The sequence below is a fragment of the Vitis vinifera genome, chromosome 13 (genome assembly GCF_030704535.1).
Source record: "Vitis vinifera cultivar Pinot Noir 40024 chromosome 13, ASM3070453v1".
NCBI lineage: Eukaryota > Viridiplantae > Streptophyta > Magnoliopsida > Vitales > Vitaceae > Vitis > Vitis vinifera.
Genome location: NC_081817.1, coordinates 27608597 through 27738053, shown reverse-complemented (window position 1 = coordinate 27738053; position 129457 = coordinate 27608597). Strand labels below are relative to the sequence as shown.

The following is a 129457-nucleotide window of genomic DNA, read 5'->3' as shown; positions in this document are numbered from 1 at the left end:
CAGGGAACTTGATTGGGGCTCTAAAAATTTGTGAAACTTTGTAACCTGAATTTTTCTTAGCATATTGGGAGTGCTTCTGTGTTCTCTTTCTTTTTCTCGCAGGAGTTAAGAGATCATAAACACAACAATTTTCTGCTTTCAGCAGCAAGGATGTCTGCAGTGGAATCCAAGGGCTCTATGGTTGCAGTGAAGACTTCCAAAAAGAAATTGTTTGTGACATCACTGTCGTTACCGAAGGGGCATTGTTTCCAGATACCAAGAACATTCCGGCACCTGAAACAGGTACCTTAACTCCTTCCTGAGATTTAAATGCATTCTAAGTGATTGTTTATAGGCAACCTGATTCAGGGTCAGAGGCTGCATTTGAATGTTTCAAATACAGCTTTGAAAGAGGAAGGAAAAATTGTCTGATCACAAGTCTATTTTATTCATTGTATATTTTCTTACATCGAAATCATATAACAGAATCCAGATCTAAAACCCCATAAAATCCAGAAAAAAAAAAAAAAAAGAATCTAGTGTACATAGAAACAAGATCAGATTATCAGAAACAAGATCAGATTATCAGAACCGATCTTTGGCCATATTCGTAGCTTTTCCCAATTCAATGTTATCTACCATGGTTGTTTGACCGTGGACATCCATACACAGTAGGCACAGACAATCCTCTGAGACATATACACATACACAGCAAAAGACAAGCTCATCAGCACCAAGTCCTTCCAGTCGCCCTTCTGCTTTGGGCTCAAATTCTCCCTCAACCCCTCTCCAAACTTCGCAACACCTGCGAAAACCCGCAACAACAATGGCCTGTTCTCCTTCCCCTTATCTGTTTTTGACTCCAATTCATCAATATCACCTTGGTTTTGGCAACATAGGAAAGTGGGAATTCTGGGGTTGGGTCTGTCCCTGAGCTCCTGAATTGATCTGTTCTTGGTATGGAAGGTCTTCCCAATTAGGAGAGCTGCAGCCATGGGAAAGGAAAAAGGAGAACAGGAGAAAAGTGGTTGGATTTTAGATGGTGAAAGTTGTGGGGAAAATGAGTTTGTTAATGGATATGGTTTGAACTCTGAAGAGTGGAGGTTGAGTAGTCGTGTTTGACCACGTTTTGGATATGATAAAGAGAGCAGAAAATATCTCTAGTGGGTAAGCAATATTTGCCTTTAGATTTTAGAAATGGATAAGAGTCTCTAGAGAGAATAGGGAAAATAAGATGGGTATGCTTTGGGCTATTAGGGTCTGCCTGCCTTTTCTAGTGAACATGCATAATTTGAAATATTTAATTTATTTTTTAAAACATAAATTTAATATTGTAAATTTATTCTATTAATTTTTTATTTTTTTGTTTATTAATATGCAAGTAGTTCATAAACTATTATTCTTAAAAAAAACTAATATATGAAATTAAATAATTGGTTATAATTTTTTATAAAAATAATTTGGTTTAATTTGTTAATTGGCATAGTTTTTCCAAAACACCCGGATATTTACCATTTCTATTGAATATGAACAATTTTTGAAAAAACTATGTCAATTTCTTAACAAAATTAAACTAAAATATTTTTTTATATAAAATTAAAAATGCCAAAAAATTTTAAAATAATCAAAAGCAAAATCTTATTTCTTGACAATGCTCTTAAAAAATAATTTTCATTTCAGGAACAAAATTTTGTTTGATAATTTAATGTGAAAATAAGTTTTAAAATTTATCTGTCAGGAATGTGTTACTCGTTTATGTATGATATAAAAGTTGGCAAAATGTGATCCATGTTTTTAATTAATTTTAGAATGTCATGTTTTCAAAACAAAATTTTAAAAAATTGTTTTTAGTTTAATTAAATATATTTTTTTTTATCTATTTCAAACAATAAAAAATTATTTTTAAGGATGGTAATGTCTTTGTATATATATCCAACTTGAAAAGAAATTTTCATTTAGTTAAAATTTAAAAATATTAAATTTTTCTTTTTCTTATTTTTAGAATAAAAATTTTTAGACATTCAAATCAACTTAATACTACTTTTATTTCAATCATTTTCTTCTTAGTTTTAAAAATTATATTAAGAGTGCGTTTGAAAGTGATTTTAGAAATCGTTCTAACATTTCTAATATTTGAATGATAAAAATTTTCAAGTATTAGAGTGCGTTTGACATTGATTTTGAAAAACATTTTTAATAATTAAATGATAAAATTTTTTAGGTGTCAAAAATGTTAGAAGCATTTATTAAAATCACTTTCAAACGGGTTTTAAAAGTGCATTTGATAATGATTCTAAGAAGTGTTTCTATTTTTTTTAATACTTGAAAAATAAAAATTTTCAAAATATTAAAAATGACTAAAAACACTTTTTAGAATCATAACCAAACGTATTATTAAAAATATTAAAAGTGTTTCTTAAAATCTCTATCAAACGGATTCTACGTCATAATATTTTATTAACCCTTTTACATTCAATTCAACTCGGGGAATTCAATTTCATTATCAGCTTGTTCAACTCAAATGTTTGTTCCGGAACCACACCCAGCCTAATTTTAATTTAATTTTTAGGAAATTAGCCTCGGTTGAATTCTGACTTACAAATGACTTAATTTTATCGAAAACCAGGCATAAATTTAGATATTTTTATTCACACCATCTGAAATTACTTACTAAAAAAGCATGATATATGTGGATTGTGAATGGATTATTTGGGTTGCTCGTCTTCACTCAAGGAAGTCATTCCAAATTTGGAAATTTCCAACATCATCATTTTGAAATTATTTTTTTTGCCATACTCTGTTTGAATTTGTTTTTTTGAAAAGTCAAGAAACACTTTTATGTTTTTCTTACAAAATTAATAATTTCACATTATTGTTCTTATGATAAATAATTACACTTTTTGTCCTTTTTTTTTTTGGGCTTTACCATCTCTAGAAAATTCTTTCTTTCTTTCTTTCCTTTTTGTCAATCTTTTATTTATTTATTTATTTTTGCAAATATAAGGGTAAAAAGGCATTAAATATTGTAATTCCAAAAAATAAAAAATTATAAATGTGGATCACACTTGAAATTTGCCAATCCCATATGATAGAATTTTTTAAAGAGATTTTTTAGAATGTTTTCCTTTCAATTACTTAAAAATGAAAATAATTGTTATCCTCTTGGCTCTTTCATTTATACTTTGAAGAGACAGTAAAGTGTTAGATTAGGGGGTGTTTGATAAAAATTAATGTTTATTACTTAATAACTTAATTTAGTTTGGAGTTAAATTATATTTAAGTTGTTAACATAAAACTTATTATTTGATTTTTATTTTAAATTTTAACGTTATTTGATAAAATTGACTTAAAACTTATTTTAAATCATCAAATTTATATATTTATCCTTATAAATTATAATTAGAGTAAAAAAATTCGATTAATAATAAAGTTTGTGGAGTAGCAAAGAAAATTGTGGAGGTAAGTCGGACAAATGAAGGTAAAAAGGTAAAAATAAAGATACGAAATTAATAATAAGTTAATTATTTTTATTTATCACTTAAAGTTGTTTTTTTACTTTAAATTATATTAATAAATTATTTTATTAAATATACTTAATTTACATAATAATTAAAATTAAATTATTAAGTCATTTAAATTATTAAATTGATTTTTCAAACACTCATTAACTTAAAATAAATAACTTTTTTTCAAATAAAATAATGTTGATAATGATAAATATATTAATTTAATAATTTTAGAAAAAAAAATTATAAATTAATATTATAAAACAATCTTAAAAAATAGTTTAATTAGAAAAGGTTATTTTAAGTCATTAACATTAACCAAAGACAAACCAAGCTTAAAAAAAAGTCTTGAAACTTAAAATAATTCATAAAACTTGCTTTGATTTTGACATAAAACCCCCTTTTTCTATCTCTCTTTCCATGAAGGTTCCAAAGGCAATAAGATTCTCTGTCATTTTCCCACCATTTTCCTTGCTTTAAATGCAAGAGAACCCATCATATTTTTCCTGTTAATAAATGCTTTTGAAGGTCCAAACATTCTTCAATGAATAGTCAAGGCCTAGGTTGTATCTTCTCTATCAACCCTATGATGACGTCTCATATAGAAAAGTCTACTAAAAAATTTTGGTGACAAAATTTAGTATTATAAATTTTAATTGTCTTTTTATATTAATATGGATCGTTCTAGTATGGGACCCTTACTCTTTTGACTTAAGTGTCTTTTAACTTCTATTTTTCAATAATAAAATAAACTTACTTAAGTGTTGGGACCTTCTTCTGTGTGACCTCCTCCTCCATGGTAACTTCTTATATATCTTCTTATATATCTTAAATACAATTATTATTTGATTATTTAAATGAAAAAAAATGTCGATCTTTCTTATATATCTTCTCGAGCCTTTCTATGTTTTTTTTCTTTGATTATTGAATCTCTTGATTCTCTTAAAAGAGTTGTTCTTATGAGGATGAGAATGGGTTTAACTATTGGTGTGCATTCTTTACTTCTAATATGCCATTGATTTTATGTTCGAAAATCATATTATAAAAATGTTTTTATTGAAAATATGGATAATTTTATATATTTTAAAATTTAACTAAAAGATATTATTCTTTATGAAGTCGAGAGTATTTGTGTATTTACTTATAATTTCAAGGATTTTTTGCAATTACTCAAATTTATAGGGGTGTTTTTACAAGTTTTTTCATAAATTATGAGGCCATTTCTACCACTAGAATGTGATAAAAATAATAAATATTTTACATAAAAACAATAAAAAAAATATTTCATCAATTCCTCAAACTGACTTATTTCTTAGAAAATATTTTCAAAATATATTTTTTAAATGTACTGTTATTTGGGATTTATGTTTTGGGTAACTTTTTTTTTCTTTTTTCTTTTTTCAGAAAATAAACTCATATATTTTTTCTATCACAAACCATAATTATTATTATTATTATTGCAGTAATAATAATAATAATAATAATAATAATAATAATAATAATAATAATAATAATAATAATAATAATAATAATAATTTTTCAAGTATTAGTCTTGGTGATTTTGATCCAAAGCTTCCATTTTGACCCTTCTTGCTTTCCAGGAAATTTCCAGAGCAATATATTTTCTTGTCATATTCCATTGATTCCCATCTTAGAATTTTCCTCATATTAAAAACCATAAGCTAATATTTGATGGTTAAATGGTCCAATTTAACACAAGAGTGACTTTAAAAAATTGTTAAAGTCCAAAGGATGATCTATGAATAATAAATTTTAATAATCATAATTAAAAATTAATTTGAGTTTTGACTAGGGATGACATCATGTGGGTTCGGAACTAGTTGCCTCAATCTCAATCATGTTCCTAACATTTAAGTATATTCTCATTCTTACGTAGAAAAATTTAAACGGGGCAAAGCAGATATCAGAATTTCTTGTAAAAAGCATATACTTAGAGTTTATATTTAATTTTTTTTAATTACATAAAAAATAAATATAATTGGGCATAGCATGGTTGGAATAAGTTAATAACTTGGAGTGACCTGGGTTAAAATAAAAAAAATAAAAAAACCCTCTTAAATCCAATCCTCACTTATTAAATTCTTATCTTAAATTCATTTCTTTAACCGTAGTTTAGAACGGGTATCTAAAAAACTCATTCTATCGTCATCCATAATTTTGACTTTTAAAAAATTAAATTAAATCTTAAACATAATGTAGTACAAAATATAATTGTATCTAAAAAATAATCCATAAATAATAAGTTTAAACCTAAGTTTGAGACATATATTTCTATCTAGTAATTATTATGCGATCTTTTTTTAGCATTTAAAAACTTGGTATAAACCTTTTAGGATTATTTTTCAAATTCTCAAGTTTCAAATCCTACGTCATGATCAACTAACATACTTGTGAAACCAAGATTTGGTTAATCTTGGTTTTGATGATAAAAAAAACAAGGTTTAGAACTAATGATTATATTTCAAGTTGATTAGGCAAGATAATTTTCAAAGTGGCAATCACAAAGACAAATCAAGCCAATGAGAAATCATGAAGAAGAAGACCACCTCAAAGACAAGTGTTTTTCAAGACCAAAGCTTCATAAGATATTTTTGTAGGATTGTTGGTGCATTAAGATTTTCATGCATTACATTCTTTACTTATGCACCAAAATCATCCAAGAGTTATTTTGTTTTAAATTTTAAAATCGGATGATTTCATATTTTCAACTAAAACCTTATGTTAAATGTTTTTCAAACTTGTTTAAAATGTTTTAAGTTGAAAAAGTTGGTTGTTAAGCCAAATATGACTCAATCGGTCTAGGTTTGGGTTGGCCCCCAACTCATCTGGTTGAGGGTGCAAAATTTTTTCTCTTTCTTCCAGAATGGTTGCTCAATCGGTCAAGGTTGAACCTCAACCGATCGAGGTCCGGTCAAAGGGCAGTCGAAGTCCAATGGTCACTTGCCAAGCATTAAATGCTAACGGCTAGTCAACCGGCCGACCCTCAACTCGACCAATGGAACCCCCAACGGCTAGTTTGACTTTTTTTTCCTCTATAAAAAAGTTCTAAATCTTCATTGTTAAAGAACTCAACCTTCCCAAACCTTTCTTCAATATATCTGAGTCTTGGAAGAATGTTTTTTAGTGCACCATTCTTCTAAAACTTGCAGATCTTTAGTGCATAATTCAATCCTAGTTTTCTTGTATTGTTTGAGCTTAAAGTTTTTGTACTAAGATTTTGTGAGATCAATTATTTGTATATCTTTGAGAGGAAGATTCTCAAATGTGGGGTATCACTTAAGAGGTTGTTTAAGAGTGGGTATCTTTTGAGGATTGTAAAGGATGCTTGGAGCCAAAAGTCTAAGAAGGTGGATTGGAACCATAATCCAATTGTACTGCTTGAAGACTTGGTTTGGAAGCCTTGAATTAGTGGAACCTTAAGCTTGAGATTGAAGCTAGATGAGAATGGATATAGGTCAGGTTACGCCGAATCACTATAAAATCTTGTGTTTTCATTATCTCTTCCCTACTCTTTTACTTTATATGCAATTGTCTTTATATTGTTTTATTATATACTTGCATATATTTGTCTCTTATATTCACACTGTTTAAATTTGCAAAAAGAGACCATCATCCTATTCACCCCCCTCTAGGGTGATTACCATAGGTTGGATTAACTTAATTTTTCTAACAATACTTTTGTTCACAAAAAAGATAGATCAAATTTCACTAAAGGAATTACTATGACCATAGATTGCATGATCATGAATCTATATGATCACATAAAAGGATTTACTATCTTAAACTCATAACATATTATGATGCCTTTATGGAGAATTTTTTTTTTTTCTTATTTGTTTAACATATCTATCATTCAATTCGTATGAATCGTACGATCATTTTAAGATTTTACTTGTAAGTCAAAACAACTAGTAACCTCATCATTAATGTGGTATTCTCTTAAAGTCAATAACTCATAATATAGTAACTTGGAGAAGTCATGACAACGGGATAACCATTTGTCATGATTCTCTATAGATCTTATTTATTATGTAATCATGTATATTAATACACTTATCATAAAAAAAAAACTCATCTTGATCACTAACATAAGTCATACAATCAATTAGAAGGTAGTACACTTCATCTTTTAACGAACTACTTAAATTAATGAATCAATTATCAACAAACTTATCAATTTGTAATGACCACATGACTCAAATTTTTTGTACAATTTTTAATACACTCAAGTCATGTACATACAAGTGATTAAATTGAAATGCTCAAATATATTATAATGCAAAAGTAAGATAATAAAGTAAAACAAATATTGTCATGTCACTGATTTTAAATTTTTTATCGTAACATTAACGGTATAATCTTATAAAGAAAGAAAATCCAGGGTTGTTCGGTATCTATTAAATTTGTAATTTTGACCATTAAAAGTGTACGGTGTGTATACCATTGAATGAAAACACAAATATATCAAACCAAAATATAAGCAAATGAAGTTGAACTATATGAAAAAAAAAAAAGAGATTAAGTTACAAAATAATATGATAGACATGTGACATAAAATAATACGATTAAATTATACACGTGGCATACTATGATTGGCCAATGTGTTTTTTGGGAGTTACCCAAGGTGTTACAAGACCTTATCATGAAACCCATAGAAAAATCCTATGATAATGACACATAAAAAATGGTAGGGATATGTAAATTTGAGAAGGGAAAAAAAAAAATTGGAATCAAAGTGATTGACTAGTAAGGGGGGTCCAATGAGTAGAATAGATTTCAAGTGGGTATGATGAGAATATGTTTGGCCATATTCCCCATTTTCCTATAGCGTTTGACAATGGGTAATGGTGTGGTGTTGGCCCTATTAGAAATTTGAATAATTTGAATGAAAGAGAAATAGAGATGTTATGGAAGAAGAGTCAAAAAGGCTACTTAAAATTCTCTCTCTCTCTCTCTCTCTCTCTCTCTCTCTCTCTCTCTCTCTTATATGTATATATATATAAGGTCAAAAAAAAAAATCAAAAGAGTCAAACGGTCTTAGCCTGTTTCCCTTGGGAGTGAGTCCCAATTGTATATATAAACAAAGTGTTGAACAGAACATTGTGGAAACCACACCTCCCCCACCACTCCCCATGGACTTTATTTTTTCTATTTTTAGGGATTGATGTTTTTATTTTTTATTTTTTTTATTTTAATGTAAATTATTAATTAGGATAAAAAAATCATAATTAATTAAAAATAATCATATAATAAAAACACTTGTATTTATTTGTGTTTTAAGGTTAAATTTAGTAACTCAATCTTAATATTTATATTAATTATTTTTAATCTCATTTATACTAAATTTTTTCAATCAAAATCTTATAACCTTATATTCAAAATTATTATTCGACTATATAAAAAATATCCGCAAATTTTTTTTAATGTAATTTCGTCCGACACTTATTTTCTAACAAATTTATTGTCTGACACTTAATCTTATAAATCTTATAACCTTATAATAATATTTGTAATTAGAATTATTTTACAAAAAAATCATATTTATTGTTATGTCAAAATTGATTATTAATAGAAATTTAATTAATATAGTTTAGGTGAGATGTGAAGGTAAATTCATGTTTTTCATACAAAATTTCATCATTGATTTAATTTTATTACTACAAATTAAAAAAAGAAAAAAAGAAAAAAGAAAAGGAGAATGTGTTTGCTGGTTTATTAGCGAGTATGTTTATTTTCATACATGAGAGAGTAGAACATGGCGTATAAGAAGAGTGCACGTGGAAGAGTCAGCAGCCACAACTGGCCAATCACAGAACCTCGTTGAGATAAGCCGACAAGTTTCGCAGGCTGTGGCCCATGTGCGCAGTCCTTTTCTGCTCTTGTCAATTCAACCAATTGTCTCTCGCCACGTCACCAACTCGGGGACTGATCAGTCCTTTCGCAGAAAATCACAGGCCTGGTTAGTAAATTCAAGCATTTGATTTTTCATCTTGGCAATTTTTAGCATGTCCATAATCATTCAAATTAAATCAATTTTATAATTAAATTTGTAATTTTTTTAACTTAAAAAATTTTCCAAATATATAATAGATTTTCGATATAACAAATATTTTTTTTATTAATTTTAAAAATAAAATTAGATAAAAAATTAATTTATTCTTTATAAACTTTTAAAGCATGGAATCATTTTTAATTTATTCTCCACTTTCTAGTCATATCTCAAAGCACTTTGGGAAAAAAGATTCTAATAATTTTTTTTTTTTTTAAATCTTACAACAAATTTTCATTTCAAATTTGTCATGTGTTTTTTAAGTTAAATTTTTTTTTTATCTCATATAAAATTTCTAGACATAAATATTTTAATGTTTATTTTTAATTAAAATATTAGTATTTATTTATTATTAGTTTGCTTTATATTAAAATAATAAAATTATTATTATTAGTTTGAATGAGAGTGAACGATAGAGTTTGAATTAGAATAAAAAATAAATTCAAACATTATTTGTATATAAACATTTGCAAGAATACTATGGCCGTAAACGAGCTTCCTCTTATTTGTATATAAACATTCTTGAGACTTGGCTTCTCTTTGTGTCATATGTCATTTGCTGCATTAGCTTGTGAAACATTATCCATTTTGATGTCAAATAAGGCTCTTAATCCTACTTTTCCTTTACCAAATTTTGTTCCCATCTCTTCTTTTATCTATTTTTATTTCCACAAGTTTGTCATAAAATTTTAGAAATATGGCTTAAAAAAATCCTATGGCTCACGAAAATCTCGTTGTTTTTGTCTAATCTTTTAGCTATCAAGTCGAATCACTCAAGACTAAACCTTAGGGAGACCAATTTCCCTCGGGGAGACCGACTTCCCTCGGGGAGACTGACTTCCCTCGAGGAGACCGCTCTCCATAAAAATTGAAATTGAATACATTGGATTCGTGTTTTTCCTCTCAAAACTTAAGATTGGAATCTTTTGTCCGAGTTCCATCTTGATGGGACATGTTATTAAATTTGAATTAGACTAGAAGATTGATACACTCAAATGTTATTTACATATAAATATTTATCGAATATTAAAGAAAAAATTATATCATATTCTCTCAATCTTTTTCTTTCTCTATAACTTTAACTAAATTCATTTTTATTTATTTATTTATTTATTTATTTTTGCATATTATTATCACTTTTTAATTATAATATTAATTGCAATAAGGTGGACAATGAAATCCCTTTGGATTATTACAATATTAAACTACCGATTTAATTAGGTTTTACATAATAAACATGTAAAATAAAAATACAATTAAAATTCTATTAACCTTAATTTTTTATTTTTTAAAATAATTTTTTATTAAATTTTCATTTAAATAATTATGAGTTCCAATAAGGAAATTTTGAAAAAAAGAATAATTTTTTTAAATGAAAAGAAAGCATATATAGTAGATAACACCTAGATTTTGTTTTTTTTTTTTTTACCATTTGGCCATTATTAAAAAGATATAAATAAGATATTAATTGGTATAATTAATAGTTTAAAATTAAATAACACATCATTATTTATAATAATTTTTTTTATTTTATCATTAAATAATATACCATTTTTAGAATATATTTTACCACTTTATTTATTGAAAATAATTTTTTTAAAAATGGGATATTTTAATTAATAATAAAATCCATTAGGATGCTATTAATCATAAAAATCCATTCGATGAAAACAAAAATTAAAGTGTTTTGTCTTTAGACATTTAATTATTTTAGAAAAAATATGGTAAGAAAATAATTGCACAAAATGTATTATGATTGAGATAAGAATAAATAAAAATAAAAATAATAATGAATTTAATTTTTTATTAATTAAAATTCCAATTATAGCATTGTTGTGAGTGCTGTGCCACACACATTTGCCACCTGGACATTGTGGCTGTACTGCGCAGGTGAGTGTACTACGCACCCCTTCGCTATCGCATGTGCTTTAAAAGCCATACTGTGCGCTTTACGCACCTTGCGTATCCAAGCTTCTCTCTCTCTCTAAAAAAGGTCTCTCTCTCATTATCTATGGTTAAAACTGCGTTGACTGACAGATGAACAAACTTCGCCCTCTTTGTTGAATGGCGGTTGACATCGCCGGAACCCTAACTCCGGTGAACATCCGGCGCAAGTTTCTGCCTTTTTCTCCGGCCTTAGCTCTGTGGTTGGCGGTTGGTAATTGTTTCTCTCTATGAGTCTCTCGTCGTTCGCCGTTCGATGCTCGAATCTAGGGTTTTGAGAGGTTCGAGGGTTTGGAGAGGTTGAATTTCGTTTGATGTGCTGTCTTTGTTGTTGTACTGTTTGTGTGAACCGTTGTTTTGGCGTTGAGGATGAAGAGAATGAGGTCCAGTGACGATCTCGATTCGAATTCGAATTCGAACCGGTCGTCGTCGTCGCATCGGGCGTTCTACTTCAAGTCGGAGAATGTAAGGAAGGGGCTGCTGTCATCGTCGTCGTCGTCGCGGTACGACCGCGATCGATCCGCGGAGGAGGATCGAGAGAGCTCGAGATCGGTGCGGAAGCGGTTGGATCACGATTCCGAAGGCTTTGATCGGAGAAAGGGATTTGAACGGTCCAGGGATTTGGTTTCATCGCCCCGGAGTGGGTACGGAGGCGATAGAGATCGGATTCACCGGTCGGAGAGCTTTGGTGGGGCGAGGAGGGAGTTTCCGAAGGGGTTTCGATCGGAAAGGGATCGATCGCGGCGAGAAGGAAGCGTTTCTTCGTGGCGGAGATTTGGGAGTAAGGAATTTGAGGAAGGGAGAGGGAGTAGAGGTGAGTTGGAGGGTAGAGGGAATGTGAGGAGGGATGTGAAGTCTCCAAATTGTTCGAAAGAATCTGGGAGTGAGCAATCGAGGATTAGGTCGCCGAGGGGAGTGAGAGAGGGGAAGTCGCCCACGTGGTCGAAGGAGTCGGGGAGTGAACAGTCGAAGATAAAGTCCCCTACGGGGTTGAAGGGAGGGAAGTCCCCGACTTGGTCGAAGGACTCGGGAAGTGAGCGGTCCAAGAGCGTTGAAGTCAAGAAGGCGGAGGAGTTGCAGGCTGAGAGTGGTAGTAGCAGTGAAATGGAAGAAGGGGAGTTGGAGCCTGAACCCGAAGCACTGCCTTGTGGTGGGTTGGATTCGGATCATAAGGAGAATGAGAGTGAAGACCCCGTGGAGGATGCCAATGCAAACGTAGAGGTTGAAGGGAAAGCAGTGTCAGAAAATGTAGCAGAGGTGAAGAATGAAATTGCTTCTGAGGGGAAAACAGAAGCTGGATCTCCTTCGAGCCATGAGACAGAAAAAGATGCAGGGAAGGAAGTTGATGAGATGTCAGATTGTGAGAAGGTTTCCAATGATAGAATGAGTGGGAGTGGAGATGCAATTGAAGATGGGGTGGGTGAGAATAATGGTGGCAACAAGGAAGAAGAATGCTCCAGGGAGAATAGCAGTGGTAAGGAGGAGGAAGCAGGAAAGGAAGAATTCGTTGAGAAAATATTGCCATTGGAAGAGGATCAAAAGGAACGGAAGGCGCGCAAGGATATAGATCTTGAGGTTGCAGTGAGGGATATTGATTTGACAGAACCCAGTAAGGAAGCTGCAGGAGAAAATGGAGTTCCTGAAGTAAATTTGACCCTTCTGTCGGCTGGTTTCAAGGATAAGGGCAAGAGTGTGGCTGTTTCACCTTCTGATGTTGATGACTCCGCAGAGGAAAGGGTGTGGATGGAAAGAGAATTGAGAGATCCTTTAACCTGTCGGGATGCTGATATGGAAGGACCAAGTACTAGGGGCTTTGAGTTGTTCTCTAGTTCCCCTGTTAAGAAATCAGAGAGGTCTGACCAATCAGGTGCTAATAAGCATAAAGATGAGAAGCTTTCACTAGAGCCTCTTGATCTTTCTCTTAGCTTACCAGACGTTTTGCTACCTATTGCTTCCCATGATGCAATCCCAGCAGCTCCTGGTTCCCCCAGTTATACGAGGAGTGTTCAGTCATTATCTAACACATTTCTCACCAATTCTGATGGATTTACTGCATCAATGTCCTTTTCAGGTTCTCAGCATTTTGTTCACAATCCAAGTTGTTCGTTAACGCATAATTCACTTGACAACTATGAGCAATCGGTGGGCAGTCGCCCAATATTTCAGGGAATTGATCAAATTTCACATGGAGCATGGCAGGGGCAGACTTCAAATGAGCCCAAGCACAAAGAAGTTCCCTTGTACTCAAGAATGTTGATGAATGGGAATGGCTCTCTTCATCACTCTCAAGCAGCAGAAGGTGTTAGAAATGGTAACTCCAGGCAAGGACAACATCTTAAAGCTGAAGGAAGCTCTAAATTACCCATTGGACTTGATCGGCAGCTGAGTTTCCAGAAACAGTTGTCAGGGGTACAGCCATGGCACCACAATGATGTTAGATCCCCCTCACAGAGCATTGGCTCCCGTGAAACCGGAAAAGAATATAGTAAAGATAAGGAAGTGCTCAGAGAGAAAAATGGTGGTAGTTTGTATAGGAGTGGTAGCTTCAAGGATCAGGAGCAACTTCCAATAGGTGGAGCTGATTTCGTTGAGACAATCATCGCCAGGATAGTTTCTGAACCAATGCATGTAATGGCTAGGAGATTTCATGACATGACAGCCCAATCCATAGCTTGTCTGAAGGATAGCGTTCGTGAGATCATGTTGAATGCAGATAAAATTATGCAGCTATCTGCAATTCAGAAAGCACTAGGGAACAGGTCTGACATTACATTGGAGATGTTATCAAAGTCACACCGGGCTCACTTGGAAATCTTGGTAGCTTTGAAAACTGGTCTTGAAGATTTTCTTCAGCAAAATAGTAGTATTCCATCATCTGAGTTAGGTGAGATCTTTCTGAACTTAAGATGTAGAAATCTGAATTGTCGGAGCCCTTTACCTGTGGATGAATGTGAGTGCAAGATCTGTGTGCAAAAGAAAGGTTTTTGTAGCGCCTGTATGTGTCTTGTATGTTCAAAGTTTGACATGGCATCTAATACATGTAGTTGGGTTGGGTGTGATGTTTGTCTTCATTGGTGCCATGCTGATTGTGGCTTACGAGAATCATTCATTAGAAATGGCCGTGGTGAAGCTGGGGCTCAAGGTACTGCTGAGATGCAGTTTCATTGTCTTGCTTGTGATCATCCTTCTGAGATGTTTGGCTTTGTAAAGGAGGTTTTCCAAAATTTTGCTAGAGACTGGAGTGCTGAAACCCTTTCCAGGGAACTTGAATATGTCAAGCGGATTTTTCGCCCCAGTGAGGATGTGAGAGGGAGAAAATTGCATGATATTGCTGATCAGATGCTGGCAAGATTGGCTTTTAACTCGCAAATCCACCTTCCTGAGATCTATAATTATATTATGAGCTTCCTAACAGGTGAGCTTTCTATTTTCTACTACACTGGAAGAATTTTATTGAAATTTAAATATTTATTGATGCCCAAATTTCATGTTTTTGCTCTGTGCCATGTATCTTGATATGTGGAGCTAATGTCCTGTTTGGTTCTCCTTAGATGGTAAAGCCAAGAATTTTTTTTTGAGACAAATTTCACTACTTCAATCATTAGAGTAAAAGAAATATCAAGAGTAACAAAACAGATTCTTGTTTCTTTTGCACTTTAAATATCGTAAAAAATGCCTCTTCTTCTATTTGTGTGAAGCTGCTACCTGGAGAATGTGCTAGGTGTGTATTTATCATTTATGTCGTATTAATAGCTCATTACTCTGATGATATTTGTTATGCCTAAATGGATGAAATGAATAATTCATTGCTTCTGCCTGTTCAAAAAGAAAAATCAATACTTCTGTACTTGTAATTCGCTCACTTTTAATTTAACCACTGTATATGCATATTTGCAATACATGCATGATTTATAGGAACACTAAGCAATATCTGAGACATATTGCAATGATATGTCCATCTTGATGTATATATCTTCCTGACTATATTATATGTGCCAACATTTCCAAGCAAGTTTAGGCAATATAAAAAATTCTCTCCTGTCAAAACATGCTGCTACGGCTGCATATTATATAGATTCTTCAAAGTACATATTTTGCTTGTACCGGTGGTTCTTATCATGTAGATTCTGGACTTCATGGTTTCACAAACTGGTGAAGAAGTTTTTAGTGTTTTGAAGGCTCAATGTAATTTTGACAAAATATACTACTTTGTGGATTGGAAAAACTATAAAACTATTGTTTTGATTCTTCAATCTGTCCATTTACTGTTGCGTGTATACTGGTATTGCTTGCTTATGTCAGTGATTCTTATCATTTTGATTATGCTCAAAACTGGTGAACCATTTAGTATGAAAAATCTGTCTTAAGTGTTTGTTTGAACATCAAATGGATTACTTTTAGACTCATCGTCACTGGTGCCTTGCATTATTAGAGAATAGTGAAGTGAGGTATGTTTAATATTTATCAATTAGATTAATGCCACCCTTCACCAATTTTCCTCTGTGTCTAACTTCACCCCCTCCATGGCAAGGCCCTTAGCCACCTCATTTTCTCCCCTAGGCAAGGAAGGCATCAGTAGTTCATAATTATTCATTCATCTTGTGAAGAAAAGTGGTGGCAACTAGCATTTATTTTTCACATTCAGCTTGTTTAAAATTGCAACCTTAATTACGAGTCATTATTTACATGCTTTATTTTTTCCATTGCAGAAAGTGACTCGGCGAAGTTTGTCCACACTCCTCTCTCTGGAAAGGAGCTTCCAGCTTCTAATTTTCCTGGAAAAGAAATACCCAACAAGAACCAAGTACAAGCACACAATGGGACTGCTGGGACGAGCCAAGAGGCCACATGGAGAAATTCTGCTTACTCAGAAAAGTCTCCTCAGTTGGAAAGAGCATCCAGTCTGCTTCCAAGCTTTGATTATGAGCGGAATGATAAGCGGACCATGGAAACAGAGTTGCAGAGAAATGCTCAAAAGGATCCTGTTTTTGATGAATTAGAAAGCATTGTGAGGATCAAACAGGCAGAGGCTAAAATGTTCCAATCACGTGCCGATGATGCAAGGAGAGAAGCTGAAGGCCTGAGACGCATAGCAGTAGCTAAGAACGAAAAAATTGAAGAAGAGTACACAAGTCGAATTGCAAAATTGCGTTTGGTTGAGACAGAGGAAATGCGCAAACAAAAGCTTGAAGAACTCCATAGTCTAGAAAGGGCTCATCGGGAATACTACAATATGAAGATGAGAATGGAAGAGGATATAAAAGATCTATTATTGAAAATGGAAGCAACAAAACGGAACCTTGCCATATGAGTGGCTGCTGCAAGGATTTTCCTTTTGTAACTGGCACAGTCTCAGGTAATTGTATCTTTTAGTGTTAAAATTTTAATATTCCAGTGTTGTAGCTTTAGTGGGTTCTCAGTTCCTGTTGTCTTGTTATCTTGTTGCATCTTTCAATTTAGGGTTTTTTTTTTTCTTCCTTCCCTGTTCTTTCTCTGCTAACATAGTCTGTACAGAGAATGTTCCATCCCTTTATGTTACAAAACAGTTCCATTTATGGAAGCAATCTGAAAGAGAAATTTATAGGTCTGAGTTTTAAAAAATTGAAGGCATTACTTTTTGACTCCTGAGTCGATTTTTCATATGGTGGGTGTGTACAAATGTGATACCGCTGTATTCATAGGTGGATGGCTTAAAGAGTTTGAAATGAAACCTGATCTTTAGAATAGACCAGATATACCAGATCTCTAGAATAGACTATGTTTCTTTTACTAGAACAAGGAATTGTTTCAGTTGGTTGATCATTTGTTAATCCTGATGGTTTTTTCTGGATTTGTTGGGAGATGACTTTCAAAGTTTGAATCAAACCTACTTGGTAGACTAAAGCATCGATCTTTTGAATAAACCAGATGTAGCAATGATTTCTGGTGAAACTAGGCATTGACTAAAACAAGGGATTGGTCCAGTTGGATGGTTCTTTGTTGAATCTAACCCTGATAAGAGTCAGTCTATTGAGAGACCCAAAATCCAATTTGTAGTTTTCTTCATCGGACCAATCCCTTGATTAATCTGCTTTCCTGCCTAAACCACTGAAGGAATTACTAAACTCATGTTGCTTTCACCCGGTTAAACGAGTTTATGACATCTAATACTTGCCCTAGATGTTGTCTTTTTCATTCAGGAACCCACTTCAACCTCTCTTTAGGCTCTTTTGTCTTTCAATTCTTCCTCCAGAGCTACAACCACTGACTTGACTTTTGTTAAGTTGAAGTATTTGAAAGGAGAGGAGGGTAGAGAAAACATATGGTTTAAGATTTATTTGATCAATTTTGATGATCATTTTGATTTATTCACCGAAAACGACTTTGGGTTTGGTAGCCTCAACGATTATTTAAAATTTTTTGTAATCAGCTCCTTTATTTGAGATCAACATTTTAAACGCCGAAAGTACTCGGAAGCCCACAAACGCATGGGAGGCTTGTTTGGGGTTAAAATAGTTAATTTCATTCACCTCCCATGTACTTCTTGTATTTTGAGTGAGGGTAGTTGAATAAAAAAATAAAATAAAAAGGATAGTGGAGGTATTTGAAGAAATTTCAAATCTACGAGGGTCAGATGTATTGAGTTAAATGAAATTAATCCTATTTAAAGTAACTTTTTAAAAATAACTTTAATTAAATTTGAAAGTGATAATTAATTCTAAAATTATTTGTCAAGAATAAAATAGTTCTTTCAATGGACACATAAATTCTAGAATTAATTTTGGATATATTTTGATAGAAGACTTTGAGTATGTTTGATAGTGATTTTTTTGAAACGTTTTTAATATTTATAATATTTAAAAATTTTTACCTTTTAAAATTTAAAAATATTAAAAATATTTTTTAAAATAACTCTTCTTTAGATAGGTTTCATAATATTTGAATTAATGGCAAATTTTTAAGCATTTATTGTGAAAAATAAAGTGATTTTTTAATAACATATTGTTTTTTCTTAGTAAAAAACAATTATTTTATTAAGAAAAATAAAATACGGCCAACAAAAGTGAATTTGGAGAATTAGGATCAAAGTACAAACATTGATCTAAACTCAGTTAGGGTTCCAATAATCAACAACTACAATTACAACTCAAGTGGGAAACAAGCCAAATTCCCGATTCAAATTTCAGTTTTCAGTTACTCTACTATATATCTAGTCATCTTCTCCATCAAAGTCTGAATCATCGGTTGGTTGGTCACTCTCAGAGTCGCTCACCACATACCTTGTCTGCACACGGTTTTCCCTCTGTGGTCTGGTCCTTGCTGGCATCACAACTTCATTTGATTCCCCTCCTGAGCTGTTTGAAGTAGAAGCAGAGCCCGAATTTTCTTCAGTTTCAGCTGTCTCGTCTTCTTCCCCAGTACTGCCCAGCACAGATCCACTTTTCTTGTTAAATGGTGATGCCCTCATCTTCCTCACCTTCTTCTCTGGAGAGATTCCCAAGGTTTCTGCCGGTTTGAAGATTTCAGTTAGCAGTGTCTGCCCCAGTAGCTGGGGCTGCTGCTTGTTGGCTGCTCCTCTCTTGTTCTTTGCAGCAGCAGCAGCAGGCTTAGCAGCTGCTGCCTTGGCATTTGCAGCTGGTTTTCTGCCTCCCTTCTTTTTTACGTCCGAGGCAGATACTTCTTCTACCTCAAAATCTTCGTCATCTTCATCATCATCAGAAATTTCTGTGAAAGAGGCCAAGGGCTTTTTCTGTGCTGCAGCCCTTCTGCTGGGTTCTTTCTTCCTAGCTGCTGGCACTTGTGGAACTTCAGCTTCCATAGCTGTGAGAAAGGAAAAGAAGTTTCCATATGTCAGGCAATTCCAAGGGACATTCCCACATACAGGGAAACTTTAAAACCTAGGTTTTCAAATACTGCCCAATTAACCCTCAGGATAATGATATGAAGACACCATTACAGTAGGCAAGATGAAGTTACCTGCAGATCCATCAGGAGAAGACTCAAGGTTATAAGCAGCAAGTCGTTCCTTCAACTCATGTACTTCATCATCATCCTCATCCTTCAGAACTGAAGTGGGCATTTCCTTCTGAAAAAGGGAATTGAAACAGAATGAGTTCTACAGAGCTCCCTTCAAAGGAAGAGTCCCCATGCATTATGTAAAGAAAAGGTGTATTTTTTTTCTCTAAAAGATGAAGCCAACCTTTTTGGCTGGGGCCTTCCTTGGAGCTGCCCTGCCCTTTGGCTTCACCACCTCAGGAACACTCTCTGATGAAGCATATACAAAGGTTAGTATACATCAAATGTCTCAACTCCAAAGAAGAGAGCTGACTCTCTGCTTTCCAGCAAATAATACTTATTCCAGGTCCTTACCCATTTCCATTGCAGAGCTAGCTGACACATCCATGGTTTCTGCAGCAGGTTCAGCATTGTTGGCCTTCTTATTGTTCTTTCGGGGGTTCTTTGGTGCCTGTCTAGAAACCTTCATACCAGCTTCACTCATTACCCTGCTTTTCAACTGCTTCCTGGTCTCCTCTGCACGGGCGTCATTTTTGTCTTGCTCCTACATAATGTACAAAAATTAGATAAGAAACCAGCAAGAACGAAATTCTGAATAAGCACGAAAAAAGAAGGTGTGAGGTTTTTATTCATACATCAAGTTCCCTCTCAAGGGCATCAAGATCTGTTATCCATAAGGCCTTTGGAGTTGCCTTTTTCAAATCATCAACTCCTTTGTTTAGCTTATCCCTGTCAGCACAGAGCTCCTGAACCTTCTCAAGTGTCAAGGTTCCAATTGCCATTGACAGTAGGTACTCATAATCAGTAGCCCTTACTCCTCCTTTGCTGACTGCATCCGTGTTTTCTTCAGCTTCTTCTGTATCATCAGTTGCCCCAGCAACAGCAATTTCGACAGACTTGGATTTCTTTGGGAAGGGAGTGAAACCTTTCTGATGCAACTCGTGGAAAAGATCAGCTCTTTTTCTGTTGCTGACGATGATCTCTCCTCTCACAACCCCAAGTATAAACCTGACTTTGTTTTCCAGTTTCAACAGCTCCAGTTCAAGATTGTCCAATAGAACTCTCTGCATGAAATTATTTATAATTAATCTATTTCTCACCAATAAATTAAAAACTTAAAGCTTCTGTATTACCTCCATGATTATGGATCACACCAACTTACCTTTCTTTTCTCATAAAATTCAAGTCTCAAATGAAAGAACTCCTCCAGAACTATACAAGGAAAAAAAGAAGTGTAAGTATAATGAGATTGTAATATATCGAGAGATTAACTTAATCTTGACCACAAGGTCACTTTTCATACTCTGTTCAGGGGTTTCATATTTCTTGATTGTGCCATTTGAGTCAAACAGGTGCATGTTACTTGTGGAGATTTTAGTGGTGAGCTTGAATTTCTGCAGCAAACCCTCCTGTTTCGCCATGAGCAAGTTCTCTTCAGACATTATAACTTCAAAGTGTACTGTTGTGTCATCATTGTGCTCTTTGTAATCCTGCAGCCCAAAAAAAGTTTCTTATGAGAACAAGAACCTCTTTAATGCACCTTTTCATGATATCAAGAATTGAACATAAATGCATCATTTACCTTGATGAAAGGATCCTTGATTTTATCATTCCCTGTCATAATGGACTCCAGAAATTCCTTGTAATCCTGAGTCCATTTCCTGACGGGCAACTCTGAAATCCTGAGCGTTGTCTCATTAACTTCTTCTATTATTCCTTTAACAGTGTAGCCAACTGATTCTTGCTTTGTTGGGTCCGTTTTCTCAATAGTTCCCCTGAATCCTCTGTACCATGGATCCATAGGCTCCATCATCTCACCATTCAGCAAGCGTCTCACATTCGCAATAATATCTCTTGGGTTATAATTTGGGATGGAAGAGCTCCACCCGGTCCCAATGCCTTCACTTCCATTGACTAGAACCATTGGAATAGTTGGGACATACCTGAATCACAAAACAAAATAATTCTGTTCATCTACAGCTCCTCTTTAATTAACATCTACTAATTTCCTTTCCCCTTTTTTTTCTGAAAAAACTTACCAAGTAGGTTCTATGGATTGTCCATCTTCATTTAGGTAGTCTAGTAGGATATCATCATCTTTTGGGAACAGGAACCGCGTGATTGGAGAAAGTCGAGTGTATATGTACCTTGCACTTGCATGATCTTTTCCTCCCTAAAACAAAGTTAAAAACATAACATGGTAAGAATAACAGTTAAAATGATGCATGGGGGTAGAAGAAGCAGAACTTGTTTGAGTCACCTGATGACGAGTTCCAAATTGACCATTTGGTAGAAGAAGGTTTATGTTGTTGCTGCCCACAAAGTCCTGTGCCATGCCAATAATGGTGCTGGCAAGACTCTGCTCACCATGATGGTAAGCAGAATGCTCAGAGACATAACCAGAAAACTGAGCAATTTTTGCTTCTTTAATGAAGTTACGCTTGAAAGAGCAAAAAAGAATCTTCCTTTGACCTGGTTTTAGGCCATCAACCATTGAAGGAATAGACCTCTGAAGATCTGCCATAGAAAACAATATAAGCTCCTTGTTGACAAAGTCACTGTACTTTATGAGTTTCTCCTTCTGATCAAGGTAGGTTCCAGGCTGTGAGAAACCAGAAGATAATGAAGCTTCATTAGAAGAAAAATTCTAAATATGACAACTTTTGATTTCAAAATTCTGTATTTATCTAATGAAATCCAACCTGAAACTGCCGAAGCCAATTCTTCCTTTCTTCTATCTTCTTCTTACTGAAAGCAAGTTCAATTGCATCTCCGTCCTTCTCATCAACCCACATGAAATCTTTTTTGTGCTTCCCAAGATCCTTGAAGTACTCTTTCCCTTCCTTTGAAGTGCTGGTTCCCAACCCCTGTGGAGTTTCAGAAGAGGAAAGAACAAACATTAGTGTAAAGGATAATTAATGATTGAAGATGAGAGGGCATGTTAACAAGTACCATATTGGTTCTGTTCACAATTCAATGAGACAAACCTTATAGTACTTGATTGACCAACCACTTGCATTTCCCCCCAAGCTTTCCTTCCATGATTCATACTCTGGCATTGAATAAAAGGATAATACCCTTCCATTTCTATGAGTTGCCTGTACATTATATACATATTAATGACATATGGTTCCTTCTAAAAGAAGACCCATTCAAGATAAAACTGAACCTGATACTGACCAAACTAAAAGATACTGACCTTCACAATAGGTGTTATGAACTCAACTAAGAAAGATGGAATTTTTAGCAGTGAAGGCCAGAATGAATGAATGAAATTTATCAATAGTCCTTTGATGTGAGAGCCATCATGATCCTGTGTAAGAGAAGAAATAAACTACTGTTAACCAAGGACTCATATTACTCTATTGGCAAAGGCCAATAACAGTCGCAAGTAAAGCAGGAAAACTGGAATTGTTTGGCCAACCTGATCAGTCATTATCATCAAATGACCATATCTTAATGACTTGATACTGTCATACTCCTTCCCTTGCTGTAGTCCAAGAATCTGCTTGATGTTCTGAATTTCTGCATTCTCTAAAATCTGCTTCTTTTGAGCATCCCTCACATTAAGCAATTTACCTCTCAATGGGAACACGCCATAGTGGTTTCTGCCCACAACAGAAATTCCAGCCATCTGCATATTCACTTCTGTTAAAATTTACCAAAAGCAGAACCAACTTCAAGGCTGAAATGAACTACTAAAGATATGCATGACTACTTACTGCAAGAGCCTTAGCTGAGTCTCCTTCTGTCAAAATCAAGGTGCATTTCTCGGAGTTCCTCCCTCCAGCATCATTAGCATCCTCTAGCTTGGTAATCCCAGTAAGCCTCTGTCTTTTTGTTCCATCAGTTTTCTTGAGATCTTTGTTCTGCTTATAATCTGCCCATGAGAGTAGACTTTCCACCACACCAGACTTGGATACTGCAACAAGATTAATGATAACAATGAACAAGATCCTGCAATAGCTAGAATTCCACAATACTGATAATCAAACAGTGGTATGTACCTTTCTTCAAGAACTCTTGTGAGAGCTCGCATTTAGACCCGAAACTACTTTGGCGAATTGTCAATGTTTCTTTAGTTTGAGAATCAAAAGCAGGGTTGTCAATAAGAGCATTGACAAAAACCCACAAGTGATTTTTCACTGTGTGAGCTTTGATGTTGGCATTCTTGTTCTTCTTATTGACAATACTCATTACAAAGTTTGCAATCTGGTTGGTAACGTAATCAACATGAGTCCCACCCTTGATCGTGGCGATACTATTTACGAAGCTGACCTGGTCAAATCATTCATCCCCATAAATTATGTTAAGTTTCATAAAAGAAATAGTAGCTTGCACTGCTAAATTAATTCAAAATATATTTCTGGTTTAAACTTTTCTCAGTATTACCTGTTGAAACTGCCCTTCGCTCAGACTCACACAAATCTCCCACCTCTCATTTACTTTTTCTGCAATCCTGGTACAAATAATTGAATCTAGTAAGGAACTCAAGTCATAGAAACAAGAGAAATTTCAAATGGTTTGCTTGAAAGTTCTTAGAGTTCTACCTCGGGAGAGATTCTGGCCTAGATTTGGCAGCAGATTGCAGATAGAGATTAACATAGTCATTGAATGATTTCACAGGGATTCGCTGTCCATTTAGCTCAACCTTCACTGTCTTACCGAGGCATCCCGCTATGTCAACCACACGCTTTTTCATCAAGGCAACAACATCATCTTCAAGATGGGTCATGTTGAACTTGGCCAAGTCAGGTTTGAATGAAACCTTGGTCCAATTTTCTCTCTCCTTGCACTTTGTTATAACTGGCTCAGATTTCTTTCCCATGTTGTTGGAGAATACCTTCATTTCAGAATCCCAAATTTACATAATTAGCATGAACAAGAACAGAACAACTAACTATCAATCTTAAACTTCTGAAAAAGCTCCATGCTACACAAGATTAAAAAAATTTCATATGCTTTCTCAGCAACCAAACAGATGGTAAATGATGAAACTAAGGGTACCACAATTACATGAAAACAACAAGAAAATCCAATTATACTATCCATTTGAACAACAAACTGAAACAAAAAACCTTAAAAATCCCTGATTAAGGACCAAATCAAGAATTACATTTCACAAAAAGGTAAAACCCAGACAAAAACCCTTAACTTCTCTTACCAAAAATCGACAATCAAGATCCAAAAATTTAAACATTGTAACCCTAATCTCTACTCAAGAAACATAAAATTAAAAGATTGAAGCCCTGATCTACACATAAAGAAGCCCTAATCCCTAAATGTGCAAACAGAAAAAACCATAATCACCAACCAAAACTCAAAAATCATTAATTACAGTTCAAAAATGTAAAACCCGAAAAAAGAACTCCTCATTCAAGAACCAAAAGAAAATAAAGAAACCCTAATCCTAAGCCCAAATACTTTTATACCTGCTTATACTTCTTCTGGCGCCTCCCATCTGCGGTCTCGATCACAAACTCCGTTGAAAAAATATTCGTGAGCTTCGCCCCGTACCCATTCCTCCCACCGGTCGTCTTCTTCACATCATCATCGTAATTACTACTAGTCAACAAGTGCCCAAAAATCATCTCTGGCACATACACCCCCTCCTCCTGGTGAATCTCCACCGGCACACCATCCCCATTGTTGTACACACTGATGCAGTTCTTTTCCACGTCGATCACCACCTTCACTGAGTCCATCGACGGGTCTCTTTGCTTATTGTCCGCCGCATTCACCAGTATCTCGTCGAAGATCTTGTAAAGACCCGGAACATAGGACACGGATCGGTGAACCATCTCATTGTTCTCGAAAACCCAGAGTGCTTGAGTGTGCTTCTCGATGGAGCCGATGTAGGTGTCGGGTCGAAGGAGGATATGCTCCAGCTGAGACTTCTTCTGGTAGGTTTCTTCGATGGTTTTCCCGGCTGGTTTCGCCGGCATGTTGGCATTGTTGCTGGACTGTAAAGGAAGCTTGTTGTCGACAGCCATGGCGTGGAAATGGAGGAGACTGATGGGGAGACAGACACAGAGATGGTGTCTAGGGTTATTGATTTGTAGAGAGAGAAAGGAAGATTTATAGAGAGAGAAGGGAAAAGGTTAACGGTCGACTGGTTTGGAGTTTGAATTTGAATTTCGGGCGGGCTCTGAAACGGACGGTGGAGATTGGACCCTGGGGATCTGACGGTGGAGTTTGAATTTGTCAAAGGCTGACACACAGGCAACGCTAAAGCCCAAACTTAATGGCCTGATGTGAGCTTCTCAGTTCTGGGCTTTGGTCCAATAGCCCAACTTCTTTTATTATTATTATTTAATTTTTTTTTTAAATTTAATAAGCATCCGAGATCTCGAACCATGAATTATGTATATATAATTTTATACATGGCTTTCATTACGATTTTATTTGATAATTGTTTTTTTTTTTTAACTTTTCTATAATTAAATTTGACATGTTGCATTTTTAGTATATTTGTTGGAAATAATTTTTACCTGTTGAAATTTTATATTTTAATACTATAAATTAAATTTAATTGTTAAAAAATATTTTATTATTACTAGAATTAAATTAAGGTGGAGTTGGGGTTCGGGGCTTGGATTGGACAAAGGGCTAGGTTAGGTTGAACCATAGCACAACTGAGTTTCAATTTATGGATTGATTGGTTGATAGAGATAGAAAAAAAGAGGTTATTTGATTATAAATATCAAGCAAACATATATTCTTGGTTGACACAAAAGTATGCATATATTCTTTGTTTGATGCTTGCTACCAACTTGTTCCTTTCTTCTACAACAAGACATCCTTTTCTTTGCTTCCTCCCCTACGGAACTAATGCTTTTCTCATTGCCCATATATATTAAGACCATACACCTCTCACACTACTTTCCTTCTTGTTCTAATTTCTCTCACAATTATCTCAACTTCCCTCCTTCTATAATTTTTCATTAGCCTTCTCCATCTCAGTTTCTTTGAAAGATGGCTGACCAAATCCCTTTCAGCATTGCTGAGAAAATCTTGACTAAGTTGGGCTCCTTGGCTGTCCAGGAAATTGAACTGGCTTGTGGTGTTAGAGAGGAGCTGAAAAAGCTTGGGGACACATTGACCACCATCAAAGCTGTGCTTCTGGATGCTGAGGAGCGGCAGGAGAGGGAGCATGCAGTGGAGAATTGGGTGAGGAGGTTCAAAGATGTCATCTATGATGCGGACGACTTGTTGGATGACTTTGCAACCTATGACTTGAGGCGAGGAGGAATGGCAAGACAGGTTAGTCGCTTCTTCTCATCTTCAAATCAGGTTGCATTTCATTTTAGAATGGGTCATGGAATCAAAGTTATTAGAGGAAGGCTAGATGGCATTGCAAGTGATATCTCTAAGTTCAATTTTATTCCAAGGGCGACAACTAGCATGCGGATAGCGAATAGGGGGAGAGAGACCCACTCTTTTGTATTGATGTCTGAAATAATAGGAAGAGATAAAGATAAAAAGAAGATTATAAAATTATTGTTGCAATCAAACAATGAAGAAAATCTTTCTGTTGTTGCCATTGTTGGTATTGGGGGTTTAGGTAAGACTGCCTTAGCCCAATTGGTATACAATGATGAGAAGGTGGTAAGACATTTTGATCTTAGGTTGTGGGTGTGTGTTTCTGATGATTTTGATGTGAAAATCCTAGTTAGAAACATCATAAAATCTGCAACAGATGAAAATGTAGATAATTTGGTGTTGGAACAATTGAAAAACAAACTTCATGAAAAATTAAATTCCAAGAGATACTTGTTAGTAATGGACGATGTTTGGAATTACGATTTTGAAAAATGGAATCAATTGAGGATTTTGTTGAAAGTTGGTGCTAGGGGGAGCAAAGTTGTAGTGACTACTCGAAACTCTAAAGTTGCATCAATTATGACAATTGATCCCCCATATGTTTTGAATGGTTTAAACCATGATCAATCTTGGGGTTTGTTTAAAAGTTTAGCATTTGGAGAAGAGCAACAAAGAGCACATCCAAACCTCCTAAAAATAGGAGAAGAAATTACAAAAATGTGCAATGGAGTCCCTCTCGTAATCAGAACTTTAGGAAGGATATTGCATTCTAAAACCGAAGAAAGTCAATGGTTGTCCATAAAAAACAATAAAAATCTAATGTCGCTTCGAGATGGGAACAACATATTATTGGTACTAAAGTTAAGTTATGATAATTTACCAAGTCATTTGAAACAGTGTTTTACTTATTGTGCATTGTTTCCAAAAGACTATAAAATTGAAAAAAAAAAAGTTGATACAATTATGGATGGCTCAAGGTTACATTCAACCTTCGGATGAAAATGAATATCTAGAGAATGTTGGTGATCAATATTTCGAGGAGTTATTATCACAGTCATTGTTTCAAGATATTGAAAAAGATGATAACAATAATATATTAAGTTGTAAAATGTATGACCTTATCCATAATCTAGCAGAACTTGTTGTAAAGTCTGAGATCTTTATTTTGACGGATGATGTGCAAAATATGTCGGAAAGAGTTCATCATGTGTCATTTGACGAATGGAGTCCGAAGATGAAGGTTTTAAAGGCAAAACCCATAAGAACATTATTTATGCTCTCTAAAGGTCGTTTTCATTGTGGTGACGATGTTCATTCTACAGTGAATACACTTATTCCAAATTGCAAGTGTCTACGGGTGTTGGACTTATCTTATTTAATAATTCTTGGAGGGCTGCCAAAGTCTTTAGTTAAATTGGTTCATTTGAGATATCTCGACCTTTCTGGGGGTGGATTTGAGGTACTTCCTAGTGGAATTACAAGCTTACAAAACCTGCAGACATTGAAACTCTCGAAATGTCATTCTCTTAAAGAATTGCCAAGAAATATAAGAAAAATGATCAACTTGAGGCACCTCGAGATAGATGGATGCCAGAGCTTGGCTTATATGCCTTGCAGATTGGGAGAATTGACTATGCTTCAGACCCTACCATTATTTGTTATTGGGAAAGGTGACCGTGAGGGAATAAGTAGGCTGAATGAATTGCAATGCCTTAACAATCTAAGAGGAGGGCTAGAGATTAGAAATCTTCAAAGAGTGAAGGGTGGGGCATTAGAATCCAAAGAAGCAAACTTGAAGGAAAAACACTACCTTCAGTCCTTGGCATTAGAATGGAGGTGGTGGGAGCGGGGGGAAGATTACCAGAATGGAGAGGATGGTGAGTTGGTGATGGAAGGCCTGCAGCCATGCCCAAATCTAGGAGCTCTACATAGATGGTTACACAGGTGTGAGGTTTCCGAGTTGGATGAGTTCCGTGCTGCCTTCTCTCCGGCGTCTGCATCTTACACATCTGCATGCGTTGGAATACGTGTTGGAAAACTCTTCATCAGCTGAGCCATTCTTTCCATCTCTTAAAACACTCAAGCTGGATAGGTTGCATAATTTGAAGGGATGGTGTAGGAGGGAGATAGCAGGAGAGCAAGCTCCTTCATTTCCTTCTCTTTCTGAATTACAGATCTATTGGTGCGATCAGTTAACAACCTTCCAACTGCTTTCATCCCCTCATCTTTCAGAATTACATATCCAGTATTGTTGTAGCTTGGAATCTCTGCAACTGCCTTCGTGTCCTTCTCTTTCTGAATTAAAGATCTACAAGTGTGATCAATTAACAACCTTCCAACTGCTTTCATCTCCTCTTCTTTCGCTAATGCAAGTCAAATATTGTGGTGGATTGACATCCTTCCAACTGCTTTCATCTCCCCGTCTTTTTAAATTACTTATTTGGGATTGCAGAAGCTTGGAATCCCTGCAACTGCCTTCGTGTCCTTCTCTTTCTCTATTATGGATTGGTACGTGTGATCAGTTAACAACCTTAAAACTGATTTCATCCCCTCATCTTTCTAAATTATTTATCGGGGATGGCAGTTGCTTGGAATCCTTGCAACTGCCTCATTTACCTTGTCTTGAGGAACTATGGCTGGGTAGAGTCCATGAGGAGATACTATGGCAGATAATTTTGGTCTCTTCTTCATTAAAGTCTCTGCATATTTGGGGCATAAATGATATGGTATCTCTACCAGATGATCGACTACAACACCTCACTTCTCTCAAGTCCTTACAAATTGAGGATTGTGATGGACAAATGTCTCTGTTTCAAGGGATTCAACATCTCAGCGCCCTTGAGACGTTAGAAATTGCTAAATGCGGGCAGCTCAATTTGTCAGATACAGAGGCTTATGATGGTGGCTTGCAATTTCAAGGCCTTAGAAGCTTGCGTCAACTATTTATTAAAGGAATTCCAGCATTGGTGTCTCTCCCAAAGGGGCTTCAACACGTTACCACACTGGAAACTCTCTCAATTAGAGAGTGTTCTTATTTCATCACTTTACCAGACTGGATAAGCAGCTTAACTTCCCTTTCAAAGCTGGAAATTGGGGGGTGCCCTAGATTCAAGCTTGGAGATCGGTCCAAGATTGCTCATATTCCAACAGTTGACATCCAGCTAACATATGTTTCAGGTCTGAAATGCCAACCATTCTTCTCATTTTTTTTATGGCTTCATTTTTATTATTTTACAATCAATTTTCTCTATTTTAGTAAATTCTTCATTTTCACACTTTATGTCTTTGATAACATGTTTTGATCAGTAGAATTCCAAAATTTTGTATTTTTGAATCAATTATTAACACTATAAGAAATCACACTTGTAGTCATTACTTGGTAAGGAAATACCAAATTAATTATGTTTCACGTTGAAAATTTTCCATTTACTTTAATCCTATCTTTAGTTTTTGGAAATTTAGATGGAAAGAAAATAAAGATAGAAAACAAAAGATTTTTTTTTTCCTATTTTGTATCAAATTAAATAATTTATACATATTTCTAACTAATTTAATTATATTTATATTTTTCATGGCAAACCAAATATGACAAAATCATTTTCCTTAACTTGTTTTTCTTTTTAACTTTCATTAATATTTTCATGTCCCTTCTCAGAGTTGTAATCTTCAATTGTCCACTATTGTGAGGAAGTTGCCAAAAGAAACATGTGCAGATTGACCTACGATTGCTCATGTCCCTACAACTCTTATTGGCATTCTATCATGCTCTGCTGCATGAAGGAATCCCACTCTATTCGGTTTAAGACCGCCATCCACAATTTTCAGGTTTGCAATGCTACATATTTTCTCACTTTTGATGGATTCATCTTTCATGATTTTTCTATAAAACCTATAAGTATGTTGGACTCTTTTTTCAGTGCTAGAAATCCAGGAAAGAAAGTCTGAAGGAAAACAATACCTTCAATGCTCGAGACTATATTAGGAAAGCCCGATTATTGGTGAGAGACAGATCATTGGTGGCTTCAAGAATATGGGTGGTCTCTAAACTATTGGGATGGCCCAGAACCAGTTGCCAATAAGGGGATGAAGAGGCTGAGTCAATGATGAGGTTCTACCACTGTATGGTCAACTTCCTTCTTTACAATTTTTGAAACTTGAGAATCCAACTGCAGTGGGCTACATCCTCAATTCCTTATCTTTCTAAATTTTATATATCAGAAAATGCCATCACTTGACATCTTTGAATTTCATCTTTGAATTTGCTTTTATCTCCCTACCTTTCTCAATTAGATATGTATCACAGAATGCCATCACTTGATATCATTGAGTTTGCCTTCATCTCCTCGTCTTTGTAAATTAGACATCAACTATAGCACTAACTTGACATCCTTGGCACTACTTTCATATCATTTTTGCTTGCTTCACCTGCCATATAAAATGCTTAGATCAGTAAATATTGAAATTCATCATCTCTTCAAAGAGATCAATTGTTGGTAGTCGTTTGCCAAAATGTCTAGTTACTTGGTGTCTGTATTCTACATGTTTGGAAAATTTCTTAGATTAATTATTTTATTGCAGATGTAATTACCATCAAGTCAAAGAAAAATGGTATAATGGTAGCGCTAAACACTTCTTTCAAGTATGCATAAGGTCATAGGTGCTGCTGATAGCCTAATTTGCAGTTTCATAATCTAGAATTCTCCATACTTATTTGAAAGATGTCTAAAAGGCAAACTGAAGATTGAGTCAATATTTCTTAGGTTCTTGAAATTGATGTTGACTAGCAATGGATTACCGATTCATAAAGGAGAGCTCTTTAATTCTAGCATGTCACATGATAGGTTTCAGGTTTGCAATTCTACCTATATTCCTTTTTTTGCTAGTTACACTTTTCATTATTTTACAATCTATCTTCTAAGAACATTATACTCCATTTATAGTTCTATCAGTTATAATCATTTCTCTCTTTTGCTTTTGATCATTTACTTTCTCTTATTTGATTTATTAAAAATTGTTATAATTTGTTTTAGAGGAGGGGTCAAAAGAAGGAGAATTAGTAGAACCATTCTTCTCATTCCTGCCATGATGGAAAAACTCAAAAGTTGAAAAAACTGAAACAAATGGTGGAGGGGCTAGTAACACTGCTAGAACAACAATGACGTCTTTCATTCCTGCCGCAATTTCCTTTCCTTTCTATACTCCCTAAGCTGACATCCATGCTATTGCGTGAGTGTCTTGAGGATCAACAATATCTATACTTCCTTCTTGCATCGCCTTTAAAGTCAATGCCTATTGAAGGCATCAATGGATCTGACATCTTTTCTAGAAAAAGGGTAGCAACACCTAACGTCTCTCCCAATTTTTGGTAATTACAATATATCTTTATCTATTTGTCCAAGTCTAGATATCCCAAGTGTAGATATTAGTGATTTTGAATTCTGTCCTTGTCTTGGGGAACTTTTGCAAGTCAGAGATTTTTTACGATAAATATAGCATCCAATTTTTAGGTTTTGAGAGTTTGTGCCAAATATGTATTCCCCTTATCCAAGGTTAGTACCCCTCCCAAGGACCTCAGCATATTACTGCATCGAAAATCTAACACTTTAGGACCATGCTAATTTTCTGACTTGGGCATACTAGATTCATTTTACAATTTCATTCATCCTTCTGTTCTTGATCGTTTATCTCTTATTCATTTTCTAACTGAGCTAGGCAATCTAACTGAGCTGGAGTATATGAAGGAGTCTTCATCAGCAATGCCATTCTTCCCTTCTTTTAAAGGACTCCAAATTTTTGAGTTGCTGAATTGGAAGGAAGGTGGAGGAGAGACATATCACATAACTTAGTCTTTCAGAATGAGAGATCAATGATTGCCATAACTTGACATCCTTGACAATGTCTTCATCTTCTTCTCTTTCTCATTCAGATTGACATCCATTGTCTGTCTTCATTTCCTTGTCTTGAGGGGCTATACCTTTGTGATGTCCATAAAGAGCTATTGTGGCCAACAATGTTTGCCTCTTCTTCATTGCAGATGCTGGATATTTGTGGAAGAGGTGGTCTAATATCTCAGCCTGAGGAAGGACTGTGATCCCTCACTTGTCTCAACAATTTGTCAATCATGGATTGTCATGGCCTATTTGTGTCAAGCAGGAAGCTTGGTTTTTCAGATAATGAGGATGATGATGACACTGTCAAGAAATTTCAAGGACTTAGAAGCTTGTGCACAATACGTGGAAATTGTTTCAATTCCAAAGTTGTCTGTCTCCCAAGGGAGATTCAACATGTTACCTCTCTGGAAACTCTCTCAGTTATTCTGGTCTAGTAGCTTTGCCAGATGGTAGGAAGCACTACATCATTTTCAATGCCTCAAATTAAAATCAGTTCCAAGGGATGTGTTCAATCAACCCTTTACAGAAACTGATAATCTATGGTTGTCGGTACTAACCAGAAATGTGCTAAAAGGAAACATGTGAAAATTGGCCTAAGATTTTACATGTTCCTAAAATTGATATTGAGGAGCCATCAGAAGGATGCCTGCTCTTCAATGGTCTCATTCACAATATATTTCAGGTTTGCAATCCAATCTATCCTCCAGCTTCTAATTGCTTCGTTTCTTGTTATTTTACGATGGTTATTAAGCTAAGAGTGCTATACTCTGTTCTGTGTGCACATATACAACCTATGAATACAAATCTGCAGTGGTCTTGCTGTCTGTCAAAATATCAATTTATTATGATATCCATAATATCTTTCTGGTTTCACAATACTGAACTGTGAAGAGTCTTATAAAGTAGTTTATATTTCTGTTTGACAATAAACTGTGCTTTTTGTTAATTTTGAAGATATCACTCTAATTAACCAAAACACAAAATAGACAAAAACACTTCTTATTATGTTAGTCATCTCTGGCGTTATGAATTATAATTTGGCGAATAGGTTACAGATCATGCTTGTAATTATGTTAAAGGGTAGCTGTTGAACAAAGTAATTGTTTCATTTTTCTTTTCACTTAACTTGTTCTACAACATACTTAGATTAGTGAAGTTTGAAAATTGTCTCCTCAAATATGGCATCATGCTTTCAGCATACATTTTCTTTAGGCTTTGCAGTCCACCAATAACAAGTGTTTGTTATTCAGGTTTACCTTCATTTCTCTCCTTTTTCTTTTGATCATTTATTCTCTCTTATTTAACATGTTTAAAAGTGATGTTATACCTTGCTTGGAGTTTTGATGTTTGATTCTCATTTGCAGTAGAACCACAACATACCACTTGAGCAAGAAGCAAATTTTACCGAATCCATCTAACAGTTGGTCAATTCTCTTCTCTCAAGTCTCTTGACCTTGGGAATCTAAACCGTCTGGAGCACATGGATAACAGGGTCATGTCTTCTTCATTTTCATTGAGAGACAAACTGGTTTAGGAAAAGCAGCAAACAAGAAGAATTAGTTGGACCATTCTTCCTATTCCAGCCATGATGGAGAAATTCATGCTGAAGAAGCTTCAAGAGACATGGTTGAAGGGTAGTATCACTAGCAGAGCATGTAACAGCACCAACATTTGGTATCCATGTCTTGATCAGGATTTTGATTTTGTATAACATCTCTTCCAGAAAAGGGTTTCCAACACCTCAATTTTTCTTAATTGTGGTAAGCATGACATGTCATTGCCTATTTATATGGAGTCTAGATATCCAGTTTTTAGTGATGGCAGAAATCTGTCTCACATGTGACTTGAAAACTTCTAGAATTTTTTGTTGCTGAGAGATTCCCTTGTTAGAGAACAAGAATGAAGGTAACATGCAATTTTGAGTACTTGACCTAGTCCAAAGTTGATGCTTCTCTCAAAGACTTCAGCATGTCAATGCTCTGGAAATCTAACACCTTAGGACTCTACTTGATTGGCTGCTGACTTTGACATACTAGAATGGTACTTCACATCACTAAGAGGGTGTTTGTTTTTTCAGCTTTTTGCTAAAAGCAATTTGCTTTTAGACTTTCGGTTGTTTGTTTTTCTATTTTTTCATAACTTATTATAAACTTTTTGCTGAATAGAAAAAACCAAAATATTTGACTTTTTCTAAATAGAAAAAATATTGTGTTGGTTTTTCTTTACTTTTTAATATTTAATAGAAATAAAATATTAAAAAAACAAACAATCTAATACTTCACATTATTAAACATTAAAGTTCTATTTAGAATTAAGTACAAAAAACAAACACCACCTAAGTTTGTTATCATTCATTATAATGCTTGAAATCAGAAGCAGTTGTTGATTGGCCTCATGGCTTCTCATTTCCTAGGAATTCATTTCTACTACTCACAAATTGCTAATTCATGAAGAACTTCCATCTTTTCAGTTCTAGTATGTTTTCCACATATATTTCAAGTCTACAATGTTAACCTCTTTTCCTACTTTTGATGGCTGTTTCTTTTGCTTCCATTACATAGGTGGATAATAAATTTCTTTGTTCCTTCCTTTCTTCTTAAGTTCACAGGAGGAACAAGTTGGTAGACGCAAAGTGTTAAATTTTCCCCAGAAGTTTTCTTTGTCATTGTGTTTCTATGTGTATAATTATGATTTACTTTATTTTTTAATAATAATATCTTAGTTGTTTTAGTTTATGCGGTTCTTAATATCAGAAATTTTAAAAATAATAAAGGATATGCTTCATCCAAGAGCTTGTTCTATGTCTCGTACAATTGAAGATGCTTGAAAAGTATATCACTAATATCTCATTGTGGTAGATAATGTTTGCCTCTTCTTCATTAAAGATGCTGGATGTTTGTAGAAGAGGTGATCAGATATCTCTGCTTGATAAATGACTGTGATCCCTCACTTGCTCAACGATTTGTCAATCATGGATTGTCATGGTCTGACATCTTTCTGTCATGGGATTCAATATCTCACTGCGATTGAGATCATGAATACTCCAAACTTCAGGAAGCTTGGTTTTTTAGACAAGGAGGATGATAATGACACTGTCAAGCAATTTCAAGGTCTTAGAAGCTTACGCACAATTCCCAAAAATTGTATCCATTCCAAAGTTCATTTGTCTCTCGAGGGGGCTTCAACATGTTACCACTCTGGAAACTCTCGCAATTGGTAACTGTTCTGGTCTAGTTGCAAAAGGAAATAGGTAAAGATTGGCTTAAGATTTCTCATATTCCTAAAGGTGATGTTAAGGAGCCATCACAAGATGATAGTGAGGAGCCATCAGAAGGTATGCCTGCTCTTCAATGGTGTCATCCACAATATATTTCAGGTTTGCAATCCAACCTTTTCTCCTACTTTTGATTGCTTCATTTCTTGTTATTTTACAATCATTGTTATGCTAAGAGTGTTAGACCCTATTGTGTGTGTACCTATACAACCCATTAATACAAATCCGCAGTGCTTTTGCTGTCTGTCAAAATATCAATTTATAATGATATCCATAATGTATTTCTGGTTCACAATACTAATCTGTTAAGAGTCTTTTACTCTTGTTTATATTTTTGTTTAACAAGAAACTGTGCTTTTTGTAAATTTTGAAGATATCACTCTAATTAACCAAAACACAAAATTGACAAAAGACTTCTTATTATGTTGGTCCTATCTGATATTATGAATTGTAATTTGGTCAAATAGGTTAGAGATCATGCTTGTAATTATGTAAAAGGGTTGCTGTTGTACAGAGTAATTGTTTCATATTTCTTTTCGTGTAAACATACTTAGATTAGTACAGTTTAAAAATCCTCCTCAAATTTGGCATCATGCTCTCAGCATATGCTTTCTTTAGGCTTTGCATGCCCCATCAATAGGAAGTCTTTATTATTCAGGTTTCCATTCATTTCTCTCTTTTTTCTTCTGATCATTTTTTCCCTTTTATTTAACATGTTTAAAAGTATTGTTATGCCTTTCTTAGAGTTCTGATATTTTGATTCTTATTTGCAGTAAAACGACAACATACCACTTGAGCAAGGAACAAATTTTACTGAATCCATCTAATAGCCAGTCAATTCTCTTCTCTCGAGTCTTTAGGTCTTGGGAATCTAAATGTTCTGGAGCACATGGATAACAGGATTGTATCTTCTTCATTTTCATTGAGAGGCAATCTGGTTTAGGAAGAGCAGCAAACAAGAAGAATTTGTAGGACCATTCTTCCTATTCTTGCCATGATGGAGAAACTCAAAAGTTGGAGAAACTTCAAGACATGGTTGAAGGGTAGTATCTCTGGCAGAGCATGCAACAACACCAAGATTTGGTACTCCCTGATTTCCTTGTCTTTTGATTTGTCTTGAGCTGATTTAGTTCTGTATAACATCTCTTCCTGAAAAGATTTTTTGCCTCGGATTGAGGTTTACCATAAGGAGCAGAATTATAACCAAGGAATCTATTGCAATCTCCAGTTGTAATAGTTGCAACCTCCTCACAACTCCCTCCTTAGATTTCACTAAAAAAAGTAGAACCCAGACTGAAATTGAGATCTCTCCTTAATTCACTCTCTGTTTCCCAGAATGGAACCTTCTCAAACTCATATTTCCCCTTTCTACACAGGAGCTCTACAAAAATCCCAAGAAATAAAGTTCCCAGAAGAGTAGAAGTCGTTTCTAGAGGTCCAAAGGTTCTCTCTCTTCCATAGTTCCATTTAAAAAGTAATAGTTCTTTCTCTGTTCATTCTTGTATCCTTTTATAGGTAAATACCCAGCTTCACCTCCACACAAAAAGCTTATCCTCCATACCCATCTTTACCATGTGTCCTTCCCTTTACTTCCTCATTTCATCTTTGATCACAAATAGCTCTTTAGGTGAGCTCCTGAGATGATGCCACGTGTATGGCCTCAATTCGAGGCTTAACATAAGCATATTCCTTCACACAGGTGCACAGTTTGAAGACGATTGAGTTTTTACATGTCTTGATCGGGATTTAGATCTTTATGACACCTCAATTCTTAGTTTTGGTAGGCATGACTTGTCATTGTCAATTTTTATGAGTCTAGATATCCAATATTGAATAATGTCGGAGATTTGTCTCCATCTTATACATGGAAACTTCAAGAATTTTTTTGTTGCAGGTAGATTCTTTTGTGAGAGAACAAGGATGAAGACAGCATGCAATTTTTAGCACTTGACCTTGTCCAAAGTTGATGCTTCTCTCAAGGGCTTGAGCATGTCAATGCTCTGGGAATCTAACACCTTAGGACGCTACTTGATCGGTTGTTGACTACAGTATACTAGAGTCGTACTTCACATCACTAAGCTTGTTATCCTTATTGTCGAGCTTGAAATCATTGCCAGAAGGGATGCTAAAAGGAGGCCATTGCTGATTGGCCAAATGGCTTCTCATGTCCTAGAAATTCATATCTTCTAGCAACAAATTGCAAATACGTGAAGGACTTCCATCTCTTCAGTTCAAGCATGTAACTCACAATACATTTCCGGTGTACAAATATAACCTCTTTTCCTACTTTTGATAGCTGCTTCATTTGCATCTATGGTATGAGAGGATAATAATTTCTTTCTTCCTTCATTTCTTCTTCATTTTACAAGAGAAACAAGTTGCAAGATACAGAGTGTAAAATTGTCCCTAAGTGTGTTCTTTGTCGTTGTGTTTCTGTATATAAAATTATAATTTTCTTTTTTTTTTTAATAATTATTTCTTTTTTTTTTTAGTTTATTTTGTTTTTAATATCAGGATTTTCAAACTGATAGAGAATATGCTTCATCCGAGAGGTTGTTGTGTGTCTAATATGATTGAAGATGCTTGAAAAGTAAATCACCAATATCTCATATTATCATTTGATATGTTTGTGAAGGAACTACTTTTGCAATTTTGACATTACCCACATTTTTATTTCTAGGTGAATTATAGGTGTCCAAAAGTTTGATCAATGCCTCTGGAAGAGTTTGTACTTGAATATTGCCTCATGTTGGATGGTATACTTTCATCCCTCTTATTAGCAGTTTTTTCACGCTTCTCCTACTGCCAGTTCTTGTATTTCTAGGAAAGGATTTTCTTGAAGACATTTGAAATCAGATATGGGAGACAGTTGACCCTTGTATTCATTCTAATTCTGCCATGTAGAGACTGAGTCAAGCTCACCCATTTTTCCAAGTTGACTCATTCACCACCCTCCTCCTCTCATCCTTGACACCAGAAGCACTGCCCACACCTCCATGGTTTGATTGCGAATGATGAAGATTTGAAATAGTAGGTGAAGTATCAAGATAAATGTTTCATGGATTTTATTTTCTCAAAATACAATATTCTGATTATCTGATGATGATAGAAATGAATTCTGAAATCCCTAGATTATCTGAAGAATATCATATGCAAAAACTCACACACTTCATGGTGTTGAGATTCCCTTTTGAAAAACTGAAGGAAAATTTCATCATCATCATTCATTTGCGTTAGTGTTGGTGTGAGGACTTTTCTTTATTTCTTGTATAGTATTAATGCTGAGTAGAAAATTGTTGTACTTTAATTTGAGCTCTCATGTAGAGCGGAACCTGAACGACAATGTACCACTTGAGCAAGGAACATATATTATGAGGAAATTTGGTTTTGGATAGAAGTCAAGACCATGAGAACTAGAAAGACAGTCTTTTCCATTCTTAAAAGTACACAAAATAAAAAAGGATGGGTAGGAGGGGGTAATGGTTGTAGTAGAGCAACAATAATAACATTCATTCTCCCTAAGTTGACATTCATGCCATTGCATCTGTATATGGAGGATCTAGATCTATTTGATACAACAATATTTTCTTCATTTGCATTCTTTTGTTAGATAATGAGGATGAAGTTCACATGCAATTCCAAGGAATTGATGATAGAATAAATGTGGACCGACAATATATTAAAACATTATCCAGTATTAAGCTATCCGTTGACATACAATTTCTGATTTTAATCTTGAGTATGGGCCACCTAATGTGTAGAGCCCAATGCTATCATAGGCTTTAGATGATGGGCCTAAGGCCCGTGAGGCCCAATAACCAATGGGTATGGTTCCTTAAGGCAGGAGGGTATAAAAGACTTAGGCTTGTATCTTTTGAATTAATCACATCTTTTGAAAGAACTGAACTGCTCTCTCTCCCGCTCCATTGCCTGAGAGAATCCAGAGGTGGTGCCCTCCATCAGCCTTAGAAGATCCGTATTGTCTTCAAATTCACACATGGATTCAGGTTGGTACAATTTTAATAGTAATTATGGCATAATTTCTTCATGTAATTCAACATACGATCCTGTATGATCATTGAATAGAATATGAAATCTCACAATTGGTATCAGAACCCCAGGTTGAATCACCGAGAAATGACTTCTATTTTCACAAAATCTGTAAAATCTTTTGAGGGTTCATTTTAGGAGGAATTCTGCAATTTTTTTTTTTTTTTTTTTAACAATTGTCAGAAAATGAGAGGCGCCAGTGAAGACGCAATTCGGGCGCCTTTTGGAGGCGCACTTCAGGCGTGTTTCAGGCGCCACTTTCGGTGCCATCTGCAGCGCCATCAGGGCGCACTCGCGGCGTCGCTAAGGCGCTGCCTCCCGCGCCGTCTCCGGCACCGTTTAGGCGTCGTTGCGTTGTTGGTGATGCTCCAGCGAGCAGGGCCATTGCAGGCGCCGTTGGGGCGCCATTGCAGGCGCCGTTGGGGCGCCATTGCAGGCGCCGTTGGGGCGCCATTGCAGGCGCCGTTGGGGCGCCATTGCAGGCGCCGTTGGGGCGCCATTGCAGGCGCCGTTGGGGCGCCATCTCCAGGCGCCGTTGGGGCGCCATCTCCAGGCGCCGTGAGGTGCCATCTCCGGGCGCCGTGAGGTGCCATCTCCGGGCGCCGTGAGGTGCCATCTCCGGGCGCCGTTAGGGCGCGTTAACGGCGCCACTGCAGCGCCGTTGAGCGTCGTTGAGGCGCAGCTTAGGCAGCGCCGTTGAGGTGCGGTTCAGGCGCGTTTAAAGCACGCTGCTCCAGCGCCTTCAGGCGCCACTTCCGGCACTGTCCGCAACGCCATTAAGGCGTCTCCCCAGACGCCGTTGGGCGCCACTACCGGCGTCTCTTCCGGCGCCGTTCAGGGCGTGCTTGGGGCGCCACTTTAGGCGTCGTGCTGTTGGAGGCCATTTTGAAAAAAAGAAAAAAAAGAGAAAGGTCCACAGAGCTTGAACCCGTGACCATGATTTGCTTCTTAATTAATAAGGAATGGTCCTTGAACCATTGGACTAAAGCCCATAATTTGCATTTATGCTTTAATATATATATATGGATACATACATGAGTTTATGCATAAATAAATAAATAATTTTAATTAAATTATTTCATGCTATATTCATGCTTTGTATTTTAAAATAAATGAATTATGTATGTTAGTTGCCAAAGTAACTTATATTATATAATTTACTTATTTTACAATATCTAAACATATTATTGTTATCATTTAAAATAATCGGCCCAAAGGAAGATTATTTTAATATAGTAATAAATAAAGTAGTCATAAATATGTGACATATAATGTCTATATTGCATTCGATATGTTAGTCCAAAGACAAACATATTGTTTTCAGTTTTATTGTCAATATTTATGAATTAATTTTGAATAATGATACCAATTACAAGTTAATATTTATTGTCCAAAGACAAAATATTAATGTTTGTGCTAGGTATTTTATATGATGTTATTTTTCATGTATGTATGATGCTTATGTGACTGATTGTGAGTTTTATTATTATGAATTCAACATCTTCTATATCTGCAAATGTTAATAACATTCCTGTGCCTAACGACACAAATTTCAAGAAATGGAAAGAGCACGTTATAATTGTGCTCGGGTGCATGGATTTAGACTTTGCATTAAGGGAGGATCGCCCTTCAGATCTTACTAGTGCCAGCACTGCTAAGCAAAGGTCTACTATGGAAAAATGGGAGCGATCCAATCGCATGAGTTTAATGATTATGAAACACTCAATTCCAGAAGCAATAAGGGGTGCAATACCTGAGGAAACCCAAGCCAAGGCATTCTTGGACCAGATAGCAAACTGATTCGCTGCAAACGAAAAGGTTGAGACAAACACTATTCTTAGTAAGCTTGTCTCTATGCGGTATAAAGGGAAAGAGAATGTTAGGGAGTACATTATGGAAATGTCTAATTTTATGACGAGACTCAAGACACTAAAGTTAGAGTTGTCGGAAGACATACTCGTGCACTTGGTCTTGATCTCTCTGCCTACACAATTCAGTCCATTCAAAATCAGTTACAATACACAAAAGGAAAAATGGACTTTGAATGAGCTTATTGCTCAATGTGTGCAAGAGGAGGAAAGATTGAAGCAAGAAAAGATAGAAAGTGCTCACTTGGCTTCCACATCTCAGGGATTTGGTACCAGCAAGAAAAGAAAGAGGGATAATAAAGGAAAACAAACTGCGGTTTTTGGGACATCAAAGCAAAAGGAGCAGAAGAAACAAGATAAGGAGATCACTTGTTTCTTTTGCAAGAAGGCTGGTCATATGAAAAAGACATGTACCAAATACGTTGCTTGGCGTGAAAAGAAAGGTACACTTCTTAATTTTGTTTGTTCAAAAATTAATTTAGTTGTAGTGCCTACTGACACTTGGTGGATAGATATGGGTGCAACTACTCACATAAGTGTCACTATGCAGGGTTGCCTAAGGAGCCAAATGCCAACTGATGGTGAAAGATACATCTATGTGGGAAATGGCAACAAGGTTGTAGTCAAGGCTATTGGTCTTTTCAGATTACAGTTAGACTCTGGATGTACATTGGATTTGGAAGAGACTTTTGTAGTACCGTCGTTTAAACGGAATTTAATTTCTGTTTCATGTTTGGACAAATATGGATATTATTGTTCATTTGGAAATAGAATTGTTAGTCTTTATCTAAATTCAAATATTATTGGTACAGGTAGTCTAACAGACAAACTATATAAATTGAACATAAAGGCCACTAATGGAAATGAAACCTTGCATTCAAGTAATTATGTCATTAAGCGAAAATTAATGAATGAGAATTCATCAATGTTGTGGAACAAACATTTAGGTCATATTTCAAATCAACGAATTCAAAGGCTTGTGTTAGAATGAATTCTTGATCCACTTGATTTCTCAGACTTTCAAGTCTGTATAGAGTGCATTAAGGGAAAACAAACAAATATGAGGAAAAAAAATGCCGATAGGTACAGTGACGTCTTGGAATTGATACATACATACATTTGTGGTCCATTTCCTACCCCTTCTTGGAATGGACAACAATATTTTATCACTTTCATTGATGATTATTCGCGTTATGACTATCTTTATTTGATTCATGAAAAGTCTCAGTCATTGGATGTGTTCAAGAATTTCAAAGCTGAAGTTGAGAACCAACTAAACAAGAAAATAAAAGCCGTCAGATTTGACCGTGGAGGTGAATATTATGGTAGATATGACGGATCCGGAGAACAACGTCCAGGGCAATTCGCCAAATATTTGATGGAGTGTGGTATCATTCCTCAGTACACCATGCCAGGGACTCCGAGCCAAAATGGTGTAGCAGAGAGGCAAAACCGTACTCTTAAGGATATGGTAAGAAGTATGATTAGTCATTCCACCTTACCAGAATCACTTTGGGGCGAAGCCATAAAAACTGTAGTTTATATTCTGAATAGAGTACCAAGCAAAGCAGTAGCCAAAACCCCATATGAATTATGGACTAGCAAGAAACCTAATATTAGGCACTTGCATGTCTGGGGTTGTCCAATTGAAGCTAGGCCTTACAAGCCAAATGAAAAGAAATTGGACTCCAGAACAGTGAGCTGCTACTGTGTAGGGTATTCTGAAAGGTCGAGAGGTTTCAAATTTTATGATTCCTTAACTAGATCCTTCTTTGAAACGGGCAATGCTAAGTTCATTGAGGATGTTGAGTTAAGTGGGAGAGAGCCATCAAGAAAGGTGGTCTTTGAAGAGGAATCTGTTAATATTCCTATTATTACGACTGGACATGGTCATATTATGTTTGATGACACTATTCAGAATGTACAGTCCATAACAGGGATTTAAGACACACCTGAGATTCCTCCTGGTCAAGTTATGGAACTGATTCAAGTTCATCAAGAGGTAACTCAACAACCTCAAGAACCTCAAGTGCAAGAACCATTAAGGAGATCCACTAGAGAAAGGAGAAGTACAATTTCAGATGATTATGTTGTATATCTCCAAGAACATGAGTTTGACATGGGTCTGGAAGACGATCAAATTTCAGTAAGTCAAGTCAAACAAAGTTCTAATTCTGAAAAGTGGATAGAAGCCATGAAGGATGAGATGAAATCAATGAAAGACAATGGTGTTTGGGACCTAGTAGAATTGCCTAAAGGTGTAAAACCGATTGGTTGTAAATGGATTTTTAAAACCAAGCGAGATTCAAAAGGCAACATTGTTAGGTATAAGGCACGCCTAGTTGCAAAAGGTTTCACTCAAAAGGAAGCCATTGATTATAAGGAGACCTTTTCACCAGTTTCATCAAAGGACTCCTTTAGAATCATCATGACACTTGTAGCTCATTATGATTTAGAGCTACATCAAATGGACGTTAAAACTACGTTTCTTAATAGCAACATTGATGAGACAATATACATGGTGCAACCGGAGAACTTTGAGTCTAATGATTCAAAGCAACTTGTATGCAGATTAAAAAGGTCCATATATGGTTTAAAGCAAGCATCCCGACAATGGTACCGAAAGTTTGATCAGGTGATTACTTCATTTGGTTTTAAGGAGAACACCGTTGATCAATGTATATACCTTAAGTTCAGTGGGAGCAAATTTATTATCTTGGTGTTATATGTTGATGATATTCTACTTGCCAGTAGTGATGTGGGACTTTTGCATGAAACCAAGCGATTTCTGTCTAGTAAATTTGACATGAAGGATCTTGGTAATGCATCTTTTGTGCTGGGTATACAGATAAATAGGAATGGTTCAAGAGGTATACTTGGGTTATCACAAAAGGCCTACATCGATAAGGTGTTGAGTAGATTTGGCATGAGCAATTGTGCACCAGGAGACACGCCTGTAGCAAAAGGCGATAAATTTAGTTTGCACCAATGTCCGAAAAATGAACTTGAGAAGAAAGATATGGAGAGATTTCCCTATGCCTCGGTAGTAGGAAGTCTCATGTATGCACAAGTTTGTACGTGTCCGGATATTGCGTACATTGTTGGAATGTTAGGCAGATATTTAAGTAACTTAGGTATGGATCATTGGAAAAAGGTAAAACAGGTTATGCAGTATTTACAAAGAACTAAAGATTACATGCTCACATACCATAGATCAAGTCACTTAGAGATCGTGGGATATTCGGACTCCGATTTCGCAGGATGTCTTGACAGTAGGAGATCCACTTCAGGCTACATCTTCATGTTAGCTGGAGGAGCAGTTTCATGGAAAAGTGTTAAACAAACACTTATTGCTTCTTCCACCATGGAGGCAGAATTCATAGCCTGCTACGAAGCATCAAACCATGGGATATGGTTGCGGAATTTTGTCACTCAGTTACGAATCGTTGATGGGATTGAGAAACCATTGAGAATCAATTGTGATAATAAGGCCGCAGAATTATATTCTAAGAACAACCGAAGTTCGTCAAAGTCTAAACACATTGACATCAAGTTCTTGATTGTGAAAGAAAGAGTTCAAAGTCTTCAAGTATCGATTAAACACATAAGCACAAACTCCATGATTGTGGATCTGCTCACTAAGGGTTTGCCACCCAAAGTATATCATGAGCACGTTACACATATGGGTGTTGTACACATTGATGATGTGTCAGTATGGTGGGAGTTTGTATTTAGATTTTGTGTTTATTCTCTTGATGTGATATTATGTTGTGTTATCTGTACAGACCTTGATTTGAAGGACTATTGTATTTGAATACTCTGAATTGAAATGATGACTTTCAAAAGCAGTTTAGCATCAAGTGTTGAAAGTGGTATTTGACTATCTTTTAGTCATAAAGTAGGACCAATTGGAAATAGACATATTAAAGATCATATTCTATATAATTTCCATACTACACATCCATACTTGATCCATGTTGCTAATTTTGTTAATGTTGTGATTGATGATAGGTCAAGTTATAATTATGATTAACGAAGACCGCTTTAATCCTATGTTAGCATAATTAGTAGACCGGATTGTTTAAGGATATTTTGAATAAGATAGCAAAGATGAGCTCAATAAAGTACTATGTGGTCCAAGTGGGAGATTGATAGAATAAATGTGGACCGACAATATATTAAAATATTGTCCAGTATTAAGTTATCCATTGACATACAATTTCTGATTTTAATCTTGAGTATGGGCCACTTAATGTGTAGAGCCTAATGCTTTCACGGGCTTTAGATGATGGGCCTAAGACCCGTGAGACCTAATAACCAATGGGTATGGTCCCTAAGGCAGGAGGGTATAAAAGGCTTAGACTTGTGTCTTTTGAATTAATCACATCTTTTGAAAGAACTGAACCGCTCTCTCTCCCGCTCCCATTGCCTGAGAGAATCCAAAGGTGGTGCCCTCCATCAGCCTTAGAAGATCCGTATCGTCTTCAAATTCACACATGGATTCAGGTTGGTACAATTTTAATAGTAATTATGACATAATTTCTTCATGTGATTCAACATACGATCTTGTATGATCATTGAATAGAATATGAAATCTCACAATTGAGAGGTTGTGCCAAATATGGATTCATCTTATGCAAGGTTGATGCCTCCCCCTAAGACTTATAGTCTGGTGTTACACTAGAAAATATAACACTTTGGGATTGTGCTTCAGTATATACAAGGTAGATAATTCACATCGCAAGGCTTCTTGTTGTTCGTTTCCAAGTTTGAAATCTCTGCCCGAAGGGATACCAAAAGGAGGCAACCTTAGACTGGCCTAATAACTTCTAATGTCCCAATGACTCATATCTACTAGTCACAGATGGCTAATTTGCGAAAGACCTCTCTTTTAATTCAAGTGCACTATCCACGACATATTTTAGGTTTGCAATGCCAATTTCTTTTCCTGATTTTGATATTTGCTTAATTTCTTATTTTATAATTAATCTGCTCCGTTTCTTAATTTACAAGTTATGGACGAATGATTCATATGGAATGAGTAAGTTCACTTGCATTGGTATGTCTTTAATATTCAGTTTTGTCGTTCTAACCTTTTGCCACTTGCCAAAATGTCTTTATAGCTTATTAGTTGGCAACCAAATTGGTAAAATCTATTAGGCCCAGATTTTAATTCTTGTACTTTGGTTCTTCTAGGCAATAGAACAACAACATATTGAAGTGCATAAGCCAGCAGATCTTCAGGTGCGCTGGACCTATGCCCTTGTATAGTATTATGACTTAGGATTGTATAATTTCCTGCTGGATAAGCAAGTTGCTAAAGTGAAGTATTACTAATGATGTATTTGACTGGACAACTTACTTGATAATGTTCCTATACGTATGCTGGTGAATCCAATCTTTGTAGAGTGTTTTCTTTGGAGTTCTCTTTCTCATGGAGTAAGAACCTTGCCTATAATTCTCCATTCCGGTTTCTGGACAAATTATTTATATTATTTATGTTCCCACCTTGAGGATTGACTGAATATTATTTGATATTTCAGAAACAAATGTTGACATGTGCATATGGTAGTTCACTTGCATCATACTCCCAAGTTATGCTCTCTTTAGGCTTCGCATGCAGTCTATAATCTGCCTTAATTATTCAGGTTTATGCTTCATGCCCCTCTTTTTGCTTTTGATTGTTCATTACTTGTGCAATTGTTTAGTAGGATTTCTGATTTCTTATATTCTTACATGTCAGGAGAGTAGCAACAACTTGAACAAGGGCACATATTATTGAATCGCTTTAATAGTGTGGTTAGCTCTCTTCTCCATCCTGGGCATCTAAATGCCTTGGAGTGAATGGCCAATAGTCATAGTGCTTCTTCTGGAAAGTGCAATTTAGTTTGGGAGTTGGAGAAAATAAGGAGAATTTGTCAAACAAGTTCTTTCTATTCTGGAAAGTGCACTAACTCAAAAGTTAGAGAAACTCAGAGGGCTACAGTAGAGCTATAGCAACAAGACTCATTCCTGCCACAATCTCTCTCTCTTTCTCTTTCTGCTCCTGCCATAAACTCATAGATTTGGATAATTGAAGAGTGACTTATTTGTTTCCATTCTCCTTCCCACTTTCCTAATTGAAGTTTTATGTTGTTTCTTTTCTCAAGTAATTGTTTTTTTCTTTTTTCGTGGAGAGCTGTTGGATCTTCTTACATGCCATAGAAGTAGGTTTGGCTTTGAAACAGAAGCAACTGATATCCGTTTTAGGCATCTCAACTACAAAATGTTATTCAGATGTTTGTTTCTCATTTTGTGGTTTCTTGATCATCGTGGGTTATAGTTTCCACCCTTCTAATATACCCGTTCTTTTATGTTTCTTCAATGATGAGGTTGACTTGTTTGTTTGTTCTTCATATGGGTTCATTTCTAATACTAGTCTATTTCAAAAGTGTACGAACAACTTGTGTAGCAATAGAAAACAATGTTTGGTAAAGATTGCATACTGTTCTAGTTTGGCAACTTTCCTAAGTTGGATAGTGGCAGCCTCTCATCACTTACAGAGCTTATCATTCGAGGCTGCTAAATATTGTTGACATCTCTTCCAGAAGAGACTCCATCTCTGAACAATTTACGCTCTCTTGCTCGTAAATTTACTTGACTCTAAAGGAAGAGTCTAATCTTATCAACAACCATGGTGTGGAAATGAAGGAGATTGAGTGGGGGAGAGAAATAGTGATGGTGTCTAGTATTTGTGATTTGTAGAGAGAATGGAATAGGTTAATGGTCGTCTGGCTTGGAGTTTGAATTTGAAATTTGCTCAGGATTTGAAATGGATGGTGTAGATTGGGCACTGGGGATCTGACTGCGATAGTCAATTTTGTTCACATTTTTTTTAAAATTAAAAAATTTAAAAGTTAATAAGTTTTTTTTTTTTAAAAAATCTCTTTGGAATTTTTTTCCTTTAATAGTGTATCATATTTTGCAAAATTAATAATATTTTTAATTTGTTGGGTTTCTTCAAAATTTAAATAGATTTATGTCTAATTTTGGAGAATTAAAAATCATATTGACATATAATCATTTCAAATTTTTATAAATTACTTTTATCTATAATGGAATTGTTAAAAAGGAAGGACAAATTTGTCAAAATTTTATCTTCTTGTCTATAAAAACTTTGAAGGGAAAAAAATAAAGGCTAATATCCTTTAAAGCTTCCAATGTCATACAATGGAATTAAAGGATATAAAAGATGTATAAGTAGAAGGAAATAAAATGTGAAGGAAAAATAGAAAATAGATTTAAATTCAATAAATTATTTGTATATATTATTTAAATCTTATTTCACTTATTTTTTCTTATTGATATAAAAATTAAATAATTTTAAAATAAATAATTTTTTTTATTAATTTTAATATATTTGATTTTTTTTTTTCATATTTTTCATGAAAATACATAAATTTCTACTCTCCTTTTAATTCAAAATTCAAAATTCAAATGTGCTATCCACAATTTATTTCAGGTTTGCGATATCGACCTTCTCTGTTTGATGATTGTAACTTTTTTTATTTTGAAATGAATTAGTATTTGCAGTCCCATTTGTTAATATACAAACACAGTTTTTATTGATGTTTTTTCTTACTTTATTCTTACAATTTTCTTTTAATATCAGAATTTTAGAAAAAGAATCCTTGTCATTGGAAGGCTGTCATAACATATAGTCAAGACATGATTCAGAGTTTAAGACCAAAATAATATATTTGTAAAAAAAAATGATAAGAATAGTATCCATTTGAAAATATTTGTCAAAGTAGTCTTCTTTATCCACGTAAGCATCCACATGGATTTTAAGTGTAAAGAACCACCGTTGGTGACTGTGGTTTTACAACTTACAAAAATTTCCTTAAAACCACAGTTACAAACTGTGGTTTTACAATTTCTCTTAGAACCACAGTTACTAACTGCGGTTTTAAAAGAAGTTTCCTTAAAACCACAGTTACAAACTGTGGTTTTACAATTTCCTAACTTTATAATTATTTTTAATTCGTTCCCATTTTAATGGTGTTATAATTTTAATATTATTTTTAAAATATTTTTTTTATCAAAACAACCATAAAACCACAGTTAGTAACTGTGGTTTTACTAATGGTGTTGTAATTCAAATTAGTGATGTTATGTTATTCACGTGTTTCCTTGATAATTTAAACAAATAAAACTCAAATGCATCCTAAAGTCTAAATGAAAGAAATTCTAACTAAATAAATTATTACAACCATTACCTATTTTTCTTTCATATAATTAAAAAATTATACATTTTAACCAAGACATAAGTTCAAATCATACTTAATAATAAATAACCTAAAATCATAATCACTGACATTAATTTTCATATGAAAAGATAAAATTTTAAAATAATATAAACAATTTCTTTAGTTATTTTAAAATTTAAAAATAATATGAATAAATAATTTTCTTTAGTTCATATGTGAAAATATTTGTAAAACAAATAAATATTTTATTTACTATAAATATATAAATTTTTATGGGAATGCATGTAGACCAAATTATTTTCTCAAATTTTCAAGGAAAATATGAAAAAATAAAGATAATATATATATATATATATATATATATATATATATATATATATATATATATATATATATATATTTTTAAAACAGTCGTAACAAAAAAATTTGTGAAAAGCAAAGTTCTAAAATCCCATACTTTTTTATACATGAGTCCCCTTAAAAATATTTGTGAAAATTACAACATAATTGTAATTTTGATAAAAAAATATTTTAAAAATAATATTAAAATTACAATACCATTAAAATATATGGGGATTGAAAATAACTGTAAAATCATAGTTACTAACGGTGGTTTTATGGGTATTTTGATAAAAAAAATATTTTAAAAATAATATTAAAATTACAATACCATTAAAATAGATGTGGATTGAAAATAATTGTAAAACCACAGTTACTAACTGTGGTTTTATAGTTATTTTGATAAAAATTATTTTAAAAATAATATTAAAATTACAACACCATTAGTAAAACCACAGTTACTAACTGTGGTTTTATGGTTGTTTTGATAAAAAAAATATTTTAAAAATAATATTAAAATTATAATACCATTAAAATGAGGACGGATTAAAAATAATTGTAAAACCACAGTTAGTAACTGTGGTTTTAAGGGAAATTGTAAAACCACAGTTTGTAACTGTGGTTTTAAGGAAACTTCTTTTAAAACCGCAGTTAGTAACTGTGGTTCTAAGAGAAATTGTAAAACCACAGTTTGTAACTGTGGTTTTAAGGAAATTTTTGTAAGTACTAAAACCACAGTCACCAACGGTGGTTCTTTACACTTAAAATCCATGTGGATGCTTACATGGATAAAGAAGACTACTTTGACAAATATTTTCAAATGGATACTATTCTTATCATTTTTTTTTACAAATATATTATTTTGGTCTTAAACTCCATTATTCATGTGCTAAAACATTGGGAGTTGGTCACAGCCAGAACCACTGCCGCTCCCTCAGCCAATCCTTGTCACCACCCATGCCCACCAATCATCGTTTGCCAGAGAAGCTGCCACCCTCCTTGATCAATCGTGGCATTAGAAACTTGTTCACTGCCATGGTTGGAGAAATCGACAAGAGTGCCACCCCTTTTTCACCAGCTACAGCTTGTCAATCCAACTGCTATAAACGAGAACATGAGAACCAAAGTTTCTACTGTAAACATCTCTTATAAGTCATATCAACAAGAAAGGGCTAAGGCTTGTATTAGACTTGTTTGCTTGTGGGCCTATGTTGTGTGTTTTGTTTGGGCCATTGGGATTTGGAGTACCAAATACTTTAATTGGTATATTGCTTCTATTTTTGAGATTGTAATTTTGAATCAAACCTCTACTCTTCTAGTCCCTTGTAATTTTATTTTTTTTCAATTATTGGGTGCAAGTTCTCTATTCTTTTTCCAATATGGACATACCTAATATAGTTGCCAACCATGAAAATCTAGTATTTGCTATTTGTACTTGATATTAAGATTTGTTTATATTTTGATGTTTTCCATATTTATGTTATTTTTTTATTTCCTAAGTTTTGGATAGTCCCAAAAAAATAAATAAAGAAAGAAAAAAAATTGTCATTCTTTAGCATGCTTCCCAACATGTAGGACATGCGTGATTATGTGATAGTATATTCAAGAAAATTTAAAGGAAGAGAAAATAGAAAAAAAAAAAGATAAAAAGTACAGAAATTTTTTAAAAAAGAATAGTTTTAAAATTGATAAATTATTATTATATGTTTTTTCAGATTCATTTTACTTTTCTTTTTATATAAAAACTAAATAATTTAAATATAATATATATAAATTTCTAACAAATTTTAGAAGTTGTATTAAAAGTTTATATAAGGGAGGATTATGCATTAATGTAAAATTTTTAATTTTATCCCACTTCTCAAACTTTTATTACATTTTTCAAATGATGACATTCCCTAACATATTTAACAAAATTAAAATTAAATTTTTGAAAAGAAATCTCTGTTGATCAAAGCCAACAACAAATAACAATAATAATATCTCTAGAGGGCTTTTTTGTGACAATAAAATGTAAATTTTCAATATCATAATGAAAAAGAGGCCATCAATTAAGACGTAATAAAAATTGTTTCATTTATTATGTTTTTTTTCATGTAAGATATTTATTTCTTTTACTTAATATTTTATATATTTTATGATTTAATCATATCAAACATTGAGATAGAATGATCTTATCATAACAATTCATAATTGAACTTACATTTTCTCAAACAAAAAGTGATGAAATATAAAATCATCTACTTTGTAGTCAATTTTAGTGTAAACCAAACTTGAATTCTGACTTGAAGTATTTGACTTGAATCTGATTTAATTTCATATTTTCAAAACTCAATTGGTTTAATTTAAACTTAGATTTGAGTTAAATTCGGGTTAGACAATTTTTGAAGTTGTATAAGTACATGTTGAATTGGATTTGTCGATAATTATTTTTTTAACTTTACTACCTTTCCTATATACTGATATTTAAATAAAAAATAAGACATCATTGTGAGAAAACAACAATAAACAAATAAATGAATCTATTCATCTTTCTCCAAAAATGAAATAATATATAATAATTAAATTTGATTCTTCCCTTCAAAATTATTTGAAAACAAATGAAACAGGTTTTTATATATAAGAATATAAATTATAAATGTTATAAAATATTAAATCATTTTGGTTTGTTCAAACCTTTATTAACCGTTTAATTCAAGTATTAAAAATGTTTACTTAAATATATTTGAACATCGGATTATGTCAAGTTGAATGAAAAAAAATTAATAAATACAATTGCTAATTACTATCATGATATTAAAAAATGAGCTTCAAAAATCCACATCATCCCGAAAATTCAAAAAAAAAAAAAAAAAAAAAAAAAACAGAAATAAAGAATAAAATGTCTAAGAGTGATGGAACACAAAACCCCACCACTCCACCTGACCAAATGCATTATTCACATGCATTGATTTTGGAACATACTCCAAAAATATCGATGGGACAAAAGAAACCATACCTGCATGTGATGGGATCCACACTTGTGGAGAAAACTCTGGATTTCCACGTGACGTCGTGACCTCAGTTCCTCTCAACATTTTTTTATTTATTTTATTTTATTTTATTTTTAACTACCCTTTCACAAATCACAACATTTCTTTAAAAAAGTTTCTTTTCTTATATTTTTTTTTCATAAAAATGTTTAGAAAAAGTGTATGATTTAATTTCCTTTTTCTCATTTTTATGGATATCTAGACAAAATAATTTTTTTTTCTTTTTTCATTATGAATTTTCCCTCTTTTTTATTTTTTATTTTTTATTTTTAACTTTACTTTTACTTTTTCTAACAGAATTAAGAGAATTCTCAATTATAAAAACTATCAAACTACTTAAATAAGCCAAGTACAAATAAGCTTCCATCGTTTTTAAAATTAATTACTATTAGCATAAAAAATATAGTAAAAAAAATATATATATATAATTTTACAAAATTTATCCATTAACCCAAATTAATAAAATAGCTCCTGGTGTCTTTTTAATTTTAATAAAATATCTTGCATTGTATTTAATTTACAGAAATAATAAAAAAATAAAAAATATATTAGATTTCAATGTTAGATTTATTTAAATAAAAATATAATGGATTATAATGTTTACTATTAAGATATCTTTGTTTCATTTAACATTTATTTGAAAATTATTCTATAATTTATAATTTAATAGATAATTTTTTATTCTTTTTTAATAATAATTAAAATATTTAAAATTATAAATATAAAAATATTACATCATGCTATTAAATATATATAAAAAAATTATATAAATTAAATATTACATTAATATTATTTTAGATTGCATTATACATATACCTTTTTAATTCTTTTCTTTTTCAAACTAAAATTTAAATTTTTGAAATCGAAACTTAAAATGGATTTCAACAGCTGCATGATTCTCTGAAGTTGTTCTAGCCGTTGGCTCCTGATACTAGCCGTTGGCTCCTGATACTAGCCGTTGTACTAGCCGTTGGCTCCTGATTCTCTCTGCATGTATAATAAGTTGTCAAACTAGCCGTTGGTCCCAACTATCACTTGTGAACTCTGCACGCCTCCTGATACTATATATCACTTCGTTTTCTAATACTCATTTTCACAACTTCTCCCTCTTTACCATATTAAGAGCATACAAATTCAAGCTACCTCTCACACTACTTTCCGTGTTCGTGTTCTAATTTCTCTCATAATTGTCTCAACTTCCCTCCTTCCATAATTTTTCATTGGCCTTCTCCATTTCAGTTTCTTTGAAAGATGGCAGAACAAATCCCTTTCAGCATTGCTGAGGAAATCTTGACTAAGCTGGGCTCCTTGGTTGCCCAAGAAATTGGATTGGCCCGTGGTGTTAGAAAGGAGCTGAAAAAGCTTGAGGACACATTGACCACCATCAAAGCTGTGCTTCTGGATGCTGAGGAGCGGCAGGAGAGGGAACATGCAGTGGAGGTTTTGGTGAAGAGGTTCAAAGATGTCATCTATGATGCGGATGATTTGCTGGATGACTTTGCAACCTATGAATTGGGGCGAGGAGGAATGGCAAGACAGGTTAGTCGCTTCTTCTCATCTTCAAATCAGGCTGCATTTCATTTTAGAATGGGTCATAGAATCAAAGATATTAGAGGAAGGCTAGATGGCATTGCAAATGATATCTCTAAGTTCAATTTTATTCCAAGGGCGACAACTAGGATGCGGGTAGGGAATACGGGGAGAGAGACCCACTCTTTTGTGTTGACGTCTGAAATTATAGGAAGAGATGAAGATAAAAAGAAGATAATAAAATTATTGTTGCAATCAAATAATGAAGAAAATCTTTCTATTGTTGCCATTGTTGGTATTGGTGGTTTAGGCAAGACCACCTTAGCCCAATTGGTATACAATGATCAGGAGGTGCTAAAGCATTTTGATCTTAGGTTGTGGGTATGTGTTTCTGAGGATTTTGGTGTGAACATCCTAGTTAGAAACATCATAAAATCTGCAACAGATGAAAATGTAGATACCTTGGGGTTGGAACAATTGAAAAACAAACTTCATGGAAAATTAAATTCCAAGAAATACTTGTTAGTATTGGATGATGTTTGGAATGAGGATTTTGAAAAATGGGATCAATTAAGGATTTTGTTGAAAGTTGGTGCTAGGGGAAGTAAAGTTGTAGTGACTACTCGAAACTCTAAAGTTGCATCAACTATGGGAATTGATTCCCCATACGTTTTGGAAGGCTTGAACGAAGGTCAATCTTGGGCTTTGTTTAAAAGTTTAGCATTTGGAGAAGATCAACAAAATGCACATCCAAGCCTCTTAAAAATAGGAGAAGAAATCACAAAAATGTGCAATGGAGTCCCTCTCGTAATTAGAACTTTAGGAAGAATTCCTAAATCTAAATGGTCGTCCATAAAAAACAATAAAAATCTAATGTCACTTCAAGATGGAAACAACATATTAAAGGTACTAAAGTTAAGCTATGATAATTTACCAAGTCATTTGAAACAATGTTTTACTTATTGTGCATTGTTTCCAAAAGACTATAGAATAGAGAAAAAAATGTTGATTCAATTATGGATGGCTCAAGGTTACATTCAACCTTTAGATGAAAATGAACATTTAGAGGATGTTGGTGATCAATATTTCAAGGAGTTATTATCATGGTCAATGTTTCAAGATGTTAAGATAGATAATGAAAATAATGTAATAAGTTGCAAAATGCATGACCATAACCATGATCTGGCACAATTTATTGTGAAGTCTGAGATCTTTATTTTAACAAATGATACAAATGATGTGAAAACTATCCCGGAAATCCCGGAAAGAATTTATCATGTATCAATTTTAGGACGGAGTCGAGAAATGAAGGTTTCAAAGGGAAAATCCATAAGAACCTTATTTATACGCTCAAATAGTATTGATTATGATCCCTGGGCTAATTCTAAGGTGAATACACTTCATCTAAATTGCAAGTGTTTACGAGCGTTAAGCTTGGCTGTTTTGGGGCTTACATTGCCAAAGTCTCTCACTAAATTGCGTAGTTTGAGGTATCTCGACCTTTTTTGGGGTGGATTTAAGGTACTTCCTAGTGGAATTACAAGCTTACAAAACCTGCAGACATTGAAACTCTTCTACTGTCGATCTCTTAGAGAATTGCCAAGAGATATGAGAAAAATGAGAAGCTTGAGGCACCTCGAGATAGGTGGTTGCGATAGATTGAATTATATGCCTTGCAGATTGGGAGAATTGACTATGCTTCAGACCCTGCGTCTTGTAGATCTGGATGCATTGGAATACATGTTCAAAAACTCTTCATCAGCAGAGCCATTCCCATCTCTTAAAACACTCGAGCTGGATATGTTGTATAATTTAAAGGGATGGTGGAGGGATAGAGGAGAGCAAGCTCCTTCATTTCCTTCTCTTTCTCAATTGCTGATTAGGTATGGCCATCAGTTAACAACCGTCCAACTGCCTTCGTGTCCTTTTTCTAAATTTGAGATCCGTTGGTGCAATCAGTTAACAACCGTCCAACTGCTTTCATCTCCCACCAAATTAGTTATTAATCATTGCAGAAGTTTCAAATCCCTGCAACTGCCTTGTTCTTCTTCTCTTTCTGAATTAGAGATCTCGTGTTGTGACCAGTTAACAACCGTCGAACTGCCTTCGTGTCCTTCTCTTTCTACATTAGAGATCCGTCGGTGCGATCAGTTAACAACCGTCCAATTGCTTTCATCTCCCACCAAATTAGTTATTGATGATTGCAGAAGTTTCAAATCCCTGCAACTGCCTTCGTGTTCTTCTCTTTCTGAATTAGAGATCCATGGGTGTAATGAATTAACAACCTTCCAACTGCTTTCATCTCCCCACCTTTCTAAATTAGTTATTGGCAGTTGCCACAGCTTGAAATCCCTGCAACTGCCTTCGTGCCCCTCTCTTTTTGATTTAGAGATCTCATGGTGCGATCAGTTAACAAGCGTCCAACTGCAACTGCAAGTGCCTTCTTTACCTTGTCTTGAGGAACTAAAGCTGCGTGGTGTCCGTGAAGAGATACTATGGCAGATTATTTTGGTCTCTTCTTCATTGAAGTCTCTGCATATTTGGAATATAAATGATCTGGTATCTCTGCCAGATGATCTACTACAACACCTCACTTCTCTCAAGTCTTTGGAAATTTGGTCTTGTTATGAACTAATGTCTCTGTTTCAAGGGATTCAACATCTCGGCGCCCTTGAGGAGTTACAAATTTATCACTGCATGCGGCTCAACTTGTCAGATAAAGAGGATGATGATGGTGGCTTGCAATTTCAAGGCCTTAGAAGCTTGCGTAAACTATTTATTGGAGGAATTCCAAAACTGGTGTCTCTTCCAAAGGGGCTTCAACATGTTACCACACTGGAAACTCTCGCAATTATTAATTGTGATGATTTCACCACTTTACCAGACTGGATAAGCTACCTAACTTCCCTTTCAAAACTGGATATTTTGAACTGCCCTAGATTAAAGCTTGAAAATCGGTCCAAGATTGCTCATATCCGAGAAATTGACATCCACTAAGATATATCTCAGGTCTGAAATGCCAACCATTCTTCTCTCTCTTTTATTTTTTTTTATTTTTTTCCTTTTTTTTTCCTTTTTTTTTTATGGCTTCATTTTTATTGTTTTACTCAATTTTCTCTAATATTCTATAGTAAATTCTTCATTGTCACACTTTATGGCCTTTGATACATGTTTTTGAATTTCATAATTTTATATTTTTGAATCAATTATTAACACTATAAAAAATCACACTTGCAAATGCCAAATTAATATGTCTTTTAAAAATTTCCGTTCACTTTAATTTTAATTATATTTATATTTGTATTTTTCTTGGTACCAAATATGTCAAAATCATTTTCCTTAACTTGTTGTTCTTCTTTCCTTTCATTAATATTCATGTGCAGAGAGTTTGTAATCTTCAATTGTGCAGATTGGCTTACGATGCTCATGTCCAAACAACTCTTATTGACATTCTATCATGCACTGCCGCATGAAGGAATTCCACTCTATTTGGTTCAAGAGTGTCATCCACAATTTTCAGGTTTGCAAGCTACATCTTTTCAAGTTTGCAATGCTAATCTTTTCCCACTTTTGATGGATTTGTTGAGCCAAATCTTCTTCACTGCTTGCTTTTAGATCGGGAAAATTGTACGGTTTGATGAAACCATTTGCTATGGCTCGAATCCATAGTCGATTCTATTTCCGATAGGAGCAACTGACAATTGAATCCAATTTTTCCCATTATTTTCGTATTCATAATAGTGCGAAAAGAAGGTCCGACTCCAAGTTGTTCAAGAATAGTGACGTTGAGTTTCTCGACCCTTTGCCTTACTTAGGATCAGTCAGTTCTATTTCTCGATAGGGGCAGGAAAGGGATATAACTCAGCGTTTCATGGTTTTTCTATAAAACCTTTAAGTTTGTTGATCTCTGTTTGTAGTGCTTGAAATCCAAGGAAGAAAATTTGAGGGAAAACAATACCTTCAATGCTTGAGACCATATTGGGGAAGCCTGTGGTGGGAGACAGATCATTGGTGGCAAGAAAATGGGTGGTCTCTAAACTATTGGGGTGGCCCAAAACCAGTTGCCAACTTATTTCTTTACAATTTTTGAAACTTGAGAATCCAACTACAGTGGGGTGTCCTCAATTCCTTGTCTTTCTAAATTATATACATCAGAAAATGCCATCACTTGACATATTTGAATTTGCCTTTTAACAAAATCCCCACCTGATGAAGCAACAGAAGGCGACTCTTGTTCCGGATTCGGGGCCTCAACATTGACGACCAGATGGGTCTCCCCGGGTGCAACCTCATCCAGGACAATCACCGGGACGGTTGGAGTCTCAGTTACCATCTCTACTTCGCCCCCCTCCGGATGAGCGACGTAGGCGGATGAACAACTAACTTCAATCTCTAGCTGACGATCTTGAAGCCGCCCCATGAGTCCGGACCTCAGATTACGCACCGAACAAGGCCTCTTTGATGGTGGCCCCTTCACCAGAACAAGAGCCAGACGGTCCGGATCGTCAGAGGGCTGACTCTGGCTTTCTGCCCCCACTTCCTCCATCGGGGCCGCACAAACGGCTTCAACTGCATCAACATCCGGATTAGGGGAGTCCGGATGATTGATGGATGCAGCTTCCTCAGCCAGATTAGCCAGACGGGCAACCGCTGCCAATGAGGTACTTGAGTGGTTCAGCCCCGCGACGTGTCCGGATCCGCTTGAGATTGAATGAGGAGCAGGGTTCACTGGCTCCTCTATTATTACCTCCGCCTCATGAGTAATTGGCGGAGGGGCAAAATCCTTGGAAGGGGTAGGCTCCTTCACCCTCTTCCCATTCTTCACCAGCTTCCTCCTTTTCGCTGGAGTTTTATTTGGAGGAGAGGCTCCACCGCGCTTCTGTCAGGGAGCCTTCCGAAGGGTTCCTTCGTTCTTTTTCTTCTCCCGATTATCCAGGAGTGCTCGGCGTTTTTCAGCGTCCGCCTCTTTAAACTCCTGGTAGATCGGGAGATCCTTCACAGTATAATGCTCCCCAGGCACTACCTCCTTTGGCATTTTCCTGGGGAGAATGTTGATGACATACTCTTGGGGCTCCCGGACGACCGCCATCAGGTTCCGCGCAGTCAGCAGCGTCTTGCACTGCCTCTCCTTGGCGTCTATCTCAAATAGTTTACTGAGACAGGCAAAAGACGCATTTTCCACCCAATCCACGAGGTGGCCCCTCCTTTCCGGACCTGCATTGACAGCAAACGAAGGATGAGAATACTGCCCGGAAAAATCAACAAAAAGACAACAAAGTGAAAGCCGAACAAAAGTCGCAAAGCAAACTTACCCGGAATCACTAAAGAGTAGTTTGGAGAGAAGGGCCTCGACGGATGCTTCGACCCCGCCCATACACCCCAGACCATCACATATCCCTTCGCCCCTCCCTTCGTCGAGTCTGGCAGTTCCGTCACCAATTGAAGGGAGGACAGGTGCGCGGACATGCTGAAGATGTCATTTTTCACTTTCTTCAGCGAATATACAAAGAAGACCTCCAGCAACGTAAGGTCGAGGTTGTACAGCATGCTTATGATGCTGCATCCCATCAGCACCCGGACGATGTTGGGGTGAATGAAGGCGGGAGGAATCTGGGTAAAATGCAGGAATTCCTTGAACAACGCCGGCAGAGGGAACCGGAGCCCCGCGTTGAATTGTTCCTTGGAGAAGATGACGGTATCTTGTTCAGCTTTCTCAGTAGATACGACATCCTCCCCATTCAAAAATTCCACAATTACGCCATTTGGAATGCAGAATCGATCTCGGAACTCCTTTACGCTCAGTTTGTCTGTAGACTTCTCATGAGCGTCGCCAAGTCAGGCAGATGAAGCAGCTTTCTTCTTTGAAGACATTTTTTAGGCCGAGGTTGAACCGAAACCTACATACAAGAAGTGCAACATTCAAATACAGCCAAACAACCCCGCAAACCCTAAACGATAGCAACACTCAGAAAACCTCGCACCACCAATATACCCATTCCAAAAATCCTTGACTCTACTCCAACAAGAAACCCCCAACCCACAAAAACACAGGGGGGCAACGGAAACCCTTAAGACACCCAGTCACAAACAACACTCGCCCAAACAAACCAACAACACCAAGACACAGCAAAGGCAAGAATAAGGCACAAGGAATACATACCGAGTGTAAACAAAGGGTAGGGTTTACAAAATGCAAGGCAAGCACCGTTGAAACACAACAAATCACCGTCAAGCAGTTCTAGGGCTTCACTCAGAAGAAGCGAAGGTACGCACAAAAGTTGAAGAAGAAAGTAAATCTAAAAAAAAACGCAGTGGAAAAAAAGCAACAATGGGCACAGTATGCTATTTATAGGGAGACAAGCCCTCGGAAAGCCAAACGACCAACAACGCCATCATTGAAACGACATGTTGCCTGGGAATACCCAGAGTCGGCGGCTCATCATAAATACCTTTTTGGCTTCCGCACCCCCACTCGCCACGTGGCCCAACCAGACAAAAGGTCGACATCGTTTTCAAAAACCAAGTATTTTTTTTAACCCGCCCATTTTTTCTAGGGCAAAATAGGCAATTTAAAAAGGGGGGCATTGTAGGGACCCCTCCCTCCGTGACACGTGGCGCACATCTTACAGTGACACGTGGCACGCATTGTCATCCGGATCATCCTCATCCGGGTCTTCCCATAAAGCACACATGGCACGCTTTTTCGGATTGCCTCAAGGAAGATCAAACGACACTTATAAACATATCATCCGGACGGCTTACACAATACATCCGGATGATCAACATATTCCATCCGGATACAATGGTCCGGATCATTGATTGAAGTAAGCAAGTCTCACACGTTACCACTACAGCCTGTCATGGCCCACGTTCCGCCGCCTGCAGGGTGAGAGGACAAGATGAAGTGACAACAAGTCACTTCCTAGGATCATTCCACATGATCACTTCCCACGATCTCTGACAGCCGCATCACCTACCACGGTCCCTGTCAGCCGTCCGTAGGGTGATAATGGACACGCTGCCACCTAATGTCATCATGACAACATAAAATATCTCCCCACCATTAATGAGAGGAACAATACTCTTGGCATTATATATAAACCTTCTCACGAAGAGGAAGGTAATCTCCTGATACCTAGTAAAAGGCCAACTGATTTATATCTCCCTCTCTTAACCATGGCTAACAAAACCATTGGAGGGTGCATCCGGACACCCTGTCCGGATGTCTTTTGCAGGTATAACGACTGAATCAAGAACCTTTATGGGTTGAGATCGCGTGTCCATCCATTTGGCAACTATGTGGAACACCAGGAGCGCGAGGTATCAACAGGTGGCATAATATGAAGTGTAGTAATTTATTCCTAAGAAATCAATTGATCCTTTGAGCATTTTGGATTCTAGTGGGGAGAATTTGGGCAGTCGATGCCCCACAAGGGATCGCATGGTCATTGGGTAGTCTCCATATGTGATTGGATGTAAATACCTAAAAACAAAACGATTATTGAAAATTTCACATAGAAGGAAATGAATGAAAAAAGATGTTCACATATGAGTGAGTTTGAATATATTGGTTTATTACGTGATAGGTTTTGTCTGTCCCGTTAAATTGATAGTTTAATATGATAACAAAACTTAGGTTAATTAAAGGTTTGGTAGCATAAAAACACTCACCATCCTAACATGAAATCAAGAGCTCTACGGGAGGCCCTGACACCTGCAGTTGTTGGATATTTAGTCTGGAACCAAGCTGATATTAGGGTTACTCCAATGATTCCCTTTTGAGACTTCTGCAAACATTCAAAACTAAATGTTCATCGCCTGAAACTCTTAAATTATTCAGCATATAGGCTAAATTTCTTCAAAATGAAATGAATCAAGTAAGCAAAGACCTGATACTTCTCCTTTTACAATTTCACACCAGCAGCATGAGAAAGAAGCAGGTTGTGTGCTACTATATAGGGCTCAGTTGCAGAGTTTCCAGAGGCACAAGTGCTAGAATAGTTAGAGCATCGACCGGGTGCATAAGTCCCAGTTGAGTAACCATAGTAGTTAAAGACGTATGGCTCATTCAAAGTGATCCAATGCTTCACTCGGTCCCCAAATTGTTTGAAGCAAAAATCAACATAGTCACGATAATCATCCCTATATCAAAAATCAAAGATTTTCCTTTAATTGAATAGCGGGTCGTTTGATGAGATATGTATAGATGTAAGTTTGATCATATGTGCCAACTTACACTATTTTACGACTTAAGAATCCACCATACTCATCTTCAAGGGCTTGTGGAAGATCCCAATGGAATAGTGTCACAAAGGGCTTCAACCCTAGATATGATAGGCAAAAATTGGTAAAGGCTAGGGAGTGAAAAAATGATAAGTTCTTAGAACTTCTTTCTCTGAAATAATTTTGAACTTATTCCATTTTTAGCATGCTTGAGAGTCTCTTTGAAAATGTATGTGTTTTAGAAAACGTAACTACTTTTAGGGAGATAGATAATGACCATTCGCTAAGAGCTCATTAATGACGTTGTTGTAGAATTTGACACCTTCCTTGTTCACTCCCCCGCTCACTCTTCCACCTGAGAATAAAATTCCATATATATTAACCTACCTAAAGGATCAATTGATCACACAATCATTCAATCAAATATCCATCTCCATGGACCACCAAATTTCTGTCATATAGAACTTGAGAAATTATTCCAAAGTGATGATATCTTACTTGGTAGGACTCTAGACCAGGAGATAGAGAATCTCATAGCATCCATGCCAATGAACTTCAGCAGTTTAATGTCCTCCTGTAACATCAATTCCGAAGTTCTTTTTGAGAATGACAAGGATTTAGTCACCATAAGGATGAATACTAGTCCAGAAACAAGTGACAAAAGATTATTTGTATTGGGTTTTACCTTATATTTATGATAAAAATCAATGGCTACATTTCCTGTTGACCCATCTGAGATCTTTTCTGTCACAGCACCAAACCGCTTTTTAGAAATTAATTACTTAGTAATTTTGTTGAATACAATTAGTAAATCTATGTTGAAATTTGTCTTTGATCAAAAGTATTGAACCCATGAGTTCAAAATCTTTTGAATATTGTATAATTAGAAGAGAAAGAGAAAAGGGGGCCTTAGTTTGAATCATGTATGTTAACTTCAAAAAATCTGTGTTATGTATACACATTTTTCACCCAATCCTTTTGTCTTAGTTTGAATCCATACATATCCTACCTTTTGCAGTGGGCCAAATTATCCATTGAAGTGTCATTTTCTTGTTTAACTTCTTTTGGAAAAGCTCTTATGGCAAGGGAAAATTTACAGGCAGTTGGGACCAGCCTGCTGTTACTGATAAGCCAGTAGGGGTCCCTCAGCCATCTCTGGTAGACAATTTCCATGATCCCTCTAATTCCTTTTTTTCTATTTAATATGCATGTATGCTTTAGATATTATGTTCGATTTATAGCAAATTAAAGGACACCAACCAACAACTTTATGAGATAAATCAGTAGGAAAAAATTTAAATTTTCTCCATTATTGCAATTAAATAATTTTACACCTTAGATAAAAAGATAGCCCTTGTCTTGGCCATAACCTCTAGAAAATAAACTTAATGATAGCTAAGATATAGCTAATATTTCAAACAATTTGAAGCAAAATCAATAAGAAAGAATAAAATGATAGCAATGAATCAAGGTCATTTTCTCCTAATACATAGTATACTTCTGAAATTGAAGTACTTATATCAACGGGATCGTATTAACTATTAACTAAATATATATACTCGCGTATTTGGATTGGTACTAATCTTCATAAACAAGATGAAATTTTATCCCCTGTACAACCAAAAACTGGAAGGGAAGAAATGTAAAAATGTCATTGGTAGTTACACCAAGGACATGGAAGAGTTCATTGAACTAAACATCAGCTAAATCTGGCTCAGAGACATACAACCCTTCATCCATTTCCTTTTTAAACTATTTCTTTTTGGGGCCATGGAAAAAATTTAAACAACAGCAAACCATGTGCTGCAATTCTAGGGAGTTGGGGTTTAGTTTAATATTAGTGTCACATCGTTCAGATTGAATTATTTGTAGATAACTTGTTAAAATTCTAAGAAAATTCATGTACAAGGAGATTTGATATAACACATTGTAACCTTTGAAAAGACAGAAAATAAAATTAAAAAATCTTCTGGCTGACAGGCCAAACTGATGAACCAGGGTTCAGAGAGAAAGAGAGGACCTGGATGTTTTGCAGTGAAGGTATCCCAGATATTCCGGCCTTTACCTCCTTCATGTGATGCTCCTTCATACTGAGATAATAGTAGACAAGTTATAGCATATATTGAGAAAACTTTGGAGCCCAAACCCAATGAAAAATGTTGGGGCTGGTACCTGGTAGGCTGATGAGCCTGCTCCAAATACAAAACCAGGTGGAAAGCTACGCCTGCTGAATATAGCTGAGGGCTTTGCGCCATGACAATGGGCAAATGAGAGGACTAGGACAAGGGAACAGAAGAGAAGAGGTCCTTGAGTAGCCATTTCTGAGTTTGCTACACACAAATTGCTTTGTGGTACTCTCTATATATAGAGAAAGCAACAGCTAGTAGCAAAGAAAAAGATGTTTTCATGAATATCGGTATTGAGGTAAGAAAAATCATCTCGAGTGATAGATTTTCATGAAGAATTATTTATGTTACAAGTTGTTTCAACTGCATATACTTACAAAGGGAAGTTTCACATGCCTCATCGTCCATACTCCTACTCACTGTCTAAAGGAACCCTAGTACAGCTATGACCATCGCATGTATGGGACCCAGGTCAAATTTTTTATGAAACCAACCCTACAATTTTAAATCCATGACTTTTGATCGTATGGACAGGCTGGATATTTAGATGATATTGCTAATGAGCAACAGTCCATTACTTTATGTCACATGTCATATGTCACATGCCCAAATTAAAAAATGCCGCATTTCAAGAGCTTGATATTACATAACCCTTGGATCTTCTTAAAGCCGGAAAGCAATAGTACTACTGGAGATTTCTTCTTGATCTCAATCTCTTATCTTCCTTTATCTCCTCGGATTATTAACAGGATTATATGTATCTTAAGTTTTCATGACTACATAGTTAAATGCATGTCTGCTTAGTACAATAATTTATCATAGACATTGATAATTCGGGCCATGAACTTCAATCTTACAAGAAACAAGTGAGCTTCTTGGTCTCAGCGCAACTCATTTATCTTTTTCTAGGAGAACATATAAACAGCCATAGTAGAATATATTCAATCCCTTCTTCAACCTTTTAACTGGATAAATAGGGTTTCAGATATTAAGCAAGTAACTCATAAACAATCCTCATGTGTTAATGCTAACCATAGAACCACATGTTCTAAAAGATGGCTGTTACTCCTCAAGTTCCTAACAGATTTTTAGGGATTGAATCTGACAATTGTGAAATAGGACCAACGGTCATTGGCGAGCACTCTCGAATCCATCAATCCCATGTTTGGAACCTCTAGAGATCTCGGTCCTTCCACTTGTAAGGTTCACTTCCAGTCACTGTTATACATATGCACTCCCTAAACTATTCCTCATTCTCCTCTCTTAGTTTTGTTGCATCGCTGTTCAAGAATAATCTTCAGATTTCCTCTTCTATCAAGCATATATGTATGAGTTAGATACAAATAACTATTGAAGAAATAACCAATAACATTCTTCATTATTAGTAGATATGTTGATAATTAATGCCATTCATAACGAGCAGTCTATTTACCCTCTACCATACTAGCCTTTAATTGCAACCATCATCACAATGGCAATTAGCTTGAAGAAAGTCTAAATGTCTGCATGATTTATATTGTTGAAAAGAAGGACAAAAATGTATACAAGAAAAGTTTTATTCTTTGAAAAATACTTCTCAAACTTGCTTCTTGGACACACTGAAACTGCATATCATACAATTCTTTTGCAAGATCAAGCATACTTATATCATGAATCTTGTTGAAAAACTACTCAAATAAGTATATTTTGCCAGACACAACATTTAAGTAATCTTTTTTAACAAGTGGATTCATTTTTTATACTAAAAATTTGATATTAAAAAGATACGAAATTGGTATTTTCAAAAGATAAATTCAGTAATAAATTCAATAATATGAGGGATGATAATATTAAAACAAATATATATAAGAAGAAATGTGTAGATGAAAAAGAAAAATAATGAAAAAGAAAAAAGAAAAATAAAGGGGGAAAAAAAGCAAATAATTAAAAGATGAAAGAAATTGAAGTTTTAGATCAATGGAAAAAGAAATTTTCACCCACCTTCCTGAAAAAGTTGGGGACCACTCAACTATGGTGTATGACAAGTATCTAGGCATCTTGGTCCATCACCATCGGCCATTTGTTGTTTTAAGGGTATGAAACAAAAGACTAACCCAAAACACACAAACAAATAATAGAATGACTAACAAGAAAATTCATTGGTGGTAGGCAGAGACATGACAAGTATTGTCCTTGAAATAGATCCACCCTCCTCAAAGACGAACTTGGTACACTAGGGTACCAGTGGTCTGCATCTAGGATTCAACACTAGGGTACCAATGATCTGCCTCCAGGATTCAACAACCAATGAATCTCACCTTAGGTGCACTCTATAGGCGAGACATGTACAACTCGAGTTCTGAAATATTCCTCCAAATAGATGTATAAAAGACTCTCTAAGTGATATGATTTTATAGGCCATTAACACAATCCCAACGGGACTTTACTTGTAATCGAAATAGGACTCTATTTGTAAGCGGAACGTGATTCTACTTGTAAGCGGAATGGGATTCTACTTGTAAACGAAACGGGACTCTTCCCAAAAGAGTCGACCAAAAATAAAATACTAATGGAATAAAATTAAATTAAAAAAAAATTATTTTGAATTTTGTAAAAATTAGCCAAGTTCGCATATGCGTGTGTAGACACGGTGTGCATTAAGAAATTCTGGCCCAACCATCCCAAAGCCCCACTTGAATGGGATTGGGCATGCCTCTTCACAGACCCATTAAGATAAGGAAAGTGAGAAAGTTAATAAAGTGTTCCTTTTTTTCCTTACGTGGGACAAAGCAAAAAACACTTAAAAAGATTGAAGATGCTTGAAAAGTATATCACCAATATCTCATATTATCATTTTAAATGTTTGTGAAGGAACTACTTTTGTAATTTTGACATTACCCACATTTTTATATCTAGGTGAATTATAGGTGTCCACAAGTTTGATCAATGCCTCTGGAAGAGTTTGTACTTGAATATCACCTAATGTTGGATGGTATACTTTCATCCCTCTTAATAGTAGTTTTTTCACGCTTCTCCTATTGCTAGTTGTTGTATTTCTAGGAAAGGATTTTCTTGAAGACATTTGAAATCAGATATGGGAGACAGTTGGCCCTTGTATTCATTCTAATTCTGCCATGTACAGACTGAGTCAAGCTCACTCATTTTTCCAAGTTGACTCATTCACCACCCTCTTTCTCCTCTCATCCTTGACACCAGAAGCACAGCCCACACCTCCATGGTTTGATTGCAAATGATGAAGATTTGAAATAGTAGGTGAAGTATCAACATAAGTGTTTCATGGATTTTATTTTCTCAAAATACAATATTCTGATTATCTAATGATGATATAAAGGAATTCTGAAATCCATAGATTATGTGAAGAATATCATTTTCAAAAACTCACACTTCATGGTGTTGAGATCCCATTTGAAAAACTGAAGGAAAATTTCATCATCATCATCATTCATTTGCGTTAGTGTTGGTGTGAGGTACTCTTCTTTATTTCTTGTATAGTGTTAATGCTGAGTAGAAAATTGTTGTACTTTAATTTGAGCTCTCATGTAGAGCAGAACCTGAACAACAATGTACCACTTGAGCAAGGAACATATATTATGAGGCAATTTGGTTTCGGATAGAAGTCAAGACCATGAGAACTAGAAAGACAGTCTTTCCCATTCTTAAAAGTACACAAAATAAAAAAGGATGGGTAGGAGGGGGTAATGATTGTAGCAGAGCAACAATAACAACATTCATTCTCCCTAAGTTGACATCCATGCCATTGCAACTGTATATGGAGGATCTAGATCTGTTTGATACAACAATATTTTCTTCATTTGCATTCTTTTGTTAGATAATGAGGATGAAGTTCACATGCAATTCCAAGGACTTGAGAGGTTGTGCCAAATATGGATTCATCTTATGCAAGGTTGATGCCTCCCCCTAAGACTTATAGCTTGGTGTTACACTAGAAAATCTAACACTTTGGGATTATGCTTCAGTATATACAGGGTAGATAATTCACATCACAGGGCTTGTTGTTGTTCGTTTCCAAGTTTGAAATCTCTGCCTGAAGGGATACCTAAAGGAGGCAACCTTAGACTAGCCTAATAACTTCTAATGTCCCAAGGACTCATATCTACTAGTCACGAATTGCTAATTCGTGAAAGACCTCTCTTTTAATTCAAGTGCACTATCCACGGCATATTTCAGGTTTGCAATGCCAATTGCTTTTCCTGACTTTGATTTTTGCTTAATTTCTTATTTTAGAATTAATTTGCTCTATTTCTTACTTTACAAGTTATGGACGAATGATGCATATGGAATGAGTAAGTTCACTTGCATCAATATGTCTTTATTATTCAGGTTTGTCATTCTAACCTTTTGCCACTTGCCAAAATGTCTTTATAGCTTTTATTACTTGGCAACCAAATTGGTAAAAACTATTAGGTCAGATTTTAATTCTTGTACTTTGGTTCTTCTAGGCAGTAGAAAAACAACATATTGAAGTGCATAAGCCAACAAATCTTCAAGTGCGCTGGATATATGCCCTTGTATAGTATTATAACTTAGGATTGTATAATTTCCTACTGGATAAGCAAGTTGCTAAAGTGCGGTATTACTAATGATGTATTTGATTGGACAGCTTACTTGATAATGTTCCTATACATATGCTGGTGAATCCAATCTTTGTAGAGTGTTTTCTTTGGAGTTCTCTTTCTCATCGAGTAAGAACCTTGCCTATAATTCTCCATTTCGATTTTTGGACAAATTATTTATATTATTTATGTTCCCACCTTGAGGATTGGCTGAATATTATTTAATATTTCAGAAACAAATCTTGACATGTTATGGATGACTTGTGCATATGGAAAGAGTTAGTTCACTTGCATCATACTCCCAAGGTATGCTCTCTTTAGGCCTAGCATGCAGTCTATAATCTGCCTTAATTATTCAGGTTTATGCTTCATACCCCTCTTTTATCTTTTGATTGTTCATCACTTGTGCAATTGTTTAGTAGGATTTCTGATTTCTTATATTCTTACATGTCAGGAGAGTAGCAACAACTTGAACAAGGGCACACCACATATTATTGAATCGCTTTAATAGTGTGGTTAACTCTCTTCTCCATCTTGGGCATCTAAATGCCTTGGAGTGAATGGCTAAAAGTGAAGGTGCTTCTTCTTCTTCATTTTCATTGAGAGGCAATTTAGTTTGGGAGTGGGAGAAAATAAGGAGAATATGTCAGACGAGTTCTTCCTATTCTGGAAAGTGCACTAACTCAAAAGTTGGAGAAACTCAGAGGGCTACAATAGAGCTATAGCAACAACACTCATTCTTGCCACAATCTCTTTCTCTTTCTCTTTCTGCTCCCACCATAAACTCATAGATTTGTATAATTGAAGAGTGACTTTGTTTCCATTCTCCTTCCCGTGCTGTTTCTTTTTTCAAGTAATTGTTTTTTTCTTTTTTTCGTGGAGAGCTGTTGGATCTTCTTACATGCCATAGAAGTAGGTTTGGCTTTGAAACAGAAGCAACCGATATCCGGTTTAGGCATCTCATCTCCTACAAAATGTTATTCAAATGTTTGTTTCTCATTTTGTGGTCTCTTGATCATCGTGGGTTATAGTTTCCACCCTTTTAATAGACTATTTCTTTTATGTTTCTTCAATGACGAGGTTGACTTGTTTGTTTGTTCTTCATATGGGTTCATTTCTAATACTTGTCTATTTCAAAAGTGTACGAACAACTTGTGTAGCAATAGAAAACAATGTTTGGTAAAGATTGCATACTGTTCTAGTTTGGAAACTTTCCTAAGTTGGATAGTGGCAACCTCTCATCACTTACAGAGCTTATCATTCGAGGCTGCTAAATATTGTTGACATCACTTCCAGAAGAGACTCTATCTCTCAACAATTTACGCTTCCTTGCTCGTAAATTTACTTGACTCTAAAGGAAGCGTCTAATCTTATCAACAGCCATGGTGTGGAAATGAAGGAGATTGAGTGGGGAAGAGAAATAGTGATGGTGTCTAGTGTTTGTGACTTGTAGAGAGAATGGAATAGGTTAATGGTCGTCTGGGCTTGGAGTTTGAATTTGAAATTTGCTCAGGATTTGAAATGGATGGTGTAGATTGGGCACTGGGGATCTGACTGCGACAGTCAATTTTGTTCACTTTTTTTTTTTAAATTAAAAAACTTAAAAGTTAATAAGTTTTTAAAAAAAAATCTCTTTGGAATTTTTTTCCTTTAATAGTGTATCATATTTTTCAAAATTAATAATATTTTTAATTTGTTGGGTTTCTTCAAAATTTAAATAGATTTATATCTAATTTTGGAGAATTAAAAGTCATATTGACATATAATCATTTCAAATTTTTATAAATTCACTTTACAAGATTCTATTATTTTATCTATAATGGAATTGTTAAAAAAGAAGGACGAATTTGTCAAAATTTTCTCTTCCGTGATTGTCTTTGAAGGGAAAAAACTAAAGGGCCAGTATCCTTTAAAGCTTCCAATGTCATACAATGGAATTAAAGGATATAAAAGATGTATAAGTAGGTTTAAATCCCAATATAGTAGAATGGAATATGATATATTGACTATTCAATAATATTCAAAACATTTTTAATGGATAAGATATAATTTTTAAATAAAAATATATCTAAAAAAACGGAAAGCACATAAAAAAAATAAAAATAACTACTTAAAATTTCTAAATTCCTTTTCATCGTGACTAGCCTAAAAACTACAATTGTTATGCTTTTCCTAATAATTTATAATAAAGTACGATGCTTAATGTTGTTCAACCTTTTTGTTATGATTAGTAGTAGTGCAAGGTTCAAATTTAAACATGAATAGTAGTGTAAGGCTAAAATGTGAACACGAATGTCGTTATTTTGGCTCGCTTCATTTAGGATATGTTTGGTTCTAAAAGATTCAAAGAAAAATGTAAGGAAAAAAAATACAAAGTAAAAGTAGAAGGAAATAAAATGTGAAGGGAAAATAGAAAATAGAATTAAATTCAAAAAATTATTTGTATATATTATTTAAACCTTATTTCACTTATTTTTTCTTATCAATATAAAAATTAAATAATTTTAAAATATATAAATTTTTTTTATTAATTTTAATATATTTGATTTTTTTTTTCATATTTTTCATGAAAATACATAAATTTCTACTCTCTTTTTAATTCAAATGTGCTATCCAGAATTTATTTCAGGTTTGTGATACCGACCTTCTCTGTTGGATGATTGTAACTTTTTTTATTTTGCAATGAATTAGTATTTGCAGTCCCGTTTGTTAATTATATAAACACAGTTTTTATTGATGTTTTTTCTTACTTTATTCTTACAATTTTATTTTAATATCAGAATTTTAGAAAAAGAATTGAGTACATATATTATTTGGAAGGCTGTCATAACATATAGTCAAGACATTATTCATGTGCTAAAACATTGGGAGTTGGTCATAGGCGGAGCCGCTGCCGCTCCCTCAACCAATCCTTGTCACCACCCATGCCCACCACTCATCGTTTGCCAGAGAAGCTGCCACCCTCCTTGACCAATCGTTGCATTAGAAGCTTGTTCACTGCCATGGTTGGAGAAATCGACAACAGTGCCACCCCTTTTTCACCAGCTACAGCTTGTCAATCCAATTGCTATAAACGAGAACATGAGAACCAAAGTTCCTACTGTAAACATCTCTTATAAGTCATATCAACAAGAAAGGGCTAAGGCTTGTATTAGACTTATTTGCATGTGGGCCTATGTTGTGTGTTTTGTTTGGGCCATTGGGATTTGGAGTATCAAGTACTTTTATTGCTATATTGCTGGGTGTCAACACTCTTCTGTTTTGAAATTGTAATTTTGAATCAAACTTCCACCCTTCTAGTCTCTTGTTTTTTTCTTTTTCAATTGTTGGGTGCAAGTTCTCAATTCTTTTTTCCACTATGGACATACCTAATATAATTGCCAACCATGAAAATCTAGTATTTGCTATTTGTACTTGATATTAAGATTTATTTATATTTCGATGTTTTCAATATTTATGTTATTTCTTGATTTCCTCCAAGTTTGGGACAAGTCCCAAAAAAAATAGAGTGAAAAAAAATAAAAAAAATTGTCATTCTTTAGCATGCTTCCCAACATGCAGGACAAAGGTGATTACGTCATAGTATGCCGAAGACAATTTAAAGGAAGATCAGAGAAAGTGAAGAAATTTTTTTAAAAAAAAATTAATAAATTATTATTATATGTTTCTTTAAATTCATTTTACTTATTTTTTTATATATAAAAATTAAATAATTTATATATATATATATATATATAAATTTCTAACAAATTTTAAAAGTTGTATCTAAAGTTTATATAAGGGAGGATTATGCTTTAATGTATTTTTTTAAATTTTATCCCACTTGTCAAACTTTTATTACATTTTTCAAATGATGACATTTCCTAGCATATTTAACAAAATTAAAAATAATTTATTGAAAAGAAAACTTTGTTGATCAAAGACCAAAAACAAATAACAATAATAATATCTCCAGAGGGTTTTTTTGTGACAATAAAATGCAAATTTTCAATATCATAATGAAAAAGAGGCAATCAATTAAGACTTGATAAAAATTGTTTCATTTATTATGCTTTGTTTCATGTCAGATATTTGTTTCTTTTACTTAATATTTGATATATTTTATGATTTAATCATATTGAGATGAAACGATCTTGTCATAACAATTCATAATTGAACTTACATTTTCTCAAACAAAAAATGATGAAACATAAAATCCACTACTTTGTAGTCAATTTGAGTTTAATCCAAACTTGAATTCTGACTCGAAGTACTTGACTTGAATATAATTTAATTTTCATATTTTCAAAACTTAATTGGGTTAATTTAAAGTTAGATTTGGGTTAAATTTGGATTAGACAATTTTTCAAGTTGTATAGGTACATGTTGAATTGGATTTGTCGGTAATGATTTTTTTAACATAATCTTTCATATATACCAATATTTAAATAGAAAATAAGACATCATTGTGAGATAACAACAATAAACAAATAAATAAATCTATTCATCTTTCTCCAAAAGTGCAATAATATATAATTGTGGACCCCGTATTTCGGTTCATGCGTCTCCCACTCGATGGAGAGCTTGATTTTTATTTGAAAAATGATTTTTATTGATTAAAAATGACTTGGAGTCGCCACTTATTTTTGTTTTATTTTTAAAGGGTAAACAAAATAAGAAAGAAAACCCTAAGTGTGACTCCTTATTTGGAAAAGGTGATCTATGAAAAAAATCGGATCGGGTTTAGGGGTCAGGTTACTTATCGGGAAGGTACGGTACGGATCGTAGCACCCTTCTAAGTCCCAAAAGTCGGGTTTCTACTAATGAAATGAAGCTGACGCGTCAATCAATATGCAAGTCAATGGGTACTCAAATTAATCATGCACACACGAGAATCAAAACATATATAAAGAATGATCGAGATGAGGGTGAATGCGTACCTAGACCACAAGCCGCAATGTGCTAAAAAAACCGAGGTTAGTGAACAAACGTAGAATGATTATATACATATGAAGGGACATAATAAATCAATCATGTATGGTAAATGAATGAATCAATCAGTCAATCAATCATGAAATCTCATATGTGGGGCCCCCCACCAAAGCCCGATTTATTTTGCATGAATCGATACTGTAAATTCCATCACCGGGAATTACAAAATTTGGTTCTTGCTTATTTCAAAATATTTTAAGAAATTCATGGAATTTATGAAGATTGCTTGCTAGAGAAGAAATTGACAACAATTTTTATTAAAAATAAGGTTTTGAAACATAAAGAAAAATGCTAAGGATGAAGGATGAGAAAATTGGGATTATTTAAAAACCAGAAACTGAAAGAATTTACAAAATGGGATTTCGGATAATTATTTTCAAAATCAAAGAATAAGGAAAATAAGAAAAGAGGACTCGTGGCCCAAAGGTGGCCATGCATGCCAAACTGGCGAAAGAGAATGAGTCCAGGGTGCAACTGAGTCAATCATGTCGCAGCCACCTAGGCTTCTGGTGAAATATCAGCTTTGTAGATGGTGTCAAAACCTAAGGGTCTCCAACGGGCCAGGCCGGGCCGCCTGGCCCGGAGGAGTAAGGCCCATGGCCCATGGCCCAGCCCGGGACGGGCCACTGAGCTCGTTGACTGGTCAACGGGTCGGGCCCTTGGTATATCTAAGGCCCATGGCCCGGCCTGTGGGCCCTCAAACTGGGCGGGCTGGGAGGGCTTGGCGGGCCGACTGGGCGGGCTTGGGTAAAAATTAAAATAGTTTTCAGTTTTGAAGGGAAGTGGATTATGGATCCATAAGGGAGCTAGCCACCAACTGAGCTAGCCCTCTTTTGTGTAACTATTTTTCATTAGTTATATATATATATATATATTAGAAATGTTGTATGATTTTTGAAAAAAAATAAAAGTGAGCTGGCTGTTCAACGGTCACATGACCGTTGAACATGCCTGCCACTCATAATTCAATATTATGACCGTTGAACGGTCTTGAAATTTAAAAAAAAAAAAATTAAATCCTAATATTTAAATCCCTGTAAATATTAAATACCCTCAATTTTTTTCTATTCTCTCAACTCTTAAGCTCTCTCCCATTCCACAATATTTCCGATTATTGCATTTTGTCTCAAATTATTCAATATTATTGGTGGTGAAAAACAAGCATTGGTGGTTCAAAGAGTTCAAATTTGAAGGAATTTCTGCTTCGATTCTCCAATTTAGTAACATACTTCACCTTTTCTTTTATTTATTTGTTACATTTTAATTTTACATTTATTATTTTTAGCATAATATTTTATCAATAATTATAATTATGGCAAGTGGTTCTTGTTCTTCATCTAATGCATGTGATAGCAAAAAATTTACTTCAAATATATGAAATTTTTTTGATAGAATAGAAATAAATTTAGAAAATAATAAAAAAGAAATAAAAGCAAAATGTAAAATTTGTAACAAACTTATTAGTGGTGGCTCAAATGCAGGTACAAGTCATTTAAAAATGCATCATGAAAATTGTAAAACTAAAAATAATGTAGATATTAGAAATTATATGCAATTAGGTAAAGATGAAAGTGGAAATTTAAAAACATTTTCTTATGATGAATCTTATTGTTGTGAAGAAATGACTGGTTATATAATAAGAGCAGAACAACCTTTCAATTTCACTAGTTCGCCATCACCGCCAAGAGATAATGATTAAAATATTTTACTAAATGTATGTCATATTTTTATTTTTATTTTTAAGGTTGAAAAGTACAAATGATTGACAAATAAGTAGGTGCCAACCTAGTTGGGATGTATTTATTTTGTAGTAATGTAAACTTTTCCCACATTTTCAAATGTAATGTATACATTCAATGAATAAAATAGTTAACAATGAATATTTTTATTAATGTAACATTTTCTATTTCTTGAATATTATATATATATATATATATATATTTTTAAAGTGGCGGGCCTAATTTGGGGCCCATGGCCTGGCCCATCCAGAAATGGGCTCGGGCCGGGCTTGGGCCGGGCTGCGGGCCACGGGCTTTTTGGAGACCTTTATTAGAACCTCTATTCCCCATGCAGTTGCAGACATTGAATTTTTCCGTTGCCCAAACTATACCCTCAGATGTCAAATGAATATCAATATCAATCAAAACAATGACTTCCTTCGTCTCTTTGAGAGGAGTATAACCTCTTCTTGCAGCATAATTAATGAATTCATACCCAAAATTGCACCAATTTGCTGTCATCTTGTCTTATCTTGTAACAGCTCTGGAAGCAATGGCATGAGAAGTTCTGACCTGTTGCTGGACGTTGTCAATGGAAAGTTGAGCAAATACTTCTGGTACCACCACTGTAGGAACTGATGTCATGGTCTGGTATTGGAGTTTTGGGTCAAAATGACCCATTTTTTAAACTTAACGTTGAAAACAGGCTCATTTTCAAACTATTGTTCAAAATGGCCTCTTTGATGCCACGTAGGCGCCATATCATTAAAAAATATTTTTTTTTGTCATTATAGTGAAAGTCGCAGTTGGGAAATGTGGTTTCATTTTTGTACTAAAGCTGCAGTTAGGAAACACGACTTCATTTTTGTACTAAAGCCGCAGTTGGCAAATGTGGCTTCATTTTTGCACTAAAGCCGCAATTGGCAAATGCGACTTCATTTTTGTACTAAAGCCGCAGTTGCCAAACGCGGCTTCATTTTTTAACTAAAGCCGCGATTGGCAATTGCGGCTTTAGTTAATTTTTATTTAAATTTAAAATTTAATTAAAAAATTATTAAATTTCAATTTATGAATGAAATTTAAAAATATACTTAAACAATAAATTATTTATATTTAAATTTAAAATTCTAGTATTACTTCAACAAACATAAATTGATAGATAGAAGATATTATAAATGAATGTTTTATTCATTAATAAATTAATAATCTTAAAATAATAAATTTATATAACATATAAATAATATATAAAATTGTATAATTTATTAATTTAAGATATTTAATTTGTTAATTTTTAAGATATTAATTTATTTGTATTATGATAAATTTATCTTTATCGAAATAATAGTATAGTAGTTGATAACTGAGATTTCAATTTTAATATTTTTTTTATTTTCCAATTTAATTAAAAACTATTAAATTACAATTTATGATTGAAATTTAAAAAATATACTTATATAAAAAATTATTCATATTTAAACTTAAAAATCTAGTGTTATTTCAACAAACATAAATTGATAAATAGAAGATATTATAAATGAATATTTGATTTATTAATAAATTAATAATCTTAAAATAATAAATTTATATAACACATAAATAATATATAAAATTGTATAATTTATTAATTTAAGATATTTAATTTGTTAATTTTTAAGATATTAATTTATTTGTATTATGATAAATTTATCTTTATCAAAATAATAGTATAATAGTTGATAACTGAGATTTCAATTATAATATTTTTTTATTTTCCAATTTAATTAAAAACTATTAAATTACAATTTATGATTGAAATTTAAAAAATATACTTAAATAAAAAATTATTCATATTTAAACTTAAAAATCTAGTGTTCTTTCAACAAACATAAATTGATAAATAGAAGATATTATAAATGAATATTTGATTTATTAATAAATTAATAATCTTAAAATAATAAATTTATATAACATATAAATAATATATAAAATTGTATAATTTATTAATTTAAGATATTTAATTTGTTAATTTTTAAGATATTAATTTATTTGTATTATGATAAATTTATCTTTATCGAAATAATAGTATAGTAGTTGATAACTGAGATTTCAATTATAATATTTTTTTTTACTTTCAAATTTAATTAAAAACTATTAAATTACAATTTATGATTGAAATTTTAAAAATATACTTAAATAATAAATTATTTATGTTTAAACTTAAAAATCTAGTGTTATTTCAACAAACATAAATTGATAAATAGAAGATATTATAAATGAATATTTGATTTATTAATAAATTAATAATCTTAAAATAATAAATTTATATAATATATAAATAATATATAAAATTGTATAATTTATTGATTTAAGATATTTAATTTGTTAATTTTTAAGATATTAATTTATTTGTATTATGATAAATTTATTTTTATCGAAATAATAGTATAGTAGTTGATAACTGAGATTTCAATTATAATATTTTTTTTTTTACTTTCCAATTTAATTAAAAACTATTAAATCACAATTTATGATTGAAATTTAAAAAATATACTTAAATAATAAATTATTTATATTTAAACTTAAAAATCTAGTATTACTTCAACAAACATAAATTAATAAATAGAAAATATTATAAATGAATGTTTTATTTATTAATAAATTAATAACCTTAAAATAATAAATTTATATAACATATAAATAATATATAAAATTGTATAATTTATCAATTTAAGATATTTAATTTGTTAATTTTTAAGATATTAATTTATTTGTATTATGACAAATTTATTTTTAACAAAATAATAACATACTCTTAAGCCGTAGTTGTCATATATAGATTTTTTTTACAAAATTAGTTAATGAAATTAATTACAAAAAGTCTACTACAAAATGTAATTTTTAATAGTTTAATTAAAGTCACAAAAAATATCCACTAAACATTAATATAGTGGAAAATAAAAAACATATATAATCTCACATGCCTCCACAAGGAGAGAACCTATGTGTAACTGGTACTTTCTTCCTTTTTGGACGCCCCTCTCTAACTGTAGCAGTTACTGCATGTGACACATGAAGAACATCTGTCTGTGATGGGGCTAGAGCTGCAAATAGAGGTGGTGGTAGAGGTAGCAATCTAGGTCGACGTAGGCCTCGCGTACTCCTCGGAATGACTGGCGGTAAATCTAGCTGAGTAGATGTGTCAATTTGCACTACTGGTGGGTCTGAAGAGGTAGGAGGTTGTAATGGAGGTAGGTCTAAAGAGGTAGGGGGTTGTACTGATGGTGGGTCTGAAGAGGTAAGGGGTTGGGCTGATGGTGGGTTTGAAGAAGTAGGGTGCTGCACTTATGGTACGTCTGAAGGGATGGGTGACTGTACTAATCGTGAGGATAAAAAGGTAGGGGGTTGTAATGATGCTGATACTGACGATGTGATGGGCTGGCAACTACTATATCTACCTCTCCCTCGAGATGTTGACCGACCTCGAACAAGTGGTGGTCGAGCAACTGTCGACTGAGCTGGTGACCTATCTCTTCTATGCTCTACATGTGGGAGACGATAATTCTCCCGAATAATGCACATAACATCAGTGGCCATACGAATAATATCAACAATACCAGTGCGGCAAGCATCAGTATCAGAGTCCTCCAATGCATGACCTCCTTGAGATATGATAGATGTCATAGTCTTAATCTGTCACATAAAATGATATATAATTATTTGTTGGAATAAATATTATACATAATATGTACATAATATTAAAGTGATACGAACCAATAAGTGGGAAGATAAAGCAGTAGCCTGGTACCGCATAGGTCCAAAATCACTCATAGGTGTAATAAAACGATGTGTAATACGATGATACCATGTCATGTACGGAGCATGGTAGTCCATATGAGGCCCTATAGGCTTCGCAGTGACAATGTGGTCCCCCTTAGCCTCTCATAATGCCACGTAGTGCTCATGATACAACCTCCAATCAAACTGAGGTCGACCACATCGATCTATGGAGTGAAGGTCAGAATCTATAGGGGTTGTCGAAGGAATACCCTGTATGAGTCCAAACTGTCGCAACACACGCTCAGGACAATGCCACTCAACAATATAAAAAAAAAAAATAAGTGGTGACATCGTCCGCCAAATATCCTGATTAGCTAAACAAATGTCTGGAAGCAACGCTAGTATATCATCTGTGTAAGGCTGCCATAATACCTGATATATTCATAGATGAGTATGTATTTAATAAAGTATAAATTATATTATTAACATTAAGATGTTCATGTTAAAGAATACTAATATTTAGCCCAAACCTGATCAGATCGCTGTCTATCAAACTCATCTCTATATGTGACCAACACATGATGAGGAGTGTCTGTATGAGATAAGGGAACTCTCCACCTACTCCCTAGTGCATCTGGTGGGAATCTCTCATCTATAGGCACTGGTGCATGGGGAAGTGATCTACTAGGATGACCCACATGTAATCGCTCCCATGACCATAGCTAAAAATGAAATAAAATTATGTTTAAGTGCACATAATTATGACAAAATTACATAATTAATAAGACTAGTAGTTATACCTGCAACAAATGTAATGGTCCTGCAATAGATTCTGCACTATCTAAGCTAACTCGACATAACTCCCGATAAAGATGTGCTAGTGTCGTACTCCCCTAACTATATTGTGCAGTCTCACCAAAATCTCTTAATATGGGTAGAATTGCTAATTGGATGTAAACCCCCTTCTTATCTGTAAATAATGAACCACTAACTAATAATAAAATATAAGCTCTAGCATGGCGTTGTAACGTAACCTCATCTACAACCCCTAGTGGTAAGCGGGAGAAATGGGTAGTAATAAAACGAACTGTAAGGGATGCTCCACGAATATCAGTCTCTATCGGTTGAACACCCAATAACTCCTCACAAAGTGCATGCCAATCAATATCTGTAGAACCAGTGACAGGATGGCCATGTACATGTAATCCAAATAAAATGGCTACGTCCTGCAATGTGATGGTCATCTCACCAACTAGCATGTGGAATGTGTGCGTCTCTGGGCGCCATCTCTCTACCAGTGCAGTAATCAAAGGCCAATCAACCTTAACATGGCCCACTCGATGAAAGACATAAAATCTTGACTGTATAATGTATGGCCGAACACGATCATCCAAAACCCACTCTCGAAGCATCATATGTCGGCAAGTCAAAACACTACCCATATCTGGATCAACACGAATGGTGGATGATCGATGTCGATGCTGAAGAGTAAGCACAGATGTATCCTCAGGGTCAGGACGAGCACGAAACAACGGAGTATCCATGTCTGCATGTACATCAATACATGATATAAACAAAATATGAATGAATTGACAAGAAACAATAATATCTAACAACATGAATTTCATTATTAAAATTGTAAAAATTTGAACAGCATTTCCTCTAAACAGTAGAGATTCAAAATTTTTCAATGTAACCTGATATAAGTAAAATATGAATGAATTGAAAAAAAACAACAATTTCTAACAACATTAATTTCATTATTAAAATTTTAAAAATTTGAATAGCATCTCCCCTAAATAATAGAGATTAATATTTTTTTCATGTAACCTGATATAAGCAAAATAAGAATGAATTGACAAAAAATAATAATTTCAAACAAACAAACGTCAATAAGATAGTTTCTACATATATCTTAAAACGATTAAGGTCAACACTAGTAAATTTAAAAAAAAAAACAGTACAATAAGATGTTCATGAAGTACATCGACTCCTCCTATCATTGGTTTCTCTATTAGGACAATAACGCCGATTGTGACCCGATTGCTTGCAAAGTCCACATGTTTGTGGAGTCCTAGTTTCCCTTGCATCCATCTCATTATGCAAATGACTTGATTTTGGTCGACCAGAATTTAGCCATTTCATTGAGTCTGAAGGCACAATTATCGGTCCATTATATTGAGGCCACTCCAACTCATCAAATATGGGATAAAACAAGGGAGCCCATGTTGATAGGTAAGCATGTGTGGTGTAATAACCTTGTACAAATTATCGAAAATCAATTACTCGACAATGACAAGCAGCAAGAATGTGCGAACATGGGAATCCTAACAAAAGTGTTTTGTTACATGTGCAAGACCCCGTTTGAAGGGTAACATGATATGTGCGAGGTTTCCTATTACTGCTTCCAACAGAGTGTCTAGTTTTAACATGAAAACATCCCGCCACATGATCATACAAAAGAACCTCATGTGCACCCGCCTTAACAACTTTAGCCTTTATCTTGGCGTCAATATGTGGAGTGAATTCTTCACCTGAAGCGAGCCGACTGACACCATGCTCCCGCCTGACTGTGAAGTAACTGTTAACCCGATAGAAAGTTAACTGGACTAAAGCTATTGTTGGTAAGTTACGAGCACCTTTAAGGACACCATTAAAAACTTCAGACATATTAGTTGTCATAATCCCATATCTCCGCCCACCATCATATGAGAGTGCCCATTTTTCAAGAGGAATTTGCTCCAACCAATTTCTAGCCTCGGCATTTATCCGGCCAATTGTATCCATGTGAGAAATAAATTTTTTAACTTTACTTTCCATAGCAGCCCTACACATGAGATCCTTTAAAGTCTTATCTTTGAACTTTGTGTTGAAATTACTCACTAAATGACGCATGCAAAATCTATGACAAGCATCTAGCTGAGTCCATCCCGAATATGTTTCATTCACAGCAGCTATAATGCCAGGATGACGATCAGAAATCAGACACAACCCTTTCCTTTGTGTTACTCCAACTCGGATACATGCCAAAAACCAATTCCAACTATCTGTATTCTCTCCTTCTGTAATGGCAAATGCAAGTGGAAACAATTGGTTATTACCATCACATCCCATAGCAATCAGCAAAGTCCCTTTATATTTTCCATACAAATGTGTCCCATCAATACTGAGAACTGGTCGACAGTGTGCAAACCCTTTAATAGATGGAGCGAATGCCCAAAAAACACGCTGAAAAATTTCTTCATTCGGATTGTTTCCAGGAACCATTTTGGAATACATAATGCATCTAGGATTTGACTGCTCCAAGGCAAGGAAGAAACGAGGCAACTCTGCATAAGACTTGTACCAATCACCAAATAATCGAGTCATTGCTTTCCTTGTTGCCTTCATTGCTTTTTGATAAGAAATTTGGTAGCCAAATTGTTCCACAACAACAGCTTGAATTGCAGCAACTGTAATGGTCATTTCTGCCTTCACCAATGTTTCAATATACTTAGATACAAAGCTAGAATCCAACTGTGAATGATCTTGATTAATACATGGATTGACACATGTATGAGGACCTTTGTACTTTGTGATTCTAAACATACCCGTATCTTTCACTGTCATTGCCCTTAGTCGCCATTGGCACTCTGGTGCTTTTTTACATTGAAGAACTAACACACTTTCATTTGATCTATAAACAGTAAACTCTTGGTGCGCCTTTATGGAAAACATCTTCACAGCATGTTGCAAATCTAATTTTGAGGAAAATATTTGGCCAATTGATAATTCTCCATCAACATTTCCTAAAATTGGCTTTTTCCATGGAGTCCAATCACTTACAACACAATTAATTGCTGCGTCCATATTTAAAAATTGTGGTGTAGGTGGCATATGGTATGAAACGGGTACAAATGTTTCCTGTAGGTTGTCATTAGAGATATTAAATTGGGTACCATGTGGGGAGGCAACTAGTGATGTGTTTTCAACCTCAAACTCAACCTCAGGATTATTAGACCTATCACTAACTTCAAGGTTCACAAATCTTGTGCTTTCACATTCCACAACTTGTTGGACCATCACCAAATCAATATTTTCTGTTTGACAACAATTTTCATCATCATTAGGTAAATGAATCTCATCTGTGTTGATTGCATCATCTCTATCATCTTCATCATCTCTCTCATTTTTGTCATCAACATCAGTATCACCTATTGATAATCGTGTCAAATGACCCATTTCATTACTTAAATGATAATGGTTGGGAGTTTGCTTTATGAATAATTGAACTGAAGACATTCCATACTTTGATGGCACCAGTAGCATACGTGCAACTGTTCGATCATTTCTCACCACTAATGGTTGAAATTTGTTCATTTCAGTTGGATGACGACATTTCAAGACTAACTGATAGTCTCTGTCAACACTAATGATATCATATATCATCTTCAACAACTCCACAAAGGTCGTATGAATGGGCACATCTATAGGCTCAATCTCTACATTATTTCCAATATATCTCAAATCCGTTTCTGTCCTCAAAATTGTTCCATTCCAATAACATAACACTTCTACTGTGGAATCAGTCATAATTGCCTTCACATAAATAATAACAAAAGGTTATTACATAAAAAAAAATATATTTATTCAAGTAAAAAATAATACTTTATGGTCAATGATTCATAAAATACAATAATAAACCTAATAAATATTGGAATGTAACAAAGTTTCATGTCTAAATACCAAATTCAACTCAAATGAAAGCAATGTATAAGCAAATAAGTGTACAAGTAAAGAGTAGGATGATATTATGAATTAATATTATTTTTGTGGTCCAATAAAATGTTTTACATGTGTTTGGGTTACAAACACGTTTAATTTATTTTTCTAATTTCATAATTAGGATGAGATTAACTTTCAATATTTTTTTGATAAAATGAAATTAATATTTTTATATTAAAAATTAAATTTTAAAATAAATATGTGTTAATTATGTTAATTCTTTTACAACTCAAAATTATCTGTTAAATATATTTTTAAAAATAAATATATGTTAAATATGTTATTTTAAATAAAAAAAAAAGAGATTTTCTAAAGAACCTTGTAAAAAAAATAATTTTCAATATCTCAGAAATAAAAACCATATCTTAAGGTTATTATATTGTTTTATATATGGAACATAAAATTAAAAACTTTGATATTCTATTTGGAATTATTTTAAAAATTAGATCCTAAAAATCATATTTGATAACCTTCCTTGCTATTATGCTTGCACTGCAGAATATAGATAGCATGTAGATTGTGATTCTAAATTCTAGTATAATAATAAAAATGCTTTATTGGCAATTTTTTTTTATATTCCCTGGCATCACACCCTACTTGAACATCTAGACGTGTCCAAGGGCCACACCAATTGTAATACTGTCTAGTGTGCACTCACGAAAATGAAGTACAACCCAATTGACAAAGGATCACATAAACAACATGGTCCCTACCCACATTCAATTTCTCCAACCCATAATCAAAGTTTTTCCAGATGGGTTCACTTTTGGCCTCCCTTTCATCCTCCTCCACTCCCATCACATCCACAATCTAGTAGTCTAAGTGGAGTCATCAAACATGAGGTATATGGTCTATTTTATAATAGTTTTTTTTTAGAGTTGGACCATTCATTTTATACTTTTACTATTTTATTTTAATAATATTTTTCTTAAAAGTATGGGTAATTTTGATATCTTTAAAAAATATAATTAAATAAAAATTAAATTTTTGGATATAACCAAATACAAAAGTCTTTTTAAAGAGAAAATGTCTATACTTTAAGAATTGGGCTTTTTTTTTTTTTTTTTTAAAAAAAAAAGTGTTTACTCATATTTGAGAAGTTTTCTTGATATCAAGGCAAAAAAATTCTAGATGAGTATTTTATATTTAAGAGCTATTGAGACAAAATTATTCAAGATCTCTTGATCAGAAAAAAATTATTTATTCATTTTTTACTTTGAAATTGTTTATATCCAAAATCATTTTTTTCCTAGCAAACATGTTATGTGTATATATATATATATTCATACAAGATACATCCAGTTTATGATAGAAACATTAAATTTAGATAACCAAAAAATATATTTAAAAATCACATTATCTATTGAGTCGGTCGAAATTCTTAACAAACACATTCCCTATTCCACTCAAATTCTCAAAAAAGAAAAAATAATTAAAAATCATTCCATTCAAATATATTTATCATTATTTACAACTTTTATTTTTTTTTAAATCTGTTATCTATGGCTATTAATATTATTAATTAATGCCCCATAATAATTTCAAAAAATTCTTTTCGATTAATCCTAATTTTTTCCCCTTAACTACAAAATCTTATAAGTTAATTTCATATATATGATAATATCCTCATAAATCCTTTTATTATTTAAATATTATAGAATATTATATATTTTTTATTTCCAAATTTAAATTAAAAATACAAACTAACCACGTATTCTATATTGCAGAACAAGTCAATTACATCTTATAGAACCTACAAATTTAAATTAAAAATGCAAACTAACCACATATTCTATATTGCTAGAATTCCCAAAAATGTCTGCCCAATACTTAAAAATGAATATGACAGATTTTAACATACATGTGTTTGTGTATACAACTGAACATGTTTCTAAAGATAAATACATAAAGACATACCCTCTCTCTAATACACACACATATATGTTTGTTAGTATTTCACATCGCAAGTTTTGAATCACCTTTAAAAGTCAGGTGCAGGGAAAAGGTGTAAAACAAAAATGGCTTCAAACAGTAACAATTGCTTGGAAAAAGTAGTGGAAACAACTTCTAACAAATATTTTTTTTATTTCCAAATATTAATCCTAGGATACCTAAAAAAATATTTGAAATATAATACAAATTTTAAATTATTGAAATAGAAATTGGATAATTTTTTTGTGGCCAGCTGCTTATTGAAACAAAAGGTTATTGCAAACATGGACTTAAATACAAAAAAAAACAAACCCAAAACCTCCATTTTTTTAAGCAACAACCATTTTTTTCATGCTCATTTCCTGTTCTTGTTTTGTTTTTTAGAACATTAAAAACTCATTTTAATTAAGCCCAACTGTTGCAATGGGAGGGCCTCAGTTTTTTGTAACAATAATTTACTCTCCTTGTAGCCAATTCTCACCAACCAAACAGAGCAACAAAACACAATCAACACAAGCACAATCAACACAACCCAACTCACCTGTTTTTCCGTAGATTGAGTAGCTCCTCAATGCCAACACCGCAAGCCTAATCCTCCCCAACGACTGCCCCAAAATCTGATACTAATAGTCATTAATTCACCATAACCACACTCCTTAACCAATCATTCACAACAATGGAAATTTTTTTTTTTTCTAAAAATCGAGATTTTGAGATGGGAAAAAAAATTGGAAAGTGCCAAAAACTTTATACAAGCCAAAAAGAAGATTAGGACTTACCTTAAACTTTATGCTTTGTAGCTCCACCGTCTTTTTTAGTGGCCCACTGGTGGGGCTAGGGTTTAGAAAAAAAAATCGCACAGAAGAGAGAACAGAGCACGGGGATGGATGGAAATGGTAAAGTAAAAAGGGTATAAAACATTGATTTATGGGCTGATGTGGCTTCAAAGGGCCATTTTGAACAATAGTTTGAAAATGAGCCCGTTTTCAACGTTAAGTTTAAAAAATGGGCCATTTTGGCCCAAAAGTCCTGGTATTGAGGTAAGGTGGGTGTCATATGCTGAGCATAGAATATCTAGGCATGAGATATTGCTGCTGATGCTGACTAAAGGGCATTTGAACCAATGGAGCGACTGTAGTTCCTATTCTGTATATGCCTGCAACCATTTCAGGCTTTTGAAGAGGAGTATTCTTTGTGGGGTTGTAAGCTGCAGGAGAAGTGACCATGGTAGGAGCAGAAGGTGCTTGGGATCAGCTAGATGGAATTACAGTGGTAGCTTCATTGAAATTAGATTGCTACATAGGCAAACTGTAGGCTTGGGCTAGCACAGAGGGCACAAAGTACATGGGGTACTATGGATCAAGCTGGTGGGGGCGATGGTGATGGTGTTGCCGTTGGGAAGGGTATACTGGGTAGAAGAAAGGAACTAATAGTGACCCTATGAGATGGTGGTGGATGTAATGTGTGCCAACATGAATGAATTGTGGATGTGGCCGTGGCTGTGACTGTGACTGTGGCTGTGACCGCGGTTGAGTTCAAGGAAGCTTGACAAAGCAGGTGGAGGTCTGAGGTTTCAAATTATGAGGTGATGAATGCTTGATTAGCCGGATTCTGAGTCTGGCCTTGCTTCCTGGAGAGCTACCTGACATTCATAAAGGTGACCATGCATGAAAATCTCCATGTACGTGGATGAAAGGTGATCAATAGATCAGGTGGATGTGCATAAGAGGCGATGAGTGGTGGATGATGACAAAGAGAGAAAAGAGTTTAAGAGCACGGTTAAATGGGTTCAAGCATGAAGGTATGGGACACGGGTATGGAGATATGAGGGAATGAATGATTAGTGGGGCGTGATACTAAGAACACATAAAGGATGTTAGACATAGGGTATGGTCAATGAAGTGGGAAGTGGAGATGGAAGGATGATAGAATAAACAACATATGAAGATAAAAACATGAGGATGGAGAAATGTATAATGGGTATTAATGTGGCCACGGGTAATCATGCAATAGTAGGATGAAATGGATTTAGAGGGTATTTGAGAAGAAATGGGTATAGGGTGTGGTTCACAAAGAGAAAAGGTGGCAGGATGAGTGTATGGGGCTGATGTTATGTATGGGAAAGGATATGGGTATGATGGATGAGTTAGTGAGAGAAAAGGTGGTGAGAAAGGAAATGGGTATGAAGAAGAGTTACGTGAGCGTGAAAGATGGGAAGGTAGTGAGCTTGGCGATGGGCACGTTTGAGTCAAGCAAAGAACAAGAATGGGTAAGCGGGCGTCGAGGGGTGGCGATATGTATTGAGTGGTGGCGTGGGATGATGGTGCTTTGAGCTGAGAGAGGCAATGAATGTGAAGGGTGCTGTGGGCGTGAATGAACGACTCATGAGGATATGATGAGAGAGGGTGTGAGTGATGGGTGTAGGAAAGTGGGACTTGGTGGTGATTGCCATGTATATGAGACTTAGAAACGGGCTTGTATGGATATAGGCGTATGAGGGAAATGGATATGAAATGCACTTGGAAGACGGACGTGTGGTGTGGTGAAGAAAAAGAAAAGATGGCAAGGAAGAAAAATGGATAAGTGGAAAGGTGGCAGTGCATGTTAGTAGAAGCTTCTGGATTTAAGTTTCACGCCACCCCACAGAGGATGAGAAGTACTCCTGATAGAAACAGGGTTCTTGTATCTGACCACGGGAATGCCTGCATCATCATCACTCTCTCTTCTAGCAGCATTAGATGTTGTTGAATTTGTGCTTCAAATTCTAGATCAACATCCTTCTTTTCATCCACCTTGGAATCACAGCCCGAAGATATTTACCACAATTTTTCTTTACATACTTTGCCTAGACATTTCAATACATCAACATCTTCAAAGATAGTTTCAAAGAGATGAGCAATACTGCTTATGCATTCTAGAAGGAAGAATTCAATGTTAGCCAATAAAGCATCAGAAAAGAGCTCCATGGCCTATTCGGAACATTCCATCTGAGATGATTCCTCATCATCTGATACAACCAAACACATGTTTTCAGCATCAGTTTCCATGAGATTGATCTGCGTTTTTCCCAAAGCACCTCGACCCAGATGACCAGTCCGAACCTGACATTCAACATTCCAAAAAATGCTAAACATACAAAATGAGAAGAAAACAGAGCATGCATGTAGAAAAAGAAAACTGTTAAGTCTCACCCCATTCTGTAAATGTCAGGAGAAGGGCTATAGGTGGAATCAAAAGGAGATGTGATTACTACTTAAAAAGTGCTATTTCATAGCTTGTAACTAACTCTTTTAAACACTTTTGAGTAGTAGTTATCACCTTTTAACTCAATTGGCATGTTAAGGACCCTTGCAATCAATTCTAATCAAAGTATGTTAAGTTTTGGTGTTTTGATAGCTTTTTGATCACCAAAGCAAATCTGAGATGGAGGAGAGTTCTTTGGAATCCATGCAAGGAGTATACCCGGACAGGGCATCCAGATACACCATTGGAGGGCGTCCGAACCACATATCCGGATAGGAGTTACACCCGGCTGCCGCCATTTTTGCACCCGGATGTGCGCCGCCATTTGCACCCGGCTGCCGCCATTGCATTCGGCTGCCGCGCACTTCCACCCGGATGTTCACGTCCGGAATTCTGACGCCAAATAGAAAATGAGAGCGTTTCAACTTCTCCGAACAGACGTATCCGGATCCTCTAATAGCGCCTACCCGGAGAGTTTCATAGACAATTTTGTACAGTGCTGCGGTGTTCTCCTGAAGCTTCCAGATATTTGCGATCGACACTTTGGGATATTTTGCTTTAGATATTTTATGTCTAAATTCCCAAAGTCTACTTGTAACCCACCAATGATAGGATTCCTTAGTTATTAAGTTTGGACAAAAGGTAAATAAACCCTTATATATAGTTTGTAATTTCCTTTACAGAAGATATCGAATATATTATCGATCATAGATTCTGGGAGCTTGTTCTCAGAGAGAATCCTTTTTTACAGTTTTGGGAAGGAAGTAAAATACAGAGCACTTGCTCTGCTTTTGTTTTCTCATTCTTTTTCTTTCTAGCCAATCAAACTCTGAGGATTTTTCATCAGAGGATGAGAGGCTAGACTCTTCATCTCTTGGAGTGAGGAAAGCTAGGTAAGTTTCCACATCCATAAATTGGAAGTTTTATTGTTTTAGTTTTTAATGAAGAGAAAGTGTGACCCATTAATGGTTTTTATCTTTTTAGTTAACTTAAAACGCCATTAAATCACCTGGGCCAACACTTGATAAGGCAAGTGATCTCCATCCATTGAGATGCACTAGTTTATCTCTTGCGAGCCTTTGGGAGGTGGTTTGAAGGTAGGATTTTCTAGAATAGCCAACACTTGATAAGCTTTTGGACTCCACGGAGACATCCATTAGTTATCTCTTACGAGCTTTTGACGGGAAGTCCAAGGTTAAAGATCACCTTGAATGGCAAGTGCTAGGTGAAAGGTATGAGCCATTGCAAGGTGCATCAGTGAGAGGGATTTAGTGTTTGAACCCATTAAAGGGAAGCATCTGTACCACACCGGTTCGGGAAATAACTATACGTTAAATCCCCAATGCGAGGAAAATAAACAAGTGACCGGAACTCTCCTTTTTGTACAAGGAATCTGAGCCTAGTGATCTAAACTCCAAGAAACACTTTTCTTTGTAAGTAAAATTAGTTATTATTTTTTGTTAGCTTAAAACCAACATTTTCTACCAAACATTATGTTTTCTTTTAAAGCTAACCTTGAAATGAAAAGGCACCAATTCAGCTTTGAATTAATATCATTTGTGAAGTGAAAACCCATCCCAGTGAACGATCCTAGAGCCACTATGCTATAGTAGCTTTGTCTTTGCTACCCTAGTACATGGTGTAATAGGTTATAAATTTTGTTGATTACTCCCTCAATCAAGGAGCAGAAGCTAGACATGAATCAGTTGATACACCGACTGGGCACGAATCAAATGGCGCCGTTGCCGGGGATGGTGCCATTTTACAGTGATATGACCTTTTCAAAATACTTGTGATCTTCATCGCAAGTTTGGTGACTTTTCTTTTCCTTTTACTAACTCTTTTTATTTGTTTCTTTTTCTTTGTTCATATTTTAGTATACTTTTTATTTGGTTTTTAGTTTACCTTAATTTTTTTTTTCTCTTAGAATTGTTTTTCTTTTGTTTTCTTTTGTTTTCTCTGTTTTTAATTCACAAATTGCTAGTTGTGCATGCCATATTGAATACAAGATAGCAGAGGAAGCCATGAACTTCATGAGTTATGTGGCTGAAATTTCAAGAAGATGGGATGAATCAAATGCTCGAGATTTGGGAAGAATGACGTCTCAACCTAATGCAAAGGGTGAGATGTATATTTTGAATGACGACATAGACATGAGGACAAAGTTTGCAGCTATGGAAAGGAGATTGGATGAGCTAGAAATGAAGAATATGCAACAAGTGCAAGCCATCTCTCAAACACCATTGCAACCTGTGCCCTGTGCTATTTGTCTATCTTATGAGCACTTGGGGGAAGAGTGTCCTACCATTCCAGCCGTGAGGGAAATGTTTGGTGATTGCAACAACTATAATTCCAATTGGAGGGACCATCCAAAATCCTCTTGGAAACCATAGTCGCCTCAGTACAAGCAACCTGTTCATGCACCACAGCAAGCCTCAAACCTTGAACAAGCTATGATGAATCTTAACAAGGTCATGGAAGACTTTGTTGAAGCTAAAAAATCCATCAATGCTCAGCTCAGTCAAAGAATTGACAGGATGGATGGAGTGCAAAATGATCTATCTCAAAAGATAGATAATCTCTAAGATTCAATCTCAAGGTTTGCCAACCTCAACACAATGCAACAGAAAAAAAACTTTCATTCTCAACCTCATCAAAATCAAAAGGGTATCCATGAAATAGAGGCTAAGGAGAGTGATAAAGAGGTTGATCTGCCCACATGCAAGCTAGAGCATGAGGTAGAGAGTGAAACAGAGAAAGAAAAGAGGGAGGAAATCAAAGGAAAGAGAAAGGGGAAAAGTACAGAGAAAGATGGCTATGATGTTAATATAGGAGAAAAACCACAGAGGATAGTCATCAAGGAAATTATGAAGAAACACATGCATCCAATTTTCTCCCAAGCTTTGTATGGAAAAATCATACAGAGAAAGTCTCAAGTGAGGGATGCAAACTTCATATGGGATTCGGGCAAGCTAAATCAGGATCCAATTTTTTGATGGACTGTCTTTTTAAAGACTAGCTAGTCCATATCTTTTTGTTTTATTTATTACTTGTTTTAATTTTGATTTCAAATGCTTGTTTTGATGTAACATAGGTTTTTGGATGATCAAAATCAAGATGACTGTGCAAACAATGAGCTGAAATGTCGCAGCTGCACCCCCATTTTGCTACTATTAGACAGGTTTTTGGAGCACTTTCTGGAGCTCAAATTATGCATACTATATCTTGTTTCGAAGCTCGGGAAGTCGTGAGTCCAATGATTCAAACGGTACATGATTTGGAGTTGAAACGAAGAAGTTATGGCCATTTGAAGAGGAGTGCGCAAAGTTGAGCGGGAATTTCACAGCTGAGACGCCATTTGGAAGGGTGTTTCGCAGCTGCGAAACCACCCTTAGGCACATGAGTGCCACTTCGCAGCGCCGTACGCCCATTTTGCAGCTACGAAATGGGCTGCAAAAATCCCCCTCCTTACCAACAGAGCCCCGCGCACCCTGGGATCACACACATGAAGCCTCTCACTCCATGTCTTACCTTCTTAAACCATCAAAGCCCATAGCTCCAGCTGAGAGCTCCAATTGAGGAGACTATGCCATCCAAGGAGAATACCAAAACAGAGGCCAAAGTCTTGATCCAACCCACACAGAAGGCTACCACAGATGCATCAGCTCCACAGGACCTTACCATTATTTGATCATCTCTTTACTTTTTATCTTTACATATTATATTAGTATATATAATTCCATGTTTTGATGTCTTATATTCTAGGATTGGATGTATTACTGATGATGCATCATATATAGACATCAATTCTTGTTTAAAACTTAGCATTTTTCTATTTTCTTTACTCACTATTTTTTTGAAACATGTGGTTTCTCATATACGACTCAGACTCCATGTCACTCAAGAGGTACCACTTCCTCCCTATTTTTCAATCGCTTTTGTCACATTGAGGAAAATGTTCAGCTTGGTTGGGGGGAAAGTTGAGGAAGTAAGTTTTGTTATTAATGCTAAGTTATTTTGGTAATTTAGTTGCTTTTTGCTTAATTTTTAAATTTTTTTTAAGTTTTTAATATACTCTCCATGGTTATTAAGGAAAAATTTTTAAAAATGAAATGGGAGAAATTGAATTTTTGTCTTTTTACTTGACTTAAAGTTTGTATTATGTTTATTAAAATTGATGAATTGTTGAAGTTTCTATTGAATTCAACTTTAGTTCTTCCATTTAAAGCTATTCACACACTGTGCACAATAGGTTCCGATTATAAGATAAAAAACTATTTCCCTCTTGACTTAGGAAAATTTAGACTTGGTACCTTTGACCTCATTTAATAGTGTTGGGACACCTTGTAAAAGGCCAATGAGTCTTTGAAAAAAAAAGAAAGAAAGAAAAATGTTTGCTTGCCTTGAAACCCGAGCAAGGTCTGAGGGGTATATGGTGAAAATCTTTAAAACCTGGTGCCCTAAGCCTTAATTGGTTGGGAGTCACCGACCTCAATGCTCGTTACAAGGGTGAATTGGTGGAGTTTAACATACTGTAGGTGCTTGGGTATTGAAATATATTCTTAAAAGTCCGGGATAAAATCCGAGGAGTTAGTGGTTGAAAAATCCTTAAAACTTGATGCCTTAAACCTTAATTGGTTGGGAGTCATCGATGGACCCCCGTTACATGGACAATTTAGAAAAGAAATACCTTTAAGCCTTGTACTCCTATAGTGAAAAAAAAATTGTGAAAAAAGAGGTGCGCTCTTAGCCTATTGGAGGTTGACCAGTTTGCTAAGCTTTGAAAAAGAACTAGGTTGGGGGGAGAGATTAATTCAACATACTATATTCGGAAGCTAATAAATAACACTTAGATTTTTGTGGAAGAGTAAGGTTTGACCATTTGGGAGTGGAAACTCTTTTAAAGCTTAAATTTGCATAATGCCTTCTCTTTAAAGATAGTGATTAGACAAGTTATTTGATAACTCTTGTTGAAGTTTGAGTTTTATTTCTTTATTGTTCCATGTGAGAGTTAGATCATCATGCCACTTGAAAATTGTTTTTTGATCAGCATGATGTTGTAAATTATAGTAATGTTTATTTTTATTTTCTCTCCTTCATTGCTAAGGGACTAGCAATATGTCAGTTGGGGGGAGTGATTACTACTCAAAAGGTGTTATTTCATAGCTTGTAACTAACTCTTTTAAACACTTTTGAGTAGTTGTTATCACCTTTTAACTCAATTGGCATGTTAAGGACCCTTGCAATCAATTCTAATCAAAGTATGTTAAGTTTTGGTGTTTTGATAGCTTTTTGATCACCAAAGCAAATCTGAGATGGAGGAGAGTTCTTTGGAATCCATGCAAGGAGTATACCTGGACAGGGCGTCCGGATACACCATTGGAGGGCGTCCGGACCACATATCCGGATAGGAGTTGCACCCGGCTGCCGCCATTGCATTCGACTGCCGCGCACTTCCACCCGGATGTTCACGTCCGGAATTCTGACGCCAGATAGAAAATGAGAGCGTTTCAACTTCTCCGAACAGACGTATCCGGATCCTCTAATAGCGCTTACCCGGAGAGTTTCACAAACAATTTTGTACAGTGCTGCGGTGTTCTCCTGAAGCTTCCAGATATTTGCGACCGACACTTTGGGATATTTTGCTTTAGATATTTTATGTCTAAATTCCCAAAGTCTCCTTGTAACCCACCAATGATAGGATTCCTTAGTTATTAAGTTTGGAAAAAGGGTAAATAAACCCTTATATATAGTTTGTAATTTCTTTTACAAAAGATATCGAATATATTATCGATCATAGATCCTGGGAGCTTGTTCTCAGAGAGAATCCTTTTTTACAGTTTTGGGAAGGAAGTAAAATACAGAGCACTTGCTCTGCTTTTGTTTTCTCATTCTTTTTCTTTCTAGCCAATCAAACTCTGAAGATTTTTCCTCACAGGATGAGAGGCTAGACTCTTCGTCTCTTAGAGTGAGGAAAGCTGGGTAAGTTTCCACATCCATAAATTGGAAGTTTTGTTGTTTTAGTTTTTAATGAAGAGAAAGTGTGACCCATTAATGGTTTTTATCTTTTTAGTTAACTTAAAATGCCATTAAATCACCTGGGCCAACACTTGATAAGGCAAGTTGTCTCCATCCATTGAGATGCACTAGTTTATCTCTTGCGAGCCTTTGGGAGGTGGTTTGAAGGTAGGATTTTCTAGAATAGCCAACACTTGATAAGCTTTTGGACTCCAATGAGACATCCATTAGTTATCTCTTGCGAGCTTTTGACGGGAAGTCCAAGGTTAAAGATCACCTTGAATGGCAAGTGCTAGGTGAAAGGTATGAGCCATTGCAAGGTGCATCAGTGAGAGGGATTTAGTGTTTGAACCCATTAAAGGGAAGCATCTGTACCACACCAGTTCGGGAAATAACTATATGTTAAATCCCCAATGCGAGGAAAATAAACAAGTGATCGGAACTTTCCTTTTTGTACAAGGAATCTGAGCCTAGTGATCTAAACTCCAAGAAACACTTTTCTTTGTAAGTAAAATTAGTTATTATTTTTGGTTAGCTTAAAACCAACATTTTCTACCAAAAATTATGTTTTCTTTTAAAGCTAACCTTGAAATGAAAAGGCACCAATTCAGCTTTGAATTAATATCATTTGTGAAGTGAAAACCCATCACAGTGAACGATCCTAGAGCCACTATGCTATAGTAGCTTTGTCTTTGCTACCCTAGTACATGGTGTAATAGGTTATAAATTTTGTTGATTACTCCCTCAATCAAGGAGCAAAAGTTGGACATGAATCAGCTGATACACCGACTGGGCACGAATCAAGATGTGGGTATGATCCCTAAAAATCAAAAGCATGTGATGAATCTACTCTAAAAAACTTCCAGAACAGAGAAAAATGCACAAGTATGACCTAGGCATCAAGAGTAAACCACATGCAACAAGAAACGGAAAGGAACAATTCAAAACAGCAGGCGTAAAACAGGTTGTAAGCCAAGCTAGCAGTCAAACATAAGATGGAGAAGGAACTCGAATTCCACAAGAACATAATAAAATCCCCAATGATCACATCCAAACACCAAAATAGAATCCCATTGATATCCAAAAAAACAAAATAGAGAAGATAATGAACAGGGTCCATACCTGAAAAGCTTTCTCGCAGATGGAAGCTCACCTGACCTCGAGCTCTGTTTTTATGACCCTTTTGGAAGATGTCCAGATTAGGACCTCTTTCTAAAAGCTACTCCTCGAACCCTCCCTCTCTCTCTCTTGTTCCTTCCCTTTTCTTTACTTTCCTTCCTCAGCCTTCCCTTGCAAACCCTCTCCTACTCCACAGTTCGTCCTTGGAATATGGCATCACCATTCACCCACCGCCATGGCCACGACCAGTTGCTCCACTGCGTTCCATGCAGCTGTTGCTCCAAGAAGCTGGTCCTCCCACTCTAAACGCCCTCCTCCGGGTCCCCCAAGGGGTGGCGGGAAAGACTCCAAAATCAAATAAAATAAATATATATATAAACAAAGGGTCATGCTAGGGTACCAAAAAGTGCTTTTCGGTACCATACCCACTTTTTTAGGCCAATAGGATTAAGACACATGGCAGGCAAAATTAAAAAAAAAAAAAAAACAAAACCACTTCTTCAGGTCACCCAACTGGTTGCCATGGGAATTAATCTCATGCAACACATATTGTTACATCTATTATATTAACCAATTATAAATTTGTTTAATGTAATTCATTTGTTTGGGGAATTTTTTTCATGAAACATAAAAATAAAGAAAATTTTGAAAAAAATAAATTGCAGTTTATTTATTTTTGTACTATAAAGTGATTAAACCCCAGATAAAAACTAGAAAATGGCTGAGAGGGGGAGAGAATAGGAGAGGAAGGTAATCGGTTTTTTTTTTTTTTCATTTTTTCTTTTTCATTTCGATGGCTGAGATTTAATCTCTTTCATCCAACGGCTAAAAAAAAACGAGGCATGGTACCTCCCTCAGTACCGTAGAATTTTCCATTTAACTATATTATTGTAGACCCTCTTTTCTTGTTTTGTTTATGGAAAATTCTACAATACCTCCTTCGGTACCATGCCTCCATTTTTTTTCAGCCATTGGATGAAAATGATTAAATCTCAGCCATCCAAATGAAAAGGAAAAAAAAAAATTTTCAAACCAGGTACCTCTCCCTCCCGTTCTCTCTCCCATCTCTCCTCATTTTCCCGTTTTTCTCCCCTAATTTGCTCTCTTCCCCTCCATAGCTGGCCGTGTGGCTCTTCCCCACTCTCATCCTATGGTCTCATCTTCACTCATCCTCCATAGCCGACTTCATTCTATTCTCTCACCCATTTCCCGTTTTCCCCCTCCCCTAATTTGCTCTCATCTTTGTTTTCTCTCCCTTTTCCCGTTTTTCTCTCCACTGATTCTCTACAGCTAGGTGAAGACCACGGTCGGCTTCAACCGGGCCAACCTTTTCGAGGCCGACGTCGCAGACCTTATCAAAGACGTCTCCACAACTAGGTGGAGACCACCTTCGCCGTCAACCGGGATCAAAGACGTCTTCACAGGTGGGTGGAGACCACCATCGCCGTGAACCGGGCCAACCTCCTCCAAGCCGATGTTTTTGACCTCATCAAAGAAGTCTCCCTCAAGGACCGCGAGCTCAGGATTGTGGGCGAGGTTGGTGCCAAGATCCGAGTCTTAGACTTCATTTCTCCCGATGTCCAGGTCAGCTATTTTTTCTGCTAGATTCTTCTTCTCAAAGATTTTATGTAAATTTTCTGAATTTTTGCTTTCTCTTCCTCCTACCCCTGCATTTTGTCACACGAAGAATTTCGGTTCTTTCACACGGAGAATTTTAGTGGAATCTTCATAACCCTTGTATTTTCTTCATATTTTATATTTTGTTTAAGAGGTGTAAGGGGGTGTTTTCAGGTTCTAAATTTAATGGTTTAAAAATCCGAATTGAAGACATAGCTGGAAGAAGAAGAAGATGACGTGTAATACTAAGGAAAAGAAAGCTGAGAAGGACACAATTGTTTGTTACTCAAAAGGCGCTTGTATCCTAATTATTTGGCGAGTTCTATATAAAGGGAAAAAAATGTGAGTAGTAATTATGTGTTTTACAATATTGTATCCATTATATTTCATGTTTTTTGTTAGATTTATGGATTGATTACATTATAGAAAAAGAGTATGGTTAGATCCATTATTGAACATTGAAAAAAATTTATATGTTAATCTTGTCATCATTTTAAATGTAAAGAGATTTAGGGAGGATGTTGTAGTTGTAATGGTATTTGTATTTTAATTGGCATTTGATTGATTGTAGTAAGATATAAATATAAAATTTATTGAAATGTGAAAAAAAACTTATGTTGAGATAATGTGGTGGTGAAATTATGTTTGATTTATTATATCCGAAATTATATTATAAAAATTGACTTAAATGATTTGATTTAATTTTTAGGAGTGAACGCGATGGTCTTGAAGTTGTTAGAAATCCAAAGAGGCCTATCGGCGCTTGGATACATTACTAGTAAGGGAAAATAGAAATATGTAAAATAATATGTTTTTTAATGTAATTTTTGTGGTTGTTATAGTTAAATTTGTTTGAAATTGTTTTGTAGTAACGATCAATTAGCCATGATGAAAGAGAATGATAAAGGAGTGAAGATAAATGATGATGTAAGGAGTAATATTGCTATGTCTAATATAATTACATTTTAAAATTAGAATTTAAATTATGTGACCAATTAATGTAGTTGAGGAAAAAATTGGGCAAGAAGTGGAATGCACTTTCAAAAGTAGAAAAAGAAAATTTCATGGCAAAGTCCAAAGAAAGTTCAAAACAATATTCACTTCAAAAGGGTGTGGTTCCAAATGTAATTTTTTTTTTGTAATGAATATTTAATTTCTTTACTAATGTATTTGTTGGAAATTATATTAATGTAAACATGTTTGATGTTTGTGTATCTTTTCAGTTATATCTTCAGACTCGATGCTCCCCCGAGCGAGTGATTAGAGTGATTGAAAAATTAGAACCAAAGCAAAAGGCAGCCATAGAAGAAATAGGATTTGGTAGCCTCTTGCAACTTCGATGTAGGAAAATTGATCATGGGTTATGTCTTTGGTTGATAAATAGTTTTAATCCGAACACTTATATGTTAAAGTTGTATAATACTTGTATCAAATTATCCCCCATTGATGTTGAATTTATTATGGGATTGAGGGCAAGAGGGTTCAAGATTGGCATGAACAAAGATGTTAGCCATAAGAATGATTTATGTAAAAAATATTGTGATAAAAAAGGGCGATTGCCATTAGTGATGTTAGAAAATCAAATTAGGGAGGATAAAGAGGGTGGAAACGATTTTAAAGTTCGTTTTGTATTATTTGTGTTGGGTGCATTATTGTGCCCAACAATGAAGCTTTTTGTGAATCGTTCTTTCTTACATCTTGTGGAAGACATCGATTCAATAAAGAAGATGAATTGGGCAGAATTTGTGTTGTCCTATCTTGTGCACGGGATTGAAGAATTTAAGAAGAAACAACAAAGTGGGGTTTGCGGTTGCTTATTGTTTTTAATGGTAATGTCCTTGTAATTAATTTACATCATAGTGAAATACGATTTTGTTTTAATATAATTTATGAACTAACTATATATCTATGTCAAATATACTCGTAGTTATTCTACCACGAACATATATCGTTTGAAGAGAAATTTCTACCGCTATATACTCGACCTTCTTCCCGGATTACTGCTTGGGGAGATGATGAAGTATTGGACAGGAAACGAAGATTGAAAAAACTTGGTGGATATGCAAATGAGAATGTAAGTTATAGTTTTGAAAGTCGTTTACTATTGATTTAAGTTTTTAGTGATTTAAAATCTGATATGTATTATATTTTGATGAATATATTGTAGCTCAAAATATGGGTGATAGAAAATGAGATAAGGGATTGCGTTGATGGAAATGCAACGACAATGGCGAGTGAGAATGAGGACGATGAGAAATTTGTAATCAATCTAAACAAAGATGTTATTAAACGAGTAAGTTTTACAACATTCATCGTGACTATCTATATTAGCATTGAACCTTTGTATTATGATGTTATTAATCACGTTCGTATATATCACTAGGTTGATGCTGGGAACTTAATGGAGATGGATAAAACCTTTCAACAATTAAAGACACATCTAATTGATATGGCTTATGGTGCAAGTAGTAGTAGTTGTGATCAAATTTTGGCTAAATTTGAGGAGAATTATACTACAGTGAAAGGTCTCTTCCTTAGGTCAAGCGGAAAACCTTTGAGAATGCACAAGGAAGGAACGAAGAATGACATTCTCTCATGCGAGAGAAGTTTGGAAGATACGAACAATATGAATGTGAATGAACATTATCTTCACACTTTGTCAAATGAAAAGTTATGCACCGAGGACTTGAATGAAAAGAATGAAGATGCATGTGCTACATCAATTGAAGTGCATATCATTCCAGACGAAAATCAAAATATTTTACCACTTCCAATCAAAAGGAGTAGAAGAGATTATGGAAAGGTATGTATCATATAAAAGAAAAAATTATTTTTTTTACAACTACTTAACCATTACATAGTAAATAGATGTATATTAATGGCATTTTCCATATTAGGAACCATTACGAGCACTATGTGGTTATCCTAATCATATCATGAAAACACGTACATCAAGGGAGAGGAAACCAAGTAAATTCAAGGTCTCCCCGTTTGTACACAATTTAAGGAAGATGGTAAAACGTGAAGCATCAGAGGTATAATACAAATAGTTTAATATCATTTTTCTTATTTTTTATAATTAACATATATAGTTAATAATTATGTCTTGTTTTCGATTTAGTCAATCCCCATGTCCATTTGTGAAGACGTGGTGGATACTCAATCATTCAATGTACTTCAATCTCTTGTCGCTGATTATGTTTTCAATAAAGCATTGTCAAAAAGGTTTGTCATGTCTAGAACATTCATAGATGTGTTGTTACAATTTTAGCCTTTATATGCTTCCAATTTAGTCAAGTTTGTTTGAACATATTATTATTTTAGTGAGCTTCTTGTTGACTTTGGTCATGAACATGGAGTTCGTGGAGATTTTGAGTGCTTACGTCCTAGACAAAATTTGATGGATGTTGTAAGTACCTACTTCATTTATATCAAATGCGTGCTATATTAGTTAAATAAATTTATTGAAGTTATTGTTCAACAACAGGTAATAAATCTAGAAGCCTCAAAGCTAAATTATTTTGAAAGACGATTCATAGGCATACGAAGTATAAGATGCTATCTTCCCACGACATTTTCAGTAAGCTCATATTTCTCTTGTTGTTTACTTACATATTAAGTACAATATACTAATGTTCGTATTATGTTTTCTTATTAGCAAATGATTTTGTGCGGGAGTCCTCATCATTTTTTCGATAGAAAAACATCCATCGTGAGTAAGTACATTAGCGAATTGGATGATTGCGAGAAGGTTAGTAATTATTTGTAATGTTTAATTGCATATATGAAATTTAGAGTAGATATTGTTTTCACCTATAATATACTATATTTTTTGTGGCCCAACTCATATATATTGTTTTCCTACCTTTACAGCTATTTATTCCAATGCATGATGATTGCCCTAGTCATTGGTATCTGTGCGTCATTGACTTCAAACACTTTGATATCCAAATTTTGGATTCATTACGATCGAAGAGTCAGGACGAGTTCCGGTTTAAGAGTGTCAAAATAGTGGTATGCTTTCTGCTTTTTGTTTTCCTTTTTATTTGGTTTTTTTTTCTCTTCTATATTTATTAATCACTTTCAAAATAAATTAGGTTGAATTTTGTCAAACGTTCTTCAAACTGTATGACATAGGGAAAGATGTCTTCCAATTCTCCATTGATTGGGCTCCTTCGATTCCGACCCAAGATAATGGGTTAGTATGAATACATAACTCACATTAATATTCTTTTTCTGAGGTATAATTAGACAACCATTCAATAAGTTGTTTTGCTTTTCTTTTCTATTTCTTAGGTGGGACTGTGGAGTGCATGTCATTAGACATATGCAGAGATTCAAAAATGGTGATTCAATGACGAGCTTCGACTTTTGTAATTTTGTTAAAATACGTCGAGAAATAGCATGTGATTTAGTTTTACACGAGGGAAATAGAGAAAAAAAAATCATTGTGGCTATTGTTTGTACAAAGACGTCGACACGAGCAATGAAAAAAATTATTATTATGATATTTGTTATTTTTCTAATATTTATCATTTCCATCTCCACATATCGTCATGTTTATTGGGAAGTTGTGAGATTCGATGACCATACATTATTAATGATTAAGTCCATTTTATTTGAATATCCAAATACTCTTCTTTCAATATGGTAGGTAAAATGAAATTGTAATATATTGGTATCATTCATGTTCGACATGTGTGATTTTGTACGATCTTTAACCTAATCAGATTTGTAAATATTCATTTATCTATGCTAAAAATATATAGTTAGTACATTAGTAGACCGGTTGACGAATGATGTTCAACCGGTAAGAACCAGTCCAACGATTTAGCTAAGTCCACTTTTCATAGGCATACACATTATGCCAACCGGTTGAGAACATTCCTCATATGGATAATGACCCTATGGATGCAGTGTGAACTCGTTGAGGATTTGTCCCAACCAGCTCAAACAATTTTGGATGCAGAATCACCCGGTGTCGGCGTTCAATTGAGTGATTGAAGAATTTTCTAAAGCGAGTGAGCAATTTTTTGAGTTGTGGAAAATGGTTGATCAATGAAGAAATTGTCTCAACCGATTGACGAATGATTTGACCAGTGGGAACCAGTTGATAAATATAGCAAACTGGTTGAGGAATTTTCTCAACTGGTTGATAGTTTTTTAACCAGTAGCAACCGGTTGAGGAATTTGTTCAACCAGTTGAGGAATATTCTCAATCGGTTGAGGTTTTTTTTAACTAGTGGCAACCAGTTGAAGAATGGTATCAACCGGTTGAGGAATTTGCTCAACCGGTTGAGGGTATTTTTAACCAGTGGCAACCGGTCGAGGAATTGTATCAACCGGTTGAGGAATTTTCTCAACCGGTTGACGTTTTTTGTAACTAGTGGCAATCGGTTGAGGAATTTTCCCAACCAGTTGAGGATTTTTTATCTAGTGGCAACCGGTTGAGAAATTTTCTCAACCGGTTGAGGCCAAATCTCAGCTGGTTGCCTCCTGCAATGCTATTATGCAATTTAGGAGTACGACTACCGTCCACAAAAAGGGTATGAGTTGTACCAATAACTTTTCACTACGTAAACATTCGACAAAGTACCATTAAGTTCAATTAAAAGGTTTGAAATTGATGGAAACTGGCATTACAAATTACTTAACTACGATTTACCCATTTTGAGTAAAATCACTAAATTTACATATTTCATATGAATTACATCATATTGATTACTTTCCTATAGTTAACTCATAACCACCTAATTGTCAAACTTTAACCACAATTGAATTTAATTAAATCCGCATAATTAACCGTTTTTTTCGACATGATATAAATGAATCGGTTTCTCCATTTACCAATCATTTTATCACTTGTTATCAATTAAATTATAAATGTAGAGGATATTGCATTCTATCAATCAACTTGACTCTTGATCAAAATTCAAACTTTTCATTAAATAGTTAAGTTAAACGTACACATTAGTGGAAGTGATAACGTCAACTAATATAAATACTGATTTAATACCTACCATCCCTTACTCTGTTAAGGAATAAAAAAAAGGTTGCATATCCTTTGCATTTGGATATTTGTTTGGATCCCCACCTTGACATGGTGTTGTCATATTTTGTTCATGTTGCTGAAATCCTGCTATCTGCACATGCTCATTCCATTGTTTTTTTTAGCTGTCCAATTCCATTCCAATTAATTAAACCTAATCATTAAATAATGCATAGCTCAAATTCATGTCAAAAGTGTTTCTTTATTCCCGATCTTACATTATTAAGTTCACCACAATCTATGTACTTGTCAGATCGGTCATTCGACAAATGCTCTCCTTACATTCCCTGCATTTTTCAATAATTAAGTGTTGTCAATTATTATTGAATTAGATGTTATCAATGTTTGAAAATTATATAACAAGCCTATTGTACATACATGTACGGTTGCAAAAATGTCAACTGATAAATTTGTTGAAGGCATCATTTCCATTTGAATGTCACATTGGAAAGACAAATTAGTTTCCTACTACGTACTCATAATGCCATCAAAACAATTATGTTAGTTATTTATGTAAGTACAACTACAAAAATTAATCTTAGGGGCAATTTTTTATTAAATATGACATACCATATAACCCTGCTGAGCATTTTGAGGGATTGTAGCTTCTGGACACTTTCGAATTATGTGACCCACTCTTTTACAACGACTGCATCGTCTTTCCTTTTGAACATTCATTGCCACTTTGCCTGGATTCCCTTTAGTCTTCACAATATTTGGATCACGAACTTGGTTAGTACATGTCGCTCCATCTGCTGCTATTTTCTTCCCTTTCAAATTATAGTTATAGAGTTCCTCCATTCTCGCCGTCAAATTTTCTATTTCATTTTTCGCCTCTATAAATGAAGATGATGTATCTGACGCAAAGTAGGAGAGCTTGTTGCACATCGAACTCAATGAACCATATCGTACAAACCGATCCATGTCGTTATTCGTCTCATTCACTGTTACTGATCTTGTATACACCTTTGCTAACTTTGTCCACCTCTTCATAATACATGACTGAGGAATTTCTTCCAAATGCTCCACCTTCATAACGACCACCATGTGGCAACATGGGATGCCAATTGACTCAAACATCATGCATGAGCATTTTAATGTTACAATATCCGGGTGTCTAAACTTAGATAATGTGTATGCCCGCATTGAATGATCACTTACAAGACCTACCACAAAGAATAACTCTGCATTTTTCATCTCCTCACGAAATTTAAGGAAAGATTCTTTCGTGTATACCGTCGCAGCATGATTTTCAAGTATGGATAGTTTGGTTGAAAGCACGGGTGAAGAATTGTTCGACTCGAACTCTGCCTTTGCCTCGTTTTACCGTATTCTCAGTATGGCTCTATCAAATTGTTGTACAAACTCATACTGTCGCAAGCGAATTTTTAAGAATCTATTTAGATATGCATTCATACTCTCACACCTTTGTGTGGTTCTCATCCCTCCAAAGAAATTTCCACGTAAATACACCTCTGCCCATCTTTTACGTTTCCCATATATCTCGGTCACCCAACAATTCTCATTAAGTCCCAAATTTGCAACCATTTCATGCCAAACCTTTTCAAATTCTTCTTCATTCCCATGCATGAACATGCACCTTGCAAAGATGCTTGAGAAGTCCTTAATATACACATTCGTGAATGCATTTCGTTGCAAATGCCATGAACACAATCGATGACACATATCGGGTAATACTTTTTTAATTGCCTTACGCATAGCTTTATCCCCATCGGTTACAACAGATATGGGTTTCTTATTCATCATTGCATCAAGAAATGTCTCCAACACCTATTCATATGTCCCAACACTTTCATCTATCAATAACGCACAACCAAATACAATAGTTTGGTGGGATGATTAACACTGACCAACACTACTAGAGGCTTTTTATAGGCATTTGTCCTATAGGTTGTGTCAAATGCTAGGACATCTCCAAAACACGCATAATCCATTCGAGCAGTTGAATCAACCCAAAACAAATTTGCTAGTCGACTTTCTTCATCAATGTTGAATTTATAAAAAAATGAAGAATCCATTTCTGCATTTCCACACAGATAAGCCAATGCCGCTTCTGTATCACTGTCTTTAATTTCACTTCTACGCATTGCATCAACGTGATTGTATATATCTTTTTGTGTGAAATCGACGTGCTCATGTCCCCCTGATTGTTTGACCATATAGTCTATAATTTGTGTGGTTTTAACACCTACTTGACGCAAAACATCAACTTGTGCCTTTTCTGGATTACTTACTGTTCGATGAGAGTGAAGGAATTGTCTGCTAATAGGATCGACCAACTTATGATTATGTTCTCTTATAAATTCCTTTACAATCCACTTTCCATATTTTCTATTCAAGCCTATACGAAATGCAGCTTCACATTCAACTCTAGTCAACGATCGTGGCTCACGCTGTCGATTGTCATTCTCAAAAAACTTTGTCGCTCGATGTCCTTCTTTGGAACACACCCACTTTCGAGATATTATATCTCCATTCTTGTCTCGCTTCAAATCATTTTTTCGAATACTAAATCCGGTTAGTTTTGCTAACATGTTGTAAAATGTTTCAGCCTCGTCTATGCAAGCGAATTGCATTTTGCATACTTCTTCAACTGAAATACCCTTCAACACTTTCTCTTCCCAACCGTTTCCACCCAGCTTGTAAGTTCCACCTATATATGCATCGTCATTGACAACGTCCTCCGCTTTCACTTCAAACTTCTGCTTGATTGTTTTCTCCATCACCGATTGCATCACCTACATTTCATAAATTATGTCAAAAAGTGTCTCCATAATACCTTAACAAATTATCCTATCACTGTCATATTGATTGATATATTATTTACGATAAAGTCCACATAGGATATTTAAAAATATGGGTCTAACGCATTTACCTTTTCAATGTTTTCATTTGACAATATGCCACATATAAGCCCAGGCCCAAAATCAACATTAATCAAAAGCTATAACATATCCATTATTTTATTTAATCTCACTTGAAAATTTTGTTACCAAAGCATATTTCTAATGTGTTTGTTTTACCCAATCTCTTCAAAAAATTAAGGCTTTCAAGAAAATAGGGTAAATATAATAAATAGGTTATGCAAATGAAAATTTATAAATTAATGGATTCTAAATATTTTATTTTTATATACTACTTCAAATTCATTATTAGTTAAATATGATTCTTTGTTACACATTCAACCTCTCTCTATATGTATAAAATGAAGTTGATATTATTAACAATATGTACAATGCATACCATAATTACTATAATCAAGTCATATAGTATATTTTAAAAATGTAGAAAAATATTCTAATATTTTTCACAATACTTTATTTTCTTAAATATATCCTCTAAATAAAAAACAAACATATTAATTATTGTGGGGATCACACAATTTGGAACATTCAAGGAGGAAGTGGTCCAACCATTGGAACATACAAGAAACCAAACAAGTGGTCCTAACTCTCCATAAACCAACAAATCTCATATTCCTCACTGTTATATTATATTTATAAAAACAAGTTTCACATTTCTTAATTCTCTTTTGTAGTACATTTAAATTTTTGTTTTGCTTAAGTACAATTCTTCAACATAATTGAATTGATCAAATAATGAGGTCTACGGGATTTGACGTTCTGTTTTCCCTTCTTTGTCGTACTTTTAAAATACATTAGGCTAGGTTTGTCCCAACAAGTATCTAGAAAATAAAAAAAAATTGTTTTTTTTAAATATATTAGGTTATGTATGGTTCCTAAAAAGTACTAAGAAAAGACAAATTATTTTGGAATATTTAGTTGTTTTATGAAAAATATTAAAGCAAACAATATATGGCTTAAAATTAAATACAAACTTACGTATTTTAAATTTATTTAATCTATATATAAATGCATTAAAAAAGGTCAAATGAGTATGAACTAGTAAATTAGATTGAAGATAAACCAAAATCAAATACGTCATCCATTCTCAAGTTTGTTAATGGAAGTTGGCATAAGCAATTCGACCGGTTTCAATTGGGTCGACCTATTGGTGTTTATTTTAAAAAATTTCCCACTTTCCAGTGTCTACCGGCTGAGGAAACCTTCAAACCGGTTGAGAAATAATTCAACCGGTTGAGAAATTCTTCCACCGGTATACACTGCACACGTGTGTATTTCCCCATGAATTCACCATTTAAGAAGTCATTTCATGCAAAATAGTAACAAAGTAAGTTAGAAAATCACAATCCACACTTTTTAAAATCATTACATATTATTACATTACCTATTATTAGGGTTTGGAAATAATTTCCCCATCACTTCGAAAGTAAAGGCAATTCAGTTTTATACAAAATTTTATGGCTTTTGTATAGCAAATCTTTATGAAGTTCATGATCATACCTTCAAAATGGAAAGTGCAAGTGAGCTGCAGCTTCACCTGAAAAATTGTCTTCCGAATGTGTTTTTTGTAAGCTATGCTCTACTTTATAGAAGACCACATTCACTCTCTAGACTCCTTAGAGTATGTTGCCCCCCAAATATATACTAACATTTATATGTGGTTGTTGCATGAAGTTATTGCATATTTTAATATGTTGCCACATGTAGCAAAACCAGCCACCATAATGGTACATTTGGTGATTGAAGGTTGCCTTTTTTGCATCATTTTTTAGGTGACATTAAATACAACATTTATAGGCAAGAGAGAAACACTACTACAAAAATAGAAAATTATGACGCTTTAATCCTTGGCGCTTTCATAAGGTATCATTATATTGGGATATACAATGGCGTTTTTCAAAAGGGTCATTTTTTATTGTAGTTTTTTTATTTCATGGCGCTTATTTAAAGTATCATTGTCTGATGTGGCCTTTATATAAGAATAATTAGTTATGTCATGACACTTTATAGCAGTGTCATAGCTTTAATCCTTGGCGCTTTCATAAAGTATCATTATATTGGGATATACAATGACGTTTTTTTAAAGGGGTCATTTTTTATAGTAGTTTTTTTATTTCATGGCACTTATTTAAAGTATCATTGTCTGATAAGTTCTTTAATTATAAGAATAACTAGTTATGTCATGACACTTTATAGAAGTGTCATAGTTGTGATATTTCATGGAGTGACATTAAATAATATATATATATATATATATATATATATATATGTTCTGAATATATATTAATTAAAAGCTTTTCCCTTTCTAAGTACGAGTGCCCGCCAAACATTCCCTCCACCATTTCAGAACTGAAGAAACCCCGAAACCTATAGCTCTCACTAAGTCCACCACTAAAATGCCCTAATCCATTCCCCTTGCAAAGTCATTTCACTCCACATCAGTTGCCAAAATCCATTCCCCTTGCAAAGTCCACCACTAAAATGCCCTAATACGTTGGAATGGCCATGTCTAACTTTCATGCATGGGAGGTTACCATTGTGAAAATCAACTACAGAGCATCATAGTTAAGGTAAATCTCTTTCTCAACTAATGTTATTTTCCTCATACTTGAATAGATTAGTTCAAATAAAGACAAATGGAAGGGTTTTCATTGTTCCAAATATATGGTATTATTGTTTCATAGATGGGGAAATTAATTTGGGAGGACAAAATCAGGGAAATGGTATCCCGAAAAAATACAGAGCATTTTGTTCTTGTTGTTGTATAATAGTGTAAATAACTAAATGGTTGGTGTAAATAACATCTATAGAAGTAGTATGCCTGGTACATTGCAAGTTGTGGTAGGTTGTTGCAGCTTCTCCTTTCGGTTGTGGTGGGAAGTGCCACCCTATTTTTACCTTGTGTAGTGATGAAGAGATGCAGCAACGAGCATGGTGATCTTGCCTTGTGTAGTGATGAAGAGATGCAGCAGCGAGCATGGTGATCTTGCCTTGTGTAGTGATGAAGAGATGCAGCAGTGATCATGGTGATCTTGCCTTGTGTAGTGATGAAGAGATGCAGCAGCGAGCATGGTGATCGGGATGGAGGTTAGGGGAGGTGCAGCCTCTGCCGTCTGTAGGTAGGTATGGACGTGCCGTGTTCGTACACCAAGGAAAAGACAAGTGAGGCTGCAGCAGTTGAGAAAGCTGTTGGGGGATTTTAAATGGTATTGAGAGGGGAACAACTGGCAAAAATGACGTGTTTGGAAGAGACATGTTTTAAAAATTTCTCTGGTGGGCTTGGGTTTGATTCTTAGTTTGTTGGGCAGTCAAGGGTTGAGGCACCAGGTCCAAAATATATGGGCTTGGCTCGGTTGGAAACTGCAGGCTGTAGACTTTCCACAATTTAAATTTTACTTTAAGATGTAGGAATTTGGACTGGGTTTGGTATTTCTTTTGGATGTGGCTAGATTTGGGCCCATTCAGCTAAAGGTAACTATGGCTCAATGCAAGCCTGCGATCTGGCCCAGTTTGGTCCACCTCGTCTCTCCTACAGAATCATGAACGATGACTGATGAGTGGAGAGGCAAGACTAGCTTGTACAATCTGGACGTATCAATACCTTCATCCATATCAAGCTGTTGAACTATGGAAAATAAATCCATTAAGAAGTATCTCATATGACCATATGAAGTTATCACTTTACAGGGAAGGCAAGGAAAGGAAAGAACTCAAACATAACCTAAATTAAACCAGCCAAAGCAAAATCATAGCTGTGGCCTAACCAAAAAGATTATACCCTTAGCCAAACCAAAAAGGATTCTCAACTGATGGCAAGGGGGAGGTAAGAAACCTCCTCTTATCATAAACTAAACCTAGCCCAAGCAAAGCATATCCACTACTAAACCCAAGAGCATCAGTCCATGAATCTAACCTTCAACATGCCTACTCTTAAATTAATGTGCATACTCATTTACACTGTTAATGACTTCTCTGCCCTGGCACCTTTTTCCTGGAAGGTTAGTATAGAACTAGTACAAGTATTTGGTGGCTCTTCCCATCCATCAGCTTTCTATATGACTACAACAATAATCCAAGTGTCCATTAGGATGTACTTTCTGTTTTTTGTTTTTAAAATCAGAAACTTATTATACAAAACTAGAACATCTTGTCCAAAAAGTATAGATTTACCTTATGTCTTTAAAAGTCACTTTCAAAAATTTTAAAATTTGATATTGTAAAAATTTTTTGAACCTCAATTGTTTTAAACAATTTTTAAAGTCATTTCTTTTTCAGTGTAAGCCTCTTAGAGTTTTTGTATTTTTTATAAAAATTACTACTATTTTCTGATTTTAAAAGAAGAAAACCAGAAGCGTATCTGAATGGACACTAAATATCTTGTTTATTACTTGGAGGATTTTGCTGTCCTAGTTTACTTGGGCTTGTTTAGAACACCAGTCACCAATGACATAAAACTGTGCTTTCTAATAACAACAGGAGCTTACATTGGGGATTTTCTGGATATCAGACCTGATAAATGGAAGAGTACAATTGCTTTCTCATGTTATCTGTCTTAAGTTGGGATGTAATATTATGGGTCATTTTGCCAAGATAGGGGTCCTTTTGTAAATTGATCTTTTGATTTATTCTAAAAGCTGATATTTACCTCCATTAAGGCATGAATATGATTCTGATGTAGGTGATTTTTATTGTTGAACCTAGTATGATCATATTCAATTGTTACATAATACACTAGAGGTTTCATAAAGTTCTTCTGAACAGCATATCAAGGTTTGGGTGCTTTCACATGGATATGGTTTCATCTTTCTTTCTTTGCCCTTTTTTCTAATTTTTTTAATTCTTTCTTTATTTGTTTGTGGGTTGGTTTGGGGTGCCCATCTTCTCTTGTTTTTGTTACATGCCAATCACCTAATGCATTCTTCTTATGATATAAGTGCAGGCAACCTTAGCTTTGTATGCAGCAAAGCAAACTTCAGGAATTGTTGTTAATATTGGTTTCCACTGCACATCTATTGTTCCAAGTAAGATATTCCGGTCTTTGTCCTATACTTATCATAATTGTAAAATTGATATGAAAAACCTTGTTGCAGCATGCTGGAATAGTGGGCCTCAAGCTCCAACAAATTTGTTTTGAGTCTGTCAATTTCTCAAATTCATACTTAATGCTTGATGGGGCCCTTCCACTGTGGTCTCCTGGTTAATACTGGGAACTGAACCTCAGACCTCTCCTCCTCTCTAGATAGCTCCCTTTGTCATCAATTATGTGATATTTTTTTGCTCCTCCTGATTTGTTTTTGTTGATGTCATCTAATTATTCTCTCACCCCCTGTTGCATGGGCTATGCATGTAGTATTTGCTTGGCTGACTGCGCTTTCTTAAGTTCTCTATCACCTATCATCAATTCTTTGCTTTCCATTTCAAGAGTTTGGTTCCTCCTATTATCATTGGTCAACCTGTTATAAGCACCATGATGTTCTTTTCTAGCTTACTGGCATTTTTTTTGACATTCGGAACTGAGTTAACCTTTCATTCTTCTCATCTCTCTCCTACTTGTGCTGCTCTCTTCCGCACTGCCATGATGTTTTCTGGTTCCCTCTCCTTGGCTTCATTGTCATCAGTATTGTTGCCCGATGCTTTGCGGGCCCTTGCCTTGATCAAGGGCAGCTAAGTGGGTGCAAACTGAGATCACGCTCACCAAAATTGTCTCATCAAGCTTTATTTATCCTAGCTGCATCTCATGGAACAATGCCAAATTCTCCGATTTCTTGCCTCAGTTGTAAAATGTATCTTTTGATGTTGCAGTGAATATGCATTAAATTCTGTGTACATAATAGGAAGTGAACAAAAAATTTTCCTTTTTGTCAAAACAAACTAATCAACCCAATCACATCCAATAAGCAAGTAATTGTAACTTACGGTATCCAGATATCCCCACGTCTAGTTCTGGAACCGCCTCTCAGGTCCCAAATAGCAAAGGACCCATCTCTTGAACCAGAGACAACAAGATCTATTGATGAATGAAAAGTGAAATTATAAGCATCTTTCAAGTATAAATAGAAAAAAAAGAGATGTAGGTGAAAACATAAATATACCAGGATTACTTGGATGAGGGCACAGAGATTTCACACTTCCTGTGTGCCCCATCAACATTCCAGTACATTTCTTTTCCTGTGCATCCCAAACCTTTATCTGTAAAATTTAAACAAGAATAGATGAAAATTCTGTTGACTCAGAATTCGCATTGAATATAACCAGAATCATAACTTGTTTTAAAATGAATCCTTTTTCATTTATTTTCTGAAGTGACTTTACTTTTCTTATGGTGATGAATCCCTACTGAACTCTTTTCTTATTATCCACTGAGGATTTTTTGTGGGTTGCTTTAAATTTTTATCAACCAATAAAGCAATGTCATTAATGCATTCATGAAGCAACTGACATGGTCATGGAAGTATGTTATTGAGATGTAACAAGCTAAGATGGTCAGAAGCACAGAACTAAACCAGAAAAATTCATGTTATATATGTTTTACACTTCACATGATCAAATATTGTTCCAAATCCATACTGATGATACTTGTCGAAGTTTCAAAATTCCACAGTGCACTGAATCCACATCACAGAACCATAGTTAATCACCAAATTAGGTCCCCAACACTACACAGTAGGGCATTTAGGTTGAAAATTGATTAAAAGAACATCCTCATTCAAAACTTTAAAAAAAAAAAATGATTTTGATCATCCAAAGGTGGGCATTTGTAAACACTTCAGGAGCTAAACATTGCATGCATATTCAAAAGAAATGTGATAGAGAAAACACATCATGACATATTTAGTGAAATATTTAGTCTTCCATAGTTGATTATGTAATGATAATATCTTGAAGAATTATCTATTACCGATATGCACTGTGTTAGTGAAGAATGTTTGAAGACCGAGAGATTAAACTGTTACTTGGAGAGCTTTAATATTTCTTTTATTCTATGTTTTGTTGGCAATTATATATCACTAATCTTACCCTCTTAGGACTTTAGAATTGAATCCGGCATCCTTCATTAATACACATCAAATACTTTTTAATTTTATTTGTACACACAATTGTAGACTTGAATAAATTATAGGTTTTAAAAGGCTTGAACATGTAAAATCGTATTTAATACGTATTTGGCAGTATGAGAAGTGAAAAAAAATAAGAAGTGAAAAAAAAATGAATATTACCTAATTTAAAAATTTACACTCATTACTTTTTAGAGAAAAAAAAAACTTTAATGTAGTGTAACTATATATACTTTGTATACATAACGAATCAAAACTAAGGTATAGGATCATAGGTATTATTATTAGATGGTATAACTTGTTGGAAAAATCAAAGGGTGGAATTGTTGGATGCTGAAGACCTAGCCTGTAACCTTTTTTTCACTATATGGTACAACCTAGCCAAGATGATTACAATATTGTTAAGCCACCTTAATTTAGACCAGGCTTTTCTATCTCATTCATTTAAGTTCTACCCATCTTGCAGTCATTTTTCAAAAAATAAGGACTTGACCCGAGTTAGACAGTGTGGTTCACGGTTCACCCACCATTAGGTCATCACCAAAAGTCAGAATCTCAAATGAAAAGAGGCACAAGGAAGAATCTTCTTAGCTTTCTCACCATGCATACATTTTATTTTATAGGAGTATTAATTACCATTTTAAAAAAATTAATTACTAAAATAGTTTGATTTTAATAATTTTATAAATTTTTAAAAATATCTAACCATTGTTGCATGTGTGAAATTTTTTTTTTCCTTATTTATATGTCTTTTTTTCTTAGTTTATTTTCTTATTTTAATTTATTTCTTATTTATTTGTTAATATCTACTAATGGATTTATGTTATTTATTATTTGTTTTGCATATACATATTTTAAGGGACAGTGAGCTACATTGGACTGTGAGAGGTGTGTGATGCAAGACTTGAGTCAAAGACAGACTAAGGAAGGTACATTATTTTTCCTTATACAAACCAACATATTTTAATTATAATGCCAGTTTTACTTTGGGTGGTTAGAAGAATATAATGGAGGCGTTATTTTAAATTTTGTTTAAATCTTATTGAGTACCTGAATTCTACAAGTTATTCCCCAGCTTAGTTTGATACTAAGGCCCAAATTTTGACCCAAGGCTATGACATAGACTGGTGTGACTTGATTCGCAAATCATGGCCATACGTATGCTTTCTTAAAATAATCTTGTTTAATGGTTAATGGATAACATGAAATATACCAATAATTATGGACCATCTTTAGGTGTTTTATAATTATTAGATTATTCAATAAGTAATTGCGTTTTACTTTTAATCACACATGCATGCATGAAACCTTAGAGTTCCCATTCAACTATCATTGTAAGATAAAAAGTTTCTCTATTACATACTAAAGACATTTAAGTTGTCAAAGGTGAAAAAGGTTTTATCCAAGCCACTTTCAAGTTGACAACTTTTAAATTGTCTAGAATGTGATAAAGATATTTTTTTTGCAATGATGCTTGAATTGTCCGATTGGACAGTGTAGGAAAACATAATATCTATGAAGTTGATTGCTTGTGCTTAATTCACTTTTTAGAAATTTTGGTAGTCTTTAATTTCCTCTTGTTCTCTGGGTGCATATTTGAATAAGGTCACATATTATACCTTGTTCATTTTGTGTACTTGGAGAACTATGGGGAAATGCTGCCAAAATTTCTTCAAAATGAAATTGAGTATATTGGCAGTTAACACATAGGGATTATGTATTCCTACATGGGATAGGAACTACTACCCGATTTTGGATGTTGGACATGTTAAAAGGCATAAAAACATGCATCAAAAGGTTCTATTGTCATATTGTTAATCATTTTTTTTTTAGGATGGGGTTCAAATTTTTTATTGCATCTGAATCCTAATTGTTTGTCCATAGATAATTAAAAAGAAATTTTTGATGTCACAAATGAGAAACTGAAAGTTTTGAGTGTTTTCTAAAGGTAACGTTTCTAAGTCTTTTCCATTTCCATTGTTTGCTTATGTTTGCTATATAGGAATTGAGTTCACCTATTATAGGCAAATGAATCGTTCCTGGATGTCAAAAGATAGAAGATCAAAAGACTATGAGGATGGGGTTGAAAATTTTATTTCATTTGCAATTCAAAATTCTGCACATCAAAACTCCATCAAATGCCCATGTCTACAGTGTGGAAATTTGATATTCAATACTCCTCAAAAGATTAGAGAACACCTATTCTTTTATGGAATTGACCAAAGTTACCATACTTGGTTTTGGCATGGGGAGGCAGCTCTAAGTAGTGGACCCCCAACTACAAGGGCTGAATGTTTTGATAGAATTCATATTGGTAATGTGGATCATACAGTAGAAATGGTTGAAGCTGCACAAGATGATTGTAAAGCTAATCCAAAATTATTTGAAAGGTTGCTGGAAGATGCTGAAAAACCTTTGTATCCCAATTGCAAAAACTTCACCAAATTATCTGCTTTAGTTAAATTATACAATCTGAAAGGAAGATATGGGTGGTCTGATAAAAGCTTCTCCGAGCTATTAAGCTTACTTGGTGATATGTTGCCTATCAACAATGAGTTGTCATTGTCTATGTATGAAGCAAAAAAAACATTGAATGCATTGGGAATGGAATATGAAAAAATACATGCATGTCCCAATGATTGCATACTTTTTAGGAATGAGTTAAAAGATGCATCTTCATGTCCTACATGTGGAGCTTCAAGGTGGAAGGTGAATAGAAGAGGAACCAAAAAGAGTAAAGGAGTTCCTGCTAAAGTGATGTGGTATTTTCCACCTATCCCACGATTTAAAAGAATGTTTCAGTCCTCAAAAATCGCAAAAGACCTCATATGGCATGCACAAGGTGGAGAATTTGATGGAAAAATGCGTCATCCATCCGACTCGCCATCATGGAAGGTAATTGACCATAGATGGCCTGATTTTTCTGCAGAACCTAGAAACCTTAGACTTGCCATTTCAGCAGATGGCATAAATCCCCATAGTTCCTTGAGCAGTAGGTATAGTTGTTGGCCAGTTGTCATGATCACTTATAATCTTCCACCGTGGTTGTGCATGAAGAGAAAATTTATGATGTTATCTTTGTTAATATCGGGTCCACAACAACCTGGCAATGACATAGATATCTATTTAGCACCATTGATTGAGGACCTTAAAACCTTGTGGGAGACAGGGGTTGAAGCTTATGATGCATATCAAAGAGAGGTCTTTACATTGAGGGCTGTTCTATTATGGACAATAAATGACTTTCCTGCATATGGAAACTTATCTGGTTGCACAGTCAAAGGATATTTTGCTTGTCCAATATGTGGATCGGAAACCTATTCACATAGGTTGAAGCATGGGAGAAAGAACTCATTTAGAGGCCACAGACGTTTTCTTCCATGCAATCATCCTTTTAGAAAACATAAAAAGGCATTCAATGGTGAGCAGGAGTTTCGATCACCTCCACAACCATTAAGTGGAGAGGAAATACTATTGAAAATGAATGCCATTTGTAATTCATGGGGGAAAAAAAGGGGAAGACATGATAAATCCAATGTGACTTATGCCAATTGTTGGAAGAAAAAGTCCATATTCTTCGAACTTGAGTATTGGAGATATTTGCATGTTCGTCATAATTTGGATGTAATGCACATTGAGAAAAATGTTTGTGAAAACATCATTGGTACATTACTTAACATCCCAGGAAAGACAAAAGATGGACTCAACTCTCGCCTAGACCTTATGGACATGGGCTTAAGGTGTGAACTGGCACCAAGGTTTGAATCGAATCGAACTTACCTTCCGCCTGCATGTTATACATTGTCTAGAAAGGAGAAGAAAGTATTTTGTCAAACTTTAGCTGAGTTAAAGGTTCCCGAAGGGTATTGCTCAAACTTTAGAAATCTTGTGTCAATGGAAGATTTGAAGCTTTATGGCCTGAAGTCCCATGATTATCATACACTGATGCAACAATTGTTACCAGTGGCATTGCGATGACTTTTGCCAAAGCATGTACGACATGCTATTGCTAGATTGAGCCTTTTTTTCAATGCTTTATGTAAGAAGGTGGTTGATGTGTCTACATTGGATAAGTTACAAAATGAACTTGTTGTGACATTGTGCTTGCTTGAAAAGTACTTTCCGCCATCCTTCTTTGATATCATGATTCATTTAACGGTTCATCTTGTTAGAGAGGTGAGACTTTGTGGACCGGTTTATTTTAGATGGATGTACCCATTTGAAAGGTTCATGAAAGTATTAAAGGGTTATGTGCGAAACCGTAACCACCCTGAAGGTTGCATTGTTGAATGCTACATTGCAGAGGAAGCTATTGAATTTTGTACAGAGTACTTATCAAATGTGGATGCAATTGGAGTTCCTAGTAGCACTAATGTTGACCATAAAGTTGGGGCGCCTATTCCTGGAGGTCATATCACCGAAGTTGATTGTACTTTGTTGTTGCAAGCACATCATTATGTGTTGGAAAATACAACTATCATCCAACCTTATATCGAGTAAGGGTCAACTATTTTGATTTTGTGTAGATTACTTAAACTAATTTTGGAAACTTATTGTTACTTTCTTATACATATCTTATAGAGAACACATGAAATGGTTGAAATTGAACAATCCTCGTCCATCTAAGAGACAAAAGTGGCTACAAGAAGAACACATGTGAACATTCACTCATTGGTTGCGAAAAAAGGTATTGAATTTATTCTAAAAATTGCACCATTCTTAGCATTAATCATAAAAAATATTAATAACTATGGTCCATTCAAACAGGTAGAAGTTGCCATTGCTGACAAAGAACCTATATCTGAAACCTTAAGATGGATGGCACATGGTCCTACCCACTACGTGGCCAAGTATCATGGCTATGTTATAAATGGGTGTCAGTACAATACAAAAGACCGTGATGAGTTACGAGTTACCCAGAATAGTGGAGTTAGCATTGTAGCAACAACAATGCAAATTTCTAGTGCCAAGGATAAGAATCCAGTATTTGGTGAGCTATGTTTCTATGGTATTATTACTGAGATATGGGATCTTGATTATACCATGTTTAGGATTCCAGTTTTCAAATGCAATTGGGTTGATAATAAGAGCGGCGTCAAAGTTGATGAGTTTGGGCTGACATTAGTTGACTTCACTAAGATGGCTCATAAATCAGATCCATTCATTTTAGCCTCCCAAGCCAAGCAAGTATTCTATGTACAAGACCAACTTGATCCAAGATGGTCAGTTGTTTTGTCAACTCCTGAAAGGGACTTCTCATTTTCAGCAAAGGATTCTGATGACTTCATGGATAATTCTATTGAACACCATCCTCTCATTACCACCTTGGCACAAGTTGAATCATTTGATACAATGGATGACTCTGATGTCATTTGCATTCGAGGAGACTGTGAGGGATTCTGGATTGATAACAAATCTTCTATGTAACTAAATTTATGACCTTGTTGTTTTGTTGTGAAGGTTGTAACTATCCCATTAACTTGTTAATATTGAAATTCTGCATTTCAGTAAATAGTTTATTTATTTTCTAAGTGGATTAAATTCATCATGTCTCTAAATTTATTGATTCCCTATTTCATGATTATTATTATACACATATCTCAGAGTGATCTAAAGGGTAATACAAGGATATCAATTTGTCTCAGCTCAAAGCTTATGATTTCTAGTTCCATAAAAAAAAGTTTGGTGAGGATCTTCTAGTAAGTTTTTATTATTATTATTTTTAAATATTTCATGACAACATGTGAATATTGTTATCTAGCATGTAAAATGTTCCTAGTATGTTCATGTTACTAATGTGAGTTCATGTTATAAAAAATTCAATTTTACTTGCAATTAATGGGTATACTTATCATTTCTCATTGATGTGTTATAGGCATGGATTCAAAGGAAGAGAAAACCCTTTCACAAAAAAAATATAGAGGGACAACAAGGAAATCCATGATTATAAGGAATAGGAATAGAGGGATAAAGTTGGTCATAAAGTACAATGCTGATGGTATCTATGTAGGAGAATCTTCTGTGCACCTAACAAGCTACTTAGGTGTATTGGCACGTACGATGGTACCAATCAGATATAACACATGGCGAGATGTCCCTGAACAATTGAAGGATAAGTTGTGGGACTCTATTGAGGTTACTTTTTTTTTTTAACATAAATAAGTTTTCTACAATCTCTATATTTCTTTCAAATTTTGAGAAACTAATGACTTTATAATTTGTAGATTGCTTTTACATTAGACAAGAAAAGCAGAAGGAATTGTATGCTTACAGTGGGAAAATGTTTTCGATCTTTTAAGAACACGTTGATTGTGAAACATATTCTTCCTTTCAAAGATGAGCCAGAGCTTCTTAAGAAACCACCAGCTGAATATCATTTTATCGATGATGAAGATTGGAATATTTTTGTGAAAAAAGGTTGTCTGAAAAATTCCAGGTACAAATACAATTAACATTAAACATACTACATGCATCCACATATATATACTAAGCATCCATTTTAATTTGTAGGAATATAGGGAAGCACAAAAACAGAGAAGAAAGAAGCATATATATAATCATCATCTAAGTAGAAAAGGGTATGCTGGACTTGAAGAAGAGATGGTAAGTTTTTGTTAGTTCTTATTATGGTTTAATTTTATATGATTGTATAAGTAATGAAGGAATATTTTATATGGGTTTCTTAATTGTTTCTTTTCTAACAAAAAATAGAAATAAAACCACATGTGTCATCTAATAACTATCTTTAATTTTCCATTCCTATTAGATGATTGAAGCTGGCTCCATAGAAAGCATTGATAGGAGTTTACTTTGGAAGAGGGCAATGCAAAAAAAAGATGGCAGCTATGATGATGTGGTCCTACTGGTAGTGGAAAAAATAGTAAGTAGACATTTTGTACCCAAAAATCACATCTTTAAACACCTTATTTGGTTTTACCTATTTGAAAGTTAACTTCATAACTTCCTTTTGTTTTAGGATGAATTGATGAAAGAGTCTCAAGAGAGTGGCATAAGCTATAGTGGGAGCAATGACATACTTTCTCAAGCACTAGGTACTCCTGAGTATACTGGTCGGGTTCGAGCTAAAGGGAAGCACTACACGCCTGGACGCTATTTCAATAGTATGTCAGAACGTGTTGTGAGGGATATTTTAAAAGCAACTCAAGAACGTCAAGCTAAGTTTGAGGCTGATGTGTTAGCGAGACTATCTCAGATAGGAGTTGCTACACCACAATCCGATGTGAGTAGTTCCAACATGAAATCAAAACTGTTGCTTCTACCAGAAGTAGTGGAGAAACCAATTCGTAAAGTTGAGGAGGAGACCTTACCTGTGAAAATAGAACCACACATGAAGGTGTGTTATTTTTAGTTTACATTTCCTAGTTTAATGACGTAATTGTCACAAATTCCTAGATAATTTTCATAAATAATTTCTTCCAATTGCTTTTATTTTTGTTAGATTGATACTTACATTTTAGGTAGATTCTATTACAGTATAATTACTACTAGTAATATTCTATTCCACTACAACTATTACTTGTAAAATATGTAACTTTATGTCTTAAATATAGCCCTAACATAGTCAATGCACTTTAAACTTCATTTATTGATTATTTTTTGATATTGAAATTAACAATTTAATTTACTTTTGAAGGCAAGAAAATGTGAGTTGGCAGTAGGGACCAGAGAAAATACAGTGGCTGGTGGAACAATTGTAATGGATTGTGGTCCCAACTACCTAGTTGTTTTGGATGCTCCCTATGAGTCAAATACACCGCTTCCTATTCCCATTCCTGGACAAGCTACAACAGTTGGAGCGGCAGTGGGCTACCAAGTTTTATGGCCAACCCATTTAGTCAATTTGAGTACTAAATTCATTAAGGTGTGTTATTTTCATTTGCAATACTTTATAAAGATATGTATATCATTTGAAAACATGGTGCTTTCTTTTATAGGGATCTCAAAAAGGGAAAAGACAAAAAACAACAGAAAATGACTTGAAAATTGGTGAAAACCCTCAAGATATCAACAATTTTGATGCATTAGTAGGTCTCATGCTAAATGAGGGGAAAGCACAAGGTGTGGAGGTCCCAAATGATGTATTTGGCGAGAGTTTTAAGACCTTCCTTATGAAAGAAGACATGGATATGATAATTTCATTTAAGGAAGTGTCGGCTAATTGTGTCATATATTATATATGGTAAATAATTTTATAACTTGCTAATGTGTGTTAATTTATATATATATATATATATATATATATATATATATATATATATATATATATATATATATATAATTTCTTATCAAGGTATGTGGAATTTAAACAGGCACCTACAGAAAAAGCTAAGTGATGCAAGGCTCACCGAACGATTTGCTTTTATCAATCCAGCTTTAGTCTCTAAAGCTGGAATGGGTGAGACAACAAAGGAAAATAGGTCAAGGTTGATTGCAAATCGTTTAATGCATGCAAAGTGTGCTGACTACATTTTTATTCCATATAACCCTAAGTAAGTTATGAAAAATATTAAGTTTTTTTTTAAATGTTAAATAGCTTAATCAATGCTAATTAGTAAATAATATCTAATGTACTATTGTAGTTTCCACTGGGTCTTGGTGGCATTGGATATGAGGACAATGACTGCGTACTACCTTGATCCGATTCAAAAGCAACCATGTGATGATCTTAAGGAAATTGTTAACATGTAAGTGTCTTCATTTCCATACTTGAATATAGTGCATAGTATCTAAAATGTTAATTTTCTTTTCCATGTAGGGCACTACGAATTCATCCACCAGAGAAACAAAGATCATCAAAGAGGGAGCCGACATGGGTAAAAGTAGTGGTAAGTTACTTGGTTAGAGTAAGATATATCATATGACCACTTATATCAACCCTAAAATTTGAATATGGTTTTATGTTTTGTCACTTAGATAATAATGACATAAAACATCATGATATTAATGTTTTTATGGTACCATAATTCATATGTGTGCCTATAGTGCCCAAGACAACTAGGAAGTGTGGAGTGTGGTTATTATGTGATGAGATACATGAAAGATATAATTGTTGATCCAAGCCTCCTATCCACAAAGGTATGTACTCATTAATAAATTTTATTAGTTTCTATACTTTAGTAATTTTTTGTTAACTTAACTAATCATCATGTATGTACAATTAATTATTAGTTTAAAGGAAAAAAATCGTATAGTGAAGTTGAGCTTAATGAAGTACGATCTGAGTGGGTTATGTTGGCAACTCAATTGATTCTTACCCATGCTTGAAGGTATAAATTAACATCTATAATGCTTGATTTTCATTATTAATGAAGTCTTGAATGGACTAATTTTTTAAATTTACCATCTTATGTATGCAGATGCCCTCATTTCAGTCCAGTAAGAGTTGTAGATCACATTTTGACGATTCTCAGAAGTTCTCATCTCATGATAAGTAATTTTTTCCTCCATAGTGATAGAATATAATAGTTTTATACATAAACTATTTCAATATAACAAATCAAATTATTACATCATCACCAATGTTGTTACATGGAGAAGTTATTTTTGTTATTGTTGTATGGAGAAGAAGCATATAATTGTGAACTCAATAAATCAAATTATTATATCATGATCATCAATGTTGTCATTATTATTGTTGTTGTTGCATAGAGAAGTTGTTATTGTTATATGTTTGGACTAAACAAATCAAATTATTACTAATATAATTATCACCATCGATCATCAATGTTATTGTTATTGTTATTGTTGTTGTTGTTATTACATGGAGAAATTGTTATTGTTGTATGGAGAAATTGTTATTGTTGTATGGAAAAGTTATTGTTGTTGGAAAGGTTGTTGTTGCATCAACAGGTTGTTGTTGTTGGATGGAGGGATGGTAGAGAGTTTTTTTTGTGTAGGGTTAATTATTATATTTGGGTTATAATTTTGGAATTGAAAATAAAGGCAAGTTTTAGAATGGTTGTTATTATGACATTTAACCAATGATTTGTAGGTTTCTATTGCCTTGGTTATGCTCTTTTAATTTTTGGTTTAATACTCTTTTTTTCCTTATGGAATGTTATTAGTTAACTAAATTTGGTAATATAGGAAAGTTGTAAGAAGAAATTAAGTCATTTGCAAATGGTTAATATTAAATGTCTTATATTACTAGATATGATGATTTATGATTGAAACTAATTATAAACCATACCTATTGGTATATTCATATATTTATTTATGAGAAATGAGTTTGATATGTTAGACATAGATAAGAAAATATTACATTACATTCCATATTGTAGAATTTATACCATTGAAAGCCTAACTTGTTTCCTCTAACTTAATAATGAACTAAAAAAGTATTTTAATATTTTATAAACAAGTATCAAATTAAACAATTTTTCATCTTCATTGAAGCATAACATCTCATTAATTACCAAGTTATTCTCATTTGCACTTCTTTCATGGACCATTTATAGATTTAGATTTAACTTTCATTGCATGTATATTAACTAAACATAATTTTTTTCTTCTATTAATTTTTTTTAAATGTATACAGGTAAAAGATTTCAAGTTCAGGAGTGGATATGCAACCAACAAAAATACTTTTGGCTATAAATACTTTTGGCTTCTTCTTGTAATATTATTTTTGATAAGGAATTTGGAGACCTTGTTTTTTGGTACATGTGTACTTGTTTTATATATGTTGAAGTTGGAAAATATGCTTGTAAATATTTTGATACATTTACAAATTTGCGTATTAATTAACTATGTAGACATTAGTTCTTTATCATTATATTATTCCCAAATTTATTCAATTTCTTTTGGAAGATGTAATATTGAAGTTATTGTTTGGTACTTTATAAATAATCATGCAGCCAAAATTACATATAACAGGCCATACAAAAATATATCATTTCAACAGGGGGATTTTCAATATTATTATCCACATAAGATGACACTTTTTTTAGTGTCGAAATAGACAAATGATATTTTGGCCATTCCTTGGCGCTAGTGTAAGTGTTAACATAGGTAGATCAATAATGACATTTTTAACGTGTTAATATAAACCAATCAACAATGACGCTGTCTAGAAGCGACATGGTAAGTGTTAACATAGGTAGATCAATAATGACGTTTTTAACGTGTTAATATAAACCAATCAACAATGACGCTGTCTAGAAGCGACATGGTTGCCTGCACCCATTCCTTGACAGAGGCGGAAAGGACACTTTCGAGAAGCGTCATCGTATACATTTATTGACGCCTAAAAAGCGTCATTATTACCCTTTTTTCTTATAGTGAAAGTCAGCCTAATGTGGATTATTACACCCATTTCAATTGATATATGTTTAACTTAACAAAATATAAAGTGGAGATTTGGCTTTGATTGATAATATTTACATATCTTAATGTTCTTTCATAAATTTATTGTCTTTATGTTTTCATACCATTTCATACTTAGTATAGAGTTTCATCAATTCACGTGCTGTATATGTAATTAAGGAATCATACTATATCCTATATATGAGAAAGGTTAGTTAATTAAACTTAATTACTTAATTGAGGTATGTTACGATATCATACTTATGACAAATTTTAATAAATTCAGTTACATTAATTTAATTAACTTACCATGCTATATCGTACTTATTCGAAATGTTTGTCATACAACGATAAATTAATTTTAATGCCCAAATCGTAGTATATGGTTGTTATGCTAAATTTGACTATATTAACTAGACTATATTTGAATAAAATCCTCATACTATATCCTAGTTATGAGATACGTTACTTAATTATACTTAGTTACTTAAATGAGTTATGTTACGATATCATACTTATGACAAATTTTTAATAAATTCAGTTCCATTAATTTATTTAACTTATCATACTATATCGTAGTTATTGAAAATGTTTGTCTTAGAACCATAAATAATTGAAAATTTGCTATCGTAGTATATGGTTGTTATTCTACATTTTAATGTATTAACCTAACTATATTTTAATATAATCATCATACTATATCCTAGTTATGAGAAAAGTTAGTTAATTATTCTATATTACTACAAGTAAGTTCTCATATTATATTCTCCTTAATATAAATTTGTTATAAAAAAACCTCTTGTACTTTAATTAAGGTATATCCAAACATTTTTCTATACAATCAATTATATATTAAATTAATTCGATTTGGAAACTTTAAAATCAATATGGTTGCAAATTAAATTTTAATATATCTAAAATGAGAACTTATTTAAAATGTAGGAATTGATAAGCTACAGGTTCATTTCCTATCAAACAATAAACTACAAGTTCATTACACTAAATAGGAAGGTCGACCGTCCCTCAACCATTCCCATTCGTCCTCGTTCTTCTTCATCTTCACGAAATACCCATGTGCCAACTGATTTTCCATCCCTGAACCCCTCCGTGTTCTACTTCCTTCTGGTCCATCTTCACGAAATACCTCTACCCCAAACCAAGCGGCCATGGCTCCAAAACGAGCTCCGGCCGAACCCACCTCCACTGGTAGCAAAGGGAAGACAAGGGAGGAAGCACAAATGACTGGGACCAAAGGCAAGAGATCCAACCCACAACAGAGCAGCGGTAGTAAACAGAAGCAAACCGAGGCAGCACTACACCCTAGTAACAAAGGGAAATGACCGGTCGTTGAAGAAAGTTTTGAGATTCAAAAAAATGCCACCTTTGATCGATCTTCGTTCACAATCCCACAGCTAGCCCAATGATTTCATCTTCACTTTGCGAATTGGACCGTAATCCTGGGTAGGAACATTGATTTTGCAAAGCTCAGTTATTTCCATTTCGATGTGCTTTTCGTGAGAATGGTGATTCCGTGCCCAATTGGTGTCTCAGCTGATTCGTGTCCAGCTGGTGCTCCTTGATTGAGGGAGTAATCAACAAAATTTATAACCTATAACACCATATACTAGGGTAGCAAAGACAAAGCTACTATAATATAGCGGCTCTAGGATCGTTCACTGGGAAGGATTAACAAGCTATCAATGATACCAATTCAAAGTGAATTGGTCTTGTTTCATTTCAAGGTTAGATTAAGAAATAAAACACAAACTTTGATTGGTAAGGATTTAGACTTAAACTAACTAATAAAATAAGTAATAGGAATAACTTAGGAAGAAAAACATTCCTTGGAGAGTTAGGTTCACTGGGGTGGTTCCTCATGCAAAAGACATAGCTCCGGTCAGATGGTTCATTTCCTCGCGTTAGAGATTCAACATATAGTCAATTCTCTAACCGGTGTTGTACAGAGACTCCTTCAATTAGATTTCACTTTAATTCTCTCACTGATGCAACTTGCAATGGTTTAAGCCTCTCATTAAGCCTCAACCATCCAAGGTGATCTTTAACCTTAGATTACCCTTCAAAAGCTCGCAAGAGATAACTAATGGATGTCTCCTTGGAGTCCAAAAGCTTACCAAGTGTTGGCTATTCTAGAAAATCCTACCCTAAAGTCACCTCCCAGAGGCTCGCAAGGGGTAAACTAGTGCATTTCCATGGTTGGAAATCACTTGCCTTACCAAGTGTTGGCCTAGGTGACTCTAGGGTGTTTTAAGTTAACTAAAAACATAGAAATCATTAAAGGATTTCACTTCCTCTTCATTAATAACTAAAACCACAAAGCTTTGCATTCTTGCACTTGGAACCTCCCCCGGCAACCTTAGCTCCAAGGAATTAGAGGTTTAGTTACTCATTCTCTGGGGAAAACTCCTCAGAGAGTTCATAACTTAGTAAGAAAATGAAAATACAAAGTGAGAAGGTAAGGCAGTAGAAAGAAAATAAACTTTACTTGCTTACCCAAACTTTTACAGAAGGAACTCCTCTCTGAGAACAGGCTCCCGAGAGGTATATATATGATCATAATATAAAACTAATTATTACATAGATATTTACTCTTTTTACTAACTTAAAAGCTAAGGAATCTTGTAATTGGTGGCTTACAAGGAGTATTTTGGGATTTAGACAACAAAAAACTGATGTAAAATATCTCCCAATGTCGGTAGCAAATATCGGGAGGCTTCAGGAACCATTTCGCAAGAGAAAATTGGTGTCTGCGAGATTTCGCACACTCAAGAGGGGCTGCGAAGTTGGCTTCTACCTTGAGGTTCCTAGCTTCCCTCTCGCGGTATATGTCGGGCATCGTCAGAAGGAGAAACATCACACTGTTCAAAAAGGATGCGAAATCACTTCGCAACAAAAGGGTGATTTCGCAGCACTTTGCAAAATGCTTCCTTCAGCTCGGAGTGATTGGCTTGCAATGGCTGCAACTTCTTCGTTTCAACTCCGAATTGCACACCGTTTGAAGCAGTGGATTTTTG

At 34.6% G+C, this 129457-nt stretch overlaps 7 protein-coding genes and 2 pseudogenes across 9 annotated transcripts; 5 read left to right on the top strand and 4 right to left on the bottom strand.

Annotated features, from left to right (window-relative positions):
• Positions 1–614: 614 nt before the first annotated feature.
• Positions 615–974, bottom strand: LOC104881332 (uncharacterized). The gene has a single exon (XM_010661229.1). The coding sequence runs from the start codon at positions 972–974 to the stop codon at positions 615–617; it is 360 nt and encodes a 119-aa protein (XP_010659531.1).
• A 10506-nt stretch (positions 975–11480) lies between these two features.
• Positions 11481–16980, top strand: LOC100248244 (protein OBERON 4). The gene is made up of 2 exons (XM_002274260.4): positions 11481–14914; positions 16209–16980. Exons 1-2 carry the CDS (start codon positions 11869–11871, stop codon positions 16808–16810), a joined length of 3648 nt encoding a protein of 1215 aa, XP_002274296.2. The 5' UTR covers positions 11481–11868; the 3' UTR covers positions 16811–16980.
• Positions 16981–18575: 1595 nt separating this feature from the next.
• LOC100253371 (DNA topoisomerase 2) lies at positions 18576–25681 on the bottom strand. Its single transcript, XM_002274231.5, has 19 exons — positions 24927–25681; positions 24045–24337; positions 23887–23953; positions 23502–23772; positions 23217–23416; positions 22919–23128; positions 22694–22807; positions 22482–22592; positions 22197–22361; positions 21755–22096; positions 21534–21667; positions 21077–21437; positions 20798–20984; positions 20657–20706; positions 20130–20558; positions 19849–20038; positions 19679–19743; positions 19456–19564; positions 18576–19299 (listed from the first exon to the last, which is right to left on the bottom strand). Exons 1-19 carry the CDS (start codon positions 25485–25487, stop codon positions 18689–18691), a joined length of 4470 nt encoding a protein of 1489 aa, XP_002274267.1. The 5' UTR covers positions 25488–25681; the 3' UTR covers positions 18576–18688.
• Positions 25682–26319: 638 nt separating this feature from the next.
• On the top strand, positions 26320–70100 carry LOC104881316 (putative disease resistance protein RGA4; annotated as a pseudogene).
• LOC109123750 (uncharacterized) lies at positions 41521–41832 on the top strand. Its single transcript, XM_019224445.2, has one exon. The coding sequence runs from the start codon at positions 41521–41523 to the stop codon at positions 41830–41832; it is 312 nt and encodes a 103-aa protein (XP_019079990.2).
• Positions 62330–65708, bottom strand: LOC100256794 (furcatin hydrolase-like; annotated as a pseudogene).
• A 31408-nt stretch (positions 70101–101508) lies between the features above and the next one.
• On the top strand, positions 101509–103121 carry LOC104881320 (uncharacterized). Of its 3 annotated transcripts, XR_009467432.1 has the most exons (5): positions 101509–101914; positions 102009–102146; positions 102436–102520; positions 102599–102691; positions 102770–103121. XR_009467432.1 is itself a non-coding variant. In XM_059742128.1 (3 exons), exons 1-3 carry the CDS (start codon positions 101513–101515, stop codon positions 102436–102438), a joined length of 543 nt encoding a protein of 180 aa, XP_059598111.1. In that variant the 5' UTR covers positions 101509–101512; the 3' UTR covers positions 102439–103121. The 3 variants fall into 3 exon arrangements, 1 of the variants encoding a protein (XP_059598111.1); XR_009467431.1 differs by having other exon boundaries at positions 102436–102691; XM_059742128.1 differs by having other exon boundaries at positions 102436–103121.
• Positions 103122–106483: 3362 nt separating this feature from the next.
• On the bottom strand, positions 106484–107904 carry LOC104881334 (protein FAR1-RELATED SEQUENCE 5). The gene is made up of 2 exons (XM_059742012.1): positions 107032–107904; positions 106484–106951 (listed from the first exon to the last, which is right to left on the bottom strand). Exons 1-2 carry the CDS (start codon positions 107902–107904, stop codon positions 106484–106486), a joined length of 1341 nt encoding a protein of 446 aa, XP_059597995.1.
• Positions 107905–121923: 14019 nt separating this feature from the next.
• Positions 121924–125892, top strand: LOC109123713 (uncharacterized). The gene is made up of 9 exons (XM_059742011.1): positions 121924–121965; positions 122077–122454; positions 122755–122982; positions 123056–123300; positions 123431–123610; positions 123701–123805; positions 123877–123946; positions 124478–124551; positions 125659–125892. The coding sequence occupies exons 1-9, from the start codon at positions 121924–121926 to the stop codon at positions 125660–125662; spliced, it is 1326 nt and encodes a 441-aa protein (XP_059597994.1). The 3' UTR covers positions 125663–125892.
• The last annotated feature ends 3565 nt before the right edge of the window (positions 125893–129457 follow it).

Bases quoted from the DNA above. Each gene is read 5' to 3' on its own strand.
- LOC104881320 (XM_059742128.1), top strand. From the start codon at position 101,513: ATGGAGATGGATAAAACCTTTCAACAATTAAAGACACATCTAATTGAT. The intron at 101,915-102,008 runs GTATGTATCATA...TTTCCATATTAG, and splicing joins GTAGAAGAGATTATGGAAAG to GAACCATTACGAGCACTATG.
- LOC104881332 (XM_010661229.1), bottom strand. From the start codon at position 974: ATGGCTGCAGCTCTCCTAATTGGGAAGACCTTCCATACCAAGAACAGA.
- LOC100253371 (XM_002274231.5), bottom strand. From the start codon at position 25,487: ATGGCTGTCGACAACAAGCTTCCTTTACAGTCCAGCAACAATGCCAAC. The intron at 23,417-23,501 runs GTACATACCACT...ATCTTGTTGCAG, and splicing joins ACAAGAGTTCTTGAAGAAAG to TATCCAAGTCTGGTGTGGTG. The intron at 19,300-19,455 runs GTAACTTCATCT...CCTTTCTCACAG, and splicing joins TTCTCCTGATGGATCTGCAG to CTATGGAAGCTGAAGTTCCA.
- LOC104881334 (XM_059742012.1), bottom strand. From the start codon at position 107,904: ATGGAGAAAACAATCAAGCAGAAGTTTGAAGTGAAAGCGGAGGACGTT. The intron at 106,952-107,031 runs GTCAGTGTTAAT...ACATATGAATAG, and splicing joins AAAAGCCTCTAGTAGTGTTG to GTGTTGGAGACATTTCTTGA.
- LOC109123713 (XM_059742011.1), top strand. From the start codon at position 121,924: ATGCAAAAAAAAGATGGCAGCTATGATGATGTGGTCCTACTG. The intron at 122,983-123,055 runs GTGTGTTATTTT...TTTCTTTTATAG, and splicing joins TGAGTACTAAATTCATTAAG to GGATCTCAAAAAGGGAAAAG. The intron at 123,301-123,430 runs GTAAATAATTTT...GAATTTAAACAG, and splicing joins TGTGTCATATATTATATATG to GCACCTACAGAAAAAGCTAA.
- LOC109123750 (XM_019224445.2), top strand. From the start codon at position 41,521: ATGAATTCAACATCTTCTATATCTGCAAATGTTAATAACATTCCTGTG.
- LOC100248244 (XM_002274260.4), top strand. From the start codon at position 11,869: ATGAAGAGAATGAGGTCCAGTGACGATCTCGATTCGAATTCGAATTCG. The intron at 14,915-16,208 runs GTGAGCTTTCTA...TTTCCATTGCAG, and splicing joins TATTATGAGCTTCCTAACAG to AAAGTGACTCGGCGAAGTTT.